The sequence below is a fragment of the Cryptomeria japonica genome, chromosome 6 (assembly GCF_030272615.1).
Source record: "Cryptomeria japonica chromosome 6, Sugi_1.0, whole genome shotgun sequence".
Lineage (NCBI taxonomy): Eukaryota > Viridiplantae > Streptophyta > Pinopsida > Cupressales > Cupressaceae > Cryptomeria > Cryptomeria japonica.
Genome location: NC_081410.1, coordinates 597063736 through 597207914, shown reverse-complemented (window position 1 = coordinate 597207914; position 144179 = coordinate 597063736). Strand labels below are relative to the sequence as shown.

The following is a 144179-nucleotide window of genomic DNA, read 5'->3' as shown; positions in this document are numbered from 1 at the left end:
GTGAGTGACAAGGACAACAGATTCATGAGTTCCTTTTGGCAGGAACTTTTCAAGCTAGTAGGCACTGAGTTGACACCTAGTACTAGTTACCACCCTCAAACAGATCGACAGACCGAAATAGTCAATAAGTGGGTTGAGGGATATTTGCGTAACTATGTGTCAGGGCAGCAGAAGGCATGGGTACGTTGGTTGTATTTGGGCGAGTATTGTTATAATACTATGCACCATATGTCCATTGGTATGATGCCTTTCAGAGCTCTCTACGGCTATGAGGCATTATCCTTCATTGATTTAGCTCTGAGTGACAGTAGAGTTCCTTTGGCTCAGGATTGGTTACAAGAGAACCAGGATATCCTGAGATCTCTCAGGGAGAATTTACAGCATGCACAGAATCAACAGAAGATATACGCTGATCGGCACAGGATTGAGAGAGCATTTGAGGTGGATGACATGGTTTTATTGTGCTTACAGTCATACCGGGGCAAAGCACCCTTAAAGGGGGGGGAGTTGAGAAGCTCAAACCACGTTTTTATGGACCATACAGGGTACTTAGGAAAGTTGGAGAGGTTACTTATGAGGTTGAGTTACCACCAGGCAGTAAAATTCATATTGTGTTTCATGTATCTTGCTTGAAAAGGCCCTTGGACAACATATTACAGTTTCACCCGATTTGCCTCCCATGGATGAGGAAGGTAAATTGACTTTGGTTCCTGAGGAGATTCTTGAGGTGAGGGAACGACGGTTGAGAAGCAGGGTGATTCGTGAGTATTTGGTACGTTGGAGAGATCTTCCCATAGAGGATGCCACTTGGGAGGGTGAGGCCATTTTACAACATCCAGCATTATAGTTGCTTGTGGGCAAGCATCTCCGAGAGGGGAGGACTATCATGTCCCCTCTTTAGCTCTGTCTAGCAGAGACATGTGAGTCAGCTTATTATGGGGTCTTGTAGGTTGACAGTGATGGATAGAGACTCGGTGTGGTTATACAGTGTTTGGGACTTGGTATTCTGGCAGTAGTGGACCAGTTTGGAGCAATTCCTTAATTTTAGGAGGCATTTCCTTATTTTGTGGAGGCTATTCCTACTATTTAGGAGGATTTGATAGTACCCAGGGTTGGATTACCATGAGACTATTCCTTGGGTTCAGTTTCAGGAGATTTGGGTATGTTTCCTAGCTTCTAGGAGCATCCCTAGATTTTAGGGACAAGATTACTCGAGGATCCATGATTTCCGACAACAGTCATAGACTGGTGGCAGGCTCCGTTTCAGACTTGTGGAGTCAGATGAGCATTATACGGCTATTTGGGATATATTTTTAATATTTCCTAAGTTAGCGTCTTATTAATTAAATAAAGCTATTTATATAGCTAATTGGAGTAATAAGGGGATTTTGGCTTCTTTTGGTCAGGCAGGTATATGTGTTATAGCTCGTTGGAAAGGTCTTGAATTATTATAACTTGTTTTCATCATCTGGAGACCTTCTGGCACCTTGAGTTTTGTTATTTGATGAAAGGAGTGTTTTCCTATACATAAAGGCCTTTTTAATTAAGAATATGCCATTATTTAATAAAGGTAAAAGCATATTCTCCCTTTAGGGTTCGAGTAGCTTTGAGAGGGAGATAAAAGGAGATGTTGGCTCATTATTCTATTATCTTTTTACATCTTCAAACTTGGCATTTGTGAATTTTCTCTGAGGAGCGATTTTTGGAGAACTGGGACGCAAACCCCAGGGCTTGGATATTGGGATGCAAACCCCAATAGAAGGTTTCAGCAGCTTCATTTGGTTTCAGACTTTGATTGGAGTGCAAGTTCAGCATTGGAAGAGCTTTGGCTTTAGACGTTGGGTATATTGCTTAGCACGTGGGAGTTCCTTGGCTGCCTGGACGTGACTGCAGCAGTCGTACGACCTCCTTCCAGTTGGCACGTGGGCTGCTTATTGGTATTCATCAGCCATCTCTTTTCATTATGAGTGGATGGTCTTTCTTGCAACCGGCAACATTATTTTGGTTGGTAGATACTTTGCTGGCATATCATTTATGTATTTTGCCTGGTACAATTTGTAGCTATTCTGGATTGGCTAAAATATTATATTATTGCACATTTTTTTCCAGCCTATTTCATATTTGTTGTTATTGTTATTCATTGTTTACCTATATCTGGAAAAATACAAACATAAACAAAAGACACAACCTTTCTGCAACTTCTGTCTCTCTCTGAAAGATCATTTAATAAATAGGAAGAATTTATTTTAAAACAAATAATTAAAAATTACACCCTGTCAGCTTAAAAGATCCATTAGGGATCTTTCACAAGAATTATCAAGCATAAACAAAGTGCTTTCTCCTCACCAGTTGTAATGGTGTGTAAAAAGGATAACAAACGATGCATGTACCCAGACTATAGAGTGATCAACATGTACACCATCAAAGATAAGTTTCCTATTCCAATAATTGATATTTTATTAGATGAACCAAATCCAGACCTATATTTTTCACAAAGTTAGATCTTAAATTGATTTATCACCAAATTAAAAAAAGAGAAGAAGACATTCCCAAGACAACATTTAGGACTCATGAGGGTAATTAGGAGTTTTTGGTGATGCCTTTTGGTCTTACTAATGCACCATCTACATTTCAAAGTTTGATGAACTCCATTTTTAAGAAATTTTTGAGAAATTTTGTATTATTGATCTTTGATGATAGATTTATAGCAAGACATGGGAAGAACATTTACATCATGTTGATATAGTACTACAAGTTCTTCAAGATCACTAGCTATATGGTAAGCCTTCCAAGTGTACTTTTGGTCTCAAGGGGGTGGAGTAGTTGGGAAACATATTTTCACGTGAAGGAGTAAAGGTGGATCCTAACAAAATTAGGGCTATATATGGAATGGCCTATTCCCAAAACCATTAAGAAATTAAGGGGCTTTTCAAGGTTCACTAGGTACTATATATAAGATTTGTGAAGAACTATGGTTGTATAGAAGCACCGCTCACAACTCTATTAAAGAAGGATTTATTTCAATGAAATGAGATAGTTAATGCGACATTTGATGGATTGAAGGAGGCTATGTACACTACTCTAGTTCTTGCTACTCTTAAATTCACCAAGGATTTAATAGTAGAATGTGATGCTTCAGGTAATGGTATTGGAGTAATTCTCATGTAGGAGGGTTGGCCCATTTCTTTTGAGAACTGTCAATTAAAGGGTAAGAATCAGCTCAAGCATATTTATGAGAAGTAAATGTTAGCTATTCTTCACATAGTCAAAAAAATGGAGAACATATCTAATGGGAAGACACTTCAACGTTAAGAAAGATCATGATAGCCTAATGGAATATAGATTATCTTCTGAGTAGCAACAAAAATGGGTCACTAAGATGTCGAGGTATGATTTTGAGATCATATAAAAGAAAGGCAAGGAAAAATTTATGGTGGATGCATTATCTAGGAAAGATGAAAAATATGAATCTCTATTGTGTGTCCTGTCAATATTAGAAGAAAATTGGGTTAACTAAGATAAATAATAGTAGAAAAATGATATTGCTACAATTATTCTCATTCAACAATTATAGAGTTATCAAAGTAGTTGAAATAAGTTTTGTTGGAAAGGAGATGTTTTGTGGTATATTAAAGAGTGATTATACCTATGCAAGAATTCAACTTTTAAATAAAATATTCTAACATAACTTCATGAGTCTCCAATAGATGGTCATTTGGGATTTTTGAAGATATATCATTGAGTCAAGCAAGACTTCTTTTGGGAAGGACTAAAAGGGGGTGTTCAAAAATTTGTGGCTTTTGGTTTGTCAAAGAAATAAAGGGGCTTGACAATTAAGACATTAGGTATCTTGCAATCCTTGGTTATTCCTAGCCAACATTGGAAAGAGATCTCCATGGATTTTATCATAGGTCTCCCAAGATCTGAAGGTAAGAATGTCATCATAGTTGTGGTGGATCACCTCACTAAATATGCACATTTTATTACATGCTTACATACTTTTATAGTGAGTACAATAAAAAAAGCATTTTGGGAGAATATACAAAAGGGACACGATACACCTAAGGTTATTGCTAGTGATTATGATCCTATCTTTACTAGTAACTTTTGGACATGATTTATTCCCATGTTTGGGAATTAAATTATCTAATAGTTCTTCATATCATCCTCAATATGATGGAAAAATTGAGGTTGTTAGTAAGTGTTTGTAAGGATAGCTATGTTGTTTTACTTCACATAAGCAATCACAATGGGTAGATTGGCTACCATTAACAAAATGGTGGTGTAACACTTCCTTCCATATTCCATAAAAAATGTCTCCTCTTATGGCACTATATTGATCATCATCCTTCCATCACATCATCATTGAGGGTGTCACAAAATGTTCAAGCTATGGAGGACCAAATGCTTCATCTTGATAGCAAGTAATTTCAAGACTCAAGGAGAATTTGGCCATGACACACAATTGAATGAAGTAAAAAGTAGATCAACATTGTAGTGAAAGAAACTTTGAAGTGGGGGATTGGGTGTTCTTGAGATTGCAACCTTATAATAAAACTTAATTGAAGCAAGAAACAAAGAATAATAAGTTGTCACCAAAATATTTTGGTCCATATCAAATCATGCAAAAGAGCAGTGTCAAGCCTACAAGTTGTAGTTACCAGTAACAACCAAGACACATCTAATTTTTCATGTTTCTTGTTTAAATAAAGTGATTAAAAGAACATCCATACGCATGCAATATTACTAGAGTTTTATGAAGAAGGAATAATCATATTAGAACCAAAGTTCATTCTCCAAACACATACAAAGAAGTTGAGGACTAGAACACTCAATGAATATTTCATTCAGTGAAACAATCTACCAATAGAAGATGCCACATGGGAAGATGAAGAGATTATTCAAAAGAATCCACACTTAGTTAACATTAAGGACAATGCTTCTTTGACAAGGGGGGCATGCTACACCCTTGATCCTAGAGTATACATATGGTTGTGAGTACTTGGCTTGTGGCTACCTTAGCCCATAATTTAGTCACATTATCATTATTATATTATTATTTAGTTAGTGAGGTCAATCTTAGGACTATATAGTCATATTTAAGTTGTCTTGGGTGATATCCTAGGCATAACTAGGGTATATAGGAGTTAGTGAGACATATTTTATCATCATGTTATGAAGTGTGTTCTAATTGGAAATATTTGGAGGTCTTCCCCCTCAAAGTGGCTTATTAATTTCTTCTATTATACATAATTATTAACATGTTTCATATAAAATCTTCCTTATTTGTGCATGTTATTTCATTACATTCTCACTTGGGGAATACATTGGAGCTTCAAGAAATAGTACAATTCAATCTTTTTGTGAGATCATAATTTGTTGTAGATTTGTAAGTGTTGTTTATTGTTATAATGAATTTCATAACACTCTTTTGGTTATAGAGATGATCATAATCAATATGAATTATTGTAAGAGTTTGATTCATTTTGTGTAGGTTCATTCGTTGATTAGATAGTTGATCTATGTTATTCAATTATGATAAATTGCTATTAATTAGAAAGAGTTGGGTAAAGATTGTTGTTTATGTTTTAAATATGGTGAAGATTGTTATTTTGTTGAAAATCTATTATTTTACTTAAAAAATTATGGGAAGGGACATTATAGTGGTGTTAGAGTAGTGTTGACAATTTTTGTGTCAACCCTACCATGCAGATAACCGATCTGAGAAATCCTTTTGTTTTGCATAACCTTCATGTTATGTAAACTATGTTGGCAGCAAATAGTTGGGGTATTTTCTTTTATTCAAGCTCCAAGTTCTATTTTCAAGTTGATCAGTTGCAACGATCAAATCGCTTAAGCTTACCAGCTCGAGGCTGGCAGGGTCGTTGGCATGCGGTTCCTCCTTTGGTTTTCACCAGCTGATAAAATTTGTTATCGCTTTGTCACATCACATAGGAACACTTTCTTTTTAGTTCCTTGTTCTGATGTTCCATTTTCGACCGACAATGAGATATGTGATAGTGAGCCTGACCTTTTCCAGTGCTCCTTTTTTACTTGAAGGCTCCATATTCACTATGCAACTCTACCCAGATCAACAGTTATAAGAGTAGCGCAATTGCTTCAATATGCACGACAAAGCTAATTCCACAATGTCGTTGCAGATGTGCCAATGGATGACGTACTTCTGACATGTCGAGCTGGAGGCCGCTGAATGGTTTGTGTTGGAATCTACATGTCACATAGGCCCCATTCGAAATGGTTGAACGACAATAAGGAGAGGAGGGTTCCACCTGAACAATTCATTGCCCAAGTGGACTAATGAGAATTCACCTCGTGGATAGCTATAGATGAGGTGGGCTTGGCGTTCCTATGCTACTCATCGCCTTAATGGAGAATCATTTTTATTTAATCTAATGGACAGGATCATCACACAATTGCATGATTAATTGAACATGCACATGAAGCCTAACTCCGCAATGCCACTAATGTGAGATGTAGTGGCCCCTTCCCTTCTTGGCACAATCTCAACTGCCCATTTTCACTTGGATCTCGATTGGACGGCTACAACTTAATGGTGTGTTGGCTCTTTTGAGCACTTACATGGTGAGATCTCGCACGTCCATCTGCACGCGAGATATCTCAATCGATGGTGGAAATTCAATTTTGTGGGAGCCATTAGCATTCAAATATTTGCGCAGGGGCAATTGTTGATCCGATGTTCGAGGTTCTATTTTGCTCAGTCGACACCCCAAATCGGATTAGATTTTCATGTAGCTGCCGGATTTGCTTGCCATTACTCTATAAGTGACCTTGAGGCCGATCTCAGATGCCACCCCATGCCTCTTTAATGCATTTTGAAGACAATTTGGATCTATCATGCCACCATGATGCACTTATGCATAGAGATTTCATCTCTTGCAACCCTTTTTGCCTCTTTTAGAGATGATGAACACTCATAGAGGAGATTTTGCATGCCATCATATCTTTCTTGTCGACCTGATCTTTCCTCTTGGAGATATTTTGTAACCTAACCCTAGGAGGGTTAGGGTTTCAGTTGTAATTCATTTTTGAGTTATACCTCAACTATAAAGGCAATTTTTATATGTTTCCTTGGGATCTTCTTTCCTTTTCTCTTGCAAAATTCTTTTTTTTTGGCAAGTGTAAAAATTACTTTGCCCTACATTAATAAAGCTTATTGGTTTTACCTAGATTCAGTTCTTTCAAGTCTGTGTGAATTATCACCTTTATTTATGAATGCATCTCTTTTAGTTTTCTCAATTGTAGCTGATTATGTTGAATCCATCTTTGAATGCAATTTTGTGAGCTAATTGTCATCTCCCTTTATATCTCATAAGAACCCCAACCTTCATCTTTTCTCAGATAAATGATTTAGATAGATTCTTGTGTATGCCTTGGAGAGGTTTTGTTAATGTCATGTGCAGTTATAGGCAAGAAGATCATTTCAATCTAGATGTGAACCTTTTTTCCTCTTTCAAGCATCCCTCTTACTCCCTTTTCCCTGTCAAACTAGTAGAATAGATATTTCAGTGTTGGGTTAGTCCAACACTTGCACTTGGATTGGAAAGGAAGTCGGTCTTCTCCAAAGACTTAACCTTAGTTCTACAAGTCCCACACTTAGGAGGTTATTTCCATATTGCACAAGGTTGATGACCAAGGTTGTTCATCAAGCGGGTTCAACTTTTGTGACAATGATTTTTGGCATGCCCAATGGGGCCGTTGTTTCAACATTCATGCTAAGGATTCAGTGTTGTTCTTAGCATGCCTACCTTTGAGATCTAATCAATCAAGCACTTGGTGACTCTTAAGGACAAATTTAGACTCTTAGTGATACCAGTTGCAACTTTAGACCAAGAAGACAAACCAGATCATCATCTAGAGGTATTTTTCAATTCATTCAACTTCCTTATTCAGGTTATAAGAGAACTAGAGGTAGGATTTATTTGTCACCTACAAGGGGAACTCAAGCATAAACATCAACACCCTTAAGGTCTCTCCTTACCCCTCCTATTACAAGATTATCATAGCCCAAAGGCCCTGCCATTCATATCAATAGGCCAGTATTTGCCATGGTGGTTCCTAGAGCACACACCTTTGTCACCTTTAATGGTGGAAACCCCTTAGTCCTAACCCAAAGGAATGATATTCCAATAGTAGCCTTGAAGGCTATTCCATATTTCATTGGAGATACATCTACCTCCCCGAAGGAACACATCCAGGATGTGTCGAGCATCTGCAATGTGTTTGATGTCACTAAGGACAATATGGAAGTGAGGCTTCTTGCCTCCTCATTCAAGGGAAAATCCCTTCAATGGTATAGAGGACTAGCTCCTAACTCCATCCACAATTGGGATGAGTCAGGGGAGAAATTGTGCAAACACTTTGAAGATAGGAGTGACAATCTGTCACTTATGGAGCAGTTGTCAACCATCAAGAGAGTGCCCCATGAGTTCATGGGTGACTTTAATTACAGATTTCAAAAGACATGGGATAGGATTCCACCGGTGGTCAAGACCTATTCAAATGGTGCCTTTTTTATATTTCCTAAGGGCTCTCAATAGTGGCATTGCCACTATGATACAGTCAATGGGAGGAGATAATTTACTAGGGGCTTATGATATTGCCATAAAGGCAAAAAATTATTTAATAGAAGCTAGGAAGTTAACTCCTAGAACTTCAATGCCTTTGTTCCCAGAAGCTCCTACACAACAACCTATTTTGGCACCAATACCAACAACATCTACAAGTCAATTGCTCACACCTGGCCCTACCCACCATCTTTAGAGATTCAGGATCTCGGGTAAGAAATTAAGACCATAATGTAGGGATTTAGTAACAAATTGGCTACATTAAAGAGACAACAATCTCAAGCTAGTAGGCCTTACCAAGCATCAAATCAGAATTACCAGCAATAGAGACCTAACTTTCAAGGGCAGAACTAATGGAATAGTGTTAGGCCCTTGAATAACTTGAATCCAACTACTAGAAGCACCTCAAAAGCTTTAGTGCCAACACAAAACAATCTTTCTCAAGAACAAGATTGGTGTATTCCATGCAATCAACCATCCAATCAGGCTGCATGCCAAAATGGTGAGTTCTCTAAGGCCTTGGTGGCAAAAAATGAACCAACAACATCCGGACAACAACAATTTGGTGGTTGTCCAAACCATTCATAGGCAAATTCCAAGAGGCTAATTTCAGTGGAGTAAATCAGACAACCAATGATAGCATGGCCAATAATACAAGGTCAAAAAAGAAGGCTTTGGGTAGTGATGCAACTTCTACCATAGCAGCCCAAACCTCACAAGCTTCCATGCAATATTCAATGCCAAAGACATCAGACAGGGTGACTGCCCCAAACAAAGAACGAGACTTGACACAAAATGTCAAGAAGGGAGAGCCACCTAAGGCTCCTATATTATCAAAGCTTGATATTGTTGCTACTAAAGTCTCTGCTAAGGTCATTGCTCCATTTAATATCATTGAATAGATGAAGTGGGCCAACTTAAATGTCTCTATGTGGGATGTTCTTACTATCCCATCTCAGAGAGACCAACTTCAAGAGGCCTTAATGGAAATCAATGAACTACAATGGATACCAGTCAAGGTTGCAATTCTTCAACACCTACAAGCTTGGTGCAACCTATAGAGGCAGATAATTCAAGAAAAATTAGTAAGCCTCTCCTCTTCTATCTCTCTTTAATCATATGGAATATCCTTGTTCATAATTGTATGATAGATAGTGGGGATAGTAGCTCAGTTATGCCCAAGGCAGTGGTTGACCACCTAGGCATCAAATATGAACCTGTGAACAAACGAGTTGTGCAACTTGATGGCATAACAATTCAGGTTGTGGGGGTCATAAAGGATTTGAATTTGACCTTGCATGCTTGCCTTGGTTGCAGTGTACTATAAAATATTTCAGTTATTGATCTCCTTGCTCACTTTGCCATTTGTTTGTCAATGGAATTCACTGCTAGGATAGGTGGCTACCTATCCTCTGATTGGTCTCACATGTTCTTTAGAACAAGGTATGGTACCAAGGTGACCATCACGGTAGAGCATTTTGTCTTAAACCATATTGAGCCCTACATCCCAATCCTCATAGAGATGAATTGCTCCTTCCATGAGGAGAATGAGGATGTGTGTATTAGGGAGCCTGCAACCCAATTGGAGGAGGTTCTTGATTGCCTATTAGATGAGTAGGCAAATTATTTTCAGTTTGACCTAACTGATGAGGTCAATAGTCTAGGACTTGGCACCTTTTGCATCCATGATGAGGACACCCCTATCCCAAATATCACAAAGGAAGGCATAGGCATAAAGAAGAAAAAATAGAGAGACAATCTGAAGATTTTATATCTTCTTGTGAGGTGTCTCATGAGCCTGAGACATGTGTTGATGAGCTTAATATCAACACATGTAATTATAATGTATGTTGGTTCTCCCCTGTCCCTAATCATGATAATGTTGAATATGAGGCCTTCATTCAGTGTGAAGATGCTTCTTTTGACATTAGGGATGACGTTCCTGAGCTTGAATTTTTTACTTGGGACGGACATGCCAAGTTTGAAGATGTTGAGCAGCAACATGTTGACCATGCAAATATTCTTCTGGTTGCTCAACTTGACAGTGTACCTAAATTTCATAATTTCCTATTTGATATGCCCAAGGAGCACCCTTTTGTAGATCAAGACAGGGATATGGTATGCTTGTCATCCCCATGTGAGTTTGAAACCTTTTTCGTTTGGTTTCAACTCATACCAAGAGTAGGACAGCTGTAATAGCAGTGCTAAATCTAATTCTAACCTACCCCTTATGCATCTTCCCTTTGTTATTGAGTATGTATTAGTACCACTATGCACTTCAGAGGCCTATTTTGTGTGGATCCCTTTTAGAAACAAATAAAATGGCGATTTCTCTTTTCACCACATCAACAAAATATGTATTTTGATGTATGCATGCAGGATATTTCAAGTGTTGCAATTGACTGATGACTGCAACCATGAATTGAGGGAGATCAACTCTTTCAGGAGGATCACTTTTGACAAAGGCAAAGGATTTCATTGTCTCCAAGTTTCAATATTGTAACCTTTAGTAAGTTTTTTTCAGTTTTTCATGAAGTTCTTGAGCACAGATCATTCCCCCAGAATGGCATTTTTTGATAATTTTGTAGGATGCAGTGAGGAGTTCCTTCTCTGTTCTCCCCTTTGTGACTCATTTCCCAATAGATACTTTAAGCCTATTGATCTTTATACCAAGCAGGCTTGCCATCCCCTCTGAGTCACCAAAAATGTTGACCATTTTTGTGTCAACCTTGCCATGCAATAACAGATTTGAGAAATCCTTTTGTTTTGGATTACATTCGTGTTATGTGAACTATGCTCGTAGCAAGCAATTGGGGTCTTTTCACCTATTTGGGCTCCAAGTTCTATTTTCAAGTTGACAGGTCATGGTGGTCAAATCACTTAAGCTTACCGGCTCAAGGTCGACGAGGTCATTGGTAGGTGGTTCCTCCTTTGGTTTCCACCGGCTAGCAGTGTTTGTTATCACTTTGTCGCATCAGATAGGAACACTTCCTTTTTTGTTCCTTGTTCCGATGTTCTATTTTTGATCGACAATGCAATATGCGATGGTGGGCCCGACATTTTCGTGTGCTCCTTTTTTACCTAAAGGCTCCATATTCACCATGCAACTCTACCTAGATCAACGATTATAAGAGCCGCGTGTTTTCTTCAATAGGCGTGACAAAGCTAATTCTGCAATGTTGTTGCAGACGTGTCAATGGATGATGTGATTCTGACATGTCGAGCTGGAGGCCGCTAATGGTTTGTGTTGGAATCTACATGTCACATGGGCCTCATTTGAAATGGTTGAACACCAATGAGGAGAGGAGGGTCCCACATGAACAAGTCATTGCCCAAGTGGACTAATGAGCATTTGCCTCGTGGATAGTTGTAGATGAGGTGGGTCTGATGTTCCTGTGCTACTCACTGCCTTAATGGAGAATCATTTTTATTTGATTCGATGGACAGGATCATCACACGATTGCGCGATTGATTGAACATGCGCATGAAGCCTAACTCCACAATGCTGCTAATGTGAGACGTAGTGGGCCCCTTCCCTTCTTGGCGCGATTTTGACCGTCCATTTTAATTTAGATCCTGATCACACAACTGCGACTTAATGGTGCGTTGGGTCTTTTGAGCGCTTACATGGCGAGATCTCGCACGTTCATCTGCATGAGAGATCTCTTGATTGACGATGGAAATTCAATTTTGTGAGAGTCGTTAGCATTCAAATCTTTGCACAGGGGCAGTTGTCGACCCGATGGTCGAGGTTCTATTTTTCTCGATTGACACCCCAAATCAGATTACATTCTCATGCAATTGTTGGATTTGCTCGCCATTACTCCAGAAGTGACCTTGAGGCTGATCTCAGACGCCACCCCATGCCTCTTTAATGCATTTTGAAGACTTTTTGGCTCTTTCATTCTGCCATGATGCACTTGTGCACAAAGATGTCTTCTCTTGCAACCCTTTTTGCCTCTTTCAGAGATGATGACCACTCACATAGGAGATTTTGCACGCCATCAGATCTTTCTTGTTGACCTGATCTTTCCTCTTGTAGATATTTTGTAAACTAACCCTAGGAGGGTTAGGGTTTCAGCTATAATTTATTTTTGAGTTATGCCTCAACTATAAAGGCAATTTTTGTATATTTCCTTAGGATCTTCTTTCCTTTTCTCTTGCAGAATTCTTGTTTTTCTACAACACTAAAAATTGCTTTGCCCTACATTAATAAAGTTTATTTGTTTTGCCTAGATTCAATTCTTTCAAGTCTATGTGAATTATCACCTTTCTTTATGAATACATCTCTTTTAGTTTTCTCAGTTGTAGCTAATTGTGTTTGTAGCGTCCTAAAATTGCGACACTTGCAATTTCGACTGCATTTGGGTCTTCATGATGGCGGCGCAACATTGAACTTGAATGGAGACCCCGAAACCTGCTTGCGACATCAAAAACTGCATATTTCTGCACCTTGGCCTGATCCTTCCTTGCACCCTGCTATCCCGGGAGGTGGGACCATGGCGCCCGGCGCCCTGGTCCCCTAGGACCATGGCGCCCAGCGCTCTAGTCCCTGGCCCTATTTTGGGCCCGGTCTCTTGTTGGGCATCGGGTTTTTAAGTTTGCAATTTGGAAAACAATACTTCTAGGTCGGCCTAAGGTCGGAAAAATCAGTCTCTCAACCCTAATTGACAAGTATATAAACTACTTTTCCTCTCCTAGAAAGGGGAGGAAGGAAGAAAGTAAGCAAGAGCAAGGCATGAAAGTGATATTCAAACATACAAACATTCAAGCATTCAAGCATTCCTTCAAGCAATTGAGCATTCTAAGTCTCCATTCAAGGCTAAGTGTTGCATTCAAGACAAGGATTCAACCATTGAAGAGGAGATCACTTACAACATACAACATACAACATAATTACACCTTCGCATGTAAGAATACAAACATTCTTACAACAAGGTATCAGTACTTGTTTACATTACAAACATTTACATTTACAGCATTCTCATTTCTTGGTTAATTCCAAAACCGGGGTTTGACCTAAAGGCAAACCCCTAATCGCTAACCCCCCAATCGTCCTCTCTTTTCTGTGTGTAGGTTGCAGGTACGCGGCTGTAATTGAAGATCTGGAATCCTTGTGCAGAGACAAACAAATCCCCCTTTGTTTCGCGGATTTTTCGGAGGACCGTGTGCACTCCGGGCACCATCGTCCTGTCAACTTTCGCTCAAATTTGCAGAACAGCATCGTCTCGACATTTTACTACTAATTTCAGGTTCGTAGCTTCATCCTGTGTCCCTATCTCCGTCTGCAAGCGAATCTTTCTTACTTTACATGCATTCCTAGTTCAATCATTCTATCTACATTTCTTTACAAAAGAGGGTATCCTTGATGTCTTAACCCTTGAAACTCATTTAAAATCCAGTCTTGCATTGCGTGGGATTGGATCTTGTGGGTTTCAACCCCTCTTTTGAATGTAAAGTCTCTCCTAAGTGAAAACCGTCAACCCTAGTGACCCTCCTTTCTCTCTCCTTGGAGTGGAGTGGGGGGGAACAACTAGGGTTTGATTTTTCCGCTTTACAGTGTTGAACCCATCTTTGAATACAATTTGTGAGCTAATTGTCAACTCTCTTTGTATCTCATAAGAACCCCAACCTTCATCTTTTCTCAAATAACTGATTTAGATAGAATCTTGTGTATGCCTTGGAGAGGTTTTGTTAATGTCACGTGCAGTTATATGTAGAAAGATCATTTCAATCTAGGTGTGAACCTTTTTTCCTCTTTCAAGCATCCCTCTTTCTCCCTTTTCCCTGTCAAACTAGTAGAATAGATATTTCAGTGTTGGGTTAGTCCAAAACTTGCATTTAGATTAGAAAGGAATTCAACCTTCTCTGGATACTCAACTTCACTTCTGCAAGTCCCACACTTGGGAGGTTGTTTCCATGTTGCACAAGGTTGATGATCAAGGTTGTTCATCAAGCGAGATCAACTTTTGTGACAACAAGTACCTTTCTTGCCAGCTTGTGAGTGTGTGGTGATGTAGGTTCATGAAAAAAGTGATAGGTAAATCAAGTACTTGCAAAGGGAAAAGATAAAAGAGACAACTATGGGTGATAAAAATGAGGAATCCTACTTCAAGGAGAACATTATGATTGAAAATAAAGAGTTGGATAGAGAATTATAATTTACCCAAAGGGATTCTATGGAAAATATGGTAATAACTTTAAAAGATGTGAATCAATTAAAATAAGAAAGGGGACCATTCACTAAGAAATATGAACATAAAGGTACATGTGGGTTCAAAAATGATAGGTAGAAAGAACCCTCCCTCTAAAAACCATGAAACTGTTTTAATATTAACAAAATTAACATTTACAATAATAATAACTAGTTTCGATATAAAATCCATCTCTAACACTCATTCTTCAACCCCGTAACTCAATATGTAATATCTGTATTCCCTAGAAATTTTTTACATCTCACACATAAAACCACACATCGATGCCCATACTATTAAATGATTATGTCACCCCTCATCCATGTAAAACTTTTGGTGGCATTTTTGTAGAATTTTTTTTTTCTCAAATTGCTTTGTCATAACCTCCATCCTAAGCTCTCAATTTATAGCCTTATTAAGACTCATAAACTAGTATAAATCAATACCATGGACCAAAAAATGGTCCCTAAATATCATGGTATGAATTCTCACGACCCATTGTGGGAGAATGGGCTCCAAAACAACATATGATTCCCTCTTAATTCTCTTACATACCATATAATATATCAAAGAATCGTAGGGTTTCATAAGTAACTCTTATATTTTATAAACCTTGTGTAATTCATAGAGGTTATAATCACCATTTTGGGACCTGATGCAAACATGAAATAATAGTATTATATTTATGATGTTTATTAGGTTCCATAACATCAAATTTTATAACCACTAACAATAAAATATTATAATGCATTTTTCCTAGGACTTTATAAGTTGAATAATGCTCATTGGTCCTAACATTCTCACACCTAGTATTAACATTGAAATAATATATAGAGATAGATAAAACTAAGTTTACCAAACAAAATTTATACATCTTCAAGAAACCATGAAGATGGATCTGTCCATAAATATTAGATGCACATCTAACTAGCTTATTCTAATACACTTCTAACCTTAAAACTAACAAGAACCAAGAGAAACAAAAAAAATGATCATAAATTATTATTATAGAAAAAGAAACTATTCGAAACTAATACACAAGAAACCATGCTTTCCTTGAATCCTATCTACAAGACAAATGGATTAAAGAAGCTCTTCTTGGTATGGGGCTCTATACTAATTCTATTTTGATGTTGTTAGACATGTTATATTGTTTCATGTATGAAAATCTAGGTGTAAAACTGTTTTTAATACTTAAAGTGTTCACTAGGAAGCTATCTTTCTAGGGCTTTACTCGAACATTTTTTTATTATTTGACATCTCTTTTTTCTCAACTACAGGCTGAGGTTGAGAAGAATTTAAGAATTGAATTCCAAATTCAACAAATCAAACTACAGGTTAGACTATTGCTCAATACAAGGAAGGTTTCTATGACATCGAACCTAAAGGCTTCTTTTCATGATGATTGTTAATGTATTTGCTCATGTTATTGCTGCTTCAACCTCTATGTTGATTATGCTCTTATTGTTTAAACTTTTATGTTGCCTTTGTATTGTTCATGTTGTTCCACAAATGATGTTTTCTATTGCTATACCTTCAATTGTTGTTATGCCTATTATAGTTCATATTGACAGTTTGGTGGTTGTCTTCCTATTATAACTTTATGCATTTATTCAATATATAAAAAATAAATCTTCATATTCCATACCATCCTAACCATTTTTTTTGTTATCTTTATATAAAACTATTCACGTCATGTCACCATAATCCTACATGCTCAACACCTACACTATAGGAGTCCAAATCGAAGTGAACAAGTACAAACCCTAAGAAAAAAATTCTAAAACAAATACTAAGGCTTCCACTATTTAAATCCAATTCAAACTCGGAGAGCTAAAAAAACATGACACCTTGATTTCAAATCTCCACACTAGGAGATACAACTATCTTTGAGAACAACAAATACAAAATAGATACTTATAGGATAATAAAACTTTGTGTAAGATAATATAGGGTGTTAAGAGAAATCATATCAACCAAATAATTTCTTTCACATTTTTTTTAATAGGTTCACAATAATGTTTTCAATCATTACATGTTTACTGGAACTCATGATTCCCACTACAAAGGCATATTCTAGTTTCAAACTCATTTACACAGATATGGGAGTCGCAAACCAAGTTCACTATTTGAGTTTTGTGTTGATTTTTTTATATTTATGGTGACATTTAATTATTATCCAATCTCATTGGCCACAAGAAGTTTTGTGGCATAAACCAATTCTGACCCTTCTCCTTGACTTTAGAATATTTCCTTCTAGACATTTCTTGGACAACTATTTTATCTTGTTGAGCTATGTAATGGAATCTTGTGGCTAATTCTAATTATGATAAAGGTCAGTGATCACTATATAAACACCATTTATGATCATGAAATTGTTGTTAACTTGGATTCTAGCTCCAAAGTATTCAATTAATTATGAGATTTTGATAATAGATTGAACAATAATATTGTATCATTTAAGAATTATATAATTTAAAAATAACCATATTCATATACATTTTAATATTAAGGTCTCATGTTGTATACCAATTGTGGTATACTATAATATAATTCATGATTGTAAATCGGTAAAGTTGTTTGTCTATTGTATCAATTATGTTTTATTGTGTTTTTGTATGTTTTGGCCATATAATTGGACAATCCTTAATTTGACCCTTTAGCCATAAATTTCTTATATGTTATTGTGACATAATATTTGGAATCTTAAAATTTGTGTGAGTGATGAAAGAAAAACCTATTAAGAATCTTGTAAATAGAGCATAGACTTTGAGGTAATTTACATGATAGATTATGCATAGACTACTGATCTTGAGATATTCTACATCATATCCAAAATCAATATGCCTCTATAAAGAGTGAGTAGAGGCCAAGGTATAGTATATGTTTCTAAAAGGATAGAGGAAATTTTTGAAATGATGACAGATACATAGATATAATTGAATGTAGTAGAATAGGAAAATAGAATAGATCATAACTCTAGAAATGATGAATAAATTTAAAAAAGGAGAATTCCATATAATGCACAACACACCATTGAATAATATATTAAATAACTATAATAAGAATATACAAATTAGGTAAGATGTTGAAATTCTTGTCTAAAATCAATAAGATACCTAAAATTCATATTGCTATTTATTTAAATAGTTTGAATATGGATGAATTGATTGACTATGTAAATGATCTTGAAGAATACTTTGCATATCAAAAAATGGTAGGTATTAAAAGGGTTAGGTTTGCTAAGACTAAATTGAAAGGACGTGTTGCTATTTGGGAAAGAATAACAATTAGGAAGAAATTGGAGAAGCAAAGAGAAAAGAAAGAAGTGGGATAGGATAGTGTGAAATTTGAAGATTAAGTTTATACATATTGATTATTAGCTAAAAATATTGAAGACATTGCTAAATTGTGAAGAAAATAGAAGAATTTAAAAGAGTGTCTCAAATAATTTTATAAGATGATCATGACAGTTAGACAACAAAAAGTTGATCAAGAAAAGTTACAAGATACATTAATGGATTAAGAGAAGCTATTTAGGACAAATTTAGTATAATGAGATTGTAACTAGTTGAGGAAGTCTACACCAATTTGCATTGAAAGTTGAAGAGAAGTTGAAAAAAATATTTGATTATAGCTAGTAGAATAGGCAAAGAAGAAAATGAGGAATATTCAAAAGAGTTAGATATTATTGTAACGCTAGGATATCCTATGAAGGGGATGTTGAAGAAATAGGGATTAGAATACATAACACATTGAAAAAGAAGGCAATAATTCTCACACAACAATGACAGAGAAGGAACATAATGATAGAACAAGTAGATATTAGATAAGAAAAAGGAAGATAGAAGCAACAAAGAACTTTTAATAATAAAAAAAATCGATGTAGAGAAAAGGTCATAGATAATTTAAGTATACCCAAAATCAAGGAAGTACTAGTAGAAGACATGAATGCAATGAAAGAGATCCATATATTGAAAAAGAGTCAAAAAGATTAAAAAAAAGTACTAGTATATGAACCTAAAAGAGGTGAGTCATTGATCATGAAAAGGTTTATATTAGAAGTTAGTGTAGAGAAGAAACTTGTTCAATATTGAAGGCAAGTCAAGTAAAATCATTATAGATAGTAGTAGTACACATAATTTATTATCAAAAGAGATGGCTGATAAGTTAATAGTGAAGAATTTTAACAAGGTATAGACAAATTCTGTACAAATTTAACCAATTTAAATTAGACATTCTAGATGCTATAGCTAATTTAATATGGATCTATCTTTCATTTGGATACTAAGAAATCCAATAAAGCTAGGCATAATCTATATGGAATCTAAAGATGAAATATCTTTTTGAAGAGAGATATTAATGAGTACATGTTTTGAAATATATGCAATACCATCTAGAATGTCTAATAAAAAATGGTCACATTTGGACAAAAAGGAATGAGGCCCCATTTGGTTGAGCCTTGTAGATTATATCCTCTTAAATTTATCTCTAAGGAGGCTAGTGCATATAAGACATGGAAGAGGATTAGTGATATTTATGAAACTAAAGTTCTAACAAATAAATTTTAGTTTAAAAAAGATTATTATATTCTTTGAAAATGAAATATGGTGATCTAGATCCAGATCATTTAAATACATTTAATTAGGTTTCAAATATTTAATTTATATAGATATTATGTTGGAAAAAGAAGATAGATGCATCTTGTTACTTTATTCTTTATCCAACTCTTTGAAAATTTCTATCAATGATGGTATGTTATATTTCGCTGAACATAGTGAAGAATTGATTTGATATGGAAAGTTGATATGAGACTGATATGAAATTGTTGTCGAGATTCGATATGATGGTCCAAATGTGAAGAATTGATTTGATATGAAAAGTCGATATGAGACTGATGTCGATATGAAACTGATATGAAATTGATGTCGAGATTTGATATGATAATGCCCCCTTGAGAGATCATTCGTACATAAAAGGCATGAATGATCTCTCGAAAGAAGAAGAATGTTATTTGAAAGATAGAAGAGTGGATAGTGACGACATGCATGGGTTTGATAAGATTGATTGGATTGAGATTAAGATTGATTAGATTGAGATCAAGTCTGGTTTCAGGTATGACACCTCCTGTATAAGACAAAGATGATCAAAACATCTGGTTTCAGGAATGACACCACCTATATAAGACAAAGATGATCGAAGCACCTGGTTTCAGGAACGATAGTGCCTGTATAAGACAAAGATGATCGAAGTGTCTGGTTTCAGGAACAATATATCCTGTATAAGACCTAATCAAAACGTCTGGTTTCGGGAACGATATATCCTGTATAAGAGCTGATCAAAATGTCTGGTTTCAGGAATGATATATCCTGTATAAGAGCTGGTCAAAATGTCCGATTTCAGGAAAGATACATCATGTATAAGACATGATAGCTGATAGTTAAGAATGATGAAGATTTGAAAGTGAAGAAAGATTCCATGATGATGTGATAGATATGCATGTGAGGGTTTCAATGATGAATGGGACTAGATGATGATGATGAGATGTATCTTGAAAATGAGAAGTATGATATGAGATGTTTATTGAAAATGAGATGTATGATATGAGATGTAAGAATAACATGATGATGATAATGATAATGAAATGATACTAATGCAAGATCAAGATGGTAATGACGTGTAGCTAATGCAAAGCTTAATATGCATTCTCGTTCTCAATGTTGCCATCTGTTGTCATCAAAGTGCCAATGCTTTCTTTGTTTTCATCATCGAGCCTTGATTTTTTGAAAGTTAATACAAGCCTCGTGGTATAATTGAACCATAATGCCCTGAGTATATCTTACATGGATTTTGATATTGCAAGATGACACAAGCGTCAAGGTATAATTGAACCAAGATGACCTGAGTGTTGCTTGCATAAACAGACAAGAGTTAACCTTTGTCTCATACAAATCTGAAATGTCTTCAGTGATATGTTACCTGCTCACATCGTAAGATAAATTTGCATGATAAAAGACTTCACTCATAGATAGCAGACAAAGAAAATATCACATTCCTTCCTTGCTTCTCTAGTCGTAAGACATCTTGGAGGTGCTCAGGAGATATGATAACCAAAAATTAACAACCATAAGTAAGCATGTATGCTATTTAGAATGTATTCTTGTCAAATAAAACATCTTGTAAATAGATATTTTATTCAATTCCAATCAGTTCAAGTCTGTGATGTGTAGCCTTCTTGCATTATCATTTGTCATTTGTTGGTTGTTATGATCCTTGTTGTCTTGCTACGTGTTTGGTCTGATGTTGAAAACCCTGAAGGAAAAATACCCCCAACGAGGCCATGATTTTTCCCCTTGTTGTTGATACTACTTCGATATGGATATTTATGCTGATCACCAAGCCATGGTGGGATATGATTTGGATAACTGATTCAGATAAACCAAAGACATTGACTACGCTAAGTATGTCTAGGATTGATAAGCATTTGTGAATTTATGGTGATGTCTCAAATGGGTGGATATGATATGTACAATATGATTTGTGAAACATGTACTGCCATTAATTGATAAAAATAAGGCTAACTAGAACAAAATCCAATAGTCATACTGATCTATGTCATTATTTTGATTTGTTCGATGATTGATAAGAATGTCTGGTTTTAAAGAGTGAGTACCCCGTATAAGACCGATCTGTCTGGTTTCGAGTGTACCTATCCTTGTATAAGACATGTTGATGTTGATGTTGATAGATGGATTGATTAACAAGACTCGATGATTAATAGGAATGTCTGTTTTCAAAGAGTGAGTACCCTGTATAAGACCGATCTGTCTAGTTTCGAGTGTACCTATCCCTGTATAAGACAAGTTGATGTTGATAGATTTCGAGTGATGAATTGATTAACAAGACATGTGATCAGTTTGATTGCAGACTTTGAGAGTTTTCCTTTTGTTGATTTGATAGATGGGTCATGCGTTCATGCTTTGATTTTTCAATTTTTTTTTTGATTTTGTCAATTTTTTTAATTTTTTTTTTTTGATATTTTGATTTTTTTTGTATTTTTGTATTTTTTTGTGTTGTTTTTTGACAGATGAAACATGTCCTGACATCAATTGATAAAGATAATACTAACTAGAGAAAAATCCAGTAGTCATACTGATCTATGTCATTGTTTTGATTTGTTTGATATTGATAAGAATGTCTAGTGTCAAAGAGTGAGTACCCCGTATAAGACTGATATGTCTGGTTTCGAGCATACCTATCTTTGCACAAGACATATTGATGTTGATATATGGATTGATTAACAAGAATCTATGATTGATAGAAATATATGGTTTCAAAGAGTGAGTACCCCATATAAGACCGATATGTTTGGTTTCGAGTGTACCTATCCATGTATAAGACATGCTTGATGTTGATGTTGATTTTGAGTGATGAATTGATTAACAAGATATGTGATCAATTTGATTGCAGACTTTGAGAGTTTCCTATTGTTGATTTGATGGATGGACCATGCGTTCATGCTTTGATTTTCAGTTTTTATTTGATTTTGTCGATTTTTTAATTTTTAAATTTTTTTTTGGATTAGAAGAAATATGTATTTGGCTTCCCAAATGTATAGAAAGATAAGGAATGTATGACTAAACTGTTGAGGTGGAAATGGATTGGAGAAAGATGGAGGTAGCTTGTGAGGAGATACATCAAGAGGTTTTTGAAATCATGTTTTGTCCTTAGTTTTGATCAAGATTAAGGATGGAAAAGGGGATATGGATAGAGATAGGATATGGATAGGAGAAACAATATCATAGATAGTGAGGGATGATAGAAGCAATGAATAGATAGGATAAGGGATATGGATTAGCATGAATAAAATATCATAGATAGAATTGGATGATAGAAGATATGAATAGATAGGATAGATGGTATGGATAAAGTGAAGCAAGATCGTAGATAGCACTGGATGATAGAAGCAATGAATAGATAGGATAAGGGATATGGATGAGGTGAAGCAAGATTGTAGATAGCACTGGATGATAGAAGATATGAATATATAGGATAGATGGTATGGATAAAGTGAAGCAAGATTGTAGATAGTGATGAATTTAGATAGGGTAAAGGATATGGATTAGAGTGAAGCAAGATCGTAGATAGCACTGGATGATAGAAGATATGAATAGATAGGATAGATGGTATGGATAAAGTGAAGTAAGATCGTAGATAGTGATGAATTTAGATAGGGTAATGGATATTGGAGGAAGGATAATGGTAGATATGGTAGGAAGAATAGAGTGGATGAACTTTGCCTCCAAGCATAGAGGTTTCCATTTGCAAAGAGGTGATATGTAAGATTGTCACAGTATTTAGCACCATCTGAATAAGTTCTCCTGAACTTTTCAAAGATGGAGACCCAACCCACACTTAGAACCTCTGAAAAAATTCAATTGAACATATTTAGCGACTAGGAAGCATACTCAAAAGCGAAGAAGAATCCCAAACTGGATCAAGGTATTTAGTCTTTGATTACCCATGTGTGTGAAAGTGGGTTCATTCTGGCTCATATGATCATTGTAATCTTCAGAATCCAACATGGCTAGCTACATGTGTTATCTTGACTTCAAAAGCATCCTGGATAGAGCCTTGTTGCCAGCGAGCGTCCATAGCTTCGACAAGGTTATCGTTATAATCTCACAAATATTGCTCCATTACCAGCCAGGGGTCCATAGCCTCGATGGAGTTATTTGCATGTTCCCATAGCCAAGCATTTTGATATTGCTTGATATTTCTTTTCTTGCTCATGATTTTCATCTTTTGATATTTCTTTTTGCTCTTTATTTTTCTTGCATTGGCTTGTAAGTGATGAAACTTACATGGGTTTGATAATTACAGTGGTGCGGAAGAAAGATTTTAGATTTTTCACTAGCCATGTCTTCAACTAAGAGATCACAATGATTTAGAGCAATTGATTAAGTGTATGAGGTCTAGTAATTAAAAGATGTCAGGACCAAGATACGATAAGTCGTTCTTTTCTGGATTGAATGTGTATCCCAACCAAAAGAAAATGTTGAAGAGGAACAACCTCGGATTCATAAGCGTTTCATGAATAGATATCTAGGGAAAGGACTGAACATGAGATTCGAGCATGGGCAAGCATGTGACAAAATGACACAAATGCCTATTTCACAGATGATGAATTTATGCGAAGGATTGAATGAAAGGGATTGAAGGAACGAAAAAGAGGTGTTGGATAATAGATAGAATGTTTGAAGATTTGTGTGAGGATAGATGGAAATGTATTCAAGATGAGTGTTGGTACACAACTCAAGAAGTGATGAAGAGATGGAGGAAATTTGAATTTTGGGAGATACCCAAAATAGATAAAGGAAATGATGGAAGAATAGTTTTGGAAAGATGTTTAGATAGATGGTTGAAAGAAGTTCAAAGATGGGTTCCTTTGTTGATCTTTCTTATGGATAATTTGAGGTGATGGATTGGTGGATGGAGGGAGGTAAGGACCCAATATGGATGGAAGGGATGGAGAGTTTGATTGTGGAATGAAAGGACCTAAGATAGATTTGGAAGATGAAGAGTTTGACTTTGGAATGAAAGGACCTAAGATAGATTTGGAGGATGAAGAGTTTGACTTTGGAATGAAATGACCTAAAATGGATTTGGAGGATGAAGAGATTGACTTTGGAATGAAAGGATCTAAAATGGATTTGGAGGATGAAGAGATTCCTTGATCTTGATCTAGACTTGGAGTAGGATTATTTGTGCTTTTTTCTTGATTTTCAATTAGATCAGTGGAGGATATGGAAGGGATATCATGCTTTTTCTTAGGAGGTGGATGTTGAATGGGACTCTGCTCTTGAGATAAAAGGGGATCATCGTGGATGGAATACCAAAATCTTAGGGGATCATCATAAGATTCTTGATAGGTGGGATCTTGATAAAAAATGGGATTAGATTGGATAGCCATGATATCTTGATCTTGATTTAGGTTAGGACTCATTTCCTTTAACTGAGTTTCCTTTTTCTCGGTTTGATGATGAATGGTTATACGAATGATCAAAGTTGATGTTTTTGATAGGTTGATGTAGAGAAATTTACTCCTTTTGATAAGGGCCCTAGGACTAGGTTGTCTCTTCTTTAACTTAGTCTTTTGATGAAGACTTCTTCTCAAAATGTGGGGAGTGGTCATACACAAATGATCAATGTTGATGTTGATGTTGGATTTGGATACTTCATTTGAATACTCAAGTTTACTTTATCAAGTAGAGGTTTAGTTTGTTTTGCCTCCACAACAAAGTGTGTCAAATGATATGGATAAAGTCTCCCGATATGGAAACTTGATTTGACAACTTGAGGACCAAAATAGGTATTTGTTTTTGATAGAACCCGTTGGATGGTAAAACTTTGATCACCGTTTCTGATACATCCTGATTTTGCTGGATGAAGTCTTATCTCAATCTAGTTTAGGATTTGAAAAACTTGTTCTAAGAGCACCTTGTTGATTAAAAATTTTCTCATTGATGATTGGATTCGAAGTTTTGTTGATGGATTTGCTAAAGGACCCGAAAGGGTATTTGAAACCGTTGATAAATTTTTTCCAAAGTGACTGATTTTACTCTCTGTTTTTCCTAGTTTTGACCAAGCGCTAAAGCAAAGACTGGATACGCTAATGAATGTTCAGGATGCACTACATAATGCTCTCTATGCGCTATGCTGCCTTTATGACACACTGTCTTAAAATGTTTGAAACTGACTGTTTTGGAAGCGCTATGATATGTCTTGAATGCGCCAACTGGTGTTTGAATGCGCTAGACTGATACTAAAAAGTGCTACTAAAAATTTCACCAGTATGATACTGGTTATGCGCTAAATCGTTTGATGAAAGCGCTAAGGTTTGTTTGAAATGTGCTATAGAATGTTTGCTACGCGCTAGGATGTTGCTCCTATGCGCTAACTGTCCTGATTTCTTTGTTTGATGCTTTTGCTGTGATGTTGGAAAATAACTTTTATGACTTGATGGATACTTCATTTCAGATACGCAAGCCTACTAAGTCAAATAGAGTGTTTGTTTGATAGGCCCCTATGACAAAGCACATCAAATGATATGGATAAAGTCTCCCAATATGGAAACTTGATTTGACTAAATTTAACACCTAGCTAGGTATTGTTGTCATTGAGATAGTTGGATGATAAACTCTTGATCACTTGGTTTGATACTCCCTAATTTTGTTGGATGAAAATCTCGCCTAAGATGGTTGAAAAGTTGATATCCACCTCATAAAGGTGTTTTGTTGGATTTGGAAATCTTCTCCACTTTATGATTTTTCCTTGTTTGAACTAAATTTTGAGTTTGATTTGTTGGATACTTTGCAAGATATTTTAACATTTGTGACAAGAATACATAGCACACATGAAGACAATGGTCATCCTAATGCTAAACATTAAGTGTATGTTCTTTTGAGGATGTGCTCAAATCCCCAATATTATCACTAGTTTGATTTACAACAAAAGACACATCAGATAGACTCTTTATTCAAAGGTCATTTACAATATCATAGCCCACTAGTCTCGATACTTCATAAGCTCAAACAACCTTGTCACCCTCTAGGGCGCACCTGTTTTTTTGCCTTTTGCCAGAAATTAACTCAAAGTGAATTGCTTCACAATTGAGTAGTTATCTTGGGAGATATATGGTGAGTGATCTTGGGGGCGGATTCTTCCCCACCCTTGCACTATGATATTGGCAATGTTTGGCAATTGCCAAAGTTCGTAATCAAGCTTCTGTTCGGTCTTCAGTGATAAAGTCCCTTGGGAGGCTTCCCAACCTTTAAAACAAAGGCTTTACGTATCTTAAAGATACCAGGGGAAGGTTAATCGCTGAGAAAAACCATTGAAGGGGACTTTCATCAGCCTCCACATTTGATTAGAGTGGGTTGGAACACTTGGCGATAAAGTTGTTTCCCACTTAGGTCGTTCCCTTCTCACCGGCCATTAATGGCGCTCTAAGAGCAACTCGGGAGGGCAGGCCTGCTAAAGGATTTTAAATGCTTGAAATAAAGAAAGCATAAGAGTGGTTTGGCTTTTTGGTCACCCAGTTAAGGAGAGAGCATATACCTTCCACTTTCAAGACAAAGCAAACACGTTCTTTTTATCTTTTAAAGCAATGATTTGCTAACTTCTATTTGGAGATTTTGCTCCAAAAAGCATGGTGTTCTTTTTAACTTTTCATAGCAAAATGTTTTCTATCTAAGAAAGTGAAATCCTAGTCAACAAAATAAATCGTGATGTTGTTCAACAAAAGGAAAGTCGTGAAATGAACAGCTACTTTACTTTGCACAAAATGATCAGTGAGGTACTTTTTATCCTTTGCAAAATGAAAATGAATTCTTTTTATGCACCAAAGGAAAATGTGATTCTTTTTACCTTTTACAAATTGAAAAGCAAATTTGTTGTTCTTTTTAAACCCAAATGAAGTGTTTTTGCCTAATCTTGCAAGAAAGCAAAGTGTTTGATTTGTTGTTCCTTTTACCTTGCAATGAGATTCTTTTTAAGCCCAAAGGAAGATGTGGTGAATTTTAAGCCCAAAAGAAAGATGAGGTTTATTTTTAATCCAAAGGAAAAATGAGTTCCTTTTATCCAACTTTAAAAAGCTAGAAATAAATCACAAATCCTAATTCTAACTCATCCAACCTGCAAGAAACTATTAAAACCTACAAGGAAAGAAGTTAGTGAAAAATTAAAACCTTTGGTGGGCTTCCAGAAGCCTAATTTCAAATCTTGGTTACAAATTTCACAATCCTGATCCTGAAATGCCCTGAAATTTGACTAATTGTGAAATTTGACTAAGTCTGAAATTTGGAGGATCTTCCAAAAACTAGATTTTGCATTATAACTCCTAGAGGTCCGAAACCCCTCTCAAACATCCTGACTTATACTCAAATGTTATATTCCATATATATTGTCCTTCCACAAGCCTAATTTTTGACTCTGTTATAAATTTTTGCTTCTGACAGATCTACGCACATATGTGCTAAAGTATGGCTCAAAAGTGCTAAGAACAAACACCTACTCACTATTATGTGGCTCGAATGCGCTAAAACAGTGCTCCTATGTGTTTGCCAAGCAGAAAAGGGTATGCGCCAAAAAGGTTACAGAATGCACTAAAGAATGGTCTATAAACGCTAAACAGTGTCATGGATGTGCTATTTTGGTATTTTGGCATGATTGTTGTCTTCTACCTGCATGAAAAATGATGTTATTAAAAAAAAAAAAATTGGCGCTAATTAATGTATGCCTGGAATGTGGTATCAGCCTGCAATAGGAGAAAACAATTCAAACACATACACGAAACATTGCATTAGAAGTTAGAAATCCAAACAAAGCAAGTTAAATGAATCTAAACTCTTTAAAATTGTTCCATGTTCCTCTATCTCCAAGGATCTTCAAGATTCAAGGTGGCTCTCAGCTTGGAAGAGCACTTGATTCTTTAAGATGACAACCTAAAGAACACAATTTAAATGATTCTAAGATCTAAATGGAATGCAACCAAGATCCTAGTGATGATATAGATACAAAACTAGATGATGATAGGATGCAAGATATTGATATGAAGCTTAAACTAGTATGAAAATTATACTAAGATGAAGCTAACATGATATATCTAAGATTATCATGCTATCAAAATGATCTAAAATGCTATTCTATCAAAGAGAGATAATATACTTAATGTTATGAGACCATAGGTTTGATGCACAAAGACTTGATTTTTTTGAAGAAGGAATGAGCTCTATTTATAGGAAAAATAGGGCAATGGATGGTTAAGATTGGATAATCTCAACAAGGGCTAGGATTGAAAGTTAATCAATTCATGTTTACAATTCTCACCAATGAAATGGTGACAATTGTCAACAAGCGACTGCTTGAGAGGAGATGTAAGAAGCATTAAATGCTTGAGAAGACATGAAGGTTACCTTAGGAGGTAAGGTTATGGTTAGGTTAGGCTCATCCATTGGATAAAGCTTTTATCCAAGGGATAAACTCTTGTGCAAGGGTTAATATGATAACCAAGGTTGAAGCCATGAATGCTTGATGAGATCCTTGGGTTAGATGAGGGTTGAGTTAGAGAGAAAGTCTCTAATCATGCAAGAAGGTTGAGTTAACCATTAACGGTTAGAAAGACTTTGGGGACAAATTTGTAAGAGTCCTTCCAAATTTGGGGAACTCAACAAGTTAGCTTGTTGAATGGATAAAGCCTTTATTATTTTTCAAAGACTTTGGAGGCTTTGAGAAGTGACTTCTCTTTTCTTAGGATTGTGACAATAATTAGGCTAAATTGAAAGTGATTAGAAGAATCTAGAAGGGGTTTAGGAGACAAGTGAGAGATGTAGGATTTTGCAAGTGGGTGGGGAAAATATAATTTAATTAAAATAAAATTAATTTATTTCAATTGTGGTTGCAACTTGCATTTGTAGGATTTTGCAAGTGGGGGGATTTAATTAAATGTAAATTTAATTAAATGGGCTAGAAGGGGGATTTTAATTAAATGACTTAGATAGAAGAAGGGTATATTAATTAAATCTTAATTTAATTAATAGGCGATTAGAAGAATAGGGATATTATTTAATAGGAAGAATTAAGAATAATTAAATGAATAAAATTCACTTAATTCATTGTGCAACTTTTATGTGTCTACACATAGAACCTAAGTTTGGTGGTTGTGTGACCATATTGAGATATTTTCATTTTACAATCAAATTTTTTAGGAAGACTATACTGCATGATAGAGGAGATCATAGACATGTCATCAAAAAGTCTTTAGATGCATACATACATACGCGCGTACATACACATGTGTGTATATGCATATGTATGTGTACATGTGCATGCACTTGTACACATATACATATACATATATGCATATATACACATACACATACACATACACATGCACATGCACATGCACATGCACATGCACATGCACATGCACATGCACATGCACATGCACATGCACATACATGTACACATACATACTTATATACATACATACATGCATATGTAGACACATAATATACAGGCTTAATGGGCATATCTATAGTTTTGCCATATCTTAATAGTATGAGAGACAATACAAATTATATACTCACATACACATACACATACACATACACATACACATACACATGCACATGCACATACACGTACACACACATATAATCTATTGGCTTAATGACCATGTCTATAGTTTTGTTAGAAACAATAAAAAATATATGGGTAAGAGTCAATTTGATTGTGGTAATTAAAATTTTAATCAAGTTTAATCATAAAAAATAATTGAAAATAAATCCAATGAAAAAATAATTGAAAATAAATTCAATATAATACCCTTATATCTCATATTTATCATTTTTTCCTTTTAACTATGCACAACATCATACAACATCATTTGTATGTTTGAAAATTTGAAAATACACAATGAAAAAGTAAATATGAAATAAACAAGATATGATATAACCTTTATAATGCTAGATTTACATTTAACCACTTTTGATGATTAAACTTGACTAAAATTGTAATTACCTTGACCAAATTAACACCCTCACATATATATTTTATTATTGCCTTTCATACCATTAAAGATAAACAGACAAAACTATAAACATACCAATGAACCTACAGATCCAATTGCTAGTAAGCAATGAGTGCTCAACTAACATTTGACTAAAAATAAATTCCATAGCAGAAAAAGACAAATGAAAGCGGAATCATGTTTAGCTAAGTTGACTTACATACACCAAGTCACAATTATACACAAAAGCTAAGCCAAATGTGTTAGTACTAGGTTACGAACGCAATCCTTTCCTAGTATCATTATCTTCACTAATGAATATAGTGCTAACAAAGTTAAAAAAATTCCATAACAGGAAAAGACGAACGAACAAACGAACGGTTTAAAAAGCAGAAAAGCCAGATCTGGCCAAAAAGCCAGATCTGGCCACTTTTCTTTCACCAATAATAGAAAGGTACAAAAAGCCTGAAAACTATAAACAAAACCACAGGGATAAGTTTTCCCTGCACGGCATTTAACAGGGTTACAGCATGAGTCAATTTTCGAAGTGGCTCACAAACTCTTCGAAAGACAACACTTAAATTAGTGGAAGCCCCAAAAAGCGACAGCGGGCACATGCGGTGGGCCCTCATGTGCACATGGCGCTAAATATATTGCTCCCTTACAGAGCTAGAAGGCACCCCCACCGGGTAGGATCTACACTGCATCACAAATATAACGACCAGGATGATCGATTTACAAATACAGAAACAAATTATACGAATGATGTTCCTGCCGTTAGCGTTGTATGTCCGAAAATAATTAAAATTCAGGTACGGGGAAGAAATAAGTTAAAGTACTACGATTGCGAGAGAGGAGTTGCTTTTCTGTTTGTTGTCCAATGGCTGATTTCACAGCGAGATTCTTTAAGCTAGGGTTTCATCGTCAAGTACGGACGTTCTAATTAAGGTAAAGCTTGCTGTGCTCCGTACAAAAGTTGCTTACAATTCTCAGGTAGCTAGGATTCTTGGCGAGAAATAGGGAAAAAAGTGTAAAACATTGAAAGCGGCAATCATTTTCTTTTTATTCGGCGTGCTTAAAGATTGGAGTTTAAATTTTAATTTCGATAGCTGGACCGTCACTCATGGTGATATTTTGGAGCTTTTTGCGGCCCTGAGTTTGTTCCGCGTTATGTTTTTCATGGAGTCGTTGAGCTATGTTTAGGTTTTGGTTTGGATGAGATGAGAAGGAGAGGTTTGTGTTAGCAATGGCGGCCAATTATGGCGCAGGAGTTCAGCAAGGGTCTTCTTCTTCATTCAATGGAAATACTGTGAACCAGAGCGCTGCAGCGCCTTCGAAAGCATCCGCAGGCAATGGCAGTGGGAATTCAGGCGCTTCGGCAGCACTTAAACATGACCCGGGGCTTGCGCTGGAATGGACTATGGAGGAACAGAACATACTTGAAGAGAAACTTCAACTGTATGGATTTTAACTTTCTGCTTAAATTGATTTTATTTAACGGAAATGTTTTGTTGTCATAATTTTTGTGACCGTTAAACATTATTGACATCCATCCACACCTTGTTTCAAGTTGTTTTGCTTAAAATCATCGTTATGGAACAATCACAGCATGCAATTTTGTGAGATTTGTTTTCTTACCATTCATTCCTTGGCTTTCATGGTAAGGAGCGCTTGATTTAGTCCAAAGGAAAACAAGGAAATCAGTTATGTGCAAAGATGACGATAGATCATGATCTTCTTTTTTTTTCCTTTTTCTTTTTAAAGATCATAATTGGTACTTTAATTGACTTTTCAAAAACATCATCCTAAAATAATCATAGCGTCCAATTATGTGAGACTTGTTTTCTTCACATTCATTTTTATGATAAGGAGTGCAATCTAGGTCAAAGAGTTCCGGGAAAGGAAATCAGCTATGCTGAAAGTATTTTTTGTTGGAGATTATTTTGATCGTCTGGCCAGTTCAGAATTCCCACGGGATTCATTTAGACATCTTTATTCACCACTTCATGATTCGTTTTGATCACTCATTTGATAGTTGCTCGTTAGTTTGATTGAGGTGTATCTCTATCCTTTTTTTAATACCTCCACAAGAACATCATTCTAAAACAAATCCCCGCATCCAATTATGTGAGATTAGCTTCCACGTGATTCTGTGATAAGAAATGCAATTTATGTCGAAAACTAGAGTAGATTGTTTTCTTTTCGAGATTGTTACTTTGTTTGATACGTTTCTCTATCCTTTTGTACTCCTTTACAAAAACGTATTCTAGAATCTAAAACACTCACACTGTTCAATTATGTGAGATTTACTTCCTCCAGATCAATTTTCAAATAACTTGCAGGTTGAAAGGATTTGGTATTTAAATCAACCTTTTGATTGAAAAAAATATTCAAAGATTACAACACTATGACACTTCCATCTGGGAAAATATTTCTAAATTATCTGAGTGGGAGCTGGAAGTTTATATATAAAGTAACCTTTTGATATCTTGATAAAAATATTCAAAGATTACACCGCTATGACACTTCCATCGGAGAAAATATTTCCTAAATTATCTGAGTGGGCGTTGGAAGTTTGTACTTAAGTTGTTAACCTTTTGATATTTTGAAAAAAATCTTTAAGGATTACACCACTATGACACTTCCATTTGGGAAAATATTTCCTGAGTTATCTTGAGTGGGAGCTGGAAGTTTGTATTTAAATTGACCTTTTGATATTTTGAAAAAAAAATTCAAAGATTACATCACTATAACACTTATGGGAAAATATTTCCTAAATTTTCTGAGTGGGAGCTGCAAACTTCGAGCACCCCTTTTCAGCACCAGCTAAATTCTCCAACCAAAAAAATTTCTACTCCACTCTTTTAGCTTGAGAGTTGAGAGTCTATTGCTCTCTTTTCCTTATTTACAATTTCCATGGGATTGGTCGCACAATAAAAATTGGAGGCTGAGCCCCTCCCATGGCACTGTTTGAAGAAGCATAATTTAGGTCAAAGAATATCGAGAAAATTTATTTGTCTGCACTTAAAGACTAGGAGAGAAAAATTCTCTTTGCCCAATGATGATGATGATGAAAGATGATTTTTGTCAAGCAAAACTTCCTATAGTCTATGGGAACTTTTGGAATTTTATTCCTTCTTTTACTTGATTTTCTTTAATATTGATCATAACTTTCCTTCTATCCAAGAGGCTAAAAATTAGGTTTTCAAGATACCTTGATCCTAATGATTTAAAAAAGTTTGTTTCCTGTTCTTAGGTTTTCAATCTAAGAGGAAATTCATTTCATGTTCTATCTCATTTAGCATTATAGACTATATATCTTACATATTTCTGGTATGTTCTAGTGGCGTCCTTCATCTCCCATTCTCACCATGAAGGTGGTGATAATTTGTTTTATTTTTTCCAATATGAATCTCATGTTTATGCTGGTTATGGTTAGGATACTTCTGAATTTTTAGTTCAGGGTTGATGCTGTCATCTCAGCTTCTTCTTTTTGTCTGTTTTTGTCCTAATCCAGTTAAATATGATGCAATTGAGCTCAAGCCATAAGATCAATTCCCAATATAGCATTGAAATTGCCTTTTCGTCTAGACAGAGTAAATGCATGTGCATGTCACTTTTTTCTAATGTTTCTGATTGGATCATAAACTAAGTGATGCAAAGTTACTCTGCCTCTGTTTTCAATGTTCTGTTTTCTATCTACGATTTGGATTTTTTTAGCCATGCACAATATTCTTCAAAACAGCCAATGAAATCACAGCTGCAGCAAGAATGATAATTCAGTTATGCCAAGACAAGTAGAAACAAGAGCTGGGAAATAAACTCATAAACAGATCTTTTCACCAAATGGAATTTGCACCAATGAGCTTAGTCACATTGTTACACCAGCAATTTTAAAATGGAAATATTTAGACGAGTTCCTGATTAGAGAACGTGTCATGCAAAAATATTTTGAGTTTTTCCTTTTCTTTCACCTTTTGCAAAAACAATATAGTCATTACATGCTCCACAACATGAAGAAATGAAATGGCAATGCTTTTGAACACTCTATCTAAAATGACAGGCTGATGGCTATTCCTATTTTCAGAAAAGCAAACTACATGGGGTACAACCTATCGTCAAATTTTCTTAAGACATGAAACCATGCTTCTAAGTTAGCTATGCAATTAGTACTAATTTGAAGCTGCTAAATGTCCCTGCAACACAATGCTTATCCATTAAAACACATAAACTAAACCCAGGGAAATCCCAGGAAACTAGCAACTAACCAAGTATCATGCTGATACCTCCTAAAATATCAGAGAAAAAGGCTTCAGCAATTGACTCCTATCTATTGTTTATTGTAAAAGTCTCATCACCACAGTTGCATCAAAATCACTCTGATACAGCCTGCTCTGGATGAAAGACTTAAAAATTAACCGACCTAGATGAAATGCATCTAAAATACTAAATAGGACCGTAAAAAACAAATGCCTCAGTATGAGCAAAGCCATTCATTATAAGCTTCAGTGAAGTCTATAAAATTGATCATTTTGTAGGCATCTGTATCGCAGCCATAGTTCTGAGTCTTGGCAAGTCCTCGCAAGGACTCACAGATCTAAGTTTGATTCAGGTTCATTGTGTCTGCAACCTTGATTTGCACACTTGGTTCAGTCTGAAAAAATCCAAAAATTAATTCAAACTTTTCAAAAAAGTGCCATAAAAAAGTATTTTTTCATATAGCATACTTTTTTAGTTGCCAAGTTTTTTCACTGTGTCTGAGTCTGAGTCAAAATAGCTTGAAAAGTTTTTGCTGGATCCAGTTGTCAACACTATGATCCTGGCTTCATCTTCAGGGTCTTCTTTTGCATCCAAACCTGCAAATGGATGAATGTTACAATATCCCATAGCATCAGCTACATCAATGTCAGCAAGTGGAGGACAATTATGAATGCCCAGTGTCACTGACCACTTCTACATGTGCAAGAGGACAAATTTTGGGAATAAGGGAATGACCACTGCCATGCCTCTTTCCACAATTAACCAATCTTATACTGGGTCTGCAAATCTTTACATTCAAGGACTGTGCACAAGGTATTTTATAGTCACTGGCAAGAGAATGTTGTTCCTTATCATGTAAATAAACACCAAGATGGAAAGAATATCCAAACTCATGGCCTTTTGTAACTAGATTCTTCCCTTTGTATAGTTCAATCAGAATTCTACCAAATACCAAATCTGCATAAGTGAAAAGATACAGCATTTCCCCTGCATAAGAAAACCTGTAGTACCACTAGATCTCCGAGTCAACCCATGTTCAGCAGTATACACTGAAATATATTCTATATCCTTTCTAGGATTGGCATACTCACGATTCTTTCCATGTATAACTGCTTGATCCTGAATCTACATCCATTATTATCACTACCATGCCCTTTATCACCATCAACTGTACCTATGATAAGCCCTAAAAGACTTCTGCAGACCAATTGTTCACAACATATAAGCCTCATGAATTTATCAATAGCGTGTAGGTCAGAAGAACCAATGCCGGCATCAGTATTGATAGTACTATTTCCTGTGAAGGCAACAATTGCTTTGTCTTCCATTTTCCTGTTAGAGTGCTCATCTCTGCTAAGGAAAGCATTACTCAAACCCTGTCAATTAACACATTCATTTTAATTAAAAACTCCATCCACTCCCACAGGGACTGACAAAGCCCCCTTTAACAAAACCATTTCCTGATCTGAACTGTGTGACTGTACCATAACTTGATTGTGATCATTCTATGGCCACAATTCTTATGTCTCCTCCCTTAGCAGCTTCATGAACCCATGTATCCACACAAAAGATTAGGCATAGAAGGAATGCTAGTGTTTTTGAAATGTCTTCTCTATGCTAAATTTTCTTAAATTCTATCTGACAATGACCTGAAACTTCCCATACACTTTCCTAGTGGTTGAATGGTTCTAAGTTCAATTTAACTCTTGAGGAATATTCAAAATTTTGTGAAGCTATTGTTTCATACTGATTATAAAATTGAAATTTTGTGAAGCTATTGTGTCATACCAATTATAAAATTGAAATTTTGTGAAGCTATTGTTTCATACTGATCATGAAATTGAAAATTTGTGAAGCTATTGTGAAGCTATTTTACAGTTATCTCAGTTAGGTGATCTATAATCAACTCTTTATTAGGATTTTGCTAAATTTCAAATCAATTTTTACTCTCTAGCTTATCATGTCACGCTGGAGTCCTAGTAGTGTAGCTATGACATTAATTCGAAAATTGTATGTTAAAAAATATGAAGGTAATGTAAAGGTGGATTAACGCATCATGTTAGGATGTTCACTAATCAGGTGCATATTATCTATATTTGTTGAACTTGATTTTCAAAGCTTTTTGATTCTATAAAAAGTTGAATTTGAGAAATGGAGAACTGATTGAAATTGTTTTCCCATTGGGGAAAACATTGATATTTTTTAGTTTTCCAATTTCGTTCTTCTTTTTAGATAGCATATCTAGTTATACACCAGATTTTGTAGGTTTGGGATTTTTAAGGTAGAAAATTTCCTGTTCTATATTTTATGAAGAAATGTTAGCACTCATTTTTCTGAACAAAATTTGGTTAATGTTGTTGCTGAGTGTTAATTGATACTCTGTTACATGGCCTTTCAAGATTCCACACTACTGTCTGTAATTATTATGATATGTGCAATCATCAATCACTATTTAGTTGGGAGTCTGGTTATCTGCCTAATATTGTTGAGTATCAAGCATTTGCTATTGTGCATTTGGAATCTCTCTATTTATAAATTGCCTTCATATCACTGGCAGAAAGATGTTATTCTGTTAAAAGACATCTATTTTTTGTAGTGTTTTATTCCTTCCAATACTGGGGGTGAAATTTAAAATTATTTGTTCCATCCTTGTTCAGATATGCAAATGAATCAAATTTTGTCAAATATATTAAAATCGCTGCAGTTCTTCAAGATAAAACTGTGCGGGATGTTGCTTTAAGGTGCAGATGGATGTCAGTGAGTCTTCTTTCCTTCTATCCAATTTGAGGACACAGTTTAGAATGCTACAATGTTTTCCCTTGTGCATTATCTTCATATTGCTAATAGAGTCACAGATAAAATATTTATATCATTTTTAATTCTCAAGTTTAAATTGATATCATCTTTTTGATTGATTCTTTATTCATGATTTGTATATCTTGTTAAGTCCAAGGAGTTGTTATGTAATGATAGTAGGAATCACTTGGAATTCCTGACCATAGTAAGGCAACTCATAACTATTGATGTGTAGCAAGGTTGTGGTGTAATAATTATGGAGTAAATTTGAATGTGACCCTAGTTTAAAACATAAGAAGTGGTCCAAGGCATAACCTTGCCCAAGATTTGCCAAGTAGAACAAGTTATCTTAAATCAGCTAAGAAAAACATGTAGAATTTTTTACTAAGCAGAGTATTTTTATTATAGATCTATTCTTAAATTGCTAGGCCATGCATATTTGTCAAGGCTAATCATATTTTACAGCTAAATTTTTTGTTATCCTGATGCTGAAATTTCTCAGTTATATTTTTAAGAGGCCTTGAATCAAAAACTTCCTACAGAAATAACATTTAGGATCTTATTACAATTTGTTTGAAGTTCTTTACACAAGAACAAAATAATGAAGAAACCTCAGCACTACCATCTGGAGAAACAACTTGGACATCGATATAATTAGGAGCATCTTTGACAGCAGCACTTTGAAAACCTGAACTACTGTCACCTGTAGCAGCATCAAGAGGATTCATTGTCTCAATCTCACTCTTAAGTGACCAATAACAATGACAACTGGTTCTATAATAGTTTTAAAGTTTGAGAAGATGGATCGACTTGATAAAAAATCATACCAGGAAAAGTACCATTGCTGATAGAATGTGTATTTGCAATTTCACTACTCTGACCAGAAATAATTGGAAGAGGAAAATGGGCAGTAGCATTCAGGAAATCATCTGTAGGTTGAGAAACCACTTTGATTTTCCATTAGTCAAGATTCAGTGTTATACAGAGTGGGAAGAAGAGAACCTAAACTGGCTGTGTGGGGTGGATCAACAGCAGCATGGTCATTCTATGATCGATTCTTCCCGTGAATCAAACTATGATTCTTACATCTGACCTAACTGCACCATAATTTGTTTTTTTGCCTCTAACAATTCCACATCAGATCACTGTTTAAAAAGCTATGAAGATCCTTAGCATCCACCTGTAAATGAATGGAAGTCTGCAACAGCACAATTGACAAAAGAATGTAATTTTGATATTGAAGCTAGTGAGATGCCCTAACAACTCTATATGAATATCAGCATTTCTACTTTTGGGAAAAAATTAAATAAGTTCAATTCAGCAGTCTATTGTCCAGTAACATAGCATGATTTCCGCCGTCCCATGCCAGTTTCAAGTCCCACTGGACATGCTCTGCATGCTAATTCAGAGCAACACGAATATGAGGTTAAATACAATCGCAAGGATGATTTAAGTGGATTAGAAAGCTTTCATGTGTGGCTGCTAAGCTGTTAAATTACTCAACCTAGATATTTCATTCCTCTATGTTTAGCTGCCAGCAAGGTGAATGTTGCAACTTACCTATTGAAAAGAATTTAAAGAAGTTGAGCTGAAAAGTTTAACCTAAAGGGTTGCATAATTTTCTAAAGTTTTACATAATAGTGGACCGTAGTTCAAACCAATAAATTTCTTGTCACTTGTCTCTTTTGAAACAAATTCGGATTCTTACAATCTTTGTAGAAGTATGATTGTACTCAATTGTGCATGTATCAATCTGAAATAAGCTTCCCAATCTCCTAGCGTTAACAACCACCATGGCACCTCTCACCATTTTAACAGTTGCCTAAAAAATATAACATGCACACCCGAATCTATTAGTTTTCTCACAAATAACAGATTGTGTTAATCTTGGGATATGCAGGACATCGTCCAAATCCCCAATTCTACCATTAGGAAATTTTATCTAAATTCTATCATGCCAACAATATCTAAATGAATCTATTAGTTTTCTCACAAATAACAGAATGTGTTAATCTTGGGATATGCAGGACATCGTCCAAATCCTCAATTCTACCATTAGGAAATTTTATCTAAATTCTATCATGCCAACAATATCTAAATAGGAATTATCACCCAAGTGCACCTTACCTCCATTCTTTTCATATTTATTAAACCAATGTTTATTTGAGGCCATATGAAAAGATGCACCTAAGTCAATAAACCGTGCATTCTCACTTGCATGAGTGGCCAAAGCTTCAATGAATGCATCACCATCTTCCTTCTCAGATTTTGAATTAAAAATAATTTTTTTCTTGTTTTTTCTTTTCTTCTTTCCACTCCTTATTAAACTGACCAGACTTGCTACAATTACAAAAATGGCTTTGGACTTTCCGAGAAATTTTGATCTCCCCTTAGAATTTAGATTTGAATTTCTCACACTGCTTATTCGTCTTTTTACCTCTTGCTTTGTTCTCAGATTTTGAATTAAAAACAATTTTCTTCTTGTTTTTTCTTTTCTTCTTTCCACTCCTTATTAAACTGACCAGACTTGCTACAATTACAAAAATGGCTTTGGACTTTCCGAGAAATTTTGATCTCCCCTTAGAATTTAGATTTGAATTTCTCACACTGCTTATTCGTCTTTTTACCTCTTGCTTGTGGTATTCCTCAAATGCCAAAGCTTCTTTGGCACTTAGAGAGACTTTTATCCTTATTTCTTTAGAAAGAAAAGAAAAAACAACATCCTCTACCTTCAAATTGACTGAAGTGCTCCTAATGGCCATGCCCAAGCTGTCCCATGCGATATTTTCTTTTCATTGACCTTCACATCCACAAAGTTTAATTGAGCTACAACATATTAAATGCGTCCATGTGATCTATATTTTGTCCACCTTCCATCCTCAAGGAATAAAGCTTCTTCCTGAAGAATATTTATTCATTAAAGACTTTTCTTGATAGATCACTTTCTTCAATAATGTTATTATAGTGGGTTTTTTGTGGGCATTGGTAAGAACAGAATTTGCAAGGCACAATTTAATTAGAACCTTTTCATTTTTGATCCATTTTATCATATTAAGCTTCTAAAATGACATTTGTATGTCTTTGAACTTGTGCATCAACAACATGCCACACATCACAATCAATCAACAAATCTTCCATTTTAAATTTCCACATCTCAAAATTCATACATAAAATTTTTTCCACCTCGATCCTCCTTGATGTGCTTGCCATCTAAAAATTCCTCCAACAAGATCACAAAGTATGCTTTTGCACAAGCTCTTAAATTTGATTAGCTCAAAAAACCCATTAACCAAACAATTAGAACCGAATCTAACTTTGATACCACTTTTAAGGAAGCAAAGTGTGAAAAAACAAGTTCATATGCTAATCTTGAGGAGAGTATTATGCAAAAACTTTTCAAATCTTATCTAACAATTACATGAATGACAAAACCATGTCCAATTCAACAATAAGCAATAAACACATAACACTAGATATACGTGGGGAAAACCCTCTCAAGAGAGAAACCCCACACTCCAAAACTTGTTCAATTTTTTATGAAATAAAAACAAGATTACAACACACTTGCAAAGGAATTTTTTTTTTTTGACCTGTAAGTTAGGCATGAGGGTGCCGTACCCCGTATAGAATCAGAAAAAAAAATGAAGATAATTTTCATGCTCTAAAAAATAGGGGTGTGAATACATTGCTTCTATCAGCTTATTGCCTGAAAACTACTTGTTGTCAGAAGTATCCTTCACAAGAATGCAATGTGATGTATCCTTCACAAGAATGCAATGTGATGTATCCTTTTAAAATATATAAATCAGATTGAAGGTTTTCTTTTAATCTCTAATTCAGATTTGCTTTAACTTGAAAATAGAGAAATCGGGTATATTGAAATGACCTCCAAAAACATAACAAACTGTAACCCCACTTAATGCATCTGATGTAGATTGTTTTATAACAGTTTTGAACGTTATTTAGTGTCAACTTTTCTGTCCAATACATCAGATAACAGCAATGAACGTATGCGGGAAATTACAATGAAAAACTCTTTTGTGCCCAAATACACAAGAAATAACTACAACTTCTAGTGAAGCTTCTCCAAACTTCTCACAATTGCTCACAACAGAAAAACAAATGAAATAACATCCCAACAATAGCCAAGATGTTAGGTGGCAATAGGAATAAAACTCTTAAGTTATAGTTTATGTTATTTTTGTTATATGTGGAGTTGGCCGTGTGGGTTCCCGTGTCAGTTACGACGGTTGGTACCTCGGCCAACCGCCAGGTACTATATATTGCCATGCCATGTAAGGGAACCTCGGCAATAATAATGATGTAATAGTTTTGGTAATGCAATAAAAGGAAACATCTTTCTGCCATATTGTTGTGACTGTTACTGTTAATTAATGTTCTGTATATAGTTGAAGTTGCTGGTTATATGTTTTGTGTGTACTGCTTGTTAATTCCATGAACTTGAACAACTCACCGTAGGGAGTTAACATTTTGGTGCCGTTGTCGATTCGATTTCTGGAGATCAATATGGCGGCAGGCGATAAGCACTAGTGGGCCGACCATTCCAACAACAGTTGATAGTCACTGAAGGTGATACACACGAAGAGGCCACGCAAGTGGAAGTACGAGAGGATCAACTGACGGAGGATTTGGTGGAACTGTGGGACGTTTCTGTCACTCTATACATGCAGAGGGAAGCTTGGGAGAGAGCGGTCCCTGAGGGCACGGTACGTGAGGAACTCACAATAAATTCTGTCGAGTTTGATCTTCTTGGGAGCCTTCTTAGACGGTTGGCACGAAATCTCATTGAATGGAAAGTGCAGAGGGAAGAAATCAGTCGTGAACGTCCTCGACAACAAATCCTACAACAGTGCGAAGAAAGGAGCCGTAGGGAAGGAAGAGAGGGATACGAGCAGACGTCGTACCCCTGGCAATTAATGCCCCTACGTCCCAACAAGGACCGACGACGTGGTACCAACGGAGAAGTAGGCGAGGTGTCGGTACGGAAATCCCTACGTATCAAAGAACAAAACGAGCGGAGACGTCGGCTGAGGGAGATTGCTAAAGGGTCGGAGAGTCTTGAAAGGCAGAGCAAGAGTTGGAGCGTGAGTAGGAGCCGTAGTCGGGAGAGGTAGAAACCGTGTACGTGGAACCAGTTGGTAGAGATTGCAAGCAACCTACCACTGCCAGACGTAGCGGAGGAAGATCTCGCCGACCAGGCCACTCACTCGTCGTAGAGTGAAGAAATCGGAACTTCGTCTGAGAGCAATCCGTCGGAGCAATCCGATCGTGACGAAGAGGTTGCACGGGACCTGCAAGGTGAGGTCGCCGAACTCTTTGAGAATAATCTGTATAGTGTTCGGAGTTTGTCTCTTGCAGAACAGTCAAAAATAGGATGGCCAAAGTCGGAAACCCCTGAGATGGTTAGTGCATGGATGGCCAATGTGATAGTAATTGAAGAGAACGACATTTATGGTTCTTTGCGTGGGGTGGAGACGGCTTTTTGAGACTTGGTCCAGAAGCATCAGAGGACGACAATAGTGAGGATGGAGGCCGTGACAACACAGCAAGATTAGGCGATACGAGAAGCCGAGGGTGCTAGAAAAACTTTGGCCCATCACATCCAGAAGAGCCAGGAACAGTTGGCTTAGGAACACTCTTCGGTCACATCCTTGGAAGAGACTGTGGCTAAGTATGTTTAGGACCTGGAAGCGAGTTGTAAGGAGAAGACTGAATTGGCGGCCTGGTGGGATTAGAAGTTAGCCTTGTAGAGAAGGATAAGGAGTTGCACGGACAACTCGAGGAGCTTCAGAAAACCCGCAACAAATTACTTGAGGCGACTCATATGTTAAAGATGGTACGAGAGCGGGAACTTGCGGCTACCCAGCGCCTTCAGCAGCTTCAGCAGTGGGCTGACACTTCTCAGTCGTCTGTACTTCCAGGGACGCCCTCTCATCCCTCTCCACCTTAGTTCCAGTTTTGCTTCCATCAGCTTACATTTTGTTCAGTTGTCTGGAAGACGACTTCTTTTTTGGGGGGCCTGATGTTAGGCGGCAATTAGGAATAAAACTCTTAAGTTATAGTTTATGTTATTTTTGTTATGTGTGGAGTCGGCTGTGTGGGTTCCCGTGTCAATTATGACGGTTGGTACCTCGGGCAACTGCTAGGTAGTATTTAATATCTATTGCCATGTAAGGGAACCCCGACTGTATACACATAAAATTGGCTATGAGCAATTAAATAAATATTTTATATTTATCTAATAATTATTTTATATTTATTTAATAATTATTTTTCTATTAAATAGTTAATTTGAAAAGATTAATTTATTTAATTCCTTTCATATTCTTCTACTAATTAATTTAATTGAAACATTTTATTAATTAATTCATTTAGCTTTTCTTCAAACCTAATTAATTAAATATCTTATATGTAATTATTTTTCTATCCACTATCTATGGTCTCATCAATTAAATAATTTCTTAATTATTTAATCTCCCTTTTCCAATTCCCCTCATCTCCACATCACATCTTCTTTGCCAACTCATCCATCATGTGGCTAAAGATATTAATATTTAATTAATATTAATATGCATCATTATCTTCAACATTCATTCTATTCTTCAAATAATGTGTACGTACACACATTCCTCAACCTTCCTATATTCTCTCCAACCTTCCTACATCTTTGGAGGAAGTTGAGTCCACTTGTCCTCTTATCCCTAAATCTTTTCCAACTATCCTATATTCTCTCAGTCTTCATTCTTAGTCAAGGTGAGATGAATGACACTTGGCTTCTCCTTCCACCTTTTTCTCCATCCTGTAGGTGTAGGAGGAACATCTTCCACCTTTCTCTCTCACATCTCAACCTCTTGCTCATAGCCATCCAAATTGCAAGATTTAATCATGACAGTTGATCTCTACCACCTAAGCTTATGCACTAAAAATCTATAAATAGAGGTCTCCTAAGCCATTTTTAAAACTAATAGCTAATCACATAGTCTTCATTTTGCATCCGTGAGTTTTGAGTTTAAAGCAATTTAGCATTTTAGGAGTTTTATCATAGCATATCATTATCTTTGCATATTAGCTTAATATCATTTAGCATATCAATCAACAACCAGTTATCTGTCCATTCTTCATATGCCATCTTGGAAGTTACCAGTGCTTTTGTCTAAGAGCAAAATCATCTACAACCAAGAACAATGGGGTTAGGACACAATGAGACATAAATCATGAAGGTCTAACAATTTCATTTGCTTTTTCATTTCATGTTGTTTCATTGGTTGAAGCTTGAGTTATATTTGCATGATAGACTAATGAGTTTGCAGGTTTAATCTCTGAGGTGAAGCTTAAGTGGTACATTTTTTGGTGCCCACTGTGGGGCTCGGGCCTCACACATATCCTTCTAATATCCTGTCTTATTCTCGTAGAAATAAATTTAACGCATTTGTAACCCGGTTTCACGCTTATGTGCAATCTGGCAGCGCATTTACTTAATAGGACAATGCTTTTACTGCTTTGGTTAATGCATATGCTCAATAGGTTAGCGCTTTTATTGTTGAAATCACTCATTCAATCAGTAGAATAGCGCATTTGTGACGCAGGATAGCACATTTATTCTGTAGAATAGCGCTTTTATAGTTTAGAATCACGCATTTGCTGTTTTAGCGGTTTTATTCTATCAATCTGCAAAAAAATTGAAATATTACAATTTTTCAGCTAACATACTTTTGCTGGTTCGACCGTCCAAGACCAGATTTCAGAAAACTACTGCCTTGTGTGCATGCAGGGTTTATTTTGAGTATTTTTCCATGCATTTCCTCACTTAGTTTAACTAGGAGTACTTTGGGAAGTAAAAAATCATACATGTTTCACCTAGCTTAACTAAGAGGTAAATGAATAGCATGCAACTTGCATCGTGTGTTTTTAGTAAGGTAGTTGCACATAGGTAATTTAAAGGGTAAAAGAAACATTGTCTATTGTGCTAGTTTGAAAGTAGTAGGTGAGTATGCTCTCACCCTAATACGGTGATAAAAAAAACTAGAACTGCTTTCATTTTTCATGTTTTACCTTTAGAGGGCCTGCTTTCCCGAGCTGCCTTGAGGGGGCCAGTGAGAGGGGAATGACCCAAGTGGAAACAGGCTAATACCAAGTCCGTCCGATCCACTCTAAATAAATCGTGTCTATGACGAAAGTCATGGACAACATGTGCTGATTAGTTCATACCGACACTATGTTTCCCCATGAACCCTATGGAGCGTAACCTCTATAGGTTGGGAACCTTCTGCATTTACAGAGTGTAGAGTGCCGTATGTATGGGCACATGACCGAAAGCCCTTACTAAAACCCATTTGTATTAGCTGCCAAAATCTTTCTAATTGTTGGTGTAGGAGGTCGGATCTCTGAAGCGGCTCACACACATACGGTTCTTAGTAGAGATATGAAGTTTGCCATGGAGAGTTTTCATGGAAACTGGTGCTTGGCTGCCATGGAGAAGTGAGTGCCAAGGGTCGAGCCAGTGAGGTCAAGCACCTAAATATCCGCACTAAATAGCGTAGCCTTGGGGGAAACCCTATGTGAGATTCAACAATTATTGTCTCGGCCTACCATAACACTTGCACTTGCTTGTGCACTTTGCTTTCTAAACATTGTGTCTTTTATGTCTGCAAAATGTTCTCAAAATGGTCAAAAACTTAAAAAATCATCATTCTGAAATGAGTCAAAAATCCAAGAACTTGCTGGAAAACTGAGAAATTCTTTAAACACAGTTAGAATCACGCATTTGTTGCACATAACATCACATTTGTTGCACAAAACAATGCTTTTGATCAACAATACAACGCTTTTGACCTTTAAAATCACGCATTTGCTCAACAAAACAATGCTTTTACAACTAAAACAACGCTTTTACGGCATAGAGCAGCGTTTCCATTTAACAGAGCAGCGCATTTGTTGCGCATGTTAGTGCTTTTGAGCAAAAGGTTAGCGTATTTGTTTTCCGGCATTTGAAACAGTGAGCACTTCCACATATTAGACCAAAATTTCAACATCATCTTCGTTTACCCTTTTTTGAGTAGATTTGTCTTCAACTATCACAGGTCTTCAACCTAGTCAAACGATTAACTTATCAATCAAATAGGCTTTTTTTCCAAAAGTTTTCGTAAGCATAAAACATGCAACAAGTTAGTGATTCAACCATCTCAAGTGCAAATCAATATTATTATCAGTTTCATATCAGGATATATCAAATCCTGTATCACAAAACTTGATCATATCAACCTTTGTTCATTATCTTGGATAGATTGTTCCTCTTTGAACCTAGGTTTTATCAAAATCAAGATTGCACTCACATTGAAATCAAACAACTTGAAAATCATTAGATGCTTATATGACTTTTAGATATCGCCTCAAGAAGAGAAAATTCAATGTTTCATCAATTTGGATACATAGATGTTGATGAAGAAGCAGTAAATAACACCATTAGAGACCTTGAACAAGATTATAAATTTGACAAACTAATGGAAAAGTTATTGGAAAAACAAAAGGAAAAGTACATCCTAATGTTGGCAAATTCAGGAGCTAAATTGCCACAAAATTTTAATGTAGAAGGTTTGAAACAAGATGCAGGAACAAGTAACAATCAAAACACTGATGAACTCAATAACGTGGATGTAAATCGAGTAAATCACGAGGAAACAAGAGGGGGAAGAACAAGAAAAGACCATGATGATGCAATGAACCAAGATGAAACAAGAAGAGAGCGTGGTGATAGAAGAACCTGCGTTGATAATCCTTTGTTAACTCTCGCTCAACAAATGCAAACCTTGCAACAACAACTACAGGATATGCAGAATGGAACAAGTTCTAAGAAATATTCATTGGAGGACATCTGTTCATATCCTTTTGTCAAGAATTTAAACATGATACCATTTCCAGAACATTGTGAAATCCCTAAATACGATAAATATGATGGGAAATTTGATCCTCAGGATCACATTAGGGAATTTTGCACCATGAGTATGGAGTTTGCACACAATGAAACTTACTAATGTGATCCCATGGTGGGCGCCAAAAAATGTGTATCCACTTAAGTTTCACCTTATAGATTAAACCTACAAACTCATTAGTCTATCATGCAAATATAACTCAAGCTTCAACAAATGAAACAACATGAAATGAAAAAGCAAATGAAATTGTTATACCTTCATGATTTATGTCTCATTGTGTCCTAACCCCATTGTTCTTGGTTGTAGATGATTTTGCTCTCAGACAAGCACTGGTAGCTTCCAAGATGGCATATGAAGAATGGACAGATAACTAGTTGTTGATTGATATGCTAAATGATATTAAGCTAATATGCAAAGATAATGACATGCTATGATAAAACTCCTAAAATGCTAAATTGCTTTAAACTCAAAACTCACGGATGCAAAATGAAGACTATGTGATTAGCTATTAGTTTCAAAAATGGCTTAGGAGACCTTTATTTATAGATTTTTGAGTGCATAAGCTTAGATGGTAGAGATCAACGATCATGATTAAATCTTGCAATTTGAATGGCTAGGAGCAAGAGGTTGAGATGTGAGAGAGAAAGGTGGAAGATGTTCCTCCTACACCTACATGATGGAGGAAAAGGTGGAAGGAGAAGCCAAGTGTCATTCATCTCACCTTGACTAAGAATGAAGACTGAGAGAATATAGGATAGTTGGAGAAGATTTAGGGATAAGAGGACAAGTGGACTCAACTTCCTCCAAAGATGTAGGAAGGTTGGAGAGTATATAGGAAGGTTGAGGAATGTGTGTACTTACACATTATTTGAAGAATAGAATGAATGTTGAAGATAATGATGCATATTAATATTAATTAAATATTAACATCTTTAGCCACATGATGGATGAGTTGGCAAAGAAGAAGTGATGTGGAGATGAGGGGAGTTGGCAAAGGGAGATTAAATAATTAAGAAATTATTTAATTGATGAGACCATAGGATAGTTGATAGAAGAATAATTTAATATAAGATATTTAATTAATTGGGTTAGAAGAAAAGCTAAATGAATTAATTAATAAAATGTTTCAATTAAATTAATTAGGAGAAGAATATGAAACAAATTAAATAAATTAATCTTTTCAAATTAACTATTTAATAGAAAAATAATTATTAAATAACATACAAATAAATGATGGATAATGATATGCTATTTAATATAAAATCCAAGTATACAATGATATCAAAGAAATAATCAGTTACATACAAATGTCTCATAATATCAAATCAAGTCTCATGGCTGCCTTGTACCACTCCCGTTTGACTCTGTGGCTGTGGGTGTGACGATCCTCCAGATGGCCCTGCTCCTCGATCCCTATTCCTCTGAGGGGGCCCCATAACCCCACCACTGCTGGTATCCATCCTGCCGAATACAGGAGTAGTCGCATAGCTCCCTGCTTTTTGGCTCTTAGAGACCAGATCTTCATATCGTCGCCACCAATACGCTGTCTCCTTCCCCTCTGGATACAATGCTCTAACAGTATCAGCTGAGAGAGTGCCAGAACCAACCTTCTGAATATGATCGAGAGTAGCCTGTGTATCCTGGTATCTCCTAACAACACTCTCTCTCTCAACAGTGAGCGTTTGAACCTATGCCCTGAGTTGATCTATCTGTGCTCTAAGGTCATCTATGCTCTCCTGCTGTGGCACATCCTGCTGTGGCACATCCTGTTGAGGTATATCCCGCATGGCATCATCACCGCCTGCCTCTCCACCTGCTGGAGTCTCCACCCAAGTAGCTCTCATAATCCACTGCCGAATGAGGGGCACATGATCCTCTGAATCCTCCTCCCCCTCATCCCAACCACCCTGAGCTGCAATCGCCCCTGGATCTGGACGGATCTGACCAAAATCAATCCCTCTCCCTCGACCTCTGTCCAATCCTCCACCTCTACCTAGTCCTAGAGAGGGTAATGCTCTCGCTGATCCTCCTACTCCCCCCTGGATGAATCAATATATCTAGATCCTCCTGCAACATGATATCAACAAAATGTCATTTCTTGATCCAATCAATCGCTTTGATCAATCAATCAACTATCCTATTAGCTCACTTGAGATTTCTATCAATCTCTTTGATCACATATTAGTGATGCTCCTTCATCACGAGGCTATGCATCTAGTCTATCCAATCTTGAGTTTACATCATTGACGTTCATCAATCATGAAGTCAATCAAACTCTATCCTATCAGATCATCAAAGCTTCGAGTTTATATCATTGACCCTCATCGATCATGAGGTCAATCAAACTCTATCAATCATCAAATCAAGTAGAATATCAAAGTAATCAAAGAGCGGACATTTTCATCAACCAAAGTTGTAGAAATTTAATTCAATTATCGTGAGATTAATCGCTCAATCAAAATTTTCAACAATTTCACGATCAATCTCCCGAGGGGGCACACAATCAGGATTTTTATCTTTGTTAGACACATTATCGAGACTTGATTTAATCTTTGAAATAATGTTTGTCTCAACATCATTTCAAAGAGGGGCAAAATGTATACACATAAAATTGGCTATGAGCAATTAAATAAATATTTTATATTTATTTAAAAATTATTCTTCTATTAAATAGTTTATTTGAAAAGATTAATTTATTTAATTCGTTTCATATTCTTCTACTAATTAATTTAATTGAAACATTCTATTAATTGATTTATTTAGCTTTTCTTCTAACCCAATTAATTAAATATCTTATATTTAGTTAACTTCTATCCACTATCCTATGGTCTCATCAATTAAATATTTTCTTAATTATTTAATCTCCTTTTTCCAACTCCCCTCATCTCCACATCACTTCTTCTTTGCCAACTCATGCATCATGTGGCTAAAGATATTAATATTTAATTAATATTAATATGCATCATTATCTTCAACACTCATTCTATTCTTCAAATAATGTGTACGTACACACATTCCTCAATCTTCCTATATTCTCTCCAACCTTCCTACATCTTTGGAGGAAGTTGAGTTCACTTGTCTTCTTATTCCTAAATGTTCTCCAACTATCCTATATTCTCTCAGTCTTCATTCTTAGTCAAGGTGAGATGAATGGCACTTGGCTTCTCCTTCCACCTTTTCCTCCGTCTTGTAGGTGTAGGAGGAACATCTTCCACCTTTCTCTCTCACATCTCAACCTCTTGCTCATAGCCATCCAAATTGCAAGATTTAATCATGACCGTTGATCTCTGCCACCTAAGCTTATGCACTAAAAAATCTATAAATAGAGGTCTCCTAAGCCATTTTTGAAACTAATAGCTAATCACATAGTCTTCATTTTGCATCCGTGAGTTTTGAGTTTAAAGCAATTTAGCATTTTAAGAGTTTTATCATAGCATATCATTATCTTTGCATATTAGCTTAATATCATTTAGCATATCAATCAACAACCAGTTATCTGTCCATTCTTCATATGCCATCTTGGAAGCTACCAGTGCTTGTCTGAGAGCAAAATCACAAAATCATCCGCAACCAAGAATAATGGAGTTAGGACACAATGACATAAATCATGAAGGTATAACAATTTCGTTTGCTTTTTTATTTCATGTTGTTTCATTGGTTGAAGCTTGAGTTATATTTGCATGATAGACTAATGAGTTTGCAGATTTAAGCTCTGAGGTGAAACTTAAGTGGATACACGGACAATAATAATGATGTAATAGTTTTGGGAATGCAATAAAAGGAAACATCTTTCTGCCATATTGTTGTGATTGTTACTGTTAATTAATGTTCTGTATATAGTTGAAGTTGCTGGTTATATGTTCTGTGTGTACTGCTTGTTTATTCCGTGAACTTGAACAACTCACCATAGGGAGTAAACACAAGAGCAGCAATATATGCTATTATTAACAACAATACAAAACTGAAACCAAACTTCTAAACTATGCACTCAAAACACTTGCAAACTGCTAGAGAAAACACTGCAAACAGAAAGCATTAAGCACCGATACAACCTCTGTATGATATTTCCCTTGGAGACCCTTGGTACCATACCTTTGAGCCACAATGTCCTCGGTTTATCAGCATTAGAGATCCCTCTTCATTTGTTAATCAACCTCTGAAGAAATACAACATCATCTGGTTAGAAGGAACAAGATAGAATATCCAAAATGTGAAATCACCTCCAACTATATAGAGGAGCAAACTCTCATGAAACCCTCTTGGAAAATGAACGAAATATCATCAATTTTCCTCCAAAATAGGCTCCCATTATGATCGTTGAGTTGACCCAAAAGCCCTTTCCATTTGTAACTGTCATTTCTTGTTTGAGACTTATTGCTACATGAATTCAAAGGACACATATCCCAATATCCCAAGAGGCTAAATTTAATATTAATTAATAATATTTTCACATATTCCCTCTCAACATAGGCCTCATAAATAATTCCCATAGCTGTCTTCGGATTCTTCGCTAAAAACAAATTGTAATTCCCACTATGACAATCTATCATAAAATCTGATTAATGCCTTCTAAGTTGGCTCCATAATAATAAGTTTAATATTTATTTTTCCTAAATGATGTAAATTGTATTGGAACATTATAAATGTTAAATAAATAATTCTTCCCAATGTATCTCGTCACAATCGACTTACAATTTTTGGCCAATGGGGGCTTACTATATTTAGCAAATGTTATTTTTAGAAAAAGCTACATGACAAGCCCTCCCAAAAATTGCTAATCCTCAAGCAATTGCAATTATGATTCTCCAAGATCCTTAAGCCAAAGTGATTGATTGTGTCAAATTGCAAATTATGTTTTGCTCTTATACTTGTGGGATGTTCCATCCTTTGCCCAAGAACATTGTGCCAACACAAGGTGTCAAATATCTTTGTGAGAATAAAATGTAACAAATAACAATAACCAAGTAATCCATGCCTTATGATATATAAACTAATGATGCCTTATCTCCAATTCTTGAGCTTGTCAGCAATCTTCTAAAAAACTTTTGTGAGCTTACCAACTTTTTCGTTATCAAACTTCCTTCTTGGCATTCTAATAAACCTTTGGAAAGTTTACCTATGTTGTGTAACATTGTGACAACAAAATTCAATGTGCAAAGTTATGTTCCATATTACTTGTGTGTTGGTATTATTCCTTGCACTTTTCGCAATCAACAACCTCTTTCTTTTAGCTTGTCCTTCCCAAAGTGTATGCACACTGTCACAAGACAAGTTAGGCCAAGAACTCTTGTGACCTCTTACCATGATATATTTCTGATTTTAGTGTATAGGACTTTTATAGTAGTCCATGCATCCTCCATAATAGAAAACATATATTTTTGAAGAAAATCTCTTTTACATTTGAGTGGTGAAGATAAACCCTGCTGAAATCACCACTGATTGCATCATACTTTGCCTCATCGTGAAGGATGTTGAATGCAACTTTAGGATCTGATATAGAACAACAATGGTACTGTTGTAGGACAATAATTATCATCATGTAACAGCAGCAAATACACCATCATTTCCCACCCATTGAATCTACAAGCAACAGTTCATTTTGGTAGAAGATTGTGCACCCTTTGTGTCCATTCACTAGGACATACTGATCATCCGATTAAATTTCCACATGATAGTGGTAAATATATCTCTGTGATGTTCTACCATGTTATAAAACTCATTACAACACTTATTACTTCCTGCCTTGAAGCATTCCCAAAACAAACTCTTTCTCATGTTCCCGCAATTCATAAAATGTGTTGGGTCTCTAGCTAGTACTATACTGTCATTAGGAAACTTGCACCTGACACAAATCCATATCATAATTTGAAATTTTCCTTCCCTTTTCTTGTCGTTGACCGTACAATCCAAATTGGCCCAAAAGAAATTCCACTTCACTATAAACTACTTTCATCATTTTCTTTTCACCAACCAAATATTTTCTTATATTTCTCAAAACATGCATGATGAAGATAATATTCTTTCCATACTCTGAAGAGTTACTTTTTTTAATCTCCAAAGATAATCCTGAAAGCATATATCTAAATGCTCTCCTTTGCCGATTTGGAAGCAATGGAATGATAGAAAGAAATCTATGATGCTCACCAGTGAATATCACAACTTGCATATTCGTCATCTCCAAACAAATTTCTACCCACTGATCTTCTCCTACAACACCATACTCTTCTACAAATAGCTGTGAAAAATCAGAAATGTGAAATGCAAACTAGGAATTGATTACCTCCATTGGCCTTTCAAAAATCTGCAGTGTTGCATTATCTAGTGTGTCAAGAGTGCTGATGCCATAGTTTAAGTATTGAATAGTATTCACCTTGGAGTCATTCAAATGTTCCTTTACATCTTCTATACTTAAAGCTTTTAATTCTCCCTCTAACAGTTTCACTTGTTCAAATGCAAGCTCATCAATAAGATAAAACCAACTCGAAACCATGGGACGTGTAAAAGTTAAAGCATTAACATTAGCTATTTGCAAACCTCTTACTATCCAGGCTACATGCTCTTGAGGGAATCCTGTATTTTTCTTTCCTATCATCATTTCTTTATCTTCAGTGATGAGATTTTTCTCCAAAAACTGCAAAGATTGAACTTCAATAAACTTGTTAATCTACATAGCATAGAACTTAAAACATACCTTACCGTTTCTCAAGGTTATAACCAACTTTCTACCTATTTAGGTGCATGGAATGGAAAATTTTCTTGTGAATATGATACCAAATCCATCAAGTATTTCAGCCTTCAAATGGATTTAGACGTTTCTTCTTTTTGATTGCTTGAAAGGAACTAGGGTCCCATACCATCATATGCATGAATAAGTCAAAACCATAGAAAAATTATTTGTATCACCTTTGGATAGATTGTCAACTAGATCCTGTATACAAAAACATCTTGAAGAATGATCTATCCCTTTTACATGCTCTCCAAAATGCCAAAAGGAAAGTGACGAATCTGAAATATTATCATACATTTGATTGCAAGTAGGGAGCTCATCTTCATTTGCCAAAAGAGACTTCTCAACAACTCCATTTTTGTGATCCAAAACCTATGAGTTAGGGTTAACCAAAATCTTGCTCTTAAAAGCAAATCTATCCATAATCTTACAACTCCATCAATGGATCACCATGTGCCAAAACCCTTTTCCTTTTACCAAACTCTTCATGTTGAATAAGTGACCCTCTTCCATCATCCTACATGTTAGACACATTCTCTTCTTACACAAAAAGAGTTTCCTCTTCACTACTTTCGAAGGTTATCGCCTTGACAATATCATAATTTTTTGAATTATCTTCATGATCAACATGCATTGCTGATTTTGTATTAAATTCATCCAAATAATCACATCCTTGCTATGAAATCTCATTAATTGAAATACCTTTATCCTCTGGTTCTATTCTCTTTTATGCTGGCTTTTTCTCTTCAATGTCCTTCTTCATGATGCCCTGAGACTCCACCTTCAACTAATCTTCTTGCTTCTTGATTTCTTTAGCCTTTTGCAATTGTTCTCTTCTCTTACCATAATGACCTCAAAAGACATAACAGACTGAAACCCAACTTATTGCATCTGATGTAGATTGTTTTATTACAGTTTTAAACATTATTTTACATCAACTTTGGCATCCAATACATCAGATAACAACAATGAACATCTGCTGCCAATTACAGTGAAAAACTCTTCACTCTTTGGTATCCAAATACACAAGAAATAGTTACAACTTCTATTGGAACTTCTCCAAACTTCTCACAATTGCTCACACCAGCATAACACATGAAATAACATCCCAACAACAGCCAAGAACAACAATAGATGCTATTATTAGCAACGATACAAAACTGAAACCAAACTTCTAAACTATGCACTCAATTCCTCCACAAATCACTTGCAAACTGCTAGAGAAAACATTGCAAATGGAAAGCATTAAACATCAATACAATCTCTGGATGAGATTTCCCTTGGAGACCCTTGGGACCACTACCTTTGAGCCTCAATCTCCTTGGTTTATTAGTCTTAGAGATCCCTCTTCATCGGTTTATCAACCTTTGAGGTTAGAATGAACAAGATAGAATGTCCAGAATGCAAAATCACCTCCAAATATATAGAGGAGCAACCCCTCACGACCCTCTATTGGAAAATAAATGAAATATCATCTATTTCCCTCCAAAATAGGCTCCCATTATGACCATTGAGTTGCCAACTATTGAGTTGTCCCATAAGCCCCTTCCATTTTTAACTGTCATTTCTTGTTTGAGACTTCTTGCTACATGAATCCAAAGGACACATATTCCGATATCCTAAGAGGCCAAATTTAATATTATTATTGATATTTTCACATATTCCCTCTCAACATAGGCCTCACAAAGATTTAACATAACAGTCTTTGGATTCTTGGCTAAAAACAAACTGTAATTCCCACTTTGACAATCTGTCATAAAATCTGCCATTAATGCTTTCCTAAGTTGGCTCCATAATATTAAATTTAATATTTATTTTCCTAAATGATGTGAATTGCATTGTGACATAAATATTAAATAATCTTTGCCAATGTATCTCATTACAATCGACTTACAATTTTGGGCCAATGGGGACTTACCATATTTAGGAAATATTATTTTTAGGAAAAAGGACACGACACACAGTAACTTGAAGATAGGGGAGTGTCAAATTTGCTCACTCCAACTGACTTCTCTTTTGTTGCTGACCTTAAGAACATTTGGTGCTTAGTTTTTGGTGGAGCTGGTTTTTTCCTCTTTACTTTTGTCTAGCCTTGATTATTTGAGGATCATTGATGAAAAGCCTGTGAGGATGATTAAAGTTCCTTAGAGTTCTTTAGAAATTTTGATGTTGTGATTGAGGAGGTGGCAGAATTGCTAGTCTTGAGTTTGTCAATTGGAGCATCCCCTCGAGTAGAAATCAACGTTTCTAGGGTAGGAGGGGTTCATGGCATTTCGGAGCATTTTGGAGGAGCTTGATTTGAAATATCACCATTCTGAGAGCTAGGAGGAATCACATAATGTTGAGACCCTACCCCAATCCACCAAGTGGGCTTTCCATTTGAGTCCAAATTACTACACTCAATGGCTGTCCTCTTATTACATTGAGGAGTAACATGATTTGTAGAGAAATTTTTTAAGCACCAAAAAGCCACTTTTTCATAATCAACTGGCTACAACCAGCAATAATCTCCAACCTTCAATGAAATATTTGCAAGGAGCCCTTTAGACTAGTCCATTTCTATACATATTCGAGTACAGGTGGAGCTTCGGTAATTAATTGTTTCCTTTGAGCTGCAATGAAATTTCCCCAAGCCATTGCCAATAGCTTGTAGGCAATCTAATTCCTAGAATTGGAAGGGAAGGTATGGTAGTTGCACCCAAAAAAATGCAGAAGAGGTCTAAGTTTGTGGATCAAAGGAAGGGTACCAAAGCTTCAAGCACAAAAAGTCCCCTTGGAGAACCCAAGGGACATTTTCCAACACCCAAACCTTGTCTACAAAAGACTCAAATTCCAAAATGAAGAACCCATTGGCGTAGGGGAAAATACAGATCTCTTCCTCCAAAAAAATCTTTCCAATTTTCCAAAATCGAAGCATGTAATTCGCTTAACTTGAGCCACCACTTGATAAATTTGTAAATTAAAGCATGGTTTTGTAAAACCTCTTCCCTATCACAAGCCAAGCCATCCAAACAAAACTCTAGGATAGAGGCAGAGTGGCTAATAGGAACAATAAATTCCCCCAAATAGAAAATGCCCAAACCACAAGGTGATTTGCTTGTGGGATGGAGGCGTCATTTGCCTCAAGGCAGCCCCCACCATAGCAGTGCACCGATTATGCCATTTTTGACTTTATAGGCTAGGGTTTGGATGACACAAGTAAGCATTCGGAGGAGCGTCTTTGTGTCGTCCAAACCCTGACACCGTGCAAGGCCTCCATGAAGGAGGGTTTCCTATCATAGTGTAGAGTAGGAGCCACACCCAGTGGCCAAATCATTAAATTCCCCAACGCTGCAAGAGGAGAAGGCCAAGGCGCGACAACGACTAGAAGCAATCGAAGCTGAAGGAGATGCAAAGACGCAAGGCATTGCGAAGATTAAATTGCAAAGCAAATTATTATAATAGTAAAACTAACAAATTAAACTTACAAGAATTTTGATAGCATTTCAATGACGCCTATTGTAATGCCCCCTTTTGGGATATACCTGAAATTTGCCCAAAAAAAATAATAACGATGATGCAATTTATTTACAATAGTATTCTTTCATTAAATGACATGATAGTAGTTGAATCTAGGAAGTTAATTAATTTACATCAAACCAATGATAATGCAATCTCCTACTATAAACATGTACAATATAGCTTCAACCATATTATAAACATGAGGGGAAAACACCATAGGATGCCGGTAGGCTATCCTCCACAATTAAGCCCAAGAGCGTTGAACAAGCAGCCAATCAATCCGACCCCTTGGCCCACAAGCAACCAACTCAGTGGGGGCCAACAAGTAACCAACTCAATGGGTGTCCACTTAATGGGTACGATTCATACTCCTACATCCCTATTACGTTTCCTTGCCCGTTTATAACAAGATTGCTCTTCTTAAATCAATAAATAATTGCTATGACTTACTACTTTGTAAACTCAAATTATTAGTGCCTTTTATCAGATCAGATCTTAGATTGCTTTTTTCTGTTTTATTTGTAGATCAGAACTGTCTTATATTTAAGATCAGAACTTCTTCCAATTCCTTCCATGCCTTCCCATTCCATTCCTTATTTTCCTTTATACGATTATGTCTCTATAGACGGGAGGTGTCTCTTTGAATAGAGATAACTCTTAAGAGGCACATTACCTTTTGTCATATTAGTTGCTATCCTTTATTAATGACTACTTTATACTCACTAATTGCTGCCTTAACTAAACATATAACTGTCATATATTTGCTGTCTTTGTCTTATATAAAATCACAGCCTAAAGAAGTATGATGTAGAGTTTTCAAGATTTTGGTACCATATCATTTCCTCCAAGGAAGGCAGCAATTAAAGTAAATAATCTTTTGAGCTTTGGATACTCATCGCCACCTCATTATTAGTCAATGCAGTCCCCCAATTCTTCTTAAATCTGACGTAGCATCATAATAAGGGTGATCTAGAAAGCTATTCACAGAGATGCAGAATATAAGGTAAAGGAAGTTAAAATTAGATCTATAATCAAGGACAAAAGAGGCAGGTGTCCCTTCTAAATTCTTCTTCCAGTACCTAATAGGATAAGCATAAGTCTAAATTAGTTCTTGCTCAAAATGGAACTCAACCAGTTAAACTGATTAGACCAGATGTTAAGGAAGATCTCTTTAACACTAACAAAAATCTGGTGACCTAGGGAGCTAATTTCATAGAGATACAGAATATAAGGTAAATGGAGCCAGAATTAGATCCATATTCAGGGACAAAGGAGACAGGTGTCCCTTTTTAAATTCTTCTTCCAGTACCTAATAGTCTAAGCATGAATCTAAATTAATCTTAAGTTAGTCCTAGCTCAAAATTGCACAAACAACAATTTTTTTAGAAAATCAAACAAAATCACTGAAATCTTCTACACGGTTATTCCTAAAGCATCTTTCCTTGCTTGTGATTTAGAAGAAGCTATTAAAAAAAGAATTCAAGCAGGTGACCCTAGAGAATACTTTATAGAACTCTACCAGCAACCCATTTGGTTTGGGTAGACTAGCTGGAAACTCCTTTGTCCCTCTCCCTGGATACGCGTATCCCCGTATCCGTTCCCGTTTCCGAAACAGATACGTATCCGATACAGCTCGGATACACATCGAATACTGTAACCACGGTGCCCAAAAAACCTTGATTTCCAACCATGCTAGATACTATGCGATTTTTTTTTTTTTTATATTTGACGTAAATCTTCCTAAATTTAATTTTAAAAAACTTCATTCATGCATTTTAAAATTAAAAAATTGGTATAAACAAAACCTACACCAAATGAGAAAGACAAATGCAATGTTTTTCTATTTCAGTGACCCATTTTTTGGGTTATCTTCAAATGCAACTCTGCTATTTTTGCATATTGTAAAATGTTAAATCAACTTATTATTATTTATGTAGCAATTATGTGTCTATATTGCTTAAGAAGTAATGAAAATCTCCTTGAATAACTTAGAAAATTGTGTTAAATATATTTGTATGTGTTTTTTATGAATGACATATCCAACTGTATCCATATTGGGGGTCTTAAAAAATGGCCGTATGCGTATCCGATACCGTATCTGTATTTGTATCCGTATCCATGTCCTAAGTCACCAAGTTCGACCGAATTTCATCCTTTAAGTTTGAAATTCGCCGAACTTTAAAACCTACAATAAAAATTGTTGAAATTCGTTGAAGTTCGATCGGTCAAAAAAGTGATTTTTTTTTTGTTAATATTTTTTAAATCGTGATTTAGGGTTTCTTTTGGATTTTTTTTAATAAATGAGAGGCCAACGTTTGTTGAAACACATCTTCAGTCTGACCGCTGACGTGAGTCTTCATACTGCATGAATCTTTAGTCCGCTGTGAGTCACGATGGTCGCAGCCTGCAGGAGAAGTTGCTGGAGAAGTAGTCGCGGACCTGCGGTAGTCGCAGCCTGTAGGAGAAGTTTGTCTGCGATTTTTGCCTCCTGTTTTTGCCGCCGTTCGTGCCCTAGCCAGGTAGGCTTCGAAGACAAAATATTTTGTTTTTTTTGGTATGTTGATGGCTTGGTTTTATAATTTATATTGTATTTTTTTTTTTTAATGTTGATGGCTTCGTATGGGAAGTTAATGGGTATTCAATTTTTAAAGACAATTAATCTATGATCTTAGACTTTAGCCTAGATATTTTCGACAGAGTTGATTTAGTCCAAGACAATGATTTATATACTGTATTATTATATGATTTATATCAGTTTTTTTTTTGTATATTGTATTATTATTTAAATACTTTATAATATTAAATTATTTAAACAAAATATTATATTGTATTTTTATGGTCAAATTAAAATAAAATATTATTTCGTTTAATGTTTAGTTTTTATATTATTTCGTTGAATGCTATTTATTATTATATTATTTGATTTTTAATTTTTATTTGTTTTATAAAGTTAAAATAAAATATTAATAATTTTTATAGTGTTGTTTAAAAAATGTAGTGTAGTATTATTTTATTTTGTTTTTGATTACGGGAAAAGCAGGTTTTGAAGGGACCTCGAAACCCTTTACAAGAGATCCTTAAAAGATAAGAGCATTAAGAAACAAGAAAAGACATTCTGCAAAAAAACCAACACAGTTTTGGGCAAAAGTCAGCATAAAAGCCCAACAAAACCAGCAACATCTAGCCAAAACAGAAAAAAGACAAATTACTTAATATTTTTAAGGGCATTAGCCAATTTTCCGCTAATCCCTTGCATATTTTTGATATTATCCCTGAGCATTGGGATTTCCTTGGAAGAGGCCAATGCAGCTTTTTTCATACTTGCCCTAGTCCTTTTGGCCGCACCACCAGGAGCACTATCCACGTTCCCTGCCTCAATAGCATCCTCATCAACATCTAGGTCCACAACAGGTTTGGAAGCGCTGGAGCCATCAAGGTACTTGGCAATTTCCTCCATATTCCTGGTCACAGAGTTAAGGATATCCAGAATCATAATCAAGAAGTTCTTCATGGCTGTCTTTCCTTCTTCCATCTTACTAATCTGAGCTTCCAGCTTCTCCACTTTTTCCTCCATAACCTTTTTCCACTGCTCCTGGTTACTTTCATCTTTCTTTCCCTGCTCTTCCTACTGCTTATCAATTTTTTCCAGTTTATCGATTCTTTCATATACCCACCTATCAAAACCCATACGAGCCTCAGACTGGTTCTTGAGTTTATCCAGAATATTCCCATCTCCAGCTTTATCCTGTTCCCTGCTCGTTTCCTCCTTATCCTTGTTTTGCTCAGTTTCCATTTCCCTTTCCTCCTTATTAATCTGATTGTCCTGCTCCTCCATAGGCTGGCTGTTAACATTTCCAATTCTCACACTGTGGGTAGGGCTGTTCTGATTAGAAACATCCTCTGCTCCTTCTTCCTCTTCCCCCACTTCCTCTTCTTTCCAGCTCCCCTCTCCGTCAGACTCATTTGTCTCCATCTCACTTCCTTCTTTTCCCATGTCCTCAGAATCAACCTCCGTATCCTTTTGTTTATCCATGTCCTCTTGAATTTTCTCCACAGTGGCTTTGTTAACCTTTTTACTCTGTATCAACTCATCCTTACGGGGCCCACATTCCTCAATTTTCCTCTTTCCTTTCCCCGGCGACACTGACAACCTTTTGTTTTCCTGAATAGCCAAAATCTTACAATGCTCATAAATGAGCAAAATAAGGCCATAATGAAGCACATGAGAAGAGGGGTTCTTACTATGCTTGTTCAAAGACCGCGATAGAGACCTGAAAAGGTAATAAGGCAGAGAAATTAGGACCCTAGTGAAACCCCAGATTTTTTTGATATTAGATGCATCTTAATACCCCCCCGAAGCTTTTCCTAATTTCGCTCTCTCCTCTTTACGCGGAAAGAGCTTCACTGCATTATTAGACACTTTCAGGTCCCTAAAGAAATTAAGACCAGAATGGGGCATACTTGTGATCGTAGAAATGAGGTCCGTGTTCAACTTGAATCTAACACCATGAATTTTGAAGGAGCCATTTTTCCAATTTTCAGTAACCCTGGTAACTGCCAGGTTAACTCTGCTTTTATCATAGTCTACCAATATTTCCATGAAATGCGTCATGAAACCCTTCTCCAGCTTTGTCCATACCTTAGGCATCTCCCGCCATCTGGAAATATTATCAGGTTCCTCTCTTCTAAGATCACCCCCCATTTTAGAATTCGTTTTACAATTTCTCTGCTTCTGCAACTTCAGAGCTTTCTTCCAAATGACACTCGGCTTTTTGAAAATGCACACCCACAAATCGTGCGAAATTTTAATATTCTTGTTTAGGACTCTGCCCTTCTGACGAGCTATCATTACCTTTCTAAAAATTTGATGATTAATCATTAATACTTCCATGATTAATGTGCGATCCTTCTTTCCCCATAAATCTGTCCTTTCTAATGAGTTCTTTAATATTAAAATCAATATTATCTTCCCCATTCCATATGCTTTGAACTTCGGAAATAACGCCAAGGTTAGCAAGGCCGTCCGCTACGGCATTTTTTTCCCTAAAAGCATTCTCAATAATAATTGATTTAAAGCTAGAAATAATTTCTCTGGCTTTAAAAATAATATTTTCTATAGTCCACGAAGGCTCAACTTCTCCCTTAAGGCATTTAATAATGTTAAGAGTCTCCCTCCAACTATAGATTATCATGATTGAAATTTTTAGCTATAATCAATGTATTCAGGGCAGTCGAGGCTTCAGCATAATGACTAGTTTGGTTACCCAAAGGGCTAGCAACAGCCACAAGGCAACTTCCAGCAAAATTTCTGACAATGCCCCCATAACCAGCATTCCCAAGATTTCCCTTTGAGGCTCCATCAAAGTTGGCCTTCATCCATCCCTGGGAAGGAAAGCACCAGAAAAGACCATCCCTACCTTTATCCTTGCTGCTTCTACTATTGGAGAGGTTCCATCTTTCATTAAAGTCTTCTTTAGCAGCTAAACCATTATCAATTCCATATAAGCATTCATAGATCCCTCTATAGATTTTATCCACCACCACTTCAGGGTTCGCACTTTTTTCCCTAAAAATCCTGTTGTTACGCTCCTTCTAGATGTTCCATGTGACAATAGGGAGAGTAAGTTTCCAAAGCTCAACATTCTTAGAATTGGAACTAGGGCAATACCATTGCTGCCAGAACTCTTCCAGAGAGTTTGGAAAAACCCAGCTCAACTTCCACTTACTAAAAATAATATTCCAAATTTCCTGATTGGAATTGCACTGGTATAGGATATGGCAAGCAGACTCCTCCCCCCTGCAGCAAAGAGAACACCTGTTAGGAAAAACAAATCCATGCTTATGGAGATTATCAAGAGTTAGCACCTTATTTTGGATAAGAATCCAAAAGAAGATATTAATTTTGGGTGTCAACTTCTTTATCCACACTTTCGCCCACAAAGGGATCTCTTCCGAAACTTTGTAATGGATAGACACCGCTGAAGACACAAAATATTTCCCTTCAGAAGTTTCCTTCTAAATCAAACAATCCTTAGAATGCTCCATAAAGATTTTGGAAGAAAGCAAGATCTCCAAAAATTTTAGTCCTGGACAAAGCTGGCTAAACTCAATCTACTTCCCATTTCTCCATTAGTCTCTAACAAAGTCTCCATACCTGCTTTTAAACCAGTCTTTCCATTCCTTAAGAATGGGGATTTCCTCCAGCGATTTATCCATTAGCCATCTGTCCTCCCAGAATCTAATAATTCTCCCATTCCCCAATTTCCACTTTCTTCCAGTTGCAGCCCAAGCTTTAGCCGTTTGAACTGCATTCCAAATTGCAGAACCTTCCACAAGAAAATAATTATCCATAAATTCTTCCTTAGATGGTTGCATGTGAAGGTATTTCTTTTTCCAAATTGAATTCCATTCCCTTTCCCCCCCTTTCATTCTCCAAATTTGTTTAGCTAACAAGGCATTATTCATAGTTATAATGTTCCTTATTCCCAAACCCCCAAAAGCCTTAGGAGTGCAAATATTATTCCAGGCAATAAGGGGGATTCTATTTTTATCTTCCACTCCTGACCATAAGAATTTTTTTTGAATTCTTTCAATGGCCTCAACAAACTTCTTGGGGATTTTAAACAGACTAAGGGCATAGATAGGCAAATTTTGAAGGGTAGCCTTAAGCAACGTCACCTTACCTGCTTGGCTAAGGAGGGCTCCTTTCCATCCAGGCAGTTTGGAATTGAATCTATCAACCAGTGTCATCTAGAAATTCTCTGAAGGCTTTAAGCACAGAGGGAGACCCAAATAAGTAGAAGGGAACTCAGCAATTTTACATCCAAGGATTCTTTCGATCCTTCTTTGTCTATCCACAGGGGTATTGATGAAGAACAAAGAACTCTCAGCTCAATTTACTTTTTGACCAGAAGCAGCTTCATAGGAATCCATAACACTCTTAATGTTTCTCGCTTCTCTTATGGTAGTTTCTCCCATAGTAATAGAATCATCAACAAACTGTTCATGAGTACAGGTTAAGTTGGATGAGGAAGGTTTAAGGCCTTTGAGTTTCCCTTCTTCCACACTTCTCATAATAAATCTACCCAAACTTTCAGCCAAAATTGTAAACAAAATAGGAGAGATAGGATCCCCTTGTCTTAGGCCTCTAGAACCTTTGAAGAAACTGGAAGGGGATCCATTAATAATAACTGCAGAAGTGGAAGTGCCAGTTAGCTGAGAACAAAGTTGAATCACCTTTTCCCCAAACCCAAAAGCTTTCATAATTCTGAAAAGGAATTGCCAATTCACTCTGTCATAGGCCTTGGACATGTCCAACTTACGGAAAAAGTCCTTTTTTTAAGCAACAGTTAAAGAATGAATGTTCTCATGCACAGAAATGATGGAATCCAGAATCTGTTTGCCAGGTACAAAACCATTCTGCTGAGCCGAAATAATGCGGGGGAGGATATCCAACATTGTAGAAGTAAGAACCTTAGATATTATCTTGTAAACAGAATTACAAAGATTGATAGGTCTGAACTTATTGAGAGAATCAGCTCCAGAGATCTTAGGAATAAGAACTATAAAGGTAGCATTGAGTTCTTTTAGAAGCCGCCTTGAACCAAAGGATTCTTTAACTCCATTACAAATATCAATCTCCACAATATGCCAATTTTTTTGGAAAAAGAACATAGGGAATCTATCCGGACCAGGAGACTTGTCTCCAAGAAAGGAAAACACAACCTTTTTGATCTCCTGATTTGAAGGGATCCGAGAAAGATTTTTGTTGTCATCCTCATTTAAAATGGGAGGGATAGCTTGAGCTAGAAGGTCTTGATTTCTGATATCCAGAGCGTCCACACCTCCCAAAAGATTACTAAAGAAATCCATAGCTTCCTTTCTTATTTCATTTTCATCCGACAAAATCCCCCTATTGCAGGATAAACCGGAAAATCCTGTTGGCCGCCCTATGCTTAAGAGCAGTCATGTGAAAAAACTGGGTGTTTTTATCACCTTCCTTCAAATACAATGCTCTTGATCTTTGTCTCATTTTATTTTGTTTATAAATTTAGTAAACAAAAATAAAAATTAGTTTTTGTTTATTTTTTGTTAAAACATTTAGAATATGTTAATCAATATTTTATTAAAATTTAGTATTTCTATTTTGCAAGGTTGAAACAAATGTAGTGTTTATTTTGTTTTTTAAGTTTTCTTTCCAAACATGCAAATTTTCATTTAATGGCTCCTCCTAAATCAACTTCTGAGGCATGGAAGCATGTGACCCGAAATGGAACTCACATCAAATGTAACCTATGTGAGGGAACTATTATTGGAACTTTAACAAGGCTTAGGGACCACTTCCTTGCTAATACAGGGGGTCTAGGTGGAGGTGTTCAAGCATGTATAGGTGCGACTCCAAAACTTAAAGCTATTCTAAAGAAAGAGTTGGCTGCTTCAATGGTAGGCAAAATGAAGAAGGCACAAAAGAAACAGAGAATTGAAGGAGATATATCTAGATTCACATCTATCATGTCTTCCTCTTCTGTGCGATCCAAACTGGTGAGCGTATCAAAAGAGAGTGGAACACTAAACAACTTTTGGAAACCAGTAGAGAAACAACAGGTGAATGATGCAGTTGCTGATTTGTTTTACAAGAGTGCTATTCCATTCAATGTTGCAAGAAATCCACATTTTCGTAATGCAGTTCACAAAATTGCAGAGTTTGGCAAAGGGTACACACCCCCAGGTTCAGAGGCTATCAGGACAACTCTTTTGCAGAGGTCAAAAGATAGAGTGACTAAGAAATTAGCTGATGTCAAAGCCACTTGGAAGGAAACAGGTTGCACTATATTGAGTGATGGATGGTCAGATATGTGTCAAAGGCCATTGATTAATGTTTTGGTGTCTTGTCCTAAAGGTGTTGTGTTTTTGAAAGTCATTGACACCATGAACCACAAGAAAACTTTAGAATATATTTTTTAAATATTAGAGGAAGCCATTCTTGAAGTAGGGGTGGAAAATGTTGTTCAAGTGGTAATTGATAGTGCAGCAAATTGTGTGGGAGCTGGGAGGCTGATTGTAGAGAAGTACCCACAGATATATTGGAGCCCATGTGCAGCCCATTGTCTCGATTTGTTGCTTCATGACTTGGCTAAATTCCCATGGGTAAATGAAGCTATTCATAGAGGGAGAGCAATTGCAAATTTCATATGGAATCATCGTCTCACATTGAGTATTTATAGGCAACATGCATCGAAGGAATTGTTGAGGCCTTGTGAAACAAGACTTGCTTCATATTATATCACTTTGAAAAGAGTGGTTGTTGAAAAAGCGGCTTTGAGATCTATTATTTGTTCCAATCAGTGGTAAAGTTCAGTGCTTTCTAAAGGCCCTAAGGGGAAGAACATAGAGCAAATAATCTTAGACAGCAATTCCTGGGAAAGTGCAGCAAAAGTTTTGCTTGTATGTGAACCAATTGTTGAAGTGCTTCGTATGGTTGATGGTGACACTCCTTGCCTTGGCATGCTTTATGAAAGCATGGACCGGTGTAAGGAATCTATTCAAAAAGCACTAAATAATGAAGAAGCGGAATATATGCAGATATGGGAGACAGTTGATTGCAGATGGAAAATGATGCACACACCTTTACATGCAGCAACTTGCTTTTTGGAGCCTAAGTTGTTTTTTGTTGATAGAAGGGGTGATAATGAAATCATGGCAGGGCTTTACCAAGCCATTAGCAGGTATGTACCAGATCCAGAAATTGTAGCACTAATTAGAGATCAAAGTTGGCAATACAAGAGAGGAGAAGGGATGTTTGGAGGGGCAGAAGCCAAATATGACTCGCCACATATGCTTGGATATAGATGGTGGATCGCTTATGGATCATCAGCTCCTGAACTGCAAGAGTTTGCTATTCGAATTTTGAGTCAGGGAGCAAGTTCATCAGCATGTGAGAGGAACTGGAGTTGCTTTGACCACATCCATTCCAAAAAGAGGGACAAATTGTTGACTGGAAAGTTGGGAGATCTTGTCTATGTTCGCAGCAATTTGAAATTGCTGATGAACAAATCAGCAAAGAACACTTCTTTAGAACAAACTCTTGAAGGCATCGCAATGCCAGATGTAGATGAGCCTGACTTTGCAGATGATGAACTGAGCAGTGATATAGATGATGATGATTTGGCATCCCAGCCAAGTGCTCTTGATGACTTAGAGTTATTTTAAAGTTCTAAAGTCTTTGACTGTTATTGTACCTTTTTGACAAAAGAACATCTTTGCAATCGTGAAAGCATATGTTTCCTATGGTTTATATTTTATAAATATGTCATCTTTTTGTAATGATTTCAAATCTATTTTTCAATGTTAAACTATTTAGGCAATTTTATAGATATATTACATATATTTATTATTAAATTTAAAAAATTACATATGGCGAATTTAATTCGAATTTTATACATTTCGAATTTTTTCCTCATCGAACTTCATTCGAATTTCAAAGCTGTCAAACTTCGAATTCGAATTCAAATCTGGTGACTTAATCCGTGTCCATGCAACTTTGGGTTTGGGAGGTATACTAATTATGATATTATTCATAGCCACCTCTAGTACTATAAAATGATGCTCACTCAATTTTAAAACGTTGTGTTCCATTTTTAAGGGAACTAAATCTGACATTTTTTTCTGAAAAATGGAACTAAATCTGACATTTTTTTCTGACATCCTATATGGTTTGTTTGCTGAAGACATGGACTTATAATCGCATCATCTTAAGGAGAAACGAAATTAGTTTTAAGGTTCTCATAAAATATTTCATTGGCGAACAATTTCTGACAAGCTGAAGCATTGTCTGCTGCAAAGAAATACAAGCTGGTGGGTCCCAAATGCTTTCTCAGGAAAAATACAAAGTTTAATATTGATTTTCTATTAAAAAGACTTGTGTTTTTAGATTTAAATTTACATTTTAGGGTTTTCTAGCTTTTAAAAATACATATAATTTTTTTAAATGACTTTTGGGCCACTTGCCTTGTGAGTCCCATTGTGGTCTCTGGTTGTGTGGATTTCAAAGGTGTGGCAGGAAGTCACAACAACAATAATTTTGGCTTCACCAATCACAATGTTTTCCATGCACACCATTACTTAGGAACATTTCAAAGGGGGTGACAACAAACATTTATTACGTGCAGTGCACTGCTTTACATCATTTGAACATCAATCTCAAACTCAACATAATTAACACAATCTAGTCGTCCAAATATAACTTGGAGAAATACTGGAGTTCCCAGAATGAAGTGATTACTATTTTCAAAAAACAAGACACATTCTTAATGTTGAAAAGCATCATCATGTTGGTAAATATTCTTAGTATATTGCAAATGCAGCCTTGGCTATATCTTTTGCAATCATTACTTGGTAGAATCAATTGGTGAAGGACCAATCGTCATGATTTGCAATAGCATGATGCAGTGTGCAGTAGTCCCTCACATACATTTCATTAGTTTTGTTTAGTTGAAAGTTTGAAATACCATTGGAAATACATAGTTGGTTTTCACCTTTCAATTCAAATTCAGAATGATTATAGGGTCAACCCTTTATATGTTTCGCTCATCCCATTTTACATTAATTATACATGATTTGATGAAACTTGCATAAATTAATTATCAGATATCTTCGTGATATTCACTTCACAAGGCACCTTTCACATCTGGGGAGATTCTTTTATATTGTTAAGGACTAGATCTTTTTGATTGCCCACTAGTAAAATTTTACTCCTTTCTTGAGGGTAGAATTTCTATTTTCCAATGATTTGTTAACTTCTTTGGTATTTCAAATTTATGTTGCTTGAAAATTGCTTGGTGCTGAATCTTGATCAGTATTTAGATAAGTTTTCCTTATAAAGTTCTGGCGAAGTGAATATTCTAGATTTTTGTTAAACAAACAAATTTCTTATTTTTAGGTTGATACCTAATTTAAATTCAGATCATATATATATATATCAAATTTATTCATATGGAAATGATTTGATTGAGTCAATAGTATATTAGGTAAGAAGTAATGGCAAGCTTATTTTTTTTGTTTACAGAAAAAAGAGAATGGGAAGCGGAGAAAGGCTGATGAACAGAACTTGACAAAGAAACCAAAGGACAGAAAGGTTAAAATCTAATATTTTTAATCTTGTGGAGTTATATCGATGGGGTTAACATTGATAGATGGATGTGTATTTTCATAAAATTGCATCTAGCTACCATCACCCTATGTTTTTCATGGTTGTATAGTCTAATCAAATTGATTTATTTCTCTCTAGAAAATTAGAAAGTAAAACTTGTCCAAGGTTTTATACTCATGACAGTGGACTAAGTTAATTTCAGTCACTTTTATTGGGTGTTGGGCTAATTTTGTTATAATAGTCTATAGACATTTACTTGCATGAAAGCCTTCTTAAATTTCATTGCATATTTTGTTAATTGGGATGTTGGTAGACCTGGTTGAATTGAATTATGCACATCAATATAAATTTAAATCCCATTGAAAACATTTACAACCTTAGATTGGAACACAAAAAGCTACTAGTGTATTTAGATAGATGGCAAAGCCGCAAAGGTGTGCTTCTCTAGGTGTTGGTAAGACAATGCAATTTTTTTCAGTATTACTCTAGAATCATATCTCAATGAAGAGTTTACCAATTTCAAACCACAATCATTATGTCAAATACATAGAAGAAAATAGTGAACTCATTATTATTTTTTATTTCAATGGAAGTAACAGATTAGATTAGCAAACTGATTTTTTGATTAAAAGGTCCAACAGAAAAGAGAAATTACAAGGAAGAGATATAGAAAGAGTATTTTGTTATGGAAGGTGCATTTTATTGATATCCAAATTAGGATATTATTGGGTCCCCCAAATGATACAAAATAGTTGAGGCCAAATATGTCATGCCCCCCCACCACGATACATCATTCCGTCTTAACTTAATAAAATCTAGCTATGCGCCAACGTGCAGAAAATGGCCTTATTCATAAGACTTCAACATTTTCTATTTGTCTAAGCCAACCAGAATAAAAGGAGTTTAAATAATAAATAGCAGCAATCGTGTGAATGGAGGGGCTGACCCGATTAAGGGGAATCAACGGTTACTTAAGTAATATTTACATTTGTTGAGGGCCGACTGAATAAGTCAAGAATTATTAATTAGCCGCCAATAACACAAACAGACCGCTTGAGGAATGCACTTAATAAATATTTATTTAAAGCTAATGCTGATCGGTAAATTTAAATAACAAATACTGGACAGTCATATTAATAGCATACTAGTCGGCAATGTTTTGGGATGATATGGATGAAAGGTAGCGACTAAATGAGGATAGCGATTCTCTTTGGAGAGATGCATCCCTTTCAAGTGAAGAGGTAAGGGAGGTGTCTATTCACCCCCCCTCAAAGGCTATATAAGTAGAGACTTCATTTGGAGTAAAGGCATTGATGGATAAAGATCTTATTGGAATTATAAGGCAAATGAGAGCAGAAATATATACGAGGGATTTGCAATTAGATTATAAAAGGATGAAGTAGAAATGAGGAATTGGAATTATGAGATCTAAGTATTTTATGCATCAATCTTTTTATATACATTCATAGACATTGATTCTAATAAGATTAATAGTTACATTATGTGAATAGATCATATTTATATTCTGTCCTATAATCAATTATATGTGAAGTTGGTGCAAATAAGCTAGGGAGATGCAGTATATTGGTTCCCCCAAGCTAACTAGGCTACCCCTGTTGGAGATTGTCGGACATTGCTGCTGCCAAGATATGTTGTTATCATTGATGTCAACATATTCCTGTGATTTGCTCCAGTGTGTTTGGGAAGTGTTGTGACGTATTCACACATCGCCCCATTGCAAATGGGGAACCCTACTTTTTGCTTTCTAGGGTTTGCTTTCTAGGTCTTTTAGGGTTTTGTCTGTTAGCCTTTGCGTGCTGAGTGTTACCAGGATGGCAGGCCATGCTTGAGCCAGGGTGAGTCCACGATGCTCCAGAATTAGGGTTTCTTTGAAAGTCTCCCTTAGGCCTAGTTTTTGCTCTTGTTGCTTATTATGTCAGGAGGTCATTGAATCTTGGTGAGGGAATATCATCTTTGAAGGTTTGAGTTGGGCAAATTTGGCTAGGACATGAAAGGAAATGAATCAAAGATCAAGTCTAAGGCAAAGTCAAGTGGAAAAGGAGGCGAATTAAGCCTAGAAGAGGAATTTCGCTCCTGACCCTTCCAAAGGGTCCAGAGCGAATTTCTCCACAAGACACTCCACCTTGACCCAGGCTCTGAGCTAACCCTTTCCTAGGCTTGAATGAAGGTAAAAACACTTGTGTAAATGAAGAAAGGTGAAAATGAAGCCAGGACTTGATCTCAAGGAGGAATTTCGCTCCTGACCCTTCCAAAGGGTCCAGAGCGAAATTCATGTAAAACCCTATTTTCCACAAAACCTTGAGCTATATGTCCACCTAAAGAGTAAATTTGCATGATCATGATGGAAGGAAGCCTAACAAAGTGTGTCCAAGGCATGAAAAGGAGGAAGCAAGTGAAAAATTAGCCCAAAATGAGAATTTCGCTCCTGACCCTTCCAAAGGGTCCATAGCGAAATCCTTCTTGACCCTCAATTTTAGCCTTGGCCATCAAAAATGAAGATCTTGGAGCCAAGTGGATGGCAAATAGGTTTGATGGTGGTAAGGAGAGGTGAATTTGATCAAGTTTGAAGGTGAATTAAGGCAATGGAGTGTGAAATCAACCCAATTTATGAATTTCGCTCCTGACCCTTCCAAAGGGTCCACAACGAAATTCTTAGAAGACACCCTTTTTCTCCTTGTTTGCGCTGAAAGTCTTGTTCCTTGGACATGGTAAGGGCAAATTGATATGTTCTAGCCCTAGGAAGTGATTGAGGGCATTGGAAAGTGTGGATTTTGTCCAAGACAAGAATTTCGCTCCTAACCCTTCCAAAGGGTCCAGAGCGAAATTCATATTTCCTCTATTTTGCTCTTTAACTTGACCAAGTTTGGAACTTCTAAGGCATGGTTTGGAAGACTTGGATGCATATTTGCCTTGGAGAGGAGGTTTGAGGCGATGAAATGATGGAAATCAACCTAGAAGGAGAATTTCGCTCCTGAACCTACTAAAGGGTCCATAGCGAAATCCTCCATTTGACCATCTTTTTTGCCTTAGGCCCTAGGTTAGCCTTGTCTGGAGCTAGTTTGATGGTGGATTGCCTTGATTATGATGGAAGGACCTTGAAATTGATCAAGTTTGAGAGAGAATAGGATAAATGAATTGGAAAATCAACCAAGAATGAGGATTTCGCTCTTGACCCTTCCAAAGGGTCCAGAGCGAAAATCCCCATAACTCTCATTTCCTTCCTAGTTTTGGCCAAGTGTTGGTTTCTAAGGCATGTTGGAAGGTGGATTGATGTGTTCTTGCCTTGGGAGGTGATTGGAGGCATTAAAGATGAAGATTTTGCCTAAAGGATGAAATTCGCTCCCGCTCCTGACCCTTCCAAAGGGTCCAGAGCGAAATTTATTATAAACCTCATTTTCTCTCTTGCTTAGGCTACAGACCTTGTTCCTTGGGTGGAGAGATGTATTTTTTCCTTCTGGAGAAGATTGGAGTTGAAGAGATGAAGAGTCAAGCCTAGAGTAGGAATTTCACTCCTGACCCTTCCAAAGGGTCCAGAGCGAAATTCCACAAAACCACTCTTTTCTCCTAGTTTTGTGCCAAGTAAAGTGTGGGTTAGGGCGAGATAGGATTGGATATGTCCTTAGGAATGACTTTGAGTTGCTAGTGATCAATAAATTTGAAGGAATTGAGCAAAAACTAGGATTTCGCTCCTGACCCTTCCAAAGGGTCCAGAGCGAAATTCCTAAGATCACCTATTTCCCTTGCAAATCAAGTCAAACTTTTGGTTTTTATGGCTTAGGGAAGAATGGAGCAACATTTCCTTGACCTTTGAGGTTAGTTGAAGTGAGAGACATGATAGAATTTATCCTAAAATGCAAATTTCGCTCCTGACCCTTCCAAAGGGTCCAAAGCGAAATTCCAAGAGGACACCCATTTCTTCCTTGTTTGGACCAAGATCTTAGTCCCTTGGGCGTATTTGGAAGTAAATCAACATGTTTTTGCCTTAGGAAGTGAATGAGGGCAAAGGGAATGAAGAATCAAGCCTAAATCTTGAATTTCGCTCCTGAGCGAAATTCTTGTAAACACCTATTTTTCCCTTGGAGAAGGTCAAATCCTTGGTTTTTATGGCATGGATGGAAGTGAGATGATGTGTCCCTTCCTTTTGAGGTGGATTGGGGTTGAAAAAATGAAGAAATGTGCTCAAAACTAGAATTTCGCTCTTGACCCTTCCAAAGTGTCCATAGCGAAATTCCTAAAATCCACCTTTTCCTTTCATTTTTGTGTCAAGCTAAGTGTGGATCAAGATAGATTGAGCTTGGAAGGACCCCTAGGCATGCCTTGGAATGGATTGTGGCCACCAATGGCCAAGATTTTGAGCTAGGACAAGGATTTCGCTCTTGACCCTTCCAAAGGGTCTAGGGCGAAATCCTAAATAGGTCCTGTCCCTGGCCATGATTTTTAGTGAAATTCTCCTTTCTAGCCATTTTGAGGGTCAAGCAAGTGTTGCATGTATGGGAGAGGGATCCAAAGATGAGAGTCCAAGTATAGAGAGTGAAAAGGATAGACCTTGGTGAAGGAAAATAAGCAAGTCAAGAATTTCGCTCTTGACCCTTCCAAAAGGTCCAGAGTGAAATTCTCAATTTCACCTAATTTGCTCATGATGAAGGCCAAGAGATGGATTCCCAGGCCTTGGTGGAGAGAAGACTAGTGTATGCTTGCCTTGGAAGGCATTTTGGAGTAGATAAATGATAGAATTTATCCTAGAATGTGAATTTCGCTCCTGACCCATCCAAAAGGTCCAGAGCGAAATTCTTAAAACCTCTATTTTGCTCCAATTTCGCATCAAGCCTAGTGTTGATTGAGATTAAAGACATCCTTAGACATGCATTTGAGCAAGTTGTGGTCACAAAATTTGAAGATTTTGTCCTAAAATGCAAATTTCGCTCCTAAGGGTACAGAGTGAAATTCCTTATAGGTCCTGTCCTTGGCCAAGGTCCAAAGCGAAATCCTCTCTTTTGGTCTTTTAGGAGGTCAAATCAATGATGTCTTCAGGAGAAAGCAATTCAAAGGTCAAGGGAAGTTCAAGGAAAGGAGATGATGAAATTTGAGCTAAAATGCAAATTTCGCTCCTGACCCTTCCAAAGGGCCCAAAGCGAAATTCTTATAGGGCCTGTCCCTGGGGAGGATCTTGAGCGAATTTCATTCTAATGCCTTTTTGTTGATGATTTAAGGTAAGAAATGCTATGATTGGGATAAATATATCATGTGTCCTTAATCATCTTTTGGTTTGTTTTGCAGATGGAGGAGGATCAGACCAAGACAAGGACGACCTGTTCGAGTCCATCATCATCAAGGACATTCCAAAGGCATAAAGGTGGACTACATGTGTTCTAGGAGTTGCCATCTACCTCCAAAACCTTCACTTCGCCACACTATGGAACCACAAGATGACAAAGAAAGGCTTCGCCAACACTTCAAGGCAAGGTATGCTACCGGAGAAGGAAGACTTGACGATAAGAAAGCCTCATCAAGCACTTGGGAGTAAAAGAGGTACATCATTCATCAAATTGAGACAGAAAAGAGATCAACCAAGACATAGACGTCAAACAAGGTGGCATCCTAGTCATTGCTCCTCTAGTCAGATTGGTCCACCTTAGCATGTCCAGATTCAATGTACCCGACTCATCAGAGGTGGCACAAATTTCGGTGTACCTACCCCTGCTTCCTATTGGTCCTCACTTTTGGAATGTAATTTTCTCATTGACTAGAGGAAGTTTGTTCTAACAAATCCTAATTAGGGTTTCTATCTTGTAATCCTAGCCGTTGATTCTAAGTCAATCAGAACCATCAATTTGTAAATGCCTCTCTATATAAAGCCTTGGCTCCTCATTTGTAAAGGTTAATAGTTAGCTAATAGTTAATAGTTAGAGAATAGGAAATAGTTAGAGTGAATAGTCAATAATTCGTAGCATTTTAGAGTAGAGTAGAAAGAGAAGGCAAAGATTGTTGCCAAGTGTAAAGCGGAAAATCGCGGTCGAACCCTAGTTGGTCTCCCCTCTTCTAACTCCGAGGAGAGAGAAGGGAGGTTCGCTAGGATTTGATGGGTTTTCACTTAGGGGGAAGACTTTACATTCAAAAGAGGGGTTGAAACTCATAAGATTCAATCCCACACGATGTAAGATTGGATGCTAAATGAATTTCAAGGGTTAGGAAAGCAAGGCTACCCTCTTTTGTAAAGAATGTTGATTAAGGAAATTAAGCTAAGGATGCATAGAAAGTCATAAAGATTCGCTTATAAACTGAGTTTAGGTTATAGGATGAAGCTGCGGACCTGGAATTAGCAGTAAAATGTCGATACGGCGCTGTCCTGCAAATTTGAGCAAAAGTTGTCGGGACGATGGCGCCCGGCGCCACGGTCCTCCGAAAAATCCGCGAAACGAAGGGGGATCTGTTCGTCTCTGCACAAGGATTCCAGATCTTCAATTTCAGCTGCGTACCTGCAACCTACACACAGAAAAGCGAAGACGATGGGGGGTTAGGGATTAGGGGTTTGCCTTTAGGTCAAACCCCGGTTTTGGAATTAACCAAGAAATGAGCAAGAGCTGTAAATGTAAATGACTGTAAAACAAGTACTAATACCTTGTTCTAAGGATGTTTGTATCCTTATGTGCGAAGGTTTAGATGTTGTATGTTGTATGTTGTAGCATGTAGTATGTGATCTCCTCTTCAATGGTTGAATCCTTGTCTTGAATGCAACACTTAGCCTTGAATGGAGACTTGGAATGATCAATTGCTTGAATGCTTGAATGCTTGAGTATAGTTTCCACGCCTTTTCCATCATATCGAATGAAAGAGGAAAATGTCATTTATATACTTGTCAATTAGGGCTGATAGACTGATTTTCCCGACCTTAGGCCGACCAGGGAAGTATATTTCCAAATTGCAATAAAAAAGACCCGATATCACTTAGGAAACCGGGCCCAAAATAGGACCCAGGGACCAGGGCGCTGGGCGCTCTGGTCCCACCTCCCGGGACATCAGGGTGCAAGGAGGTTCAGGCCAGGGTGCTTGAAAAATGCAGTTTTCAGTGTCGTGAGCGAGTTTTGGGGTCTCCATTCAGGTTGCGTGTTGCGTCGCCATCGTGAAGACCGAAATGCAGTCGAAATTGCAAGTGTCGCAATTTTAGGACGCTACACCAAGATATTGTTGCAAAAGACTTGTAAACTTCATTGAAGAAATGGTGAATTCTATGGGTCGATTCAACAATTTGCATGGTCTCTATACTTCTCAAATTTGATTTCATGTTATTAGGTGAATGGAAGAAATTTGTATGACCAATGGTGAAATTTGTATACCCATACTACTAGCGGTTTGTTGATTACAGACTTGCCTTGCGTAGTCAACTGGAATCATTCAGCTTAAGCTTAACTTCAATTATCACTTCTTCATTGATATGCATCAACTTGACGGTGTCCATGCTTGTAGCGGTGATCTAAACATCATAAAGCTTTCCTCAAAAGATCGCACTAACCTTGTGGAGATGATCCTAGGATGTCAAAGCAAGACTTAGTTAGAATTTCATCAAAGGTCATTCATTTCTCTTACATTCTTAGTGTTAAAAATAGATCCCGTTCCAACCCTCATCCTTTTTCCTTTTTTTCAAAATCAAGGGCCAGTGAAATTCCATGTTCCAATAATATCCAAAGCAAATCAGACGTTCAGGTTGTCGAAAGTAAGTCCCGTTGTGATTCCAGCAAAATCACATCGTACCGCAAAGAGCTTATCCACACGTAGAGAACCTACAATCAGAATCTTGGAGCTACTCCGATTGATCCTTCTGCGAGATCTTCAACATTCGGGGAAGCTTTATTCAAGAGAGGATAAGGTACCTTTAGGTATTTTATTCTGTGTTTGGTCGTGTACAAAAGACACATAAACAGGAAGATCTTATGATCTGGTTTTGCAGTTTTGTCTTGCTGATCACTGTTTTGCAGAGTTCAGTATTTCCTTTGGTATATTTCGGTGTGATCAGATCTTGTGCTGAGATTTTGGGATATTGTTTGGGATGGTCTTGTGTATCGTCATTTCAGATGGATCGTGATTTGGTGCTTCGCAAGTTATCTTTCTTCGTGATAGTTGCTGATTGATTGTGTTCTTGAGCTTTCAGTTGTTGATAGATGAAGATTTGATAAGTGGTGTTGGCGTAGTTGTTCCTGATGATTGTGACGTGCTTGCTGGTGTTTCCTAGTCGTGTCCTATTTGTTTTGATGACCCGCATTGCTCGTCGTGCGAGTTTTTGGTGATTTTAACGAACCAGTGATGATTTTTGTTTTATGCGGTATTTCTGGTGTAGCGTGTTGCGGTTGATCTTGGCGTGATTTCCAGTGGAGTTGAGCGTTTGGGAATTTGAATTAAGTCCATGTTATGTCATGTAAATCATTATATTGGTCTGGTGGTCAATCTTTGTATCGTGTGATGATTTTTGTAATTGTGAGTTGAGGGTTTAGCCGACCTTGTTATCAAGGTTGATGATTTGTATATATAGGTGATATTGTCATGTATTTTAGCAGTCGAGGTTGTGTCTGCATTATCAGAGAGTGGTGTATGTGTGATCAAGTGATTCATTAGTGAGACTTCCCTAAGGATTGTAGCCTTTCGGGCCATTATCTTTTGAGCAGTGAGCTCTAGGCAGTGTGCCTGAATGAATGTGCATTCCCAATTGTAATGTATTTTAGCAGTCGAGGTTGTGTCTGTATTATCAGAGAGTGGTGTATGTGCCATCAAGTGATTCATTAGTGAGACTTCCCTGAAGATTGTAGCCTTCCGGGCCATTATCTTTTGAGCAGTGAGCTCTAGGCAGTGTGCCTAAATGAATGCGCATTCCCCATTATAATATTTTCACATACTACTGCAGAGTATCATCTTACTATGGGTAGGTTCCCACCGTGGTTTTTCCCTTAACTGGGTTTTCCACATCAAAATCTTGGTGTTGTGTGTTGTGCCATTAATTTGCTTATCTTTATTATTGCTGTAGTTTATTAGATCTGTTTTTGTGATTAAGTTTGTGTATCCGGTGAAGACTGATTTAGGCCCCCCCCGCCCTCTCCTCTCAGTCTTCCCTCATTGTTGCTGCCAGCAACCCCAAGGGATGGAATTGTCTTAGTGGGACATTCCTAGCGCTTGTGGGCCGAGGGGTGAATTGTCATAGTGGGACGTTGTGTGCTCTTGGGCTTAGTTGATTTGAGCAGTTCATTGGCACCCTTTCGAGGTTTTCCTATCAAACTAAACTATGATTGGTTATTGGGTAGTTAGCTAGTAATAATGTTTATCATTCCATATAATATAATTATTCACTAATCCATGTATTTGTTCATTGTTTCTTAAGTTTATTAATGATTAAATGAATTTACTTTAGTATGTTATTGTTGTTGGAATTGCCAGTCTTTGGGCACAGACAAGTTAATCCAAATTTGGGGACATTACAAATTACCTTGGCTGTGAGCTCGAATTAAGATTCAACTATAAAAATTGATATAACATTTACAATGCATATAGTGAGAAATACAAGCACAAGCTAGAAATCTAATGGCTATGAATCACCAAAAAAACTGTAAGCCATTCTTTCAAATTATGCGATTGAAAGTACCACTACCACTCCCACTCCCACTTGAATGAAGCCAATTAATGCCACTTAAGGGCCCAACTAGGTCTTGCATCCTTAACTGCCATGTTGATGATCGCCTCGTGTTATTAATGGTCTTAAGTTTTAGAATAGAAATAGAATAATAAAGAAAAATTCCAACATCTATACATTGGTATTAGGTTATTATATGAATTGGAATAAATCAACAGTGTTATTCCTCATAGATCAATAAGGGATAGACAAATTTCAAGAGAATCCATTTTGTCCTCCAATGATGGCCTGTAACAACCCTACTTTTTAATTTATTTTTGCAATATTAAAGATGCAATGCAATGTACTCAATACCTTCTGATCACCCAGATCTCAGAATGGGCAAAGTGAGAGCATATGGTGTCTCCAACCACATATCTAAACTAGATGAATGCAATTACAAATGATTTGGCGGCAAGCTGATGAGAATATGCAAGTGGTAGAGTCAGTCTAATCAACACCTCTTTGGCAGACTGCATAATATGACACGCAGGCAGAAAAGCCACCCTATCAACACCTCTTCGACGGACTATGTGTATGCAATAACAAAATTTCTAAGCTTGATTCAGACCAAAATAGTTGATAATACCAGCTTGTTCATGCCAAAATGGACTGAATGAAAGTGCTATAAAGGTTGGCGGTAAATCGTCCAACTTACAATATAAGAATGCATTCAAATGATAGCCTCTGATAGTACTACCATCTGTGATTTACAATATTTATTAAAAATGCATTACAAATTGACATTTGGAGTCAATTGCTGTTATAAACTGATATAAAGTTTTGATTACAAAATCAGACTACTACAATAACCAAAAATAAGCCAAATTAACATTAATAAATCAGTTTAATCATGAAACAATTGTAGAATACCTTACAAGGATGATATCAAATGATGATGCAGGTCTGTTATCTCTCTATACTGCTGAAAACTTGGTCTGATCAGATCTGCTACAAACTGAAAACCACTTAGCCAACACCCCCAAATGCTGATACAACCTTAGACTGAAAATACACTGAAGAGACATTCCAAAATGCTTCTTAACTCCCCCAAACACATTAAGAAACATCTTATATCAGACTGGTAGACATATTGAGACATACAGAATAAAAACAAAGACCAAAGTAGCTGATACAACAAAAATTGTAACTGTACGAACCCTAAAAAGTCTTGCAAAACTACAAAGTTCAACGACAAAGTGATTGGCTATATTCTCCTAAGTTGGGTGCCACCAAAGAAACCCAAAAACTGATAAAAAGGAAAGCGCTTCATCCTCATCGTTCACACACCCTAGTCAACAAGTATGGCCCAACACATGATGGTACAACCCCCTTCAAAGATCTCCCAAAAACTCTACAGCCATTACACAACAACAAGAACAAGGTATAAGCAACAGATAAAATCTTTCGAAATGTTCCCATAACATGATGACAAATAGTACGGCCAATTGAGGGTGGCACAACCAACAATAGTGGAGATGGTAGGACCTTCTCAGTTCCATGGAAACTTTGAAAAACTCAATCAACAGCAACCCAAAACATATCAAAAGACAAAAAATTTACATCTTTTAATTTCAACTGGAATAACTCTCACATCAATACAACTATGACTTCAAGATGAAATGACCAAATCCAACTAGGAGGGTTTTGTCCTTGAAATAGGTATTTCTAGAGGGCTTTCATCCTCAAGAAATAAGAAACTCTCAAATTTCCTCAAAGAAAAGCAAGATATGAGACATGGTAACCCTTTTCTCTTCACAGCTCCTTTTATAACTTGTTGTGGTGAATAAAATATTAATTTTCTTTTTTGGCTCCATATTAACTTTAGCATTTTAAAATCATTTTAAAATGTGCAAAATAATACCTTTTTCTCCCTTGAGCACAACTTACAGTCACTTTTCACTTTTCAAATAATTCAAATAAGCTATCAATATAAAAATATAAGAAATATTACTTTTGACAACTTAAATTTAATTATTTAATCTACTTTTCAGTTTTTTGGCATCAGTGATCTTACAAGAAATTTGAGAAATAAGCCAATGGCCACAAATTCAGGGACATCATAGTCGTCCTCCCCAGAATTGTTTGTCCCCAAGCAATCGCAAATCAGGATGCTCTGGAATTCACTCCCTTTCCCATGTAGCATCCTCAACTAGAAGATTTCTCCATTTTCACTAGATGTTCTTTTATGCTCCTTTCTCTCAACTTGCATTCTTTGAAATAAAAAATGAGCTTTCCATTTTCATCTAAGGGAGGTAACTTAACCAAAGCAACTACATTGTGACCTAGTGCCTTCTTAAGGCGTGCTACATGAAATAAATTTTGTGCCTTACTACCAAGCTCCAATTCGTAAGCCACTTCTCCCACTCTCTGTATGACCCTGATTGGACCATGGAATTGTGGTTTAAGCTTCTCAACACAACTCTTTCGAAGAGTAGATTGCCTATAGAATTGCAACCTCAATATATTATATCATTTACCTCAAATGAGTGCTCAACTCTATGCTAATTAGCATACAACTTTTACTAATTCTAAGCATGTTGGAGCTTGTCTTTTAGTAATTTCAAGATATCTTGGCTTTGCTGCAATAAGTCTTTCAGGCCAGGAACCTTGTTTTCACAGAACAAGAGGTCAATGAAGCCAGGATAAACGAAACATTTTTAAGAGACATATGACAAGATGTATTATAACAATATCATCCAATATGAAGCCATTTTATCTAAGCCTTATACTACCTTGAAACATAATTTCTTAGATACCCTTCCACCCACTTATTCACAATTTCAGTTAGACCATCTGTTTGTAGGTGATAACTAGTATTGGGAGTGAGTTTTGTCTCAGTCAATTTGAACATCTCCTTCCAAAATAAACTTGGGAACCTGTTGTGCCTATTACTTACAATGTTCATGGCTTTGCTGCAATAAGTCTTTCAGCCCAAGAACTCTACTGTCACAGAACAAGAGGTTAATGAAGCTAGGATAAAAGATAACATTTTAAGAGATATCTGATAAGATGTTTTATAACAATATTATCCAATATGAAGCCACTTTATCTAAGCCTTCTACTACCTTGAAACATAATTTCTTAGATACCCCTCCACCCACTTATTGACAATTTCAATTAGACCATCTGTTTGTGGGTAATAACTAGTATTGGGAATGCGTTTTGTCCCTATCAATTTGAACATCTCCTTCCAAAACAAACTTAAAAACCTGCTGTCCCTATTACTTACAATGTTCTTTGGCAACTCGTGCAATCTAAACACTTATTTGAAAAATAAATCAACAACTTGTGAAACTCTGAAATCCGAAGAAATTGCAAAGAGTGAAAATTTTGTTAATCTGTCAACAACATATATGCAATCTTTTCCTTACACGTTAGGTGATCCGATGATGAAGTCCATAGAGATATTTTCCCATTTTTTAATCGAAAAGAGGTAAGAGTTGCATTAGACCAACAGGAAAAGTGTGCTCATTTTTGTTTTGTTAGCATACTTCACTTAAGGACACCATCCTTAAGCCCCTTCCATGCAACCCTCTCCTGAATCTGCCTATATGTCTTCAAGCTGCCTTGGTGACCAGCTAAAGGAGCCTTATGCAAAGTTCTCAAAACCTTCTCTTTCAACTTAGTTTCGAGTACTAAGAAGATTCGTCTCTTATATAGGATCAACTCATTCACCACTTCATACTTATCATCCTGTAAGGTACCATCCAAAATATTAGTGTCAAAGGCATTTTGAGCATATTCAACAAGAATTTGATCCTTCCAATCAGCAGAGACAACATTCTTCTTTCCTTTGACATATTCAATGTCAAAACATAAGCTTGCAGCTTACTCATCCACTTTGTCTACCTCTCATTAAGATCCTTTTTGATTAAGAAAATATTTCAGACTGTTATGATCCGTTTTGACAACAAACATACCTCCCACCAAATATTGTCTAAACTTAGACAAAGCATGCATAATGGCTAGCATATATTTATCATAAATGGAGTAGCTTCTCTCCAACCCTCTCAACTTCCTACTTTTAAAGGAAATTGGATGCATATTCTTCATTAACACCACCAATTCCTTCCCCCGAAACATCACATTCAATCTCAAGAGTCAAAAGTCTTTGTGAAGTCTAGTATGGCTAAAACAGGACAAGAACTCATCACTTCTTGAGCTAATCAGAAGTTTACTGCACTGAATCAAACCATGAAAATGCCCCCCTTTTTTGTCAAATCAGTAAAAGGACCATCCAATTGTGAAAACCCCTTCACAAACCTTCTCTAGAAGCTGCATAAACCAAAAAAACCTCTCAAATGAGTGAGAATCTTTGGTTGTTGGCCAATCCAAGATGGCTTGAATCTTTTCTCGATCTTCTATCACAACCTTAGAGCTGTCACATGCCCCAAATACATAATTTCTGTTATAGCAGACTCACACTTAGATTCTTTGCAAACAAATATTGGGCCTCCTAAATTCCCAATACCTCATCTAAGTGTCTCAACTCTCAAGTGCTCTTCCCAAGTCTTATTGTTGATTAAAATGTCATCAAAGAAGATCAAATCAAATTTCCTAACTTGCTGATTGAAGATTCGGTTTTTACAAGATTGAGAAGTTGCAGGTGCATTAGTCAAACCAAAAGGCATGACTAAGATCTCATAATGCTCAAACTAGGGCAATATATCAGCACGGTATAATCCAAACTAGGGCATACAACAGTATGACAGTGCTAGGGCAAACTTATCTGAATATCCTTGCTGTAGATGGTTAGCTAATCAGGTAAAGCAATCTGCTGGTCTGAATCATCCACTTGACAACGCACTGACTGAGAAGATGATTTGTTGCCCCAAAAGCACCGTCGCTGTCCCTGAAAGTGAGTTCGCTGCCCCTTGGATCAGGTCACTCGCTGAAGGTATAGATTCGCTGCTTTGCTGAAGGAATTCACTTGAATATGTGCAGAGATAATTTGCAGAATAGTGGAGACAATTCGCTGGATCAGTGTGTCCATTTGATGTAAGAATGATCTGTATATATAGGTGAGTTGTCCGCCTAGATTGACTTAGGTCGGCCTTGTATACATTCATAATTTTGGCGCCCAAAATTACAAGTTACAACTATAGGGTCGGACCAATATAAATTCCGAGTTACATGTGATAGGGTCTGCCCTATTTCCATTTACAAGTTACAATGCCCATTATAGGGTTAGACTCATTTACAAGTTACATTAGTCATTATAGGGTTAGCCCTATTCACAAGTTACATTGCCCATTATAGGGCCAGACCAAATTACAAGTTACATAATGCGTTTGGGTCCAGCCCAATACAAGTAATACTTATATTTGATCCGAACTAGCTATTATTTCAACAGTTCCATCATTTTTCACCAAGACCATAGAAGATGTAAAGGGACTTTTGCTAGGATGAATGTGTCCCATCTCAAAAAGCTTCTTAATAGCTTCTTCAACCCCTTATGCCTTTTGGGATGGCAATGAGTGGTAATGATAGGTTTTGCTCCTTCCAGCTCAATCACATGCTCTATCCCTCTATCTAGTGGTCTTCTTGGAGGTATCTCATTGAAAACTTTGTTGTGCTCATCGAACAAGTTTTGGACATCTATATAATATTCTCTCTTATCTCCCAATGAATGTGTAGGCATGATCAAGCATTAGGCAGCCCACTCTACTTGTTCATGACAGAAGATACTCTCCATCCTTTTGGCTGTAACAACAGGAGGATTTCCATTGAACATACACCTCAATAACATCTTATGATCAACATGAAATTTGAGTTCCATGGTGACAAAATTTTTAGTGATCTCACCCAAAGAGTGAAGCCATTGGACACCCAGCACAACATCGATTCTCCTATACTCACTGCATAGAAATCATCCTTCACTTCATACTTCCCAATTAAAAAACTTAGGAATCCTTTTGGTACATTGGAGAGTGAAGCCGTCAACAACTTTGACATCAAAACCTTCAAACTCTTCTGTTTTTAGACCTCTTCTAGCGACAACTCTGTTACCAATGAAATTATGAGTGGCCCCAAAATCAATTAGCATAGTGATTTTTTGGCCACATGGAACTCCACAGATCCTAAAAAGATTATACTTTCATGTTCCCAAAAGTTGGGCAAAGGTTCTCTCAATGGTATTCTCTTCATTTGGCCTTTTTGGTTCATTTTCTTCATCATTCTCCTCATGATCAGCTTTCTGTTCTAAATTTTCTAATTTTGATTCATCATCAGAAAGTGAAACCCTATGACCAAGAACCCAAGGCTCCTTGCATGTGAAACATAGTTTCTTCCTCCTTAGTTCATTTTTGGCTTCTTCATACAACTTTGGTGAACTCTTTGGTTGATGAGTTTTTTGAAATGGCATTTTGGTTGGAAAATTCTTCTAAAACTTGTTCTTGGAGGACTGGATTCAAGAGCGAGAGATCTCTTAATTGCCTCCTGCAGAGATGTAGGCTCAAAGGTTTTGATCAAGCCCTTCAAATTTTCCATCAATCCTTCTATGGACAACATAACCAATCTCCTTTATATGACATCATGAACCATAGCAGCAAGCTTTGGGAAATCAGCAATATAAATATGGTAATGGGGAGCAACATCTAGACGGGCATATTTTGGCCTTCACCACTACATCTAAGCTTATGATGTTTTATGAATGCCAATGGACTAATTTGATTTCCCCATAGCAATAATAGAGGAAAGTGATTGTTGTTGTTGTTATTCTCCTAATTAGCCTCCGCTTGAATTGGTTCTTCTAAAGATGAAATTATTTCTTAAATTTTTGGTACAGTTGAAGCACATTCATTCCTTCATGATTGAGTGAAGACTGCACTATAAATGGTCATTAGTTGTTCACCAATAGAGCCACCAAAACTGTTTGCTTTTTAATTCACACCTTTCAGTGCAACACAAAATGAAATAGTGTGTATGACAGAACCATTCTTCAAATTAGATGTGAATTTGTCATTAAGTGAGGGATTTGCCATATTGAGATACTAGCAAACATGGAGGAGTGTGAACAGCAGTGTGTCAGATGATAGAAGACTAAAATTGTATCTTAGTTCTTGGTATCTTTTTATTTGAAAACCTTAAATCTTTAGAGTAGAACCCTTGTTGAAGACAAAACCCTTGCCATAAGAATGAAAATTGGTTAAGTCTGATGCAGACTATTGCTCATATTAAATGGCTTTGATGAAGATTGATGTGAAATTTATCAAAAAGGGTTGAAGATCACATAACTCAGGCATTATAAGAATGATCACTACTGGATTGTGGATTGAAACCCACTGATCTGATGAAGATGACACCTGCTGTAGATGACTGAAATTGTGTTACTGCTTATTAAAATCTATGTGCTGCTTTTGTCAAACCCTGCTCTGCTGCAATAGCTGCTGTCGATTTCAATGCCTACATATCTCTACCTTTTGCTGTTGTTTTTTAATCAAAACTGATCTGGACTGCCTTCAACCTAATCACACCAATTATACAAAACCTGTACGTATAAGTTGAAAAGTCATCTTAACTAGTGCAACATACATTAAGAAAAAGTCTATCCTCCCTCTTTGCTGTAGAACCCTAGCTACTACTTTCAGATGAAGAAATAGTGAAAGGACTGAAATCTGTTAAAACACACATCATCTTCTTTTCAAGCCTTTAAAAAGCTATTGCTATTCCTTGTAACATCCTTTTGATCAACCACCAATCATGAAGGCCTTGCATGAAGAAATATAAGTCTTGATCTCCAAACCAAAGAGAAATTATTTGTAGCTCAACTTTTGAAGATCAAAGGTCAGAAGCAGCCTCCGTTCTCCCTAGGTTGCAAAAAGTCTAGCGAAGCTGTATTGTCCAACCAAATTTTAGATGAATATACTCATGATACCTAGTTACCTCTCTTGTAGCACTCTCTACCAAAACTAACTGCTTAATAAAAATCTTATGCACATTATTTAATTCCTCTCAAAAAAATTAGATCCACCAAAATCCCAATTTTATAAACTTTGTGCATTGCTGGCAAATCTTAAGAACTCCAACTTAAAACTCAAAGGGGCAGTTGGAGGGTTTATCTTAGATAGATGAAAATCTACAAGGACAATCATCCATCCCCCACTAGAGTGAAAATTGGTAAAGTTGCTTTCTTGGCATTAGAGAACAGTTTTAATGTTGGATAATGGTTAGGGAATAATAATGTAAACACTTGAGTTGAATGCTTTTGATGAGTGCAAATACTGTATAACATTTGCAATTTTGTGTAAGTATTACTTAGTCAGGTTATGAAAAGAAGCAAGTAAAAATGGTAAGGTAGCTATGTCAACTAAGTGATGCAAATTATTTATGTATGAAACATGAAGAGGAAAATAAGATTTAAACCGGTTATCAAAATATATCCCTGGAAGCAATATACATTTTTTGGCTTATTGATTCCATGTACAAACTGTCAATTGGAAGTTTCAGTTTTATCTTGTACTAAACTGTTAACTTTTGGCATTACTTCCTTGGCTCTGGCCACTGTTTTTGAATTACTCATTTCTGAATCTTTGAATAGGGAATATTCATGGCATACTTAATTTGAGTGCTACCAGAATAGAGGATAAGTACAAGAAATATTCTGGTAGGTTTAAATGAAGCTTCTAGATAAGGACACTATTCACTGTTGGAACATACATTTTGAATGCTTGCAACCGGAATGGAGGATAAGTACAAGAAATATTCTGGTAGGTTTAAATGAAGCTCCTAGATAAGGACACTGTATTCACTGTTGGAACACACATTTTGAATGCTTTTTATCATACACAATTCCTTGTTTCATTTTTTTAAAAACGTGTACTTTTTTTTCAAAGCATCATACTTTTTCATTTTCAGCAATCAATTCTATGCACTTAAGAGCGCAATTAAAGCTTTTTGTTTTCTAGAACTCTATCTATGCAAGTTACATCTGAAACTTCTTAATATGAAGCTCAAAGTACAATCACAATGGAACCTAGTGGTGATGATTAATACTATTTATTTATGGTGCTTCAGGAGAAATATGTGGATCCCTCGTCAAAGCAACCTGGTCATTTAGTTGCACAATCAAATATGGTCACATATGCTTCAGCAATGCCTTCCATGGACAATGAAGGAGTACTATCATTTGAACGTTAGTATTTTTATTGGTTCTATATTTTCGCTGCTGCTTAGTTCAATAAGCATAGTTTCTGATTTTATGGCTTTGAAAGATTGTAAATGTATTTCCAAAAACTTGAAGTAAAGCATAATAATACTTTATACTTCGTTGTCATCAACACACCCAAATTTTAGAGTCAGAAATTTTGTTTGATTTCTTTGTTTCCTTCCAATTTTGGATTTGTTTCAATCTTTTTTCTTTCCATTTCCCTCAAATATTGTGGAAATGATCTAAATTTTGGACATATTTCCTTAACGTTATTTCAAAACATTTAATGGATCTCTGCTACTAAAACTCAATGTCATGAAATCTCATTCACTTAAGCTGTGCACTTTGAACTTTCCTTACTAAAATTTTGAACTTTGAACTTTGGAGAGAGGTTCATCTTTGAATTCTTATCCTTGTAAACACAATAGAAGCAACTCTCACTGTTATGCACAGACAGCAGTGTCACAATAACTGCAAGCCAAATAGATGAAATATTCTTGTCTGGTGTGTTTTTAGAACTGAGTTTCTATCATGAACAAACAAAAGCCATCTTTCTGTAAGGCTTTCCTTTCCCACCAACATACACTATGGCAATGCTTGTTTCCATCCCATGAAATAATGAATGTTTCAAACCTTCTAAAGCTGCAAATTAATTGAAATCTCGTGGCTTATGTTGATGCATGATGAAGACACATTGACAAAGTGTGAACCTTTAAGAAACCTAGGCTTGAGGCCAAGAACTATGATTTTATGATTTTATGTCAAATTCTGTCAAACAAGAATCATAGACTCAACCCGATGGCCCTAGAGAATTCTCATTCTTTTTACTTTTCCTGCTTTTAAATAAACCAGCCCAATTTTGATTTGAATTTATGAAACCACCATGCTTTTTGCATTTAACCATTAGATCTGAAATTCCCAAAGATTTCCAAAGTGGATAACCTTCCTTGGGTCAACATTCAGTGTTTTGAACAGCTGATTAGAGAATGGCAAAGCCATCTCCCTAAGTGTCAGAACCTCCTCCCGTTCATGTGCTTTGGCATCATCCTTATGCTTTTGAAAATTTGGAAGGAGAGAAACAGCAGAATTTTTGGCAGGATGGCAGGGATATCAGTTATGTTTTGGAGAAGATCAAAATTAATATCGCTGAGTCTATCAAGCATAAACTTTGTCTTCGTCAAATTTTCACTCCAAAATGGGAGCATTTATGTAAACAACTCTCTTTGCAACCCAAGACTTCAACAATGCCTGCCTTTCAACCTCAAAAGGAAAAGCAATTCGATAGACCTTGGATGGTGGCTCAAGCGGCAATCTGGGTTAGGCTAGTATGGGAGGTATTGCTGAAAAATTGGGACATACAACCAATAATCTAGCAGAGATCAAAGTTGTTTATAAACGAATGCACAAGGCTTACAAAATTGGGTGGCAAAAACTACAAATTGTATCCAACTCAAAGGTAGTCATCAGCCTTTAAGTTTTATGTGATCCTAAGCGATTCCATAGCCAAAATTGACAAATAGCAAAAGAGTTGAGGAAGATTCAAAGTTTGCAGGACAAGTTATAGGAGGTTCAATTCAGCCATGTTCCTAGAGAACACAATAAAGTAGCATGTGGGTTAGCCAATTGGGCTTGTGACAACTCCAACCTTATTTGTTATGGATTGCTCCTTAAGTGGTGGACAACCAAATCTAAGAGGATGTATGAAAGATTCTAGATTCAAATTTGTCCCAATGAATTCTACTATGTATCTTTCTCTCTATATTGCCTAGGCTTGGACTATAGCTTTCAGGTCTAGCATAGTCACATATGGACACTTTGATTTACATCTCATATGATGAGGTTCTTTCTTTAAAAAAATTTCCTAGAGATTACATGGTTAAACAAAATATTGAAAATAAATTATATTTACCTACTTTGAGGGAAATAAATATTTTTTGTTTGTCAACCATTTTCCCCAAAGGTGGTAACAATTCTTGATAGTGCTAAAAACCAGTGTTCCACAAGGACGTATCCCCCCAAAAAAACTTTGTTTCCAAAATGGGGATGTCCCTGAGACATGGAGATGTTAGGGGAACGTCCCTCTGTCGTCCTACCACCTCCATCACACTTCCCTGTCGTCCCCAAGACGTTACTCTTTGAGAGGGGATGTCTCTAAGGCATTTCCAAAGGAAACACTTGAAATGGGCACACTAGGATGTCCTTGAGAAGCATAAACATTCCTCAAGCCTGGTGGAGACATGCAAATATTTCCCACATCCAAAAGCGCATTTTTGGAGTTTCTTTAAATTAAAAAAATGTTTCAAAAGTGTATAACCTAACCCTAATCCAACCCCAATCCCCAAGGCCTCCCAAAAAACTTATAAAGAGACACATGGTCTCATTCCAAATCACACAAAATCAGTAAAGAGTTTGAAAGTGAAGACTGAAGTAGAGAGATTCAACTTGAAGGAGAGGGAACAAGCTAAGAGGGAGATTCTTCATTCTTGCAAGAGGAAGAGGGCATTCAAGATTCAAGAGTATGATTCAAGATTAAAGGTAGGCATTTAAAACTTCATTTGTTCATTGCAGATGTTATGAATGATTGAAAACCCTCCTGCTTGAGATTGAAAAGTGAAAACTGCCCTTTTTTGTCACAAAATGAAAAAAATTGTAACCCTGTTGCTATCATTTTGATGATCTTATATCTGAGTTTTCATTGTTTACTTCAAAATTTCAAATTCATCAATTTGCATTGCTACAATAATTTGGAAATTTTTTTTTCCAGATATTTGCATTAGTTTACTATTGAGAAATACAACAGAAAAAATATAATTTCTATTGTTTGAACCACACAATAAATTGCTTTTTAAAATTTATCCAATTCCATTTTTAAACTCATTGTTTTTAATTTGACAAATTATGACAGCAACATATAGGTTTTCTAATCTATTTTTTTAATCATTGTTTCTTGCAGCTTCATTATCATTATGAGTTCTCACAACATGAGTGAGGATGAGGGTTAGGGACAAGGGGTTGAAATAGAAATCAAAAGTGAAAATGAATCATCTAATGCTCCTAGCATAGAAGCAGTGATGGGTGGCACTGACACTCAAACAAGTTCTATTGGGTGTCAAAATTATAGTCTATCAAACAACAAGTTCTATTGGGAGTCAAAATCTTAATTGCCCTTCTCAAATCCTACAAAAATGAGCCAAGGGCCCCTTTGATCTGATGTCACCTTTAAAAAAAATTGCATGTAAGGTATCAGCAAAGCCTGGGACAGCTGGGGGTAGAGGTTGTGGAAGTGCAACATTTGTAAACTTCAATGGTTTGGTAGCATGACTAGAATTAATGCTCACTTCTTATCTGAGGCAAAGAGTGTAGATGTATGTTATAAGGTGGAAGGGAACCCGAAATTTAGGGTTGAAATATTAAAATTATGGGGTTGTAATGAAGTAGTACCTACATTTGCTACTTTGCCACAAAGGGGTAGGCGTCATCAAAGTTCTACTTCTACTTTGCAGAGTCTAAGGCCACTGAATTCATCTAGTTCAAGGGCAGCAGAGCCTAAGGGGAAATGTAAGATGATTAGTCTTGCAGCTTCACAACCATTGGCAAATTTTTCAACGTGCAAGCAGAGGATGAAGCAAATGATGCCATTGGCAAATTCTTCTTTGCCAATGGCATTCCATTCCATCTAGTTCTCCCTCCTTATTATAAGGAAGTTGTGGGAAAGATAATAAGGGTGAGACCATCATATGTGCCACCAAGGGAGACTAAATTGAGGACAACAATCTTGCATAAGAACTATTCCAAGTAAAATACTTTGATGGAGAAAATGAATAGTACCCGGGTCACAAGTGGATGCAGCATACTCATGGATGGGTGGACAGACATCAGGCATCATCTACTCATCAATATCATGATTACATGTATAGACGACCCTTATTTCCTTAGGGTTGTTGATTGTTAAGGGCATCACAAGGATGCTCATTTTTTAGTTCTAGATCCTCAAAGATGCTATAGAGGAGTTTGGGCCACAAAATGTGGTGTAGGTAGTAACAGATGCGGCCCATGTGTGCAAAGATGTAGGGAAGTTAATTGAGGTAGTCTATAGACATATTTGGTTGACTCCTTGTTGTGTGCATGCCATGAATAATGCACTCAAGGATGGGGGTAAAATCAACTAGATAAAAACAATTGTCAATGATGCTAAAGGTGTGCATATGTTTATCTGCAACCATCACACTTCACATGCAATCTTCAAGACCTTCTCCAAGAAGGAATTCTCGAAACTTGTAGAGACTCGGTATGCATCATACTTTATTCCCATGGAGAGGATGCTTGAGTTGCAAGAGGCATTGCAACTAATGGTTATGACAATAGAATGGAATTGATGGCCTAAGTTGAAAACATAGCAGGGGAAGAGGGTGAAGGAGGTGGTGAAAAGTGATGTATTTGGACTGATGACAAATATATTGTCTCCATCATTACTCTAGTCTTAAGAGATATTAAATATGGGAATTCTAATGCACCTTCCCCTAGAGAGGTGTATGAGTGCATTGATTCTATGCTTGATCAAAATGAAGGCTATTGTACAAGAGAAAGACCCCACATTGCAATTCTACACCGAGCCGATCATTCATCATAGTTGGGAGAAGCTCAACACTTGCTTACACATGGCTGGCTATGCTTTGAACTTGTGCAAAGGTCCAACAAAATTACACCTCTAGAGGATGTTGAGGTGAAGGAAGGGTTCATGAAGACCATTGAGAAAATGTATGATTTTGAGGTCGCTTGATTCATACTAAGTGGACAAGATTTGCCACTCTTTGGGGATATTGAGAGGCGGCTGGAATAAATCTAGAGACTATGGATAGTAGTACCCAAGTTGTGGTGGAGTATGCATGGGCCTAGATCTTTGACTATTGTTCTAGCCATTTGTTTGCTGTCCTAAGTTTCTAGATCTTTTGCTACTGAGAGGAACTAGTCTACTTATAGCTTCATCCAATCCATTAAGAGGAATAGGCTTATTTCTAGGAGGGCAAAGAAGCTAGTGGTTGTACATAGTGCCTTACATCTCATTGACTGCAACACACTTACGTAGGAGAGTCCAACAACCAGATGGGATGTAGAGCCAAAAGAGCCAACATAGGTTGATGATGATGCTACACAAGCAGGGTTGGTTGGTGTTGGTGTAGATGAGCTTGAGCATATGGAGTCCAACAGTTCTAGTTGAGCTTGAGTAGATGAGCTTGGGGATGATTAGAGGGATCAAGCCCTTAGCCATTGACTCATTAGTCATTAGTATTACTATTTAGTATTTACCATTTTTTTTTTGAGTTTGAACATTGTTGATTGTAATCATGAATCATCATTATGAAAACTTGAAAATTCTCATTCTGATGTCGATATTGTGATTTTCACTATTCATATTAAATGTTCAATGTTAAAACTTAGAACTGAAAAATAAATTTTAAAATTAGTTAAATGTTGATAAGTTAATAACTCTATGTTCAATGCAATCATTGCAATGTGTTTACTTATTCCTTATACATCTTTTTATAAGCAACTTTTAAGTACTATTTGTATTTGCACTGCTCCCCTGCTGTCCCCAAACTTAGGCCCTTTGTACCCTCATCCTTGAAACTTGTCGCCCCATCCCGTCAAGAAACTCCATGGAACTATGCTAAAAACTCAAATAAATGCATATTTTAACCAATGAGAACAGTTTTCTTGAAAGTCATTAGTATTACATCCCAACAATATGTTAGCCATAGTTCCAAAAACCTGCAAGTAACTTGCAGATTAGCAAGCGAAACACAGATGCCAAGTTACTCACTTGAAAACTTGTTGCCAAGTTTTGGGTGAGCAATTGCCTTTAAATTTTCATACAAGTCCCATGTTAGAAGCTTGTTTTTTGCTTTTTGCTAGGATTTGCATCTTTGTAGGTAGAGATGGCATCTACAAGTAAGCATAGTGATGGCAAGGCCAATGACCTTGCTTGAGCAAGAATGTTGGTGTGTGATTATTATGGCTTGAGGATGAAAGGAGCATCAATTACTGAAAATATTCTGGGCATTCTAATTTTTCTCTTTTGAGACAACACGAAACAAAATAAAATGCAAGGATGAACCTCTCTTCAAATTCTAAGGGAAGCTTCTTGGAAAATTAAAACTACCTTAGACTTTAAGTTATGAATGAAATATATAGTCAGCACACTTAACAATATTCTCTAAAGGAGGTTTTGCATAAATGAAATAACTGATAAATCTTGCACTATATTTTGGACTTGAGAATGAGTAGAAGACTTGAGTTTTTTATATTTTAATACTTGCAACTAATTGAGACTACCACCCAAACTAAACACAACAAATACATGCTTCTTGGCTAAAATCAGGGATTAGTAAATCTCAGTCACACAAACAATGCAAGAGTTCATAGATTGAATAACTTGATGCATGCAGAGCTTCAACAAAGATGAATGACAATGTTAATACAAAACCTAACACTAATCTTCACTTTTAATTCAATCAATGCAATCTGTTGATGTGTTTTTTAGGCACAATCAAACACAAAATAAAATACCCAAAAGTACCTTATCCTCTCTTGAGCAAAGTCCTCCCAAACGCTAAACTATGTGATCAAGTGGAAGACTCGAAGGTTCTATTTTATCATCTACCGAACACTTAGAATAAAATACCACAAGGATACTCTATCCTCTCCTGAACAAAATCACTAATTGTGCCAAGATTGCAAGAAAGACCACAAGGCGACTCCAAGGTCTATATGTGCGAATGAGCGACTTTAGTGGGATAACCTCTTGGGTAGTGTATGCTGAAAATCTCAAGGGGGACTTACGCTTGACAACTGATATCATTTAAGTTGAACTTAAACAGATTTAACAAATTATGCTCTATGTTTTTTTTTGGATTTTCTAGTTTAGGTTTTCAGAAAAAAAAAGGATGAGGGTTTAGGAATCCTATGCTACTTCTAAGCTATTCCTATGAACTCAAGAGACGGTAAAGACTGGGTGAAACCGGTAACGATGCTTTGTTTCGCCACACTCAGACAACTACGCGGGTGCAATCTTCTAGGGTTATACTTAAGATTTTCACACTTAGGAAAAATACCAACAATTGAACAGTATCATTCCAAGTAGAAGTTAAACATCCATATTAAAAGCTCAGGCTAACTTTACACATTGAAAGGAAATCATCCATCCAACAAAAGTATGAGCAAGATTTCACCAATCAATACTATCGGATCTATCATTTATCCAACAACTTGAAAACAAATTACTTAAGCAAATCTAATCTAAGTGTTGAAGGGAATATGCAACCATGCAACCATTTAGCAATAAAAAGATTTCAAGACAATACTGATAATGAACTTTTATTACTCAAATAGCTCTGCGCAACAGTTTCATATATCTCTCCACACTAAAATGAAATGAGAGAGCAAGTTTATATAGAGTTTTTGAAAGAAAAATAAACGGCCAAGATCAATCTAAGATCGACGGTTGAGATCTAGACAACCTAACCCTAGATAAAGTTTCCAAAATAAAATCCAAGATCAACTTCAAATGAGACAAGTGGAACGAGATGCTATTTTTAAGGATTGCATCCCTTTCTTTTGATATTCAATGAATTTGGACACAATTTGGTCCACTTCCTCCATGGTGACATGTGGCAACATGTTGATCCTGAACTCTAATCCTTCCAAGTCATCTGCACATAGAGCAAAGGTGATCTCCCAGTCTAATTCCTACTTCTGAAAGGCATCTCTGATGGATATGAGGTTTGACACCTTAGCCAAATTATTCTTCAAGACTGGTCCTGTGATGGCAAAGAAGATGTCCTGAACTCTGACCTTCAAATTCTCCAACTGTATATCGCTCTCCTGGATAGTCTCCTTCCCAAACATTTCTGCAACTACAAGGAAGATTTTTGTCCTGAATTGCCCTTATCTGTCCTTCTATTCTATCAGCATCAACTTTCACCTTTTCTAAGACCTCATTCTGTGCAACCAATGTCTAGTGCCAACTGTTGAAGTCATAGACAACCCCTGCTTCAATTATCTTCTGATCAACCAACTCTTGAGATGAGATTCCTTTCAGTTTTCTAAGGCATGGAATGATTCTATCCTAGACATCCTGGAAGTCAGCCCACATTTCTACCATGTTCTCAATCCTGGAAAGCAAAGAAGAAGTTTGATCATATGTTGGTGAGATTCCTTCTATAAACTTGACTGCTTCTTCTCTTATACTTTCTATCCAATCTCTAGTTTCTCTGGTTGTCACTGCATCTTCCTCAGATCTTTTGACTACTTGCTGTGAATCCAAAAGTGGGAGAACCTCTGGATTGGCTTGATCAAGTGGCTTAGTAGTCAACTGCCGAGTATATTCTTTCAAGTGCTCAACTTCTCTCTCATGTTCATTTTTCTTTTGTGTCTCTTCATCCAACTTTGCCTTTATGGAAGCAATTGAATTGTCTAAGTCCTCCTTTACTTGGGTCTTTGTGCTTGGTCCCAAGTTAAAGGTAGTAATTTCATACTCATGAAGAGCAATGTCTCCCTTTGCTTTATTTACCTTAGGCACAACTATCTGCATTGTACGGTTGTCTGTCTCATCCCTTTGGATGGTGGAAAATCTTTTAGCTGGTTTCTTCACTGCAACCTTTTCTAGTCTGGCCAGGAAATCTGTCATGTCATCCTCTTCTGGATCCTCTATTGCTGGTGTTTTTAGTTTCAATCTTTCTTTCAACCAATCAGGAACGGTGGGCTGCTCAATGCCTTCGATCTCCTAATTGTCTTTTTCACGTCCAATACCTCGAAGGGCAGAAATCATCCCTTCTTGAAATTCTCCTTCCATTTCGTTTTCTGATTCTAGAATCTCTGTGCCAGGAGGAGATGGTGGTTGTTCATTTTCCTTGTGGACTGATTTTGCATTCTCCTCATGAATTGAAGAAGGAATGTCTATCTTTGCCAATGACTCATCAATAGTTAATATATATCTTTCATTCTTAGATGTGGCAGAATGAGATGGTTCCACCCATTGCTTCTTTTGAGAAGGCTCTTCATTCACAGCCGCTTTCCCCTTTCTTTTAGTACTGACACTCTGAGTTGCTTCTTCATTTGAGGAGTATCCTTCTGCTTCTCCCATCAGACCATAGGTCAAGGCTACATTTCTCCATTTCAAATTGTGACAGTGTTGTTCAACCCACCACCTGGAATATTTCATGACTGGCCGCATTAGGGTGGTTAAGTCTGCATGCTCTGGCTCTGACCACTTGATAGGAGGAAGGGGTGCATGCTCATCAAAACCGGGCTGAGTATGTTCTCCATTATCTTCTAGCTGATCTGGCACAATGAAAGGTCCAGTCATCTTGATCAAGCTTACTGGCGACCTAGAGCACATCCTTTTCCTAATATCAAACTCATTTGCTGCATTGGCCCAAAAATATTCTATATCTACCCCGTGTCTGTATCTTTCTCCATTTGCTGATCTGATGTTGTTATGAGGATCATAATTTGCTCGAGATCGGTAGAATGTGAAAGGATACCACTGCATCTCTAGCTTGGCACTTTTGGCTGCCTGTGCTGTCGGACAAGATTCTTCCATGTTTCCAATGAAGAATGGGAAGGATATAGCTTCCTTTTGCCTTATTCTTTAGACGTTTTGATATGTCTCAAGCTGCTTGAGAACTTCAAGCAGGACTATCTTGTTAGTTGGGTAAATTGGAAGTTTATAAGGATGTCCTTCAAAGCCTTGGATTCTTATGTATGTGAACTTTGGAAATTGGATAAACTAGGATCCATATCTACTGATCAAACTTTTAGCCTCAGGAGATATCCTCTGGTGAGTTCCTCCTTGCAATGTCCTTGTAATGTACATCAGGGATGCATCATATGCTCGGTAGCTCTTTGCCTTAAGCTGTAGCTGTGGGTAACAATCATAGGATCTGAATTCATTCTCTCCATTGCCAACTACGCCTCTACAAATTAGTCCAGAATATCTATAGGTTGCAGCTAGTAGATAAACTATGTAAGAACTCATGTAGAATGATTTTGTCTTCTCCAAATTTATCAGCTGCTCATGGAGGTTATTGCTGATTATGCGAGACCAATTAAACATCCTAACTCCTGATGTGATCTCGTCCATGAAGAAATACATCCATGTTTCGAATGGTGCACCTTTAGGGCTGCCCATTAGCCTATTCAGCAGCAGGATAATATCACCATACTCCTCCTTGAAGTATGGGTGCAGCAGGACCTTAGGTACTTTCCCTTGGGGTCTCTTCCTCTCCAACCATGATTTGTTTACATTGGCTGCACAGAGCTCAGACTGAGCATCATAAATCTTCTTAGTACCCTCTTTTGTCTTGTAGGTGGTCTTATTATATTTTGGAATTCCAAATGTTTCCTGGATGGACAACTCTGAAAGGTTGGCTAAAACCCTTCCATTAGGTGCAACGATTTATCTCGACTGTGCATTGTAGTGTCTAGCACATTCGACCATAAGTTTAGGGTACTGCTTGGCCAAAGGAAATCCTGCTGCCTGGACGATGCAATTCCTCATCATCCGACAGGCTATGGGTGTCGGCAGGTGTCCATCAAGACCATACATTCTCTTCTTGAACTCTTCCAGGTCAACATGTCCAAGGTCAGTATCTGTGACATTCTTCCATTTGGATTTGATCTTGGATTCCATCTGCTTCCCTTTGCTGGCAAACTTCATTGATGCTTCCTGAATGGTGTTTCCTGCAAAACACATGAAAACTTAATATTATTTTCAGATTTTAATTCCGATTTTTAATCCTTTTTTCTAAAATTCCACTTTCATCTTGATAAATGGTTAAGTTTTTTTTTGAATGTGAAGGGTTTGGCCAAGAAATTGATAAAATTGAAGAAACTAAGACAGAAAGAGAAGGAAATTCAGTCAGATTGAGTCGTTGAATCCTCTTTATGACTGAAATTTACCTCTGATTCTGAAAATCTGTCTTAAAATTAGAGAAAGTACTTGATTTCTTGACCTTCAACACTTGGAAAAATTTCATAAACTTGAGAGAAAACTTCTTCTTAGTTGCTCTCTGAATTCTCATCCTGAATAGTGAATTGTGAGAATGAACTGGTTGAGAATGTATAGAGTTTTAGATTCTTAAACTTAGAAGTTTTATTTTTTTATTTTTTATTTTTAATCATTTTTTTTTTTTTTTTTGTGTTTTTTTGTTTTAAGTCTTTCCAAAATGGAAAGTTTTATTTTCTTTCAAAATTCTTTCTTAGCTAAAGAATCTTTAGAACCTTCTAGAAATCTTGAATTTCTCAAAAAATTCAGTGTTAAAAATTATTTCATGAAAATAACTTTTTATTTTGGAAAATAATTTTAATTTTTCATGTGACAAATTTATTTTCCAACTTGTGTGCTTGATTTCATGTGAATAAATTTTGTCTTTCCTTATGGTGTGCCAGCTTGATTGTCTTCCCACTTAATGGATCACATTTAGGTGGCTGATTAGGCATCTTCACATATTCCATTTATGCCCTGAACAATCAATTCGTGTCAAGGGTTTGATCAATCTTGCAAGGGTTTGGACAATTTCTTCATGCCTTAGGGTTTGAAGTTTAGAACAAATTTGTTTCAGTCTTGATGTCTTGGCATGCTTCATATCGATTTATGTTTGCTCTTTGTCATGTCATCTTGGCAAATTTCATGCTTTCCTTAGGCTTGGAACATTCTATGACAATCATCTTTGGTGGATCTTCATATTTTATAGGCAAATTTTCAATATGTCATCATTTTAAACCCTAGGTAGGAGTTTGGTTAACTCATGTCATCTTAATTAACTGCAGATCGGAGTTTAGTAGGGTTTGGACATCATTCCTCATGTCTTGGACATTCATATGTCTTCTTGTCTTGAGCAGATTTAGGAATATGATCAGACCATTTGATCTTGCTTATTTGGCAAATTTCTTCTTGTGTCACGTTTTATTGTCCATCCCTAGGCGAACTTAGGTGAGGTTGTGTCATGTTTTGTGGGAGAGGTTTCATGCTTGAATACCTTCTTGGCAAGGCGGAGTTTTCACCTTCTCGGACAAGTTTGGCTTGGAAGATCATTAGAAGACTGTCAAATCATATGCAAGCTTGAATGGTCTTTCTCTTTCAAGGTGGACTTAGAGATGCTCAAGACAATCTTAGAATATGCCAAGACATGAATGCTTTATTGATTTGTCTTTGTTTGTTATTCAACAAACCTTTAGTCTGCTATCTCTAACTTTGCTGATCATGGCGAACTTGGATTGCAGCAGTTAGACAATTTTTGTTTCGCTTTCAAACCCTTGGTCATGCTTTATCTCTTCTCTCCATGGCTAATTTTACTATCTTATTGAAACTTGATGATCTGATCAGGCTCTTTCATATGTGGAATCTGCTCAACTTTGGCGAATTCTGACATCTCCTTATGCTTCGAACCTTGCTTGGAAGCTGCTTGGCAAATAAATAAATCTTCAATGAAGGAAGACCATGCTTTATAGCTTCCTAGGCGGTTTCTAGAAGCTTTATTTCTTGCCTAATTCAAATTTCTAGAAAATTCCTTCAATATTAATGAATTTGACTTTGCATCTTTATGTGTTTGTTTGGCATGGCTTTATTGTTTTAATTGCTTTCTTCTAGAATGTGATTTTAGGAGGGCTTTATTGGTTTTCTTATAGAAGGCGAACTTAAAGAAAAGAGTATTCTTAACATGTCATGTGTTTTATTGATTTAATTGTTTTCAAATGCCAAGTCACCATACTTGCTATCTTTCTCTCTTTGAAGTGCCATGTCATCATTTCATTGTCAACTTGGAAGGCTTCCTTGATTAGGCGGACTTCAGAGTGTTTATGCTATCTTGATGAAGGTGGACTTAGATGGCCTTCTTCCAATTTCTGCTTTGCTTGCCAAAAATGTTTTCTTTCTTATCTTGGTGGACTTTGAAGGATGTTAGACATTGTTTCCTAGGCAGATTTCGTGTTCCTTGTGCCATGCTTTATCAAGGCAGACTTTACCAACCTTAGGACAAGTTGTTTTGTGCCTAGGCGGACTTTGAAGTTCCCTTTCCACACTTCCTTAGGTGGACTTGGAAGTTCTCTTTCCACACTTCCTTAGGCGGACTTGGATGAGCTCTAGCCAAGGGTGGACTTTGAGTCTTCCATGGCATGTATGCTTTGACATGTTTTTCGCTTGGCTTATTTTTCTTAACCAAAGGTAGGAGTTTAATTGACCTTTGCCATGAGTTAGCTAACTGAAGGTAGGAGTTTAACATGTGCTTGATATTTTTGCTTGGATGGAGTTCATCTTTCCTTGGCGAACTTAGAAGATTGTCAGACTTTTTTGTACATGAATAAGCTTGACCTTAGGTAGGAGTTTGGGTAACTCTTGCCGTGAGTTAGTTGACCAATGGTAGGAGTTTACCATTCATTAGACAACCTCATTATTCCTTGGTGAACCTTGATCATGCCTGAACATCTTCCATACTTGACATCCTTGGGCGAATTTGATTGACCATATGCCTTTCCACTTGGCTGACTTTGAGCTTGGGCGAACTTGTTTAAGCATCTGCCATTTAGGCGAAATTTTCAATGTGCCATATCTGAATTCTTTCGCTATCTTGATCAACAGTGTTCATGCTATGTTGATATCATGCTGTTCCATCTGGAACAAAAACCCTAATCTAGAATTTCCACTTTGCTTTTTGCACTTGGAGACCTCATTTTCGAAATTGAGAACATGGGTACTGATAAAATGGCTGGCTGATCTTCTGGAACAAAACCCTAATTAGGGTTTGCATTTTGCTTTTTACCCTTAAAGACAATTTTCAAAATTTGAGAACATGGGTAGTAATAATGGCATGGGGATCAAAACCCTAATTCCAGAAAAAAGCAAAAAAATTCAAACTCTTGCCCTTTGCACTTGGAAGGAAAAAAATTCAAATCTGAAGACATGGGTAGGATTAAAATGACCTAAAGAACAAAACCCTAATCTCAAAAAAAGCAAAAATTTTGAAGCCCTGCTTTTTATACACTTTATAGCATAGACTTTCATGTGGTAGAATTCTAATCTTCCTTGTATCTTGGACCTTGACCTTGATCTCCGCTTTGCATGACTCGAACTTGGCCTTGATGTTGAAATTTCCTCCTTGGGATACTTGTTCTGATCTTCCTACAACTTGGCCCCATTGACTTCTTCCTTTGTTACCTGCAAAACCAACAAGTAGGTATCAAACACACAACATATACTTAATTCCATCCATCTTTTATTTCTTATAGCTCTGATTTTGTCTGATTTGTGTTTGCTACAGCTCTGATAACATATGGAAAGTTCAACTAGCTATGCCGAGGCTGCCTTGCTGAAGATGAATTTGCTGCCATTATAATTAAATTCGCTGCTCTGCTCGCATTAGAGAAGCAATTTACTTTGTTTAAGTGATCAAATGACCATTTTGAATTAGCCTTTATAGGCGTGCAAGGGAAAAGATGTGTCCTTTCAGTTCTTAGGCCGACCTCATAAGGCTTTAAATGCAATTGATATTATCCCTTAAGACCGACTTAGCTGCATTTTATACATTTTCCTTTTGAATTTAAGCCTTGCCACCAAAAGTGCTTGCTCATGCAGCTGCTTGGCATGGTCATTGGTATGAATTTGGAGACTTTAATGAGCATAGGAAGGGAATTCGCTCCTCTCCAGCAGCAAAGGAAGTATGTTCACTCTCATGAGAGGGCAATGGAAGTCAGCCTGCTCCAATGAGGGAGCAAAGGAAGCAAGTCCGCTCCTCTAAAGGAGCAATGGAAATGAGCCCGCTCCTATGAAGGAGCAATGGAAATGAGTCCGCTCCTATGAAGGAGCAATGGAAATAAGCCCGCTCCTATGAAGGAGCAAAGGAAATGAGTTCGCTCCTCTTAAGGAGCAAAGGAAGTGCATTAAACTCGCCATCTCCAGCTTGCTCTTATCAACTTCTTCATCGATTTGTCCCTTTTCACTAATTCAGGTCTTTGTCAATGAGCATCGGAAAGGTTGTGTACAAGAAGAAGCACAATAAATGCTCGGGGTTTTATGTTCTCCATGTGTCTAAGTTGATTAATTCATCTTCAAAGAATGCCTTGCACCTCTTAGAAGGCAAAGGAAGAGATGCTGCTCTCATGAGGGAGCAATGGAAGTCACATCGCTCCTATGAAGGAGCAATGAAAATAACATCGCTCCATTGAGGGAGCACTGGAAATGACTTCGCTCCTATGAAGGAGCAATGGAAATAACTTCGCTCCTATGAAGGAGCAATGGAAATAAGTTCAAATTGCCATCTCCAGCAGTTTTTTGTCAAGTTCTCCATCAATTCGATCCCTTCATGCCATATCAAGGAGCAAAGGGAAGGTTGCATTCAAGGGGAAGCATAAGAAATGCTTAAGATTTGTTCCTCCATTCGCTCAAGTTCACCAAATCGCCTTCAAATGGACTCTTGCATACACATCAAATTTCTATTAGAATGATAAGAAAAATGTCTATTAGGCCAGGTTGCTGGTTGAAAAACCAAATTCGTTGCTTAACAAAGGCTCCGTATTGCAATTCATGATGATCAAGGGTATCTTGGACCTCCTAGATGGCAAGGGAAGGAAGTTCCCTCCTTCAAGGGAGCAAAGGAAGTCACATCGCTCCTGCCAAGGGGCAAGGGAAGTAGGTTCACTCCTATGAAGGAGCAAAGGAAATCACACCGCTCCATTGAGGGAGCAAAGGAAATTTTCGTATACTTAGCCGAATTTCCTCCATGCAACCTGCCTCTTAATAAAGTGTGATCAACCCTCTTGGATGGCAAAAGAAATTTTGTATAATTGGTGAAATTTTGTATAATGTGGTATCTTGTTCAAATTTATACCTCATCTCACATCACCTCAGTTCACATTTCACATTTTGTTTCTATGAGGTCAAGGAAGTGACTGTCGATGCCATGGAAGAGCAAAGGAGGTCATTTCACTCCATTGAGAGAGCAAAGGAAGGCAGTTCACTCCATTGAGGGAGCAAAGGAAGGTAGTTCACTCCATTGAGGGAGCAATGGAAATTTTTTTATACTTACTCAAATTTCATCCAGCTAACTTTCCTTGCCTACTATGCTCGAATTAACATTTCATCTCAGATTTTGCCACTTCAAAGATGATGACCAAATGGAGCAATCATCCAAATCATTTATCTTCTAAGCCATTAGAGTAATCTGACCTCATTCCAACCTAAGGAGAGAGAAATAACCCTATCGCTGCGTAGCCACCTGAGAAAGTGCACTTCTTCAAACAAAAGGCTAATAGAAAAAGACTCTACCACTATCCTAGAAAGCAGAAAAGAGTGGGGATCCCCATTTGCAATGGGGCGATGTGTGAAAACGTCACAACACATTCCAAACACATTAAACTCAGATTTAACAGTTGAATAACAATTTCTGTAGCATAAGCATAACTTCAACTATCATTTTTCACCTCTCATGTCCAAAGCACTTATTTATAGGTTACAAACAATATCTGATTTTAGGGGTTTAAAATAATAAATATTTATTCTCAAAAAAATCAATGTTTTCAAGCAACCCCAAGTGCCACGAATCTATCACAACACACAAGCCCTTGGTGATGAATGTGATTCAATCAGAAAACAAAGCTACGGAGGCTGAAAACCCTATGATTTTCATTCAATCAGCAAAGGAAGTTGCCAAGGTTGCACAACCTGTTGACATTCCCTCCATTGAATGTTCAAAACTTGCCCCAAAACACTTCTATTCAGAGTGACTGAACCATTGAGCCAAGTGTGGAAAGCTGCTGCCAAGAAGAATTTACCACTGTTTGTGGCACCTTTGAAGGCTTGAAACTTTTCATATCAGCAAATCCTAGAAGGCTGGAAGGCAGTTTTCATATCAGTCAAAACCTTAGTTAAAAAACTTCACAAAGCAAATGAAATCCTCTAAAAGTTTTGACTGTTCCAGCTGATAGCAATGACAAATGCTTGAAATTTGAAAAATGAGTGCTGCCAAAATGCAGAATGGCTGTTGTGTGCAATCTAGAACATTATTTTTGCTGCTGTAATAGGTTTCGATCATTGAACAGCCTTGTCATGGTGTCATTCCTGCTGCAGCCTTTCAATGAGAAGATAAATTCTTCTTTAGGTGCTGTTTTCACACACTTATTTGTCTTGCATGACAGTCAGGTGCCCTTTTTGGATTAATTTATCACTCAATTTTGTGATAGCAGCTGACTGAATGAGGTATAGGCATGATTTCCTGATAACTGTCAACATGAATTTTGAAGGGTTGTGATATGCTGTTATTGTGGTGACACAGGTGATCCTTAGGTATGATTTCATGTTGTTTTTGGAGAATAAAACTTAAATTATGTGATTCTCTGTTTGATGCTGACATGAATGCTGCTAGTCGCATGATTTTGCTTGTCTGTACTATCATTAAGTCACTAATCACTATTTACTTACATCTTCCACTTTTCTTTACATGGTCATGTGATTTTCCCATATGAGCCTCAAAACACCTACATATTGTGCAATTTGCCCCATGTTTGCTGGCTAGACTCTCCTCAGTCATGTACTTACCTTCATTTTGCCACTTAACACAATACAAATTGTTTTTTAAGTGTGTTTATGGCAAGAATCTGCCATTTGAAACTGAACATACTTCTTGGGTGCTTTGACTTGCGTGATTTGATTATCCTAGAATACACTACATGCAGCCCTATATGAATTTCACTGTAGGATATAATCTTATTAATTTTTTCCAATCTCTGTACCAAGGCATTGAGTTTAATGGAGTCATGCACCCCACTCAATCATACCTGCTAAGAAGAATTTCAACGTTTGGCAGTCTTCAATCATGATGCTTGACTCTAGTACAACAGATCAAATTTATGTAGAATAGGGGAGAAGGTCTTCATCAGATTTGCACACAAGCTGCTTGGAAGCACCTAGCGCCATTATCTCTATTAATATGTATGGATGATATCTAATATTCACTTCTTCAGCAACTCTTCCGCAAATGTCAACATGGCCCCCAAAATTGGATTGTCATTGCAAGAATCCATCTTGTCATCCATAATGCCCCAACTGTTACTGCAGAACTTTCTCATCACTTGCTAGACTTGCCTACTCACAAACAGATTTCGCAAGTGCAATGAAGTTTCTCATTTCCCATACAGTTGGCATGGGCTTAAAACTTTTGAACCATTCACCAAGGATCAATGGTATATGTTGTCATGTGGAGGAATTCATCACCAGGAAGGAAATTCCTTCCTTACACCTGCCTAGCGCTCCTTCCTAGTCTTGGGCGCTAAAATCATATGCTTCAGGAATTTTGTTTGAGGAGGAAAATTCTTCCACAGCCTCACTTTAGCACTCAACCTCCCTGACTGGGCGTCGAAACTTCATGCTGCAGGAATTTTGGGTTGTGGAGGAATTTCCTAGCGCTCAATACCTAGTCATGAGCGCCAAAACCACATAGTGAAGGAATTTTGGGTTGGAAGGAGAATTCCTCCACAACCCCCATTTAGCGCTCTATCACATGACTCAGGCACTAATTAGACATGGTGCAGGAATTTTGTCATGGAAGAAAAGTCCTCCACTACCCCATTTTGGTGCCCTATCTCTAGGAATGAATTTTCAATGGGTGAAGGATTCCTTGTCTTGGAGGAAAATTCCTCCAAGACCTCCATTCGGTGCCCATCCATTTTGGAACCCATTTTGCCAATGTAAGGATTTTTCATTGATTCTTCACCAGACTTAGCCAATTTTTGCTCATTTTCCAGATTGGGATGCCTTTTCAGGATTGAAGTGAATTCCTCTTTGCCTTAGGAGATTTTTTGTGCCTTTTCACTTCTAGAAAGAATTCCATACTTAGTCATTTTTTGATCAACCGTTCGCTTTTCAACTTTCTAGATTTAGCCATGGATTTTTAGGAATGTTCAGTCTTCAGTGTTGGGACCCCTGCCTATGAAGAACCTACCAAAAATAGACTTGCCAAAAATAGTAAGTAATTCAAAACGTTAAATTAGGGCAAACCAGGGCAGGATGACACTAAAAATAGAAACTTACTAAAATAGAAAAACTGCTAAAAATAGTAAGTTTGATTTCTGGCAAAATAAAGACAATCTGGAAGGCAGTGAAATTCCCTAAAAGATAGAAACTTTCTAATTGCTCAGAATTCGTTCAAATTTCATTGGCCACTTCGTTGAAGGGTCCCGATTCCAATGCAATGTTTAGTTTTTTCAAAACCTTGAGGAAAAGATGTTAAATCTAAGTCCGAAGGGTGAAACCCTAAAATGGACCAAATGAGTTCCAGACAGCCAAATTTCACCAAAACACTTGTAGACCGGGGAGATCGAAGGGATTGCTATGAAAAGACCCAGAGAAACACAACCAAAAGACCAAGAGGACCTAAAAAAGTAGGGGGTCCCCATTTGCAATGGGGCGATGTGTGAAAATGTCACAACAGGGAGAAGTTTTCCCACAAGTCACACTCAAAAACAAGTTAACACAGCATATACACAGCATATACGTGAGAGAAAGCCACAAAACATGCACTGAGAATGAAGGTAAGAAAACATACACAACATGCATAAGTTGAAGGAAGGCAAGAATGATAATATCAATTCATTCTCAGGATAATGGCCAAACTTACAATTGCAGAAATGCAAGAAAATATACAAATCTTCAAGAGAAGTGAAAGAGCAAAGAGTAGCTCAAATCAGCAGGGAGAGAACCCTTTACAATGAGGCTTAACAACCTATATATAGAAAACTGGCTGCAGAGGAGAGACCAATGGTTAAGGAGAAGAAGCCTTGATCCTGACAGGCACAGAAGAATGTCAGTCAGGGAAGGCAGGGAAGTGCACATACATAACATGGTGTACATGCAAGCAACCTAGCCATGCCTTGACAAGGCAATCCCAAGAAGAAAAGTACTTCTAGAAGGTGGATTGCTTGGCATTCCAAAGTCAAAGCATGCAGGCCTGACATGAAGGTCATCAAGTAACTGTAAATAAGCATGGCCCTGTACTCCACTTGATGGCAATCCTTCAAAAAAGCATTAAATGCACCCCTGTAACTCCATGAAAGAAAGTAGACAAGTCGCAGGGGTTGGTAGAGCATTAAGAGCCTTGAGTGTTGATCACGTCATCTGGAAGTGTTGCAAGTCGTCGGAAGTCAAACGTCGGGTCCAATCGCAAGGGGAGAGGAGTCTTGGAACCTGTGGCTTCCGAGATTCCGAGGTCATGAGGAAAAGGCTTGGAACCTAGGGGTTCCAGGATTTTGGGGTCAAGAGGAAAAGATTGGGAACTTGTGGGTTCTGGGATTCTGGGGTCAAGAGGAAAAGGCTAGGAACTTGGGGGTTTCGAGATTCCGGGCTCAAGAGGAAAAGGCTTGGAACTTGGGGGTTTCGAGATTCCGGGGTCAAGAGGAAAAGGCTTGGAATTTGGGGGTTCCGGGATTCCAGGGTCAAGATGAAAAGGTTGAGAACTTGGGGGTTTCAAGATTCCGAGGTCAAGAGGGAAAGGCTGGGAACTTGGGGGTTCTGAGATTCTGGGGTCAAGAGGAAAAGGCTTGGAACTTGGGGGTTTCGGGATTCCAGGGCCATGAGGAAAAGGCTTGGAACCCCACCTTTTGATAGACAACACTTAACACTCCATGCTTACATTGGCTTTGTCCTTGATCAACTTGGGTCAGTGCTGGTCCATGGAACATATCTCTGATCAATTCTTACTGATGGACCAAGGATGTCATAAAAATGACAACAATAAAGTTTCGTCTCCATTCAAATTGATTGTCATAAGCATTAGTGGGCTGAAAATATGCCCACCATTTTGTCAGCCATCACTATAGCCAATTAAAACATGTTGCATGCCCTCTTCTTATTTATCCAAGCACCTCCCCAATGCCTTACTTTAGCCCCTAAGTTCTGACAAGAATCAACAGCATAGACTGATTCCTTTAAGATCAATAACCAAATGGGAAATGAAGGAAACAAAAGTGGTCACTTCCTCTTGCAAATCCACCTATATGCAATAGGAAGCGAACATGTCATGAGAAACCATAGTGTCTATCAAGCCTTAGAAATCTGCTGAATATTAAAACTAGGCCTATAATAGATGCCAACTAAACCATGTGGCAGTACCTGACTTGTTGCTATAGAGACAAAATCCACAAAGGATCTACATGTGGTCTTTCAACCAATAGGAGTCAATCAACAATTTCACACTCTTTTGTTTTATTTTACTGAACAAAGCTTTGCACCTTTTACTTTGGTCACCAAGACTAAACAAATATGGACCTGCCAACCTTGCTGCCTAAGACCATGTGGCATAGCTTTCAAAAACATGGTCCCTTTAGTATCTCCACATATTGGTCCCTCACCAGTAAGAATATTAGAATGTACAAGGACATACTAGAATAATGATATTAGAATGTATTTAAACATGCTAGAATAAAATTGAGTTTTGATATTAGAATGTATTAGAACATACTAGAATAATGATGTAATAAAGTGTATGTTTACATTTATATGTAATAAATTAGATGGTTTGGTGTAAGTCATTTAATAAGTTTGTTGTAGTTGTTGCAGCTCTTTGATGAGATTGTTGTATTGTCATTAATATGGTAGTTGTAATGGTAAATTTCTAGATCTATAAACAGTGTGCTCTCTCCATGACGGGCAAGCCTTTTGTAATGCCCCCTTTTTAGCGCAACGTGATATGGGGTGTCGTTAGCCTATTCTGACACGGTCTCGAAGGCTAACAAGGACATTGGTGGGATCCTGAGGTGTTTTGGCCTAGGTGTTTTCAGTTTCAGGTCAATCGGTGCTGCTCTGACAGGGTTTCTAGACACTTACTATTTATAGTAAGTTAGTCTCCAAGCAGTGACTTGAAATTTCTAGTGTTTCCTTGGTTGGCATAATTATCAGTAAAAAAATATTTGAAGGCGACAATAATTTAAAGGGATTATCAACAATGTTTTAATATTTAACGATAAAGTGTTAAGTTAAATTAAATATTTAACTTTATCGTTATATTATAAGGTTGGGAATATAAAGTAATGTTTAAAATATTAAAAGTTCCCTTTAATGTGTACATTGTGGGAAATAATATTTTATTCTAAAATGTATTATCCCACATTTAGGAAATGAAGTGTTTGCATCCAGGAAGAAGATATAAATTGAGGTTGAGAGCTCTCTTTGGAGTATGCTTGGAGAAGATTTAATATCTTGTTGTTGGATTTCTTGAGAAATCTGATTCGTTGGGCTTGGAGGACGAAATCCCTCTTGGTCAACATTCTTCTCGCTGTTGTGAGATACAGTCAGGGGAATTTATGGTGTTTTCATTTAGGAAACACACTGGGTTCATTAGATTTTCATAGGGCAGATTTAAGAAGATTTTGGAGCAGTTTGAAGGTGATAGTGAAGATATATGAGTTGCTATGAGCAGTGCCGTGAACAGTGCGGTGAACAGTGACGTGAACAGTGCCGTGAACAGTAACGTGAACAGTGCCGTGAACATTAATGTGAACAGTGCCGTGAATAGTGCAGCTACAGTGTTTTCAGCAGGTTCTATACTGGTGGAGTTCAGGTTTGAATTTGTTTATTATCATATGGTCTGTAATATTCTTCAGATCTGATTTGTATGCTTGGGGTTGGAATTAAATAAATACCATCAGCATTAATCTTCTTGTTTTTGGTATTTGATATGTCTGGTTGTTTTTATATTGAATAAACTTTGAAAGCTTTACAATAAATATCAGTTTATCCAATTTATCCTATTGCAAATCAAGAACCAAAAAAATCCAGTAGTCAGCTTGCAAGCCAACTGTTTGACAAAATTACACTAAGTAAAAAGGACATAAATTTAGTGACGAACAGGGGGTGCCATTACAGTGGTATCAGAGCTATAAGTCCTGCCATCCTGTGGAGGTCTTACAGAGACTTTGGAACAACCGGATAGAGGGAAAAGTGTTTGACGAAATATCAAAAAACTAAAAGCAGAAATTAATGAATTAAAAAACATGCTAAGCATGTATGTTTAAGCATGCAACAGGGGCCTTATAACTTCCGCCATACCAAAGCAAGACAAAACAGAAATTTGAACTCACAGAGCGAGCAGTCTAGTTCATCCGTGTAGGTGGACATAGAATCCAGTCATACAGACATAGAGGAAATATTCTTTGATCAGGACAGCAGTATGGGTGACCGAGATGATAGGAATACCGTTCCAGATCAGGGGGAGGTAATGTTCAGACAGTTACTGGGTACGTTAGAGCAAGGGCAGCGTATGCAGCAGGAGCAGAATAGGCGAATGGACATGATGTTGCAGCTTATGGCTAGACAGATGGGCGTCAATATTAATCCAGGTGATGCCAACAATGGAAACAATAACAATGGGGGAAACGATAACAATAGGGGCAATGATAATAATGGAGGCCTAGGCAACAACAATGGCCCTGAGAATAACATTAATGGTAATAATGGACATGGCAACAATGGGAATGAGGCAGATAACTTTAGACATGTTGCACGCCCAGCTCGAACAGCGAGCTCGAGACCTCTTCTACCCACCTTCCCACCTAGGGATCCGGTTCAACTAGTGAACGAACCGCAGATTACTGAGTTACAGGGTCAGTTTAGGAGGGACTGGGAGGCCAGTGGACCCGAGTTTTAGGCAGATATTTCCCTCAAAGATTATATGGACTTGAGGATGAGACATATGCCTAGAGTAGGAGGGAGGAATCAGAATTTTGAGCTGAGAAAGAAAGTTGGAAGACTTTCCTTGCCTTATTATGATGCTTCACGGAAGATGACCGCACGAGCTTGGGTGCAGAAGGTAGATACATACTTGCAGCTTAATCCTATGCCTGAGGAGGAGGCTATCAAGTATGCGGCTATGCATTTGGACGATGTTGCGCATGAATGGTGGCATCATGGCATGGTGACTCTGGGGCATAATCAGATTACATCCTATGAGGAATTCACAGAAAGATTGATTGAGAGATTTGACACTAGGGATCCTGAGTTACATTTCAAGGAGCTAGCACAGTTAAAACAGTCAGGTTCTGTGGATGCTTACATCGCCGAGTTTCAGCGTTTGTTTGTACTTGTTACTGATATCTCTCCTAGGAGATTGGTGGTGTTATTTTGTGATGGGCTTGCTGATCCATTACGTGGTTGGGTGAAGGGACATGATCCACTCACCTTAGCAGAAGCAACTAAAAAGGCACGAGATTTAGCCCCTTCGGTATACAAAGGAAAATACCATTCAACAGATTCTTCCTACCGCAAGGACAAAGACAAAAAACCATTTCAGAAAAAGTATAACAAACCCAAAGAAGGATCAAAAGGACTAGACAGTGAAACCTTGAATGAACTTCGAAAGAAGAAACTGTGCTTCCAGTGTAGAGAGCCTTGGGACTTATCTCATAAATGCCCTCTCAAGGCTAAGGCAAATCAAATGGAGTATTTTTCAGCAGAGGAGTCAGAGTCAGAGGAGGAGGATCAGCACTTCGATTCAGATGAGGGTAACACGATAGAGGAGAGCAGCATTCCTAAGGATGATAGATCGTTGGCACGCTTGACAGGGGCCCAAAAGGCAATCACATTTAAGGTCAGGGGTACTATCCAGGGGCAGAAAGTGATATCTCTCATTGACACTGGGGCTACACATAACTTTATAGATACACAGTTGGTAGCCAGGAGAGGTTTACAGAAAGAGGAGCATGATGGTTTTAGGGTCATGGTGGCTAATGGCCAAAATCTATTATGTACTCAGAAGGTTTCAAATCTTCACATTAGATTTGGAGATGGCTATGAGTTGGAGGATGATTTCTATGTTGTGGACATGGGAGATTACGACGTCATACTCGGTATGACATGGATGGCATCGTTGGTTGAGTTCACTTTCAACCTAGCAAAGTTGGAAATGAGGTTTCAGCATGAGGGTAGGACTGTTGTTCTCAAGGGACTTTCAGATGGGAGTTGCAGGGTAGTCTCTTTGAGGAGAATGGAGAGACTTTTTCGACATAATGACATAGAGTGGGCAACAGAGTGCTTAGTTATGCCAACTTCACCGGAGCCTCGGGTGAAGAGTCATCCACTAGATATACAGGAGATTCTTGACAGACATGCCAAGGTATTCAGTGATATTCCTCAGGGAGTTCCTCCTGACAGGGGTGCAGAGCATGTTATTGAGCTCGAGGAGGGAGCCAAACCAGTGATGATCACTCCCTATCGTCATCCTAAGAAACAGAAAGATGAGATAGAGAAGGCAATTAAGGAGTTGTTGGAAATGGGGCACATCAGGCCTAGCAAAAGCCCCTTTCCTTCAGTTGTAGTTCTGGTAAAGAAGAAGGATGGGACAATGCGCATGTGCATCGATTATAGGGCATTGAATAAGAAAACAATAAAAAACAGATATCTCATTCCTCGGATTGATGAGTTGATTGATGAATTGCATGGAGCATGCTTTTTCACCAAAATAGACTTACGGTTTGGATACCATCAGATCAGGATGAGGGCAGAGGACATTGAGAAAATTGCTTTCCGGTGTCATTATGGTCACTTTGAGTTTCTGGTTATGCCATTTGGGCTAACAATGCACCTGCTACTTTTCAGAGTTGTATGAATCAGGCATTCCGGGGACAGTTGAGAAGATTCGTCTTGATTTTCTTTGATGACATCTTGATCTTCAGTAGGACTTGGGAAGAGCATCTTGAGGAGGTGTTGTTCATTCTAGTGAGGGAGTCATTGTATGCCAAGGAATTGAAATGCGAGTTTGGCATGACCGAGCTTCTCTACCTTGGGCATATCATTAGTACAGATGGTGTTCGGGTTGATCCCGAAAAGATTAGAGCTATAGTAGATTGGCCTACTCCCACGAACCTCACACAGCTTAAGGGGTTCTTTGGTTTATGCGGGTTTTACAGGAGGTTTGTTAAGGGGTTTTCACAGACTGCAGCACCTTTGACAGACCTCACTAAAAAGGGAGCCTTCGTATGGACAGAAGCAGCGCAGCGATGTTTTGACCACTTCAAACAAGTGATGTCATCTTGTCCGGTTTTAGCTCTACCAGATTTCACGAAGCCATTTGAACTTCAGTGTGATGCTTCGAGTGATGGGATAGGGGCAGTATTGATGCAGGAGAAACATCCCATTGCATTCGAGAGTAGGAAGCTCTGAGGTGTTGAGAGGAGCTATTCTATCTATGACAGGTAGATGTTGGCCATAATGCATGCATTGGCCAAATTTCGATCATACTTAGTAGGTGGACGGTTTGTGATCAAAACTGATCACAATAGCATAAAATATTTCATGAGCCAGCGTGATCTTAATGACAGGCAGCAAAAATGGATCACTAAATTGCAGGCTTATGATTTTGACATAGAGTTTGTCAAAGGGAAGAAGAATGTGGTGGCCGATGCTTTATCCAGGAGACCGCATGTTTGCGCTCTAGTTGAGATTTCAGGGGATTGGAGAGATCGGATTATAGTAGAGTATGCAGGGGATACCTGGGCTTTTGGGATAGTTGCAGGTACCATACAAGATGATAGGTATATGGTGTTGGATGGGTTGATCAGATTTCAGGATAGGATTTATTTGATTCCTACATCACTGTTCAAGGGGGAAATTTTAAGGGCGTTCCATGATGCGCCTACAGCTGGACATCCTGGGATCTTCAAAACTTACAGGCAGATCCGTGAAAGGTTTACTTGGAGGGGACTTAAGGATGATGTGCAGAGATATGTGAAGGAGTGTGCAGTATGTCAGCAGAATAAGGGAGAGCACACTTTCCCTACAGGGTTGCTTCAGCCTTTGCCCATTCCAGATGGGAAGTGGGAAAGCATATCCATGGACTTCATCACCGGACTACCTAGAGTGCAAGGGTGAGATTGTATATATGTTGTGGTAGACCGCTTGACAAAGTTTGCCCATTTCTTCGCTATACCATCTACTTACACAGCAGCGCAGGTGGCAGACCTCTTTTACAAGGAGATATTCAGATTGCATGGGTTGCCCAGGTTTATAGTGAGTGATTGGGATAGCAGATTTTTGAGTGCTTTTTGGCAGGAGCTCTTTCGGTTGTGTGATACGGAGCTCACACCCAGCACTAGTTATCATCCACAGATGGATGGTCAGACAGAGATTGTGAATAAGTGGGTTGAGGGTTATCGCAAAATTATGTGATTGCACAACAGAGGGCCTGGGTGAGATGGTTACACATGGGGGAATATTGTTACAACACGACATATCATAGGTCTATCAGGATGACACCCTTCATGGCACTTTATGGCTACGAGGCGCCGAGCTTTGTTGACATAGTCTTGGGGGATAGCAGAGTACCCAAAGCTCGAGACTCATTGCAGGATAGTCAAGACATCCTGAGGGCGCTCAAGGAGAAAAAAGAGCAGGCACAGAATCAACAAAAGTTGTATGCCGATCAACACAGGGTGGAGCGCAGTTTTGAGGTTGGTGACATGGTGTATTTGAGGCTAAAGCCATATAGACAGTCATCACTCAAGAAGAGCGGAGCAGAGAAGTTGAGACCCCGGTTTTATGGCCCCTATAGAGTCATTTGCTGGGTAGGTGAGGTTGCCTACGAGATAGAGCTTCCAGAGGGTAGCCGTGTGCACAATGTGTTCCATGTATCGAGGCTTAAGAAAGCCATTGGTCAGGGTGTGGTGCCTTCAACAAATTTACCTCCGTTAGATGAGGAAGGGAGACTAGTGCTGATCCCTGCAGCTATTCTGGATGTCAGGGAAAGGACACTCAGGAACAGAATCGTTAAGGAATACTTGGTGAAATGGAGAGACCTGCCAGATGAGGATGCTACATGGGAGAATGAGCAGGTATTGCAACATTCAGGATTGAATTTGCTTGAGGACAAGCAATTTCAAGGGCGGCGGACTGTAATGTCCCCTTTTTAGCGCAACATGATATGGAGTGTCGTTAGCCTATTCTGACACGGTCCCGAAGGCTAACAAGGACATTGGTGTGATCTTGAGGTGTTTTGGCCTAGGTGTTTTCAGTTTCAGGTCAATCGGTGCTGCTCTGACAGGGTTTCTAGACACTTACTATTTATAGTAAGTTAGTCTCCAAGCAGTGACTTGAAATTTCTAGTGTTTCCTTGGTTGGCATAATTATCAGTAAAAAAATATTTGAAGGCGACAATGATTTAAAGGGATTATCAACAATGTTTTAATATTTAACGATAAAGTGTAAAGTTAAATTAAATATTTAACTTTATCGTTATATTATAAGGTTGGGAATATAAAGTAATGTTTAAAATATTAAAAGTTCCCTTTAATGTGTACATTGTGGGAAATAATATTTTATTCTAAAATGTATTATCCCACATTTAGGAAATGAAGTGTTTGCATTCAGGAAGAAGATATAAATTGAGGTTGAGAGCTCTCTTTGGAGTATGCCTGGAGAAGATTTAATATCTTGTTGTTGGATTTCTTGAGAAATCTGATTCGTTGGGCTTGGAGGACGAAATCCCTCTTGGTCAACATTCTTCTCGCTGTTGTGAGATACAGTCAGGGGAATTTATGGTGTTTTCATTTAGGAAACACACTAGGTTCATTAGATTTTCATAGGGCAGATTTAAGAAGATTTTGGAGCAGTTTGAAGGTGATAGTGAAGATATATGAGTTGCTATGAGCAGTGCCGTGAACAGTGCGGTGAACAGTGACGTGAACAGTGCCGTGAACATTAATGTGAACAGTAATGTGAACAGTGCCGTGAATAGTGCAGCTATAGTGTGTGAACAGTGTTTTCAGCAGGTTCTATACTGGTGGAGTTCAGGTTTGAATTTGTTTATTATCATATGGTCTGTAATATTCTTCAGATCTGATTTGTATGCTTGGGGTTGGAATTAAATAAATACCATCAGCATTAATCTTCTTGTTTTTGGTATTTGATATGTCTGGTTGTTTTTATATTGAATAAACTTTGAAAGCTTTACAATAAATATCAGTTTATCCAATTTATCCTATTGCAAATCAAGAACCAAAAAAATCCAGTAGTCAGCTTGCAAGCCAACTGTTTGACAAAATTACACTAAGTAAAAAGGACATAAATTTAGTGCCGAACAGGGGGTGCCCATTACACCTTTTTATCTTGTCTTGTTCTTATGGTTATTCTAGCATTAGTATTAAAGCCATTATTTGCTCTTGTGAAGAAAATTGAAAAGAGAAGGTGAAGGGTGCAAAGAGTCTTTGAAAAATGTGACTTTGTAGAAGAATCACAGGTCACAGAAGGCTGTCAAAAATATAGGCCATGGGCTGAAAAATTTTCCAAGTCAATTTGTAGAGGTCATGAAGGGTCATAGAGAAATAGGGTTGTGGGTGTTTTGAAAAATGACAAGTTTCATATTTTGCATAATTTTCCTAACATAGCCAGGGCATGTGGGTAGTACCATGGTTCTTCTAATATGAAGGATAAGGCATATGATTTTGGATTTTTTTGTTAACATCAGTTTTGGTTATTTTTTATTTTTGGGGTTTTTTGGGATGCTATGTAAATGGCCAATATACAAAATTTAGTACTGCTAGAAGCACAAAAAATTTATGTAAATGGAACATTTGATGGATCCACCAAGGGATCTCCAAGAGTTTAAAGAAGCCAAAGGAAAGTTGAGAAGCCAAGCATCCTTCCAAAAGATAACTCTTCTACCAAACCCCACACTTCACTTGGAGCCCTTCCATAAAATATTTTTTTCCTTAGCCGATCCCTCACACAAAAATAAATCGAGCCTCATTATTGCACAAATACTTTGTTTACATAATTTCAATCCATTGATTCTATTTCTTCAATAATCTCTATTCAATTGTAGCAAGAATAACCTTTTTCTAAGGTCTACAACTTGTAATTCCCAAGCTTCCCATCTTCTTTGGGAGACAAAATTTGTTCCACAAAACAAAAGCAATTTGTTTTTCCTCCACAACTTCCATCCAAAGAAATCTCCTTTGAATTTGTTACACATTCTTTGGAATCTTATTGAGGATTCTAAAGATAGAAAAGAAGAAGATAGGGAGGCTTTGAAGGGTACTCTACAAAAGTCGTAGCTTACCCACTTAATTGAGCAAGCATCCTTTCCACCTGCTAGATTCATTTGGAATCTGTCCAACAAAGAATTTGAAAAACTATCTAAAATTTTGTCTTTAAACAAGGGTAGATCCTCAATCTAACAATAAAAAAAACATGCTATACTTCTTTGTCTATTTAGATGCATATTGAGAAGGAAAATGACTCTTCTCTACATCGACCATTTAAACAAAAACCTTTGCTTACTTATCCAACAACCACTTGACCTCTTTAATTTCTCTCACCAAGTATTCACTCAAGACAATATTATCACCCAAAAATTGTTGATGGGAGATGGGTTGACAAAAGATCAAGGTTGAAATCTTCTAATCCTACCATTCTTTTGTTCAATCAAAAAGCTCCTTCCTAAAACCCTTGCCATGATAATGAAGAGGAAGGGGGATATAGGATCTCCCTACCTCAACCCTCTTTCACTAGATTATAAACCACCCAAAGTATTGTTAGTAAAAACTACAAACATAGGAGAGGATCTACAAGAGTGAAAAATTATGATAGAATCAAGGATTTGCCTACCTTGGACAAAGCCACTCTATTAATCAGCCATAATGGAGGTAGGATTGATTACACTTTCTCAAAGAAAACCTTAAACAAAGTATTACATAGGATTTTTGATCTAAAGTCCTTAAAATCCTTAGCTCGTAGTTTCTTTGAGACAAGAACAAGAAAATTATTATTTATTTCCCATAACACTTCACCTGACAACATTAACTATTGAGCAGCATCAACCATCTCATGTAGGACAATGTTCTAGAATTTTTGAAAGAACATTGGAGGAAAATCACCAAGACCTAAATCTTTACCTCCCTCAAACAAAAATACAGCAAAATGGGCCTCTTCCATAGACATAGGTTCATTTAACACCTCATTATCTTTCTATGGAAGGCTTGTGAGAATGACATTAAGAATTTCCTTTTCCAAATCCAGGCAGCTCTCCTCATCAGTCAACAACTTTTTGAAGTTGCTAACAGTATCCTCATTGATTATCTTATAATGAAAGGAAGACATACCATATAACTTGAGTATTCTCCATGATTTTATTGTCATTCTAGTGTCTACGATAGTCATATAGAAGTGCTCCATGTTTCTGCCCTTGGCTGTCAACCACAGAGCTCTAGGTTTCTATTTCAAAAGGTTTTCTCAGCAACAAGCTTGTGATAGCTACTGAGGAGCGTCTTCTCATTACTGTATGACTTGTGGTTCATTCCATTCAGTTGAATTTCCTTTTCCAGATTCTTAAGCCCTTCTTTGATCTTCTTTTGAAAAAAACATTTCCAAAGGTTCCCAATTCCTTTTTTTGCTATAAACCTTACATTCTTAAACATTTTGACAATCTTATACATGGTCAATCCTTTAACATCAACCTTCCACCACTCATTGACTTTTTATTTTATGTTTGGATGATGCATCCACATATTTTCAAATCTAAAAGGACTTTGCACCTTTTCTTATCATTCTCCAAGTTTAGTAGGAGAAAGTTGTGATTTGAACCAAACATAGGGAGGAAATACAAGCACCAATTTATGGATAAAAACCAATCCATTGAGATTAAAAATCTATCAAATCTCACTTAAATAAGGTTATTACTTATACCACATCCTTTTGTTACTCTATATACACCTAGCCCTCTTAATTCAGCATCCATTAGACTACAATCAGCAATGAATTTTGCCAAATCTTGTGTATTACTACTATCCATGAAGTCATGGATGCCACCTTTTATCCAAAAGGGAGAGAGGGATGTTAAAGTATCCCCAAATCATCCATTTTCAATCCTTAAGAAGAGTTTATAAAAACAGCCAGCTCCCTCCAAAGGATACTATTCCTAGAACTAGCATTTAGAGCATAAAAAGTCAAAAGAATCCAATGGGGTTTATCATCTTTGTTTGTGAATAAAATAGCTAAATGGTGGTAGTTATTGAGTGGCACTTCCCCATTAGCAACTTGAGGGTCCCAAAGAGTCACTAAACCTCCAGAGCACCTGTAGAGTCGACACAAAAAAAAGAGGATTTGTTCCAAACTTTGTTTCTAACTTCATGAGAACCAGCCATAGACATTTTAACTTTTTAAAGAAGGAAAAATCTTAGGTTATTGTCCCTAAAAAATTTCACAATATTCTGCTTGTCAGGGCTATTTAGTTCTCTGGTTTTCCAAGTTATGATTTTCATTTGTGGTATTTGGCTATGGGTTTAGAGCTACTGAATCCCAAGGTGCTCTGGCAACTATTAGCCACTCCTCCTGCTTTTATAGGTGGCTGAAAATTTTGTCATTGGCACCATCCCTGTACTCTAACCTATCAAACTTGCCAAACCAGACCAACACATATCTTTTGCAGTGTTTTGTCACTTTAAGGATGACTTTATCCCTTCAGGCACCTGATTTTGGTGACTCTACCAGTGTTAAATCATCATCCATGGACATAAATGCCCATTTCTGCTAGACTTGTCAGTAAACTCTGCCTATAACAGCTTAGGCACATCCTTTATGTAGCCCTGTCATCAATCAGCATCCACGCACCACCTTTGTGTTTAGCTCTTAAACCTGTCAACTCTCCTTTTAGGCCAGCCCAAATGCCATTCTTGCCACTTAAAAGTCTATACGTCTTGGATCACTTTGTCATTAAAGGCATGTGCTTACTGTTCCAGGCGCCTATATCTACTATATTTGTCACTTATTGTCTGATCTCATGCATCCTTGGTAGCTATGTCACTTAAGCAAGAAGTCCAAGCATCTATTTCTGTCCCTTACATCAATCAGAACATGCTTCTCTCACCCTAGAGTGCTTTTTAGAGTCTTAGACCTCTCGTGCCACTTAAAAACGACTTCTGATAAAGTAAGCTGCCTATTTGGCTTATACTTTTCACCAAAAGAAGTCCTTGACCTTCTTTAGGCATGCAATTGGAGCATGTTTTTGCAATCTTGTCACTTTAAAACAACATTCATCTGATCTAAGTGCTCTTTTCAGTCATAAATGCTACTTAACCCCCTGCTAGGAACTCATTTATTATGTCTTATCCCTCAAGTGTCGTACATGCTGATTTTTGTTACTTATGCCACCAAACTGCTTATCACAAACCCTCAAGCATGCCAATCTGTCATTACTCTTGCTGGAACCCATTTTAGGAACCTATTTTGGTCTCCTTTGTCCTTTGACTGCCATCTACACTCAGTTGACATCTGCAAAGAGCTTTTTCCCATCCTTCATCACTCAAGACAAGTCTCCTTCCTTTGCACAGCCTTACATCCTTGAGAAAAATGAACAACTCATGGCTGCAGTCATGATATCAGTTTTATATTGATATGACAACTTGACAAATGAATATGACATCAAACACAGAAGTTATCATTGAAATTTTTGTAGGAGTGCAACAGCCACTTATCTGATTTGATGAGGGATAGATTATCTACCTGTATTGGCATTACTCTAACAGTTAGTAATTTCATATTTAGAATGAAGTTCCTTTCAGTCTCTTGGTTCTCTGGGACATTTTTTGAAGGTACTACCCATGAAATGGGCTGATGCTTGTAATCCCTCATACATTTCCTAGCAGTAATTCATTTGATAATGAAGAGGTTCTTCAGTGTAACCCTTTAAAGCAGAAATCTTTGCCATTAAGTGCCAACCCTTGATATTGGAAATTGGAAAACAACAAATCTTGTCCACTAACAAGAGAGGGCTCTCAGTTCTACATATGTTCATAAAAAAAATCCCAAGAAGCTCTAGTGGAGTAAACCTAGACAAAGAAAGGAATTTCAGCTGGTCAAAACCATTAAATACTTGGAAGCTGAAGGGGTATATGGGGTGAGTCAAAAGAGCATTCTTATACGTGTTTCCTTAAGTTTGTTAATTAATACATCGTCTCATATAAATTCCTCTTCAGCTATGATAGTAAGCTCTCAATAAAGTGACCTCTCATATTTTTATACATATTAGCTTCATATTTACTTCTTATAACTGACTTTATTCTTTTGCTAGCATTGGACAATATAAGGAATGTTTTTGAAGAAAACATAGTTTATTGAAATCAGATTATTATAATGTTATTGGATCTATAAGAGGAAAAGGCCTTTCATTCTTATTTTGATGCTCGTGGCATATGATTCTTGTGTATCAGATTAGAGTATTTTCTTTGAGGTGTATCTTGCTTTAGATAACGGGTTTATCAATGTATAAACTTTTTATTGTATCCTCTAGATATTTGATTAAATTTCTGTGATTACTGTTTCCATAGCAGAAATTGGTGGTACAACGGGGCATCTTCTGGAACAAAATGCTAAGGCCTTTGAACAAATTACAGCAAATCTTGCATCTTATAGAGTGAGTTGTCTTTTGCTACTACTTTTGAGCCTGAAGATGAGAAATAGTAGGACATGCCTGAAATGAAGTAGATAACATCTATGAGAAAAAATATAAATTACATTAAGCCTTCTGATGTTGCTATATTGACATGTCTATTTATTGTCAATATAATATAAATTATATTCTTTTGGTCAGGTCAAGTTTGCTTCTTGTCATCATATACAAAACTGTTGTCATTACTTTCCAAAATAACCTCCTGTTCCGTCATACAATCAATAGTTATTTACTCATTTAGAGAGTGGTTGTATGGTGAGTGTTTGAATCAATATGGTACCTCATCTATGCTGATGTATTTTTATAACGTGAGTACTGATTTATTAATCTTTAGAGGCCATTTTTCTTTTTTAAACTGCAACGTATTTTATGGTCCTTGCCTTTTTCCACCCATTAACATGTTTGACACTGTTAAAATCATTTTCTTACTACAATTTATTTGCTGGACCAATTCTTTTGTTATACATTGGTATATTTAGCATGGTTGACGTGGTATGTATAAACCTAGAGATGTTTTCTATCAGTTGTCTGCCTTTATGTCAAGAATAATATTACGTATTAAATTTTGCTTAAACTATATATTCATGCAGATGAAACCTTTTACTTCACAAATTCTGTCTCTTTTTCTTATTTCTCATGGAAAAATATTAAAAAAGATATTTTACATCTTTGGGTGGAAATTCCTTTTTTAAGGTGATTTGCATTTAAGAAAAGTGGAATAATTTAATAAATGAGTTTTATTGATGTCCATGAGACCATCAGTCTATGGGACCAATAGCATCATTGTTAACAATTATTAAGTTCTTTTCATTGTCAAATCTTATGTTGTGGATCTTGTGGATCTTGATCAAGAAGCCTGCGGTATGGGACCAACAGCATCATTGTTAACAATTTTCAAGTTCTTTTCATTGTCAAATCTTATGTTGTGGATCTTGATCAAGAAGCCTGCGGTTTTGTGAAGTCTTGCCTCCTCAAATAGCTCATTAAGACTGAACCCCTTCAAATTGTCCTCATATTGTGTACGGATATCCTCATATGTGGCACACTCAAAGATGAAGTGCCATTTAGTTTCCACAACCCTTTTATTGCAGAAAAGACAAGCTTTTTCATCTCACTCCTTGTTAGGGACTGACCTTCTACCCGTCTCACATCTAAGATGGTGGGACCTGGTTTTAATTTGTGCAACTAGAAGTCTAGCCTTTCCCTTAATTGCTGCCTTAGATGTGAGACCTGGTTTTAATTTGTGCAACTAGAAGTCTAGCCTTTCCCTTAATTGCTGCCCTTAGGTAGTTTTTTATATCATGCTCCCCCAAGGGGTTGAACTCTTTGATATAATGTGCTTTTTTTCAACCAACCTACTTTGTCCACATGGCAGTTCTAAATTTTTGAAACACAAACATTTTTATCTCATCATTATTATAGGTACAATCTTGCAAATCAATGTCCCACTTGCTGATCCTTTTGCTATTCTACTTCATCCAAGTCTTCTTCCTCTATTTTAATTCCTCCTCAACAACCATTTTGGGCGAGCATTGCTTATCCATGGTTTTAATTTTTTTTACATAATTTAGCAAACATACTATTGCTGAGGCCTCCATTGGAAACATGCCTGCTTTTGCTAAAAGAATCTCATAAGCAACCGTTGACTTGACTTTGAGATTACTAGTGATTAGATGCTTTTGGATTCTTTGTAATTGCCCCCACTTGTGATTTGACATGCTACTCCCCCAAATCTCGCAACCATAAAGGACAAATGGCGTAACCAACAAACCAAAGAGGGTTTTCTTGGTTTTCCAATCCCATAACTCCACTTTTCTACATTTGTTTTGCAAGAGATAAGAAGCCTACTATCCTCCTTGAATCCTTTTTGACCTACAAGTCTCCCAACTGGACTTATTGTGGAAATCAATATCCAAGTGCTTGTATTCTTCCACTATCTCCAACAGGCAACCATCAAACATGAAGTTAATTTGTTGTTTCTTTCTTTTCAAAGAGAAGATCATGAGTTTAGTCTTGTTGGTATTTACTTGCATTCCAACCTTTTGGCAAAACAGTATAAGTGCGCCTTTAAATGTTCCTTCAAACTATTCACTATTTTTACAATTAGGATAAGATCTTTTGCATATAAAAGTATCTTCACAACATAACTTGAAAGCTGAATACCTTCCCCATTATTCTTGTTTAGGCACTCTTCAAGTTTATCAATATATAGCCCAAACACGGTGGAAGAAAGAGGACACCCTTGTTTAACCCCAATGTCACTGCCAAACATTTAGACATCCCCTCCTTTGTTCTAATTTTAGCTCTAACTCGATTTTAGAGTTTATGTACAGCAGCCCTAAGATCATTTCTGATTTTAGCTCTAACTTGATTTTAGAGTTTATGTACAGCAGCCCTAAGCTCATCAGGAATCCTGAGTTCCTCCATTCTACTCCAAAGTTTGTCCATAGAAACCGTGTCAAAGGCTTTCTTGAAATCAATGAAGCAACAAAAGGCTTCTTTCCCTTGTGAGTCCTAAACTTTCTCAATTAAGTTTCTAAGAGTGATGCAATGGTCAATGGTGGAGTGATTTGGTCTAAAACCTGCTTGCCTTTTTGCTCTTTTTCTTTCTCTTTGTACCCAACTGCTGATTCTATGCTTTATCATGCTCGCAAAAAGCTTTCCAAGAAGCAGATTGATCACAATAGTACAATAATTAGAAGGATTATTAATATCACCACTTTTGTGCAAAGGAATCACCACACTTGTCCTTTCAATCACAAAGCTTCTTTGAGTAACTTTGTTAAAAAAATTCTTGATGTGAGGAGCAAGGAGCTCTATTCCCCATTTTGAAAATTCGGCTTGCAACTTGTTAATGTCCTAAGCTTTACCACTTGCCAAGTTTCTGTAATGTCCCCTATTTAGACACTGTCAATTCCCAAGATAAACATCTATGCTACTACCTTCTATCATGAATATAACTTATGATGCCATTAAAACCATGCCTAAATCCAAACCAATCTGACACCATTCCCAGAAGAGGGCTTGGCTGCCTAGGGTGCTTGACACCACCTCCTTAATGTAGCCCAAATTACTAGAACTCAGTCCATTCACCTTTGGGGCCTGCAGCCCAGATTTCAGGAGGAGTCCTTTCACCCTTGAGGCTTTCTATTGAAGTGGGTTTACTCTGCCTTTCCCTAGAAGCACCCATCTTCCTTGGGGAATAGAAGGATTAGAATAGATTTATGACTTAGGTGTAATGTCCCCTACTTGATCTAATTAAATATACTAAAATTGATAGATTTTCTTCAAATACTATTTTCCTCACTAGCTGATTAATTTCATTATTCATAGTTCTTAATATGGATATCAAACCCTGCTACTATTTCAATTTTAAGGGAGAAAGTTTACATATGTTACCAAAACGCTTAAAGACCAACTACAATAGGTTCCCTTAAAGTTTACAGATCCAAGCCCTTACCTATCTCGGGTCTATACCCTCAAGGCTTATGGGTCGCTGATCCCCACCCTATCTTGGGACTTAACCTATTGCTTGGATTTAGACTGCCCTTCTTTGTAACATCTCAATTCCATCTTCTTAAATACCGAAAGCAATAACATGATTCAGACTATAAGTATATATATTTCTTATGTATTATGAATATATATATGAAATTAAGTATGACTGTCATACATATTGCAGTCCATATTAGTATTACTATTAATTCTGCATAAGAACATTATTGGGCTTCATATATTAAGCATACTTATTAATAAATATAATTTTTATCATAACTGAATACTATTCATTATAATATTTAACTTAAGATTCTAAAACTAGTTTGGAAGATAGAACTTATCTGGATAACTTCCTCCGATTTGTATACCTGACGTATATGCCTTAATGTTACAATTTGTCGTCACGTATAATCTGATTAGTCTTCAGTCATATATATATATATATATATATATATATATATTCTGATTTATTTCTCTGTCTTCACATAATTCTCTTCCTATTATATAGATTATTAATACCCCATTGCCTAAAAGCATTAGTTATATTTAAAGGTTGTGAGGCCAGATAGATCTGACATATGTCAGATATGGTCTGCCACTGCATAGGAAATTAGGAATGACTGACATACTTATTGCAATCTATATTAATATTAGTATTAAATTCTGCATAAAACATTATCAGACTTATTACTTTTTTAACGCACCCCCTCCCCGTATTTCTATCTTAAACGACATATATATATTATTTCCTACCCTTACGTAGAAGGGCCACATCTCTTTGCATTGTTCACGTATCACACCCCTACATGAATGGTCATGTGCTTCATATTGTAATTATCGATTGGCATAGGTCAACCGATTCAAACCCAATCATTGAATACTACTGATTAGTTAATAACTATCGGTTAGATTAAATATTGCTGTATCAATTATAAAGTGATTTAATACCACTGATTGCTAATGACTATTAGTTAGACGAAATACAGATATGTGAAATAACAACTTAATACCACTGATTAGTTAATGACTATCGGATGTGATGAATTGTTTATAAGTATCGGTCCATTATGGTTTTAAGTTTCTTTGATACGTGTTACCTAGTCTGTTTGATACTTGTTACATATTATCATTTAGTTTTCTGATCTCATCATAACATCTTCACAATGGCAATAAAGAGGAATCGAGCTGTATTGTCTTCAACCAATAAGCTATGACGGACGTCTAGGTCTGCAACGTCTTCATTGTCCTTGTATAATCATAGTATATAGTGTTGTTTCTATCTATTCTATCTATCTATATATATAATGATCAAGGAGGGGTCATGACAGCCCACCCTTCCCGAAATTGCTTGTCCTCAAGCAATTGATAATTTCCTTAAATTGAGTCATATGAATATCCCAAAAAAACACAAGGTATACATATGTAAAGGCATGAAGCATATGTGAAGTATATACATGATACATGTATTAATCATTCACAGAAATACACACGAATCATACATATGAATACATTCAAAGTATGCAACATATGTAATACACATGAATACAATTAAGGCATGCAATATACACGCGAAACCAAGGTTGAAAAGCTCGGACTCAGCAACGACTCGGCAAGCCCAAATTTTTTTAAAAACTCGAGACTCGCCAAAACTCGGAGAAAAACTCAGCAATAACTCGGCAACTTTATTGAACATTTGAAAATACATTTTTAAAAAATATTCTTAAAAAACACATTTACACCCTAAAGTTTAAACAATTCGTAGCTATATTACTAATTTCCTTACATTTCTAAATGCTGCATTATTAGGAATCAGGATTATCTTAAATTCTTAATATTTCTACAATATATATATTTTATTTAATCTATGTTTTTTTTATATAAATTGTTCTTATATATTAATCTCTATTCTTTTTAATAGATTGTTTTTTATATATAAATGTAAAATACAACAATTTATTAAAAAAAACATTTACATTGTTCTATAACTATTATTAAAAAGAATATAGATTATTCATTATTGTATAATTGTATTTGATATTGCAATGTGTCTGGGCATGAAACTTGTTAATATCGCCTATAGAAATTTTTCCTTCTCGGTATTTTGTGAATTTAGCCTAAAATAACATATACAAATCTGAAATGTACACAAAACGATGAGCCCATAAACTGTGCATTTTTGTTAAACATGTAGTAAGTAATATGCGAAAGCTATGAACTCTACAAATCCTAAAGCGCTGATGGAAACTAACTGAAATTTTACAGTGGGAAAGAGTTTAACTTTTAATATAGATCAATAAAAAATTGTTTGAAATCTATTGGAAATCGATTAAAACTATTTGCATTAGCGACGTTGCAAATCCTATTGTCGTGCCCTATTCGGATTACCGTTGTCGTGCCCTACTCGCGTCGGCGACAGTGCAAATCCTTTCCTCGTCGCAACAAAAGACAAAATATGAAATCAAAATTAGGTTTTCGACAGTTTTAGACTTTTGGTAACCTTCATTACTTTTTAGCGCCGATTTTTCCCGTGATTTTTTGCGATTTTTTGCAATTTTTTGGGGTTCTACTCGCTGCACGTTTTTACAAAACTTGATGCCGAGTTTAACCGCGAGTGACTCACAGCCATCTAGGGCTCGCGAGTACTCGCGAGTCTTTTAAAAAAGCGCAGAGTTTTTCATCTATGCGCGAAACACATGTAGTACATAAAGTATGGAGTATACACTTGAATACAGTATACACACAAGGTGTGAAGCACAGTGAATACAATTAGGGCATGTAATAAGTAAAATACACGTAACGCATGAATCATGTAGTGCATAAGCAGGAGTTCACATAAGTTATGAAGCACATAAAGTATGAAGCATGCACATAAATTTTCTTAAGTCACTAAGTTTATATGTGAGTGTTTGTGGTTATGTGAGAGACGCTTATGTAGAACAAGCATACGCTAAATAGGAAGCAATTGCATGTAAAGCATACATGATGTCTATACTTAGAGAATGCACAAGAGGTCAGGATTCTGAAAACACATCAGTCCTTAAGAAATGAAGCATTTGAGAAAGAAATATAAAATGCACATGGAATAACATTGAAAACATATCAATCATGATGCAAGCATATTCAAGACATGAGCATACCTAAGGAAGGCATGTGTGACACAGTCATGCTGAAGATGAGACAATCATCCAGAGCAATCATATAATTATACAATAAAGGTATACATGTACACATAGAAAACATACAATGGAGCAATCATATGGAAGACACAAAAGACACATAAATATCCACAAATTATGAAGTATACATACATTTAAGAGTGACATGCAAAAGGCATGTGAATACACTTAAAGCATGAAGCAATTTCACTTAAATACATATCAGACATGTAGCACAAACCCATAAGTTTATACACGAAGTATGAAATAGCACACATGTAAACATGAAGTAATATACATAAGGCATGGAGCATAGACGATACATTCGCATAAAATACAAAGTAATATACAAATACACTGAAGCACGAAGTATGCATATAATACATAAAAGGCTTGAAGCAATGCACACAAGTACCAAGTATGTATAAGAAAGGCACTCATGGAGTGAACACTCTAAAGACACATCAGTCATAAGGCATACATGCTGAGGTGTATCAGACATGAAGCAAACACACGAATATACATAGTATATAAGCAAAGGGTACTTGAAGCATACATGTTGAACACATATCGATCATGAAGCAACACATGAAGACACAAGGTATACATGTTGAAAAACACATTAGACATGAAGCAATCTATGAATACACATAGCATGTATATACCAAAATACAAGGTATGTACATAGAAAGGTGCATGATGTAATCATGCTGAAAACATGACAGCATTAAACAATCTCATAAACATTCATACAAAACATATATATAGAATGGGGCAATCGGGTTGAAGACATATATATAGTATAATCATAAATCAACATTTTCATATGCAAATATCATAATATATCTTATTCTGTAGCAACTCTAGAGAACCAACCTCAATCGCTAACTATTCCGTCCCTTTTCCCAGAAGAGGTTCTTGCTCGTCTAGGGTGCTCGACACCAGTTCTCTCTCAGGTCCTAGATTACTTGACTCAGTCCTCTCATCCTTAGGGCACGCAACCCAGATTTAGGAGGAGTCTTTTACCCTTAGGGCACCTCTTGACTGGATTTACTCTGCCTCTCCCTAGCAGCATCCATCTCCCTTGGGGATTTGGAGAAATATGGATTCGACTGACGATTTGGATTGAATTCAGAATTTTGCTATAAGACTTGATACTTATAAATTAAGTTCAATATGTAATTATTGGTAAAAATTTGGCTTCTTTATTGTAAGTTTAGATTATTTCCATACATTATATATTGATTGTATTCAGTGAAAATTAATTCGTTCAACTAGACTTACTTGTATTGAGTGTCACTCAATTAATTATCTATGTATTTGAATTTAAATATTGTCTTAATTCATTAATAAATCGTGACATGTAAATTCATTCTTAAATTTATATCTACTGTTGTTGTATTCCATATTTCTAAATCATAATATTTGCAGCTGTATTATTTATAATAATCTCATGCCCACTTACTGATGAACCTAGCAAGAATAAATGTTAGAATACATACAGATTAAATATGCCAGTCCACGGTGACTGCTGCTGTTGTTATTACGTATTCTCTTCCCACGGAGGTTCCCATATGATTCATTTTTACCCTGCAGGATGGCAGGATCATAGCTTTGATACCATTTGTAATGTCCCCTACTTGATCTAATTAAATATACTAAAATTGATAGATTTTCTTCAATATTATTTTCCTCACTAGCTGATTAATTTCATTATTCATAGTTCTTAATATAGATATCAAACCCTGCTACTATTTCAATTTTAAGGGAGAAAGTTTACATATGTTACCAAAGTGCTTAGAGACAAACTACAATAAGTTCCCTCAAAGTTTACAGATCCAAGCCCTTACCTATCTTGGGTCTATACCCTCAAGGCTTATGGGTCGCTGATCCCCACCCTATCTTGGGACTTCACCTATTGCTTGGATTTAGACTGCCCTTCTTTGTAACATCTCAATTCCATCTTCTTAAATACCGAAAGCAATAACATGATTCAGACTATAAGTATATATATTTCTTATGTATTATGAATATATATATGAAATTAAGTATGACTGTCATACATATTGCAGTCCATATTAGTATTACTATTAATTCTGCATAAGAACATTATTGGGCTTCATATATTAAGCATACTTATTAATAAATATAATTTTTATCATAACTGAATACTATTCATTATAATATTTAACTTAAGATTCTAAAACTAGTTTGGAAGATAGAACTTATCTGGATAACTTCCTCTGATTTGTATACCTGACGTATATGCCTTAATGTTACAATTTGTCGTCACGTATAATCTGATTAGTCTTCAGTCTGATATATATATATATATATATATATATATATATATATTCTGATTTATTTCTCTGTCTTCACATAATTCTCTTCCTACTATATAGATTATTAATACCCCATTGCCTAAAAGCATTAGTTATATTTAAAGGTTGTGAGGCCAGATAGATCTGACATATGTCAGATATGGTCTGCCACTGCATAGGAAATTAGGAATGACTGACATACTTATTGCAATCTATATTAATATTAGTATTAAATTCTGCATAAAACATTATCAGACTTATTACTTTTTTAATGCACCCCCTCCCCGTATTTCTATCTTAAACGACATATATATATTATTTCCTACCCTTACGTGGAAGGTCTCTTTGCATTGTTCACGTATCACACCCCTACATGAATGGTCATGTGCTTCATATTGTAATTATCGATTGGCATAGGTCAACTGATTCAAACCCAATCATTGAATACTACCGATTAGTTAATAACTATCGGTTAGATTAAATATCGCTGTATCAATTATAAAGTGATTTAATACCACTGATTGCTAATGACTATTAGTTAGACGAAATACAGATATCTGAAATAACAACTTAATACCACTGATTAGTTAATGACTATCGGATGTGATGAATTGTTTATAAGTATCGGTCCATTATGGTTTTAAGTTTCTTTGATTCGTGTTACCTAGTCTGTTCGATACTTGTTACATATTATCATTTAGTTTTCTGATCTCATCATAACATCTTCACAATGGCAATAAAGAGGAATCGAGCTGTATTGTCTTCAACCAATAAGCTATGACGGACGTCTTGGTCTGCAACGTCTTCACTGTCCTTGTATAATCATAGTATATAGTGTTGTTTCTATATATATATATATAATGATCAAGGAGGGGTCCTTTCACCCTTGGGGCTTTCTATTGAAGTGTTTTACTCTGCCTTTCCCTAGAAGCACCCATCTGCCTTGCGGAATAGAAGGATTATAATAGATTTATGACTTAGGACAAAGTTATGGCAATATCACTTTGTACTATGGATGTATATTATGACTATCATACATATTGCAGTCATATTAATATTACTATTAAACTCTGCATAAGAGCATTATCAGGCTTCAAATATTAAGCACATCCCCATGCATACCACCAAGAACAAGGATGTTACTGCTTGTAACTTAATAACAGTTCTGATCTGATCGATGGTGATGTCACTAGATGCTTTTGATTCCTTCCCTTTATATCTCTCAATGTGAGGGAGAGGTCACACCTCTTCATCATGTATGCCCTTTGGCAAGTGACACACCCTTTCACCATTAGCACCCTTTGAAAGAGTGCATCTCTTCATTATTTCTGCCCTTTGAAAGGGACACAACCTTTCATAATCAGATCTGCACTTCTGATTTCCAAATTATCCCCCTCTCAAATGAGGTTCTCTTCTCTCTTTTATATCTCATTGTTGAGGAAGTCACAACTTTTCCTTCCATGTTTTTTTGACCATTCATTAACTTAATTAAATTTATTTAATTATATTATTTTATATTTTAATTTAATTTTTAATATTTAGATTTTATTATTATTATTTATTATTAAATTCTATTTCAAAGTGGGGACATTACAGTCCGCCCCGCCCAAGATTACTTGTCCTCTAGCAATATCATGGATTGTTCAAAATGACTTCCAATATGAAATGGCTTTGGAAACACACATGGAATAATCATGCTGGAAACATATCAAGCATGAAACAAACACAAAGCATACACATGGATATATGCAAACACGGAGCATACACATATCGTTAGATTTGTTCTTATTGACTAGAATGATTAGTTGATTCATCTTTACCCTGCAGGGTAGCGGGATCATAGCTCTGATACCATTTGTAATGTCCCCTATTTAGACACTGTCAATTCCGAAGAGCAACATCTATGCTACTACCTTCTATCACGATTAATTGAGCATAAGTAACTAATTCTCTGTAATATAACTTATGATGCCATTAAAACCGTGCCTAAATCCAAACCAATCTGACCCCATTCCCAAAAGAGGCTGTCTAGGGTGCTTGACACCACCTCCTTAATGTAGCCCAGATTACCAGAACTCAATCCATTCACCTTTGGGGCTTGCAGCCCAAATTTCAGGAGTCCTTTCACCCTTGGGGCTTTCTATTGAAGTGGTTTTACTCTGCCCTTCCCTAGCAACACCCATCTCCCTTGGGGAATAGAAGGATTAGAATAGATTTATGACTTAGGACAAAGTTATGGTAATATCACTTTGTACTATGGATGTATATTATGAGTCATCTAATCGCCACAAACTCGCCAAACTCGGCGAGTCCGAGCCCGAGACATGCTTGCCGAGTCTCTGGAGCTCGGACTCGGGCTTGGCCGAGTTTGGTGAGCAAACTCGCTAGACTCGCCGAGTTGGTGAGTTTGGCATAAACTCGCCAAACTTGGCGAGTCTAGTGCCTAAAACTCGGCTATTGGTTGGGTTAAGTAAAATGACAAAAAAAAAACATTTTAAAAAGTTTTCTTAAAATGAATGGTCTCGTCTTTGTTCACTACAACCTCCGCCTGAGAATGAGAAAAATTAGGGTTACAATATGTCAGCCAATAGAAAAATAACACCTGACGCCTTTATTAAATAATAAAATTTTTTGGCCTCGCGGGGTGCTGCCCCTTGACCCCCGTCAAAAAATATGGGGGGAAACTACGTCGATAGAAGTAGGGAAAATTTAACCTCCGAGTCTGACACTGATTGGATCGACCAGGTAGATATAGAGGTTGAGACTGTAGCCATGGCAGAGGAGGAGCGGAGAGCACGAGCACAGACAGGAGATTCAAAGGCAGATAGTGACACGGATGTTCCTGATGTTGGTGAGCATGGCATGGTGTCACGGGGAGCGGCTATGGCTGTCGAATCATCCAGGACCTACCTTAGACGCCTTCGCAGGGGGCCGGGGCCAGGGCCGGAGGGTGCAGCCGTCCAGGCTCCTCTGAGCCATAGGCTTGTAGTTGTATTTACCTTTGGTATTTGTATGAAACATTTGATGATGATCATATGATGACATGGATTTTTTATTCCATGAGTTTTGTAATATTGTATACATTTGACAATATTTATATATCTATGTTTGTTATTTCCTTCAGCTACAATTTGCGTTTATGCTTATGTGATTGATGTATACTTGTGTATGTAATCAAATGAGCCGAGTTTGATGATGTTATTGTGTCTTTAAGGTGTATTCAATAAAGGGTGCTTGAAACAAGTTTTAAATCTTTAAAAATCTCTAAATTTCTCGAGTTTTTCACTCTTCCAAGTCCAGTCGAGTTTGAAGCTGAGTCTGACTCCGAGTCCGATTCGGCCTTGCCGAGTCCGAGTCCCGTTTCTTTGATTATGACTGTCATACATATTGCAGTCATATTAATATTACTATTAAACTCTGGATAAGAACATTATCAGGCATCATATATTAAGCATACATATTAAGCACATCCCCCATGCATAGCACCAAGAACAAGGACGTTACTGCTTGCGACTTAATAACAGTTCTGATCTGATCGATGGTGATGTCACTAGATGCTTTTGATTCCTTCCCTTTATATCTCTCAATGTGAGGGAGAGGTCACACCTCTTCATTATGGATGCCCTTTGGCAAGAGACACACCCTTTCACCATTAGCACTCTTTGAAAGAGTGCCACTCTTCATTACTTCTGCCCTTTGAAAGGGTCACAACCTTTCACAATCAGATCTGCATTTCTTATTTAAATAATATCTGCACTTCTCATTCCCAATTATCCCCACTTTCAAATGAGTTCTCTTCTCCCTTTTATACGTCATATTTGGAGGAGTCACAACTTATCATTTCATGCCTTTTGACGATTCATTAACTTTAATAAAATTTTAATCATATCTTTTTATATTTTGATTTAATTTTAATTTTAATATCATTATTTATTATGAAATTATATTTCAAAGTGGGGACATTACACTAGTCAATATTCTCCTTTTCAAAATGCTTTTAGAATCTTCAAAAATAACCACCATTTCGAATTTGCAACTCTAACATCTATTTTGCACTCAGATATTTTTGAAAAATATGCACAACTTCTTAAAGCCATAACTTTGATTTGGGTACCTGATTGAGCTCTCCGTTTTTTTAAGCTAAAGATCTTAAAGTGCTCTATGCACTTGAAAATTGCTATGCTATTTTTGGCAACTTTTGTGGCAAAATTCTTTCATTTTAAACTTCAAAATCCAATTTGAATACTTTTTTCAAGATTCCAAGATTTTGAAACTTTAATATCTCACTATCTGCAAGTGAACTTTGGCTGATTTGTTTTGCCATAGGATGACTATACAATTTTGGAGCTCTGGGTAAATTTTTAGGTCCATACGTACTAATCTAACATTTTCTAAAAATAGCAAGTTACTTCTTATAGAAATAAACAAAATTTGACTTTATCAAATCATTTTAAGGTACCTTTCATGCAATCATGACACCTTGCGAACTCAGGAATATTGGAATTTAACACACACGAACTTTTTCGCTATTGACCCAATGACACCAAAGAGGATACAAATTGGGATTACCTTTTCACAGATTGAGTTGAAATAAGAAAAATGGGCATAAAGTAGAAAACTGTAATGTCCCTTTCCTGGATTACCTTGTACTTTGCCCTAATTTCACAAAATCCAAATGAAACAAGAAACATAATATATTTGGAGATATAATCGTCACCCAAGAATAAGATGAGATAAGTCTATCTTGGAAACCTGCAAATCGATGTAATACATCCATTTCTAGGGTGAAGAAAAGATATAATACATAAATCTAAATGATTACGCGGGGGTTCAACCATAAGGAGGGTTGAGATGGGAGGGACACGATAAGGTGTCCTAAATATTCCCTACCCTAGGCCCAAGAGCAGAAACTGTCCCCCTTGGCCTCATGTGGTCTTAACCATGCTCATGAGGTTGTATACCTAGTGGAGCTTATACATCGTTCCCCTCTACCATCCCATCCTTCTCTCCTCTTATGATTGAGGAGCCCTTCTAATTCACCTCAACAATTGACCAATATAGGGTTCGTAGGGGAGACTACAATAGGGCGCCCTTAACTCAACAGTAGGCCCAAGAGTGGAATCTATGTCCCCGTTGGCCTCATGTGGGCCTTAACCATTCTCATGAGGTGGTGTACCTAGTGAGGCCTGTACACCATTCCCCCTCCTTGCAAGCCCTTTAAACCTCTAACATGGCTGATTATAACATTTAATCAAAACATACAAAGAGTCCTACATTATTCAGCAGTGAGTTATCATAAACAGATTCATTATGCTGTGTACTTCACAAGAAAATCCATACCAAATCACAGATATAAGATCAAACTGCTGTATGCCTGAACTGGTTATCAATGTCAGATCTGATCTCTTCAGTTGAATGAATTACTTTGATTGTATGACTCGAAGTATTGGTGAGTTATGATTAAGTGATGGTTGATTAGGTGATTGAAGAGTGATGATGTAATGAAAGCTGTTTTCATATATTGGTGACTGATGATTGTCTGAATGCGGATTTGATGTTATGAGTTGCTGATTGATTGTTTGCTTGATTTGACAATTGATGATTGCTTTTATGGATCCATGAGTGATGAGTGATGATTGAGTTAGTGATCCTTGAATGCTTGTAATTATCTCTCCTTTATACTTTATTGGTCGAAGAGTCACCACCTTTCATGGGAATTGAGGCACCACCTTTCGTAACAATTGAATCACCACTTTTCATTGCTGCTTTTGAGAATAATATATTATTATCCAAATTGATTTCCCTTCCAACTCTTCCTCAAATGAACCTTCTTCCCTTTATATCTTCCCATGAGAGGGAGAGGTCACATCTCTTCATCATGCCTGCCCTTTGGCTAGAGACACAACCTTTCACAATTAGCACCCTTTGAAAGAGTGCAACCCTCCATAATTTTTGCCATTTGAAAGAGCCACTTACTTATCTACTTCCCATTTCTTCCTTCTTCCATTATTCCTTCCTTGATTCACATGCTTCATTCATTTCTTTCCTTTCTCCATATCGCCCCCTCTCAAAGGAGGTTCTCTCCTCCCTTTTATATCTCATGTTTGAGGGAATCACAACTTCTCATTCCATGTCTTTTGACCTTTCATTAACTTAATTAAATTTTAATTATATTTAATTATAATCTTTTATATTTTAATTTTAATTTTATTTGTATTCTTTTGCATTTTAATTATATTATTATTATTTATTATTAAATTCTATTTCAAAGGGGGGACATTACAAAAACTGGACATAGGCTCCTATACAAGTAATGAAGGCAGAATTCAACCTCCCTGAATCAATCTAGGAAGGGATCGGGCAAATCAACAACTCAAGGAAATCATTCCTTAACTCTGCACTGTCATTCCTCCAAAAATAACCATAGTACAATGTAATAATCTTGCTCAGCTTTTACTAGATGCCAACCTATAATGTGGTAAGTGCAGAACAACCATAGTGCAAACAATTTATCGCTCGCAGCAGCCATGGAATTTCAGCTGCTGGTTGCTGATGCTCAAAGTGAGCTTTGGATCTTGCAAGTGCAAGTGGAAAGACATATAAATGCAGCTACAACAGTGATGGCATCATTTCATAAGCGCACTCTAAATCTAAGCTCTGATATTGTATAGATCCTACATACCCTTGGGAAGCAGCTCAAGGTTGTGCATTGCATTAACTGTGGCAAGTTCAAAATGAGCTATAGATTTGATACAACCATCTGGAGCTCCCAAATCAAGAAGAGAATGAACATAACGACAAGCCTACATCTAGTTGAAAAATCTATAAAAGAAAATATGGCTTACTGCAGTTCTAAGGAAATGAGAACAAATCATCAATGTATTAAAATATACAAAAGAAAGGGGAATAAGTCTGAGAATATAGAAAGCAATAACAAAGAACCCCATAACCCTGATATGCAAAGTGCTGGCACAATAATTTTGAAGTCAAGAACCTTCCTCTTTGCCAGGTTCTAAGGCTGGTGTAATTGTTATTAGCCCTACTGACTATGCATTTACAAAATGTAAGAACAGCAAGTCCTCTTCTTTCTCTTCTTTTCAGTTCATCTTTCTAAGCACTCTGACAACAGTTACCTCTGTTGCAAATCTGATTACTAGGACCATAAATCTCCCTCCCATTCCTTCTGCTACCAAAACAACTCCAACATTCCCATGTCCTTGACTTTGGACTGCAGAATCACTGTATATCACCCAATTCCCTTAGTCATGGTGGCCAATATATGGTTACTGATAAAACTGAAAGCCTCAAGGAAAATGCTACTTACATTCATGCACCTAGCATCAACCCTATTGAATTTAATGAAGTAGATCCCCATAAGCCACCAAAATCCAAGGAGGCCATTGTTCATATTGCTTTGGCCAATATGAACGATACTCTCAGTGGCCTTTTAAAAGCAATTGAGCTCCAAAGCTCTCAGCTAGGACACACTCATAACCTCTTCAATCTGCTGATCAGCAACTTGCAAACTGTCAAAGGCAACCAAAGGCCATCATTGGATGCCTTAATCAGCAGGAAGAAGGGAAGGCTATTGGGAGACATTGTGACCAAAATGCTTTAACTAAATGGAGGTGATTGAAAGGATTCTAATGCTGATCAAGGAAGAGGCAGACAAAGGGAAAGAAATGGAGGGAGGGAAGGAGGAAGGAAGCGTACAATGTAGCAGGAGAGTTCCCAATTCTTCTCAATGCCAATCATAGTATGGAGGTTTTAAACAAATATGAAATAAAACTATGAGATTTTTAAATATGGCTTTGTTTGATTCTTGTCTTTCATTAGAGAATAGAAAACCTTGAAAAATATAGCCATAAATTTTAGTGGCATAGAGTTTAAAAGAATGCAAATTGTTTAATTGAGTTCTTAAACTTCAAGTTAATGTTCCCTAATCGATTAAAAAAAGCTATTTAATTATTTAAATTCACACAATCTACAAGAGTCAAATCTCTTACTGTAATCAAGTAGCTGAAATGTTCGAGACATGTGACAGCCACTTGTGTGCATACCCTTTGTACACTACTGACAAGTATAGAAGCAACCATTTGCAAGAACTATTCACTTCAGTATTGTTTTGTTTGAACAGAAAGGGAGCTATCTATTGATGACTGCATTACCAGTTTTTACAAGTACCCAGTGTATAAATTTATTGGTATGCGTAGGTTACTACCTGCGATTATGGATTCTTTTGTGGTGCAGCTTGGGTGAATCTAGGACCCATAGTACTGGGACATATTTGTGCTACAATAAATTGATTTAAAGAGGGAAAACAATAAAGACTGGAATTGAACTGAATTTAACAGTCAAAGCCAGAATTGAAGGGAGAAAATCAATCAAACTTTTCTCTTTACTGACTGGAAAAGCTAATCTTTCTTTTCTTGTTTAGATAGGGCTATCACCCCCTCTACACCCCTGCATAAACCCTTTCTTGCTTGGTCGTTAAGGGAGGGTAAGATCCCTCCCTAAAACCCTCTTTTTCCTTCCAATTACAAAGCTTGTTCGTTATGCCTTAATGGGCTTTGGTTTGAACAAATGAATTCACCGAAGCTTGTTCATTACCCCCAGCATGTCAAGAAAGCGTGATAAGTTTTTTTGCAACAGCATTTATATACTCTGCAATGCTAAACAATATCAGATGCAATTCCAAGTAAAGCGAAGAAGAGTTTGATTGAAAGTGAGTGCAGCATGGCAGCTGCTATATTATTGGTATTACATGAAGTGAGGGGTCATAGTCATGCATCTGGGCTGCTCAAAGGATTTGGTGCCCCTAAGTTTGGTACAGTGCTGCCCTACACCATTCAGAATTTCCTCATCAAATTTCTACAACTGGATTCAGCTCTCTTTATACTTTAATCCCCACAAGTATGAGTCCTTTCTTATTTCACAACAGTATCTGGACTATAAGACTTATGGCTATTTTTCTATACTTTTAATATTTATAAATAGTTTGTATTTTGTACAGATGTACCCAGCTATACTGAACCAGGTGAATTATTTTTTGCAAATTGCCATACCCAAACCCAGACTGGTAACTTAGATTGATGGTGTAAATTGAACTAATAAAAATTGTTGGCATGGTCTTGTTTGGTAGCCGAATACCTATTATAATATTTATACATCCTTTCATTTTGAACGTGTTTGTGGTTTGAGTCTCCAATTGCCCAATATCTAAATCAGAAGTTATAAACTTGTTTTTGGTTCGAGTCTCTAATTGCACAATATTTTAAATCAGAAGCAGCAACATGGGATTTTACCTGTATTCTATCTAGCCTCTTTTATTGTTTTTCTTTTCTTTTCTTGTATTCTCGACTTCGAGCTATACTTGGAGTTTCTTTTTTGTTTCCCCAATCTGTTAGTATTAGTTCTATATTTGAGGCCCATTGACCAATTTTGGTCATCCCTGAACATTATTATAATTTCTTTATTTCTTTCTTTCTGAAGTTTATTCATATGCTTAATATTTCGTACGGAAGGATGCAAATTAATAACTAATAGTTGACTGACTTTTCCACTGCATTACTTTAACTTGACACGAGAATTCAATTCTAACAGAGCATTTAGTTTGTTTCTATTCTTTATGGAATGTTACTCATTTTTTGTTTAAATGATAAATTTTTCATTCTTATGGTCAAACAGATACGAGAGAACATCAACCTCTTCTGTCAGGCCCGAGACAACATTTTTGCAATTTTGAATGAGTAAGTAGCATTAAATTTGACTTCAGTTGTATAAACCTTTAGGTGAAAGAAAGAAAATGTTGAAATAGAAGTTTCCCTCTGAATTTTTTCTACATCTTCCTGTTATTCAAATTTAAACATATAATGCCCTACATGCTCGGCAATTGCAATTTTCCTGTGCTGTTCTCTTCCCAATATATAGCTTAGAGTGCAGGCAGTGATAAAAGTGTTTACATATAAAAGGAACAACGGCCTATTGCAAAAAGATACATCTTACATTCATTACAGTAACATTGCTCATTTTCTACGCATGATATTTTTGCTTCTCTCCTGTGGTATTGATTCACAATGGCTGACTGTTTTCTTATTCAATTTGAGGGGTGTAAGTACAGACTGACCTAATGCTTAAAAAACAAAACGATAACTCCCATTTGTGCAGTATGAAAGATATGCCTGGAATAATGAGTCAGATGCCACCTCTTCCTGTTAAGATAAATGGGAGTCTTGCAGATTCAATTCTTCCAACACCAACCCAGGTACCAGCTTGATCACTAGCATTCCTTTTTTTACGAAAGTATACTTTCGCTTGCATTTTGACTGGAGGAATACTCTAAAATCTAATATTTATTATGGCTGTAGTTATTTTTAATAAGATGTGTAATTTGGGATGTAAATTTCTTTAATCTGATTAATTCTCTTTGCTAAACATTGTTACTATTAGATAAATTCTTTTAATAAAATATTTATATTTTAATGCATCTCAAGGAAATCTAAATATAAGTCATCTATTGTTGGGCAGGGTATGCTATATGCAGACCATTGCACTGGATAGCTTAAATAGACGTGAAGCCAGAAATGAGATGAAAGATGGCGATCTATGGCAAAGGAAGTTTGACAGAGTCCTCTGTAAATGTAGTGAACTCACAGAGCCAGTGCATCTCTATATGCACGCATGGCGACCATGAGCAATGTATGCTCAGAGTGTTTCTTAATTATGCAATTGGAGCAAATGGTATATAGTTGGAAGGAAGGAACAGTCAGTATTGTTGAAAATTATTGAATTAATGGTTACTTGTTGAGGTTGAGATCTTGATTCCCTGGAGTCAGTGAAGGGTTCTTGATTGGAAGAGCTAAAGTTTTTATTCTATCATGTATAATGGGTGCAAGCCATCTCTGTACTGCATGAGATGGAAAATGGTTTTAGAAATAGCGAATGAAGACAATGTTCTCATGATGTCCACTGAATTTTGTTTTAGTAAATATGGCACTTTTTGAATCAATGCGCTACAATCTCAATATGTTATAATTTGCTAATCCCTTAAAAGAAATCTTAAGATTTTCCTCAAGTATTACTTTATGATCTGGTAACAGAAAATGTTTGATACCTTCATAATGAATGATGATAAGCGTGATCAATGTTGTTTTGTGAATCTGATGCATGATTCGTTGTTTATGATCATTGAATTTGTTTCCCTGTTAATGATAAGTATTGTGGCATCTTGGTACCTCATAGTAAATACCCTCTTACAAAAATTGATTTCAGAATAAGCTGTCTATAATGTCAAGTTTGAACAAAGAAAGTTGCTTCGGATTAGAGCAGTGAAACATTGACATCCTTGTGATATTATGGCGTGAGACTTTTTGTTGGGATAATAAATAGGTGCATGAGAGACACACAGGCAAACATACAGAGTGGATGCTCATGTCTGCTAATTGATTTGGATGCTACATGCTCTCTTTGATCAAGAATTCAATCTGTCTGTGTATTTACATTATACACTGAATTTTGTTCATTAATCTTGAAATCTTCGTTATCTAATTAAGATCAACCTTAAAAGTAGTTTATAAAGCTGGCAAGAAGATACTTATCAATGCAGTCATCTGCATAGTATTGGCTTTGTTTTGTTCATTAAAAAGTGGAATCTTTATTATGAAACTATGGAAAACCTTAAAATTAGTTTGTAGAGATGACAAGAAAATGTTTTTATATTATATATACATAGTCTATGAATGATTAAACCCAGAACTAAATACAAACAAGCTTCACTGCATGACATTATAGCACTATTTAGCCCTTACAGTGCCACAAGGGACCTTAGAAGAGGTTTATGTCTAAACGTAGTCCATAATAATATCAAATACGGTTGGCTAGCTTATATCCATAAACATTCCCATTGTAGAACGGTTCATGTCCCCTATTGCCTTGGCACGTTCACAGAGATCTCATGGTTGTGGCAACTTAGAATTCTTCCAAGCAACTTGAGGGAAGGCTGTGGCAAAACATTGAAAAGTTCCCACCAAATCACTTCGAGTGTCGCTGGGCGAACACCTTAGCATCTCACCTTCCCAAACCAAGAGATATCACCGTGGAGATGATTTGGGATCTCCTCAAGAATCCAAATGTCGCCAAGGTTGACTCAAGTAT

At 36.8% G+C, this 144179-nt stretch overlaps 2 protein-coding genes across 3 annotated transcripts in view; both read left to right on the top strand.

Annotated features, from left to right (window-relative positions):
• The window catches only part of LOC131876724 (uncharacterized), a 1117-nt gene extending 270 nt beyond the window's left edge, over window positions 1-847 (top strand). Inside the window, exons 2-3 of the mRNA XM_059222190.1 lie at window positions 43-453; window positions 638-847. Coding sequence (XP_059078173.1) covers window positions 43-453; window positions 638-847 — 621 coding nt within the window. The remainder of the gene's footprint in view (window positions 1-42; window positions 454-637) is intronic.
• A 30102-nt stretch (window positions 848-30949) lies between these two features.
• LOC131036254 (uncharacterized) lies at window positions 30950-143034 on the top strand. Of its 2 annotated transcripts, none has more exons than XM_057968102.2 (8): window positions 30950-31829; window positions 37289-37388; window positions 69670-69738; window positions 88445-88562; window positions 122931-123016; window positions 141714-141775; window positions 142194-142290; window positions 142554-143034. In XM_057968102.2, the coding sequence occupies exons 1-8, from the start codon at window positions 31618-31620 to the stop codon at window positions 142584-142586; spliced, it is 777 nt and encodes a 258-aa protein (XP_057824085.1). In that variant the 5' UTR covers window positions 30950-31617; the 3' UTR covers window positions 142587-143034. The 2 variants fall into 2 exon arrangements, with proteins under 2 accessions (XP_057824085.1, XP_057824086.1); XM_057968103.2 differs by having other exon boundaries at window positions 30959-31829; window positions 122934-123016.
• Window positions 143035-144179: the final 1145 nt, after the last annotated feature.

Coding starts and splice junctions, on each gene's coding strand:
- LOC131036254 (XM_057968102.2), top strand. CDS start 31,618: ATGGCGGCCAATTATGGCGCAGGAGTTCAGCAAGGGTCTTCTTCTTCA. Junction 69,739..88,444: donor AGAAACCAAAGGACAGAAAG/GTTAAAATCTAA, acceptor ATGGTGCTTCAG/GAGAAATATGTGGATCCCTC. Junction 141,776..142,193: donor ATTTTTGCAATTTTGAATGA/GTAAGTAGCATT, acceptor CCATTTGTGCAG/TATGAAAGATATGCCTGGAA.